General features: G+C 40.7%; 2 protein-coding genes across 2 annotated transcripts; both read right to left on the minus strand.

Moving 5' to 3' along the window:
* Window positions 1-68: 68 nt before the first annotated feature.
* On the minus strand, window positions 69-85,065 carry gria3a (glutamate receptor, ionotropic, AMPA 3a). The gene is made up of 16 exons (XM_008295205.1): window positions 84,978-85,065; window positions 84,388-84,546; window positions 67,291-67,530; window positions 47,387-47,574; window positions 32,866-32,919; window positions 32,408-32,569; window positions 31,845-32,012; window positions 31,029-31,133; window positions 28,743-28,850; window positions 26,595-26,801; window positions 24,643-25,016; window positions 21,226-21,424; window positions 11,976-12,223; window positions 11,095-11,209; window positions 2,874-3,122; window positions 69-1,569 (listed from the first exon to the last, which is right to left on the minus strand). Exons 1-15 carry the CDS (start codon window positions 85,063-85,065, stop codon window positions 2,877-2,879), a joined length of 2,661 nt encoding a protein of 886 aa, XP_008293427.1. The 3' UTR covers window positions 69-1,569; window positions 2,874-2,876.
* Window positions 85,066-101,713: 16,648 nt separating this feature from the next.
* On the minus strand, window positions 101,714-112,426 carry cchcr1 (coiled-coil alpha-helical rod protein 1). The gene is made up of 19 exons (XM_008295206.1): window positions 112,090-112,426; window positions 111,507-111,789; window positions 110,972-111,121; window positions 110,722-110,839; window positions 110,299-110,493; window positions 109,848-110,011; window positions 109,635-109,749; window positions 109,328-109,438; window positions 107,248-107,391; window positions 107,041-107,151; window positions 106,673-106,779; window positions 106,422-106,534; window positions 106,249-106,321; window positions 105,827-105,945; window positions 105,532-105,720; window positions 104,138-104,239; window positions 103,828-103,973; window positions 103,627-103,753; window positions 101,714-103,522 (listed from the first exon to the last, which is right to left on the minus strand). The coding sequence occupies exons 1-19, from the start codon at window positions 112,157-112,159 to the stop codon at window positions 103,392-103,394; spliced, it is 2,568 nt and encodes an 855-aa protein (XP_008293428.1). The 5' UTR covers window positions 112,160-112,426; the 3' UTR covers window positions 101,714-103,391.
* Window positions 112,427-116,718: the final 4,292 nt, after the last annotated feature.

The following is a 116,718-nucleotide window of genomic DNA, read 5'->3' on the forward strand; positions in this document are numbered from 1 at the left end:
AATCCGAGCAGTTCCAATAGGGTCTTCGCACCCTTTTGGGTGCTCGGACCCTAATAAATACCCAAACATGAATATAAACCTGCTTTTATTAAGGAAATGTAATAAAATCCTTTGTACATGACCTCTCCACAGAGGTTCATTGTGTCCATACATGCAACTCTCATGGTTGAGGTACTGTTACAAATGAAAAACTAAAACCAAACTGGATCCAATGTCGGACACTTAACTAAACCAGGGTCCCATTTCGAGTTGCAGTTTGGTAAAACTATCACCAAATTCACATGCACTTCATCTGGGGAGAAAAGGATGAGAGAGTCTGATATACTAAACAAATGTAGGCGCACATGGTTTGTAGCGTTTTTAGGTTGTTTTTTTTCCCCTCCAGTTTATAAAAAGTTCACTTATACAAACAGACAAATGTTTCATTCGTTGCTCTTTCCTCAATGTACAGCTCACCTTCTGCAGAATGCATAGACACAGAAAGCTCATCACAACCAAAGAAGCTATGGTGTGTTATCATTTACCAAAAAAATGTTGAGAATCACAGCTGCAGATACTGCACTTACATGAGAACAGCTTCTAAGTGTGTACAAAGTGTAAACCATAAGCTCAGTTAAACCATTTGAATATTCTGTTACATAAAAAGGGGTCACTTTCCTAGTCTCTAAAGTATTTATAATTGTTTCGATTCCAACAATATGGCACTAAGTGATTAAAAGCGGACCTCATTTCAATAAAAAGAAATTGCTTCTTTTCAAACGGTGGCAGTTGAAACAAATGCAGTCTCACACGGTTGATTTAAAACAAGCATCTAAGTGAATACAGTCAGCTGTAAATGATGTCAGCAGGCTTTGAAAACAACACCACCTAAGCTGCTTCTGATGACCACTAGTTTCATATTATCAATATTTTCTGAGTAAAAACTGGGGTACAATGTCGTCATTTTAATCGATGCTTAACCCTAGTGACTGATGCTTGTCCTATATTCTGACACTGAAAATATTCTTATAGTAAAACAAGAAAATGACTTTACTTCACTAAATATAACATTTATCCAACTTAAGATTTCACCACAAAAATATGTCTGTAAAGGATTCAAATGACTTAATAAGTACTCCAGGATTTTGATTGCAAATCATGGCTTTTCTTTTTTTTTTTCTTCATCTTCTTCTTCAAAATAGAAAACAACTGAAATTACAACAGTTCATCTAATTGTCATTTGAAGCAATGTTTTTTGCCCTAGTTCCACAGATTTTTTGTTGTTTTTTTTGTTGTTGTTTTTTCAAGTGAATTAAATTTTATTTGCATTGCCATGACGCCGAAATGCTCCATAAGGCACTACGAGAGGCAAATCCCATGTTTCCAGAAGCAAAAGTCCCGTTGCGTCATTGCCCCCTGTTAGTGTGACGGGTTTGGAACCCAAAATGAGCACTTGTTGACTGGTAGGCTTGAGTCCAAGCTGATGACAAAAGAAGGCTGTTGCCTCCAGGATGCCAACCTCGGAGTGTCGGGGTCACACAGAGTGGCAGTTTCCATCCAGACGCACCAGTGGGAATAGACACATCTCGCCTGTGCAGAGCAAAGAAGAACCAAATGAAAAACCGAACACATGTAAAGGCTGGATATGTGAGTGTGCTTGTGTGTGACATTTAAAGCGTGTCATCATAAAAAACCTACACTGTAAAACATCATGGAGGAAGGCTCTGCTTATTTCTAGTAGTATGTTTTTAAATGATCAGAACTTAGAAATTATGACTTCTTATGAGGGATGCACGATATATCGTTGACCACATCGGTATCAGCAGATATTAGTGTTTTTTTCCCATATATCGGTATCAGTCCGATGAACAAATTTAGCTGATGTGAAAAACTGATGATTGTCTAACATCAGCGCCTTCGTCCCTACATTTGTTATTGCTGCTAATTTCACCGGTGTTTTACTGGAATGGTTCTGGACTAGAACAATAAATATGTTAAAATATTTTTTATTTTTGTTAAGTAATAAAGAAGGCTATGTGGTCTAATTTGGTTTCTTCTTTTGAATAGTTTTATGTTCTCAAAGTGCTTACTTATCCTCATTTTTCAGTGTGAACAAAAATTGAATATCGACATCGGTAATATCGGTTATCGGCGATATCAGAAATCTTAATATCGGATATCAGTATCGGCCGGAAATGTTAATATCATGCATCACTACTTCTTATAGCTTCACATCCACATCAGTTCTTTTTCACATTATTTGGACACTTCCATGTCACCATTCGTATTAGTTTTCAGTCATTTTCAATCACTGTTTACTTTTGCTTACAGTATAAAACTGCTGGGTTAAGTTGATTAGGTTCAGGGAAAGATCCTGTTTTAGGTTAAATTAGACCCTTGTAAACACTTCTCACAAAGCTTCCCAAGGCTGCCAAGGAGATGAGCATCGTCACAAGAATAGCCATCAAAGAAAAAAAAAAAATCTAACATTTTTTCTGCCTTTTTTTTGTGGAAAATAAGTTTTGTTCCATGAACCAGCATCTTCAACTGGGCTGTAAGTGCATCGTGGGAGGATTTGATACTAATCTTCATCGTGGCTTTCATTGTTTTGACTATTGTGAACAGAAAAATCAATCAAAAAGAAAGAAAAGGGAGTAATTTCTGATGTGTTAAAGACAAACAGCAACATATTTCACACATGTACGCTTTCTTTGAACTACAAAACTCTTAAATGTTGAATGATGAGACCTCAAAACATGTTTATATGTTCTGAAAATAAGAAAACAGTTAATTTCAAGTGAATTCAGCTTATTATATTTACATTAATGCAATGATATAAAACGAGTTGATTTCACTACATTTCGTAATGCTAGAAGCAACAATAAAAGACCTACCCTCTAGATTTTTACACTCTCTGTTCCATACACGTTGTAGCCTTCACGGTACGTGGCAAAATTCTGGGTGTTTGCCGGAGGGGCTGGCTTAAAGTTTTGGGCATTCTTTGCCAGCTTCAGTCTTTTGGTTTCTTGCCGTGACTTATAGCAGAACTCTATCAAAGCCACGGTCATAGCCAGGCCAAGCCCTCCCACCAGAATATAGAAGACTCCTGCCACGTTGCTCAGGCTTAGTGCACTTGTCTTGTCCTGGGGGAGGTAGAGACCACCGTTAAGACTTCTTTAACTGGCACCGTGAGGCTGACCTCATATACACCCAACACAAAGCCTGTATGTACATCCTGCTGCGCTACCACTAATCAGTAACTTTGAGGAGGTTTGCTAAATGTGTCTACAAAACCCTCTGAGGTATAGTTGCTTAATTTAGCCTATAAGTGAGAGAGAGAGAGAAAAAAATTGGAACAACTTAAATGTGTCTAAGTCCTCCTCTCGAGTTATTCGTAGTCTACAGAGCTGGGAAGGTGAATGTAGAGAGACTTGCTATCTGTCCTGCTCCGTGGTCTCTTTACGAGGCCACGTTTAGAGGAAGGCGGTCGTGGTCGTACAGGTCGTAAAGATCAAACACCCTCAATTCCACTATCATAGCTGCTCAACTTAACCTTCAAAACACTGCATCTGTACAATCAAAGTGGCAAGCTGTGGAAGGGGAACTGAACCATTTTGCTGCTATTAAAAGCCAAACAGTAATATTGAAATTCATTTATGTGAGTTTTATCATTTGCATACGAAGCCTGGGGGACACTTTACAGTCCTGCAGGCAGTAGAGTCTATTTATACACTTCTGCTAACTGGCATATAAACTTCTTTACATTGATTAAAAATGTACAAAAACAACAATAATGTGTTCCTTACTCCGACACTCCAACTATGAGATACGACTATTAAATACCATTTGACCACTTTGTGCTCAGATGGTATTTAAAGGTCAGTGTGGACTGTCGGAATAAGGACGCCGTCGGGAAATATACACCAACAATTTCACATACAAATGAATAAGACCACTGATAAACTAAATTTCAATAGAGGTTTGGGTGATAAATAGCAGTATAATGGTTTCAATTCAATGATTCAACTTTTCATAATTTTATGATATGAGTAAAAAATCGTGTGATCATGCTGCAAATTATAATTTTTTTTTAATAAATTGAGAATCGTCTACATAGAATGAGTTAATGTAATGAGTCATGAGTGTGGGTAAATCACAGTATGTGTGGCGTTTAATGTTTTTCACGTGTTGCTCTGAGGGCAAAACAAAAAAAGTATTCAGCTATATCATGTCATGATCAACATGTCTGAGAGAAAATGTATGCTTTGGATGTTTGCATATGAACAGTTAGGTCAAAATGCATTTTGTATAAAAAGACCTGCAGCGACTGACCTTACTTCCAGAGTCCTTGGTTCCACATTCACCCTTATCGTACCACCATTTGTTTTTCAGCTTGTCTAAGATGCCTTGTTCACTGAGTTTCAATACTGCAAGGTTTACAGGAGTTCTTCACGTGGGAAATAACATAAATAACATTGTATTATGTTATTTTATGTTATTCAACTGTTTTAAACTACTTTATACTGTACAAAGCGATAGAGTAGGGTCCTGGCCAACATATCACAGATAGCAAGCAACACTACAGTATATATGTATCAATATATGACTTTCATGATCCATGACTACCCTAGCATGCCAGACCCCACCTATATCGCTTTGAGTAATCGGCACACACTGATCACAAGGAGAGAAAAGATTTGAAATTGCAAAAAATAAAGCAGCTGCTGCATAGCTTTCAGAGAATGAAAGGAAACAGAGGCAGTAATTGCTGAGGGCACGTTATGGTTTTTTTTTTCTTTTTGTGCTATGGGCAGCTTTTTTTGATGTTTAGCAAGGTGGATCTAACAGGAACCCTTTCCTGACTAACAGACAAACACAGCAGTCCAATTTCATTAGCAGCTACTAGAGGCTAATGTCTCACAAAGTCACCCCTTTAAACGCAGAGCAACCCACGTTTGCACCAATCAAATGAGATTACAAAGAGATCGGGAAGTGGCTTTGGTTCTTATTGCTTTTCTGTGAAGTTGCAGCGTTATCACGATTGTCTGTTGCTCTGCAGACACACACATGAAGACAAGAATATACGACTGTAAGAGTCTCTAAAGAAGTTTGGCTGAAACAAATCTCCGGAGGCAGAGTCATAATTTTTTGGGAGGGGGAGAGAGGGGTGTTTGTTTTGCAGAGACATTATGCTCAATTTCCTTGACTGATAGGTTTCCAGGCTTGTTTCCTTTCAGAAAAAATGATCAGTGTTTGTAATTCAACATCATTAAATATATTGTATTCACCACTGTGTTGTTTGCTGGTTGTTTGCCAGATAGAATACAAATCCTGTTGTCGGATAACACATAGAAAAGAAAAAGAAAAAAAGGGGGGCAGGTGAGCTGTAGTCCTGGTTTCCAGTCAGAGCTCATTGAAAGGTAAAGTTTTGCTTATTTAGTTTGAGTTTTTTAAACTGCCTCAAAGAGTCAAACAGCAGAAACCAGATCTGTGATTTTAAATGTAAACTGTAATCGAGCTCGCCTCTGCACCAACACTCACTCCAGGGGACGGAGCTCAGAATCACATCGCCAGTTTTACTTCTGTTTCCAGTTTCTGCTGTTTGAGTTTTCTTGGCAGGAAAGTGAACTTTAAACTAAGTGACTGTTACATGAAGTTTGTAATTGTACTATTCGGACAATGACACATTTTGGATGCTTTTTTATTTGGAGACACTAAGAGGGTGAAAAAAAGCTTTCAAATGAAGCAATTTCATCCAAATTGACAGTTTTGCATAATAGTTGTGCTTCAGAGTGCCGTGATTATCACAATATAAAGCATTCTTTTAAAAGATCACTATGGATGAGCATCATGTTTGGTCTTATCTTGTGTTTTATGTCTCACTGTGACACTAAGAGAGCCTTCAGTCTGTTCCAACAGGCCACACAGCCTCAGTTCAGCACGAAAATAAAGTCATACAGTTTAGATTTAGAACCCCTCTGATTGATACTCATGCTGCCGCCTCCGGCCTTTGACCTCCCTGAATGGAAAACTAATTTTCAGGACTGAGTCTGGTTCCGTCGGAGGTTTCTTCCTGTGAAAAGGGAGTTTCTTCCTATCACTCTTGCCAAGTGGTGCTCAGGGGGAATCACTGGGTTTCTCTCTAATAAAATACTGTAAGGTCCTGACCTCACTGTGGGAAGTGTCCTGAGTTGACTTCAGTTGTGAATTACTGCCGTATAAACAAAACTGGATTGAAAAAAACCTACACTGATTAAATGTGACCTTGTATTTATAGGCGTTGTTCTCCTGATCAGCATAAACAGTAAGGATCAGCCGGGTACAACTACTGTAGCCGGATACCATCGACTCCGTCCTGCAGCATTCTGGGAAAGCTGAGCTACTCTACTCACTTGCTTTCTCTATTTGCTATGAATTATAAATGTCGTTTTTTTCCATCCCTCTGAAAAACAAAACAAAACACTGCATTGCAACAATTGCTGGTCATCAGATAAAGACCCTCGAACACACCACCAGGTGGTGACCATGGACTTTTAAATAACACACTGACATGCACGGTCCAGGGTCACAGCTTAGAGACACGACAGCATCTCTGGAACTTGCCTTAGCTGAAAAATAAGAATAATTTCACCCAGATATTATGTAATTCTCTGCACGAAAACAGACAATAGAAGCAGCTGGAGGGACATGTTCGGTAGGTTTGATGTCAGATTATACTGGAAACTTCCTGACTCTGCTGGTCAGAGTGCCGTCTGTGATTTAAAACACATTTAGTAAGAGTCTTCATCTACATTTTAAACAGGATATGAATGAGTGTCGTCCTCCTTTTTGGAGACTTGAAGAGAAATCAAAAGGACCTCGGAGGTGGAAAAAGAGCACTCGTCAAAAGCTCTCAGTGGGGGTTAAGCAGAAATAAAGACACTGGATATGTTTCCCTTCAGAGCCCCGAAGCAGCTCCACTTGGTAATTGGTTTCTCCCAGAGACATAACATTACAGCATTAGGGTGTTTTTGACTGAATTGCTGGCTGCAGTGTGGTGTGTACTGGCGAATAACTGTCATTTACCGTCAAAGAGAAAAACACTGTGAGCTGTCCCAAACCTCTGAAGTAATAGCGTCTCACAGCTCCTCTGAGAGCGAACTCAAACAGATAAAAAGGGTGATTTATCAGGCCTGGACTGACTCACATTTACAACAAACTGAGAGCATTTCTGCAATAAACTGCTCACATTAAAGCAAAAACAAAGAATGATGACAATGTGCTGCTGCTGCTGCTGCTACTCGGAGAGTTCCTGCTGCACTGTTTTACCAACGGCAGCGAATACGACTTGTTTTAGTGCTGAAACTGAACTGTTGGCTCAGTTAATGTCACCAGCTGAGCAGAACCTACAGATTAATCTGGTTAGTGAGTCACACACAGTGTTTATGCACTGATGTGTCCGTCAAGAAAACTCAACATCAGCCTCAGTTTCTACAGTTGTGAATTTATGAGCCATTATGTGACATTTAATAAAGAAAAGTCACTATAACATTTCAAGTGTTTCTAATTGTTGAAGTATTTCCCCTATTGAAGATATTTTGTATGATTGCGAATGAGCTGTACCAGACTGTCACTCATCATCTTTTCATACATGAGCGTCTACTTATGTAGGCCACCAGTTGATGCCTTCATATATATTTATCATTTTTATTAAATATGTATTATAAACGACATCTGCTTACATAACTGTACCTATAACCTGTACAGTCTAAAGTTATCAGCCATGTATTATAAACGTCTATATAAATTATTAGTGTAGCTTTTAGGATTTTACATGCAGGAAAATTGAACACATACAAACACATTTGACTACTTACATTATGTTCCTCTTTGAATTCTTTTCCTTTATGTTTCTCTTTCTCATTCTTATTTTTACTCTTATTGTTTTTATTCTTACTAGCTTACTGTATTATATTATTATAATATACATACATTACTATATTATTAGTGGTATTACTGGGATATTTGTTGGTATTATTTAATTAAAAGATGTTCAGTCAGATTCATCTTTAACTAAACTAAAAACACAAGTGAACGGAGTCTGTAACTGTATTGCATGTTAGATTGTCCATCATACAGTTATTGGTGCTGAATTATTCACAATATTACCAAATTAGTATTTTTATTTTCCAGATATCACCGTTATCATCCACATTGGTGTATGGCAACACCCTTTCTGCTCACATTAAACAGAAAACCTTCTGAAGTGATGTAATTAAAACTAATTCAGTGGCTCTCCTACATGCTTATGGCTTAAAAAAAATAGCTTCATACACATCACACAGTGTGAAAATCACTAGGAAATGTAAATGTGTGTTTTGCTCTGTGCCAAAGATACTCACGTATGCAGGTTTCTCAATAAGTAGCTCACCTCTTCGGTGTTCTACCCGTTGACCTGCTGACTTTTCCATGTTTATCCCTAATAATGTGCTCACAAGAAGGCAGCTTTAAGACATTATAAACATACAGTCGCCACAGATAATCACCAGCCTGCCGTATGATGTTTCACAGCAGTCACAGTAACCTCTGTGTTCTCTCACTTTTGCAGTCTCTCTGATGACTGTCTAACTACGTAAAGCCTCATTAATTATGCATCCAATCAGATTTCATTCATTCTCTGAATATTTCACATAATTGCTTCCCAGAAACACAAACATGTATGTTGTCTGTGTGTTAAAATATTCTAAAATAATCTCTTGGCTCCTTTGAGAGTGTTTTTTTTCTTCTCTCATTACATTTTAATTTGGTTAACTGTGTCTCTGACAGTATGAAGTGTCATTTCCATTGCATCAAACCTTTTAACAAGAAGTCTACTAATTATTTTTTTCCTCAAATGGAAAAATCACATCTTTTGTTAAAGCGATAAATGAAAGGAGTCCAACCCTCCGATTGAGTGCGGGGGTGGACAGAATATCGTGAACACCTGTGCAATCTATTGCAATGCAATACATCAGCTAATGCTATAAATCTTACATTTGTGAAGCTTAATAATTCATAATGCTCCGTTTTTTTCATGGAGGCTGAATCAAAGAGGTGGGAACGCTATAGTTTTTGACACTGCGGCATTTAATCATATCTTGGAATTATAAGCTTCACAAAGAAAGCATTTATTCTTGTATTGGATTTGATGCATTACACAGGTGTTCCTCTTATTGTGTCCACTCTCTGCTCCCTCTGAGTTAACACAACTTTACCTTTCAGTCTGTCTGCAAAACAGGAGCACAGGAAAATGGCAATGGTGTCTAAAAACAATCAAGACCACACGGTATAACATGAACCACCCATGCAAAGAAGTGACTCAAAATCACAAAGTGTGTGACGTCGAATGAACCCACAACGATGTAAATGTTTGAAATCATCGGTTAATGCAGGCACCTGTAAACAGTTGTAGATATGTTGTTTTAACATCGTGAGTCTGTCTGATTATAAAAAACACATCAGAATATCTATTGATTTGTTGTGTATATATGTGTTGAATTGGATACAAGCATTGCATTGATTTGATGTGAATGTCACATTTTGTCAGTGGTCGTTACATACAATATATTTGCATCTCATCGTTAAATTACCCACACACGCTTTTCTGAAAGTGAAATAAGGACAAAGAAACGTGGCAGTCACATGTGATACTGTTGCACTGATCGACTACTCTCTTTCTAGCCGGGCCTAAAGGGATCGAGGCAAATTGCCAGCGAGAGGAGACGGCTCCTTCGTGTTATCCCCTCTGGTAGTATCCATACCCTGCTCACTCAGGGTTGGATGACTAGAGTCAATAACAGCAAAGTTCGCCCGGTCTCTTCTCCAACAAATAAGTGTACTGTGGTCATGATGCAAGCTGAAGAGCAGAGGCAGAGATGGATCCAGAGCCGGGCTGTGACTACGCCCTGGTGTCTGAAACACAACATCAGGGGCCTCATTTATAGAGAGTTTGTACAACAGATTTGATCGAAGAATAAAATCCTCATCGGTGTCGACACTTCATCGACGCTGATGTGGGAAAAGTGTGAGTGAGGATATATTGTTACACTACAACATGTGCACAGTATGTTTAAGCAAGACAGGCTTTGAAATAATAATAAGTGAAGCTTTTCATCTATAATTGAATCTCTCCTCTTTGTTTTGACTCGACATGTAAAGTGAGACTGTGTAAGCTTGCAGTTTGTAAGTGATATGTACTTTCTGCATCTGAGTTTTTCCAAAGATAAACATTTCTTATTACAAAAAAAATGGGCACACCAGATAATTCAAGGCTACTCTTATTTTCACAGCGGTAGCTTATAAGCAAAAGTTGCACAGCCTCACTTTCATGTCTGGAAATGTCACTTGTTTGCACATCAACATCTTACGCAGAAACATGTTATTACGTGAGAGGGTGCGATTCAAATCAAATCCTCTTGTACAAATGGAGCCCCTGGTCATATCTTACACTCTACTACTGCAGGGTTTTACCAGGTCATGGAAAGACTTTGACTGGCCTTGGATCAAGACCAACCAAAGGTTTTCTGTCAGTCGTACGCTGGATTTCGGTGAGAAGGATGTTGGACAAAAAAAGTTTGGACCGTTAGTTGTCACTCTGTCATTAGAATTCTCACGTTTGCCTGCGATGCTTAGTCCCCTCAAGACAACGCTGTTCCCCGTGCCTGCCCTAACGCCCAGGCGGCAGATTGGAGAGTGCATGTATCGATCAACTCGGTCTCGCTGAGATTAGATCACTCCTTCTGGCATAAGTTTGAATGCAACACACAAAGCTTCCATTTTGGCCTGTGGATATAAAAAAAACAGAGGGAAGTACGGTTTCTGTCTTTCATAACCACAAGCCAAACCACTACTCTGTCACAGTTTCAACCGCCTTTCCTACGTCTGTTTGCTGTATCTGACATCATTGGGCTTTTCTTTTTTTCCTCCTCCATTAGCCAAGTAAAGGGTTCCCAGTTGATCACAGTTGCGGAATAAAAAATGGCAAAAAAATATGTCACCTGTAAACAGGCGATTGGCCCCAGAGACTAGAGTCAGTGACGACAGCCTTGCCGATTACTCTGTTCTAGGATACCCGACTTTGGTGACATTGAGGCTGACCTTAGAGTCACCTCCCCCGCTGCCGCACTCTCCCTTGTCGTACCACCATTTGTTTTTCAATTTGTCCAAGAGGCCTTGCTCATTCAGTTTTAACACTGCCAGGTTAACAGCATTTCTTGAAACGATAAAACATAACTTGTAAGAAAATGAACAGGTCCGTGAGAAATCTAATATAGAATATTAGTAAAAAATAGTGATAAATATCAATGGTTCATATAGGGGGAGCACGGGAGGGACAAATTGGTAAAGAATTTCACTGGTGTGGAAGGGTAAGAAGCATTTGTACAGCAAAGAAAATGTTAAATATTAGAGAGGTGGCATGGAGGGTTACATTGCTCGTAACTGAAGTGTGCGGGATGGGGACATTCTGTCATTGTTGAATTAGAAATAAGAACATCCAGCATGCAGCTTAACATTCATCACAACTGACAGACCAGCATTTGAACTAGCAAATTAATTAACGAAATAGTTCAGTGTTGAATTAGAGGCAATGCAAAAAAAAAGAAAACAAAAGGCACCACAGAAACCAGGAGGGAAGAGGAGAGGTTCAGGAGGGGAAAACAAACAAGGCTGGGGAAGGTGACAGTGCACATCGACATTCAAATGGACACACTGAATGTGACTAATATACCAATAAACCTCAAGAGAAAGAAAGAAGAAATAAAGAGACACAAACCAGATAAGACAGAACGACAACAAAAAAATGGCAAAACGCGTTGATTCAATTCAGAGAACTCATAATACGGTTCACTCAGTGATGCACTCAGAAAACAAAAAGGAAGAATTAAGGAGTGAAGGAAGAAGAGAATGACAAAAGGAGACATCAGGGTAGGTGGAATACTATAACAACATGGAGGATATTGTTATATTATCCCACCCACCTTAATGCAGAGCCTTTCGGTGTGGCCACACCATAGCCCTTAGAGTCGAGGTTGCCGCCCACTTTCATGGTGTCACATGGCTTCCGCTGCTCTATGTACTCGTTCATAGTGGATTCGAGAAGAAAGGCAAACTTGCCCTTCGACTTTCGTACCCGGGAAACCCCGTCTGGTGTTGTCTTGGCAAACACTGAGGGTTCGGCTGATTTCATGTATGACCACATTTTCTCATAAACTGCTATTTTGGAGCGCTGCATTCGGGGAACAGAGAGAGAAGACAGAGACAGTTTAGTTACGCAGCATTATTGGCAGACAGGAACACATTCATACAGAGGCGCTGTGGGTTTGAATTAAAAGAGCAGTTAGGCATTTGGTGGGGGGAAACACAGTTACCGTCTTATTGGGAGTTACATGAGATGCATCGATACGACTCTGTGCAGCGAGTGGAGCTGGAGCCAGAAGGCTACAAGAGCAGGGAGTGTACTCACGTTATTAGAGTGATGGAAGAGGCTGGATCTTATAATTCAAGTTATGATTTTTCTTTGGACCTTCCAGTATCTCAAAATTACACATTTATGGAACATTTAAGATACTGTTATGGGATGAAGAGCAGCTATATCAAAAATGATTACTGCCACTAAATAAGAATAAATAGGACTCATAACAAAATCACCAGGAACTATATAGACCGTCTCTTTTTCAAATTAGATTTTGTTCATTTGTAAACAAATACTAAGTGTGAAATGAAATCAAATATAAATCAGGGTGTAGAACAGGTTAAAGGGCAACAGTCCAGCCTAGGCCGCCCTCTTTACAAGTATGTAGTGCCATGATAAGTGGTGATCAAATTCTCTAAATGTGCAGAAAAGGTGCTTGTTTTCTTATCTCCCATAGCGGCGTAGGATACACAGATCCATCCTTCACAAGAGGAAATCAGTTGTGTCGTGGTTTCTAAGCTATTACGCACAGGCTTGTGATCAGAATAAGCACATTAACCATAACAGAGAAGAACAGAAGAAGTATTTATAGCTGTATGATGTTTTTAATTCAACGTGGCTGAAATGTAACAATGATGAGTGTAAATTTGCAGGTTTAACATTATATGTCAGTTGTTAACAAATAAACACACCTTAATTGGGATTCAGGTCGATAAATATGAGAGGACAGGAAGCGACATTTGCATTGTGAGGACTGTTTTGTTTCATGTTTGTGACTAGGGGCCTTTATTTCTTATTTTTTATTGAGTTCCAACCGTGGTATTTGTTAGAAGTAGTATTCTTTACAACATGGAAAGAACTCATGAGATGAACTACTTAAGATGTGCTATTTCTGAAACACTGTAGCTCCACCAGCAGATTCACATCAACAACATCCACCATCACATTTTCTCAGCACAGCGGTTGTCTTTTCTTATGTCCTCAGGAGGTTCCTTCACATCTTTCCTTGACCTCCTGATGCTCTCCATGGAGGTCAGGGAAGATGTGTCGGAAAAGACATATTTAGCCACAACTCTGCTTTTGTGTAAAGGTCAAAGGTAATCCTACCAGCATCTCTAAACGTCTCTGTTTGACACATTACATCTCATTCGTTTGATCTGCACACAAACATAATCGCAGCCTTTGTGCTGTGATAACCGTTTTCCTGCTCGAGCTCCGTAGCCTGACACTGCAGTCGTAGCAATACTTTCATGTAACTCCCAGCTAAAAATACAAATAACTGTATTTTCCAAAATTCCTGTTGGTTTAAAGCAGCTCTAAATCACAGGAAAATAACTACTGCTGCTCCTCGTGGCTCCAATGAGAGACATCACAGCAGGTGAATCCCTCCACCTGCTGTGACATCACAGATTGGGGGCGTGGCCAGGAGTCCAGCGTGTCAGAACATTTGAGCACAGAGGGAGCTGACAGTTTTACGCCTCCTTTACCCTTTAAATGCACACAGTGCAGCAGAGGTAGTGGGCTTTTTGCCAGCAGCCTGAAGTCTGACAACCTGGCAGCTCAGCAGAAGTAAACTGCCGGCCATGTTTAGTAGCAATATTAATAGAGAGAAGTGACCTCCTCCTCCTCCTCAGTTTATGCTCCGACCAGCAGGTCACAGCTGGCGGCACAATCATCACGGTTTTGATTTTTTTTCATTTTTTCAAATCCATCCTTTTACACATCAGCACACTTTCCATTTGAGAATACTGTGCTTATGTAACTTTTACATTTGTAAGGGCCTGTTGTGCTGCAGCTTCAAATGTGTAGTGAAGAGGACAAAAGACGGACACATGACATGTTGATGTCAGGCAGAACAGGAGTAAAGCTTTTCACTGTTGGTTCTCCACTGGATTTTTAAGTGCTACTGCTGTCATATTATAGCAATTTACATTTTAAACATTACCGTTGGTGAATATGTTAGTATGAACTCACCGGTAGTTCAGTCTAATGCACATCAATACCACAGCTCTGCTTAAAATTATACTTTATAGAAGCTTCTACATATGTCAGTGCCAGTAATGCAAGTGTAAGAAATGTTTATTTGGAGTAATACAACATCGTTTATTTTTTTTATATATCTGCATTTAATATTAACCACCCCCCACTGTGACCTCAATAATAAACATGAAGCTGTAAATGTAGTGTAGAATTGAAAATTACAATTTATAGCAGAGCTGTTGTTTTGAATTGAATTAGAGTTTACATGTGCACTGATTATACAGTGACTGGTAAGTGGATATATGCTTTATAAAATGGTATATGTAATGTAATAAGTGCTATTATAGTAAAGTGATGGAAGGAATCAACGCAGCTGCTGTTTGCATTATTCAAATATATTATCTATGTGTGTCATTTCTCACTCTTAGTATTTGAGGTCAGTCTCTCCAACCCAGTTATGTATAATGTTATATAATATGATAATGTGGTCTAATTATGCGACATTATTTTGTCTATCTTGGATTTTAACGTCTGGGGACCAAATTAACACAAGAAGTGTTTTCACTTTAACACGTTATCCTTTGAATTAATGTGGTTTGTAGATACATAAATCACACACAAGCAGATTTGCCATCAGTCCCACTGCTTTTTTATCTCCCCACACGCCTTATCATCTTTTTGCAAATCCCAAACAGTAACTAGTGTCAGGCCCGTGCAGGTTTTCTCTGATGCACATCTTCCCTTAAAAGCAGCTGACAAATCAGCAGGTTGTCATGCTAATTATTGCACAGCCATCGGATCTAACGGAGCCAATTATTCATGAATCCACATGATAATAAGTTAAATATCATCTCAAACAGTTTGTGTTTTTTTTGCCGTTTGACTGGGTGTACAACTCCTTTTGTAACGGCGCTGCCTTCAACACATTTGACCTGCTTACTCGGAGACTGACAGCTTCACCTCTGTGGCCCAGTCAGCTGCCAGCTGGAGCGGCTACAGACATGCACAGCACAGCGCTGCTCTGACACTCAGTATGCTGCTAAAAATGGCCAGCGAGAGGCTGATCGCTGGTCACCAGGGAGCGAGAGTACACAGCTGCCTACAATAGAGGGGGAAAAATAGAGAGGCTGCATTAAACTGGACTAATGTGACCTTCTGTGAGCGTGGAGAGGGAGAGAGGCGCCTCAGAGGGAACTTTGGGTTGAAACTTTTCCCTATTTATACATGTGACAGTCAGCTTCATAATCTGGCAAACTAGAAGAAGAAGAAGAGATGTCAAAACTCATTCCGTCACATATTTGTGACGCTTTCTCATTTACAGAGCCGGGATTGGAAAACGTTTCTGTAAATCCGATGTTATTCCGTGCTGCTTCATTTATTACCTCTTTAATTATTTTTTGAATTGTTCTTGCAATCCAATGCATTTGATACAGAGGAACAAAGTCCGTGCTACTGGTTTTACCCAGAATGTATGTTCAGTAGTCGTGTGAGTCACTCCCACATCACATCTGGTAGGTGAACATAAATGAAAACATCGGTGTAAACTGACAAACTATGTCAGCTCAGCGTCGCGTACGACAACATAAATAATTCACCAGAGATGTAATGGATTGTGGGCTCGGGCTAGTAAGTGAATCATTCTTGACATATGCACGATTTCAGTTCAGCGGAGTGTTCATATAAACACTCTTAACATGACAATAATAGCTGATGACAGGCCTTGGCCATAGTGTGAAAAACAGCAATTCTTTTCTGGGTTACATGAAGATGCACGCTTGTCAGGAGCAGGCTGGTCAGCTGTGTTGAAATCTGTGTAACTCCTCATGCTGTCAGACTGATACATCACAGAGGAATCTTCTCACTACAGCAGTCGTGGCCGAACAAACACAAATTATTCAGCAAATTATTCTCAATTAACTCCTGCTGTAAACACAACAGTGATGACATAACTAGCCGGTCATGTCCTCTGGCCTGCGAGGAACCTTTGGGTTCATCCGCTCTGGAAACAAACTGGTCCTTCTTCCAGCTACCAGTTTATCCGTCAGCAGCTGACGGGAGCCGAGAGTGATTCATGGTCCTGTGTGTGTCTGTCACGCTGTCATCTCCAAACAAAGACAACAGGCCAAACAAAGCCTGTGCACTCTTTCTGCTGTTTTATATTTATCTGCATGCGATATCTCGTTACGCGCATGGCTAAGTATGTAATTATAACTCATTTACTGTATGTTCATGATCACTGGAAGCTAATAAAGCAACTAAACAGGAGCACGGCTCATTTAGCAGCATCTCTGTTATTAAAATCAGCCCAACTCACTGCCATAGTTCTACATTTCTGCTCTCCTCGGCTGACGTTCTGTTTATTTTCCCAACTTCTGACATTGCTCACTCTAATATTGTTTGCAACACACAAACGCCACAAGTTATTATTAGCAGTTTGTTGGGGGGTTATGTAAATGTAGGACATTACTAAATTATTATAAATAGGAGCTTTAGAGGCAAGTTCAGAAACTGTTATGCGCTGCAGTGTATCACAAGTTTGGCATCTGGGAACTAACTTATAAGGAATTAGCTTTCTTGATTAGATTTAGATGAGATGGTTGATAACGCTGTCGTGTCTGCGGTTCAATGTGGAGCTTTATTAGTTAGCTTTGCACAAATGCAAACAAGGAGAAACAGATAACCTGCCGCTGTCCAACGGCAACAAAATCAGCCAACCAGCACCTTTGAAGATTACTAATTAACGCACTACATCTTGTTTCTTTCAGACACAAACAGAAAAAGTATAATTTGTTGTTTTAGGGGGAAATAGCTGCTGCAGAAATGCAAAAAAACACAGCAGATTTAATTCTGTTTCTGTTTGTGTGCAGAAGAAGCACAGAAGTGAGAATGTGTTATTGAACTTAAGATTTTTTTTTTATTTTACTTTTCCTCCCTGCTTTAGTGTTTATGCTAAGCTAACTGCCTGTCTAGCTGTACACACTGAGCTCCATTTCAACATTTCTAGCTGAAATCTGGAAAACACTTGATCATCTGAACATCTTTTCTTGAAACATCAACATGTCACGAAGAACAAATTTGTTTAGTCATTGTGATAATTTGTTCTGTTGTAGATTGAAAGCTGGACGACACTGATTAAAGGGAAATGTAATCTACGCGAGGAGGTAAATGTAATGCATTTATTTTAAAACCAAATGCCATAAATATGAAACTATATCAGCTGTGTGCTGCCAACAAGAAGCTTGCAGAACATTGTGATTGGAGCAGATTTATACATTAATGTAAAACAAGAAATTGCACTTACTGCTGTTGGACACAAGTGCAAGTATTTAGGAGTTTTTAAAATCCATCTTTGCACAGTCTAACATTTGCACACTGGGTACCTATTTATTTATCTTTTTTTAAATTTTCTATTGTATATTTTGTTTTATATTTTATGTGTGCCTTCAGTGTCGGGTGTCTTGTGGAGTTATCTGTGTTTTTTAAAGTAGCTGCTGTAACAAAAGTAATTTCCTGTAAAAGGATCAATAAAGTAACTATCCCATCCCATCCTTGTCATTTTTTCCCCCCAGCAACAAGTATTTAAGCAGTTTAGGATGCAGGTTTGCAATAACAAATGTTCTGGTCCCCACTCAGAGCATCATTTTTCTTATTGCTCCCCAGTGCTCGATTGTTTTTGTTGTTGTTGGGCAGGCTCCAGAATGACGAAAGGCCATTATCTGCACATTAGAGGCTGAAAATTTGCATTATTACAAATCCCAGTGAAATGTGGTCTAAATGTGAACGTTCAATCAACGTCTTCAGACAGTCGGTGAAAATGAGGTTCATACTTGAACCTGTTCTGAATGTAGAAGTGTTGTCAGGAGAAAAATGCTCACTGGGTATCTTCATGTTTAACATACAAATAAGTGAAATTGATATTCTGATCTAAGGTTTGGCAAGAAAGTCAAAAAGTGTATGCAACCAAAAAATGGTTTTATCTCTTTAGATGCTGTATGTACCTCAGTCCAGATACGACAGCAGCTGATCTGAATGTTGTAGAGAGGAAAAGAGATGCAAACTTTAAATCTACTTCAACTACCACTTCAAGGCCTACGAAGCCCAGCGCTTGACAGTTTTGCAATCCTTCCTCAAGACTAGAAAAAATAAATAAAAGTGCACGTTATAAAACTCGCCATGTTAGTTATCATCACACATTGCGTACCTTACAGAGGCTGTATGATCTAGATGAAGTGATACATCCTCTTTGATGATCCCTGTAAAAGGCATTTACAGCTCCTATTAATCATTATCTTTTAATCACCAGATTTCAATAACCACTGCTCAGTTCTGCTCCCCTGCACTGACATTTTCAGTTTGTAGGAAGAAAGGCCGGTAATTTGTCACTCAAGATGAAGCCACTACATGTCTGTCAATTATCTCCTCGGGAGCACCTTTGATAAATCACATCCTGCCAAATACATCATGGATTTGGAGCATCTACAGAGTGGAACTGCTGCTTATGGAGCTGTGTTTAATGCGATGATTCACCGGGACGCCTCTAAAATATTCAATTTCATATATTTGTGGGGGGAAAAGGCACCTAACAGACGTGCGCATGAGGTGTTTTTAAAGCTGCTGCATGTGCCAATCAACTACAATATCTTCTTTACTTCGTCATCTCTTCCATAATGCTACGATAAACGGATTACAGCTTCTATTTTGACAGAGAATTACTGCTTGCCTTGTCACTCTTATCACATAATAAACCAATCTCTAACTTGAAAGTATTTTTAAACAGCACAACTCTGGCAAACTTTGTGGGAGCGTTCTGATTAATCTCACATCTGTTGTGTGTCCCTCTGCTCATAATAAGAGCTTCTCCTAAAACACTAGTTTGAATTATTATACATTAAAGCAGAAGTCAGCACAAGTAGTTTGACTTTCTCTTACTCTTGAATGTGTATATTTTAAAGAAGATGCATCTAAAAGATTTAAAACCAGACTTGCTAGAATCATTTTCCAATCAACCAACTACTTGAATTCAGTTTGTTGGATTCTCTACTCTCGGCAGACACTTTTCCATATGTGTATGTAATATTTTAAAACGCTGCAGTCCAAGTTACAGATGGCCTCCTCAACACTAATCATAGCAATTGCTGCATTTCAGTGCTTTCAGACCTCAGATCAGTTTGGCACGGCGGACCATTCTGCTCGAACGCCTTCACAAATTGGTTGAGGTCACAGAATTATTACACTTGGTCACATTCCCCTTCAGAGCTAAATGTGCTAAATAAGAAACGGAATCCGTCATCCCAAAGGTAAAATCAAGCATGCGTGCGTTTTATGCATGCGTGCTTTAATTTAATTATGCTTGGACTGACTCTGTCCTAACAAGGAAGTCCTGTCCTGCCAGCAGCAGACGATCAAACCCAGTGGACAGAAACATGCTGTATTTATGCTGTTTGTAAATCTCAGAAGAGATCGTAAGATGTGATTTAATGTCTGGCTGATGCACAGTCTGAGTTCAGCGCAAAGTGTCTTCCAGATCACTCCCAGGCCTAAAGGAGAGCAGGGTTTGTATTTATCAAATGTCTGAGGCTCACTCCGAGCAATCACACCGAGAGAACAACTGGGACTAAAAATAGAAGCAGCTCAGAGCTGGACATTCGATGTGAATGACATTTCCATTTCCGAGGAATAGGGCGTCCTTCTGTGAGATTGCAGTTTTGTGACAGAGGCCCGCAAATTGGAATTATAATGACATCTTCTAGTTCTTCTTCAAAGTTTTTTCTAAAGTTTCAAACACAAAGACAGAGCAAAAGTGATAGTCAGACTGAGCTGTCATTTCATTTTATTTCATTGTGTATAAATCGCTGAGCAAATCAGAGATCTTGGCAGCGATTCAGAGGCTGAGACAGAACTACAGCTCCGCAATTTGACGCAGAGCTTAAAAATTATGAAAGTATTAATAGAAACACAGGCTCACACAATGCTTCACCTGCTGCTAAATGATCAACACTAATTAGTCAGAGTTATTAGTGTTCTTAACGCCGCAGCCTTATCTGTTTTTTTATTGTCAGACACTTGTGCACTGTGTGACTTTGATGAGGACATTTGGCCTCATGCTTCGGCAGCACTTTTGAGTCGCGGAAATAGAAATGAATCTGCATATTAGCGGAGACGCAGTGAGACTAATCAAAGTTTGGTTTATGACTCTACAGATGGTCGGATGAGGGAGCATAATTGTCCCAGTTTCATAGATGAATTATTCCTGTTGCCAAAAATCTGGGATAAAAAAAAATCTTTTTATTTTGTTGGAGAAAACCAAAGTTAATTTTGTGGACAAAATGGATTTGCAAACAGGCTGATAACTGGCGTCCTCTCCTAAGCCTAATACCATAATTTAGCAACGTGATAGTCACAGGAGGACTGATGTTCTGCTTGGAGAAAATATGAGCTCATCTTAGCAGTGTCTTTTAAATCACTTAACAAAATAAATGCATGTAATTTCCTATTAGCTGTTTACTCCTTTAGACATACTTAAATCCGTTTGATAAAAAAACAGCGCAGCACTGTTTTATGATGTAGTGAATTAATCAAATTTAGCTGTAGAACATTTGGTTTGGTTTCAGGATTTTAGAAGCGCTGCATCAAGAAAAAAAAAAATCCAGTTATAGACTTTTTTTTATTTTTATTGATTATTCCTTCGATTTATTACCTGGCAGGTAATAAATCAAACCACACAGGAAAAGCTCCAGAGAATTATTCAGTTCTGTGCTTTTGGCCATCGCCGTGTTGGAGGAGGTCTCGTTATACGGTGCAGCGACAGAATGTTGACAGCCAGAAGAGACACTTACCCTAAAGAACTCCTTAGTGGAGCCTGAGTCTAACGTCCCATAGGCGATCTCTGTCTGTTTGGCCAGATCCTCGGCGCTCTCGATCGGGGACACCATCCTCTCCACGGTGAGGAAGGCAGCCAGGTTGGCTGTGTAGGAAGAGATGATGATGAGGGTGAAGAACCACCACACTCCTCCGACGATACGACCCGAGAGAGACCTGGAGGGAGGAAAAAGAGCAAACATGGACATATGAGAGCAGTGTGCTCAAACCTACATGGGAGGAAGGAGGAGATGATTTTCCATTTCATCTCCTGTGTTGTGAGGTTTACCACACATCCACAGCTCTTTAATTGAAGAAATTTCAAACTTTGTCCAGTGAATCCATTAAGTGATGAGAACTATAAGCGCATCTGCATGCCTCTGGTGATCGCATACTTGCATAAATGAATTTAATGGAAGTCTCATTAACTCAATATAGCTGCCTATACAGCTGATTAAATCTTTGAAAGCAATAATAAGCCTCATTAACTCAATCTAACTGTGTCCACATTTAGTGTTGGAACTAATTCAGGTGAGCAGCCATCCTAGTTAGCCCGGCCCAACAGCAGCCTGAATCCAGCAGCCGGCATGCCAGCCCTGAGCCGGCCCAGAATCTCTCTGGCTCTTAGTCCTGTTATGTTGTGTATATTTGTCATCTTTGTTGAAAGAAAGCAGGTGCTAGTCTTTAAATAAACATTACTAAGCAACTGTAAGCATTTCTTGTGCCAGGTAGTAAGATGTTCTGCTTGTAGTTGATGTTGGTTTAAAGAGCCCATATTGCACATTCTCATACTTAGAATTTTATTGTTGGGGTCTACTAGAATTATGTTTACATGCCTTAATGATCAAATAACATATTACTTTTGTCATACTGTACATTGCTGCAACACCTCGCCTCATCATCTGACGTAAATGTTTCATTTCAGCTCCTGTCTCTTTAAGGCCCAGTTTGCTCTGATTGGTCAGCTGGGCTCATGAAATCAAGGCGGCATTGTTTACTGTTTACCATGACCCTAGATCCCTCAATATAGGGATGTAGTCCAGCAGCAGTCCTTTAAGTAAGCTGTTCATTCTTTATTTGGTGGGCCAAAGTAGCTGCTAGACAGGCATCAAGCAAATATGCTACATGATGATGTAAATAAGTAATTTAAGTACAGCCTTGACTTCAAATGAAGCATTTCAGGCAAGTAAGGAGCAGAGTGTTCTGTACGAGAGAATAACTCCCTTCGGCGTGGACTTTGGGATTTGTAGGTTTGCAGATCTTTTACAACTACAAAAAAAGCTATGAAACTCTAAAGGAAAGGGAAGATCCCAAAAAGCATAATATGGGCTCTTTAAAGCTGCAGTCGGTGTTTGAAGATGAGCACAGACATTTGTAAAGTGTTTGATCTAGTTCAAAATGTAATGCTCTCCACTACACTGTTAGACCAGAGAGGATAGAAGTCGTCTTAAGTAAAAGCACCATAAGGCTCTGTTACTGAAATCAGGGCGTGAGGAGCCAAAGTGCTCCATCACACAGATTTTCCCATCATGCTCACTGGTCCTTAACCCATTCTTCACAGTTTTCAGCGTAAAGGCGCTGACTCCAAATCCACCCCTTACCCCAGGTTCATATTTTTTAAATTTGACTCTTCTCTCTGGCGTCGTCTCCAACTTCCACACACTCTGAATATGCTGCTTTTGGATGAACTCGCATTTCAAACAAGGATCCACTTCATTTGCACTAAATCTCTGCATTGCAGATGCACTGCTCTGGATTTCTCCTAATACGCTGTTTTCACAGCTTATTTGTGCATTTATTCTGTCCTTGTGGTTTGTTCAAGTTGGAGATATTTTGTTTGCCATTCAGAGCTGCACTCAAATCCTTCCGTGTATTGGTGCTTCACCATCAAAGTTTCAGAGAGGCTGTTTTCTAGGCAGATTTTGTTAGTCTTATCTGAAAACGGCTTGTAATTGGGATAATTCTCAAAAACAGCTTCACATTAAGGTCAATTTCCCGACACAGACGAGCTGGTCTAAACATGGTGGAGCCAGAGGCAAAGTTGTAGCCATAAAAAATGCACTAGAGGCTACAGAAGGTGTGATTAAAGTATGGAAATCAGAGAATACATTTCCTCCTCTGGTGATTATCTTGGCCTGGAAACTGATGGTCTGTGTCAGGGCTATGTAGAACTGTTTAGCAAAAATTATAGAATCAGCAGTTTCCATTCTAAAACTGCATGTACTTTGGAGCCATAATAAGATCCCCCATTTGCTGCTTAATTGATTTTTTTCTTTTTTCACTGATTCACCGCAGAATGAGAAAGCTACAGATTCAAGCTTTGAAAAAGCTGCTTCCTCTGTGCTTCTTCCCAGAACGAACTCAAGTTATGCTCCTGCAGTGTCAAAACTGCAGATGCAGCGAACATCTGTCTTCATACTGATCTGATAACAGATTAACTTACCACCCTGACATCCCTCTGAGCAGAGAAAATATTTGCATGCGGTGGATGTTCACTACATAAAAACTATATTGACTTTAAACTTATGTTGGACAAGCAGCATTTTAGACGTTCAATTAGTTTAACATAACTGAATAAAAGTCATATTTTGTATAATATTTATTTTCCCTGCTGACGATTTTGTGCTCTAAATGCGTGCATTATTTGATACACTTGTCCCTATCTTTTAGATGTTCTTTATATAATAAAAAAAAATGAAGAAGAAAATCTGAAAGTCAAATGTCCCATCAATACAAACCCACATCTTTCCACATCAATAATTATTCTATTTAGTGTCATAGAAATAAGTGAAAACTCTTCCTTGTATGTCTTCAATCCAAAGTCGGACAAGAATGGATGTCAGAAGCAAGAATCCTTGAAGAATAAGTCAGAGACACCACAACAGTGCTGAGCGAAGAGATGAATGGATGGAGAGATGAATAGAGGGGATGATTGGATGGCCATTGCATTGGAAAAATACATAATGTAGCCATGGTGCTGATGGCTTTTCCGCACAAAATACATTATATGCGCCAAGTTGATGACCGTAAAATGGGACATGCAGCAAAAACACGGTAGCCCTCCAAGAGTCATGAGGAATCCAAGCCGCTGAGTGAAATGTAATGACCCCAGTGCATTTTACAGCCCTCAGCATGGTGGATATAAGTTATTTTGTGGATGCAAAGCATCACTGCTGGCATGCAGCTTCAAAACAAATGGATATACAGAACAGGATGGGTTGGAAACAGAATGGGAGGAAAGTGCAGTGAAGTGGATCGTGAGGTTAGGTGGACAGCAAAGCACAAAATAACCTATATGCACCATTGCAGGGTGGAAATGCATGTATGGGACTATAAAATGCAGAGAGATGATGAGGACATCTGAGAGGTGGTGGAGAATGAACACAACAACCAACCTTGGTGAGATATCGCATCCTTGCTGCATGAAGGCACCCAGGGAGAACCACAGGCTATTAAAAATCCCAAAGTCGTTGGGCGGGTCGGGAGGGCTCTGAGGGTCTTTGGCCTCATCGTTCTCGTCCAGATGCCACTCGTAAGGGCTGAAACGGCTCACCAGGAAGAGCACCACACTCACGCCGATATAGGCAAAAACTATACACATCCAAATCTCATAGGCCAGTGGGTCCAGGAAGGAGAACACCCCAGGCTTGGACTTTTGAGGCTTCTTAATCATAATGGAGATGCCCAAGCTCATGAAGGGCTTAGAGAAGTCTATCACTTCCTCCCGCACCAATGTTATAGTTAGCGGAGCCACAGCTATGTCAGCTCTCTGTGAAAATGGGAACAGGCACACTGGGAGTTAGTCTTACAGAAGACAACGTAAATAACCAACCAAGGCGTTAAATATGGATTTAATAAAGGAAATATTGATAAACCCTAAAACCAAAGTCAGCTCTACAGTACATTCATGGAATAAACTGATTGGATACGGTGGAATGCAGCAGCTTAGTATATACTCAATAGGAGACCTGTGATAAAGCCAGTGAGAGGGAATCTGCCATTTGAAAATGAGTCACTCAGCATTTGTGTTGGTTAATGTCTTTGTCTCGGTCCAAATCTCCTCCATGAATCAAGCGGAGGGTTGGAAGACAGAGGTGGAGGAGCTTATGCAAGCAGTTCATGAAATGTGAATCAGACTGTTAAATTCACCTCCAACGGATCCTCTGCAATGCCTTACAGGCTTATCAATTAGTATGAGCGACTGCAGTGACAAGAAATTTACAGCGGCTGGAGTTAAAACTGTAGAAATGTTTAACACAGAGGATTCCTATAAGGTTATGGAGGGTCTCAGCCAAAAGCAGCTGTCCATTATTCATTCTTGTTGGAGTCCATTTGCATCTGAGCGGCTCATTAGTAGCAACACAAATTCAGTGTTGATTCACAAACACAGCAGAGGCCTTGTCATGGCTGTTTCAATTACTACAGAGGTCATCTCTGCCTGTCGAAGCTATTAATACTGGTGTAGTCATAACAGCAGAGACGACACACGAGACTGAGGATCCTGCACCGAGGCAGATCTTTTTCCATTCCAGTCTGCCGTGTGAGATTTTTTTAACATTATTCATTCAGCAGCTGAGGTCTCATAAAATATGCAAATCATCTTGTTAAAGCCAGTTCAAGTGTGAGTGATCCACGAGACGCATGATAAAAAACCAGTCAGGTTGATTTTACAGTTGAAGAAGGGCTTTCCAAAACCCACTCAGAAAAAAAAAATGCATCCCTTATTCTGTGTTTTAAATTTGATGGAGGCTTTTTTGCTTGTACTGTCAGGTATAATTCTTCTTCACACTGGTGACAGCAGGGGAGCGTTATCTAACAAGACGTCTTCGTCGTCTTTAACAAGGACAAAAGCTTTTACATTCCTCTGAATTTTTTAAGTTGGGGGGAAAGTGAGTTTTATAAAACTTCACTTGACCATAGAAAAGGGTAAATCTGACAAAATGGGATATTTTACCGGGTAATAGAGCTGTAACTAACAAAGATTTTCACTGTCAGTTAAATTTGTGTTTATATTCTCGACTGAAAAATGTTGATCAGTGGTTCCTAAAGTCCAAGATGACGTCCTTGAATGTCTCATTTTGTCCACAAGCCAAAGCTATTCAGTTTACTGTCACTCAGGAGGAAAGACACCAGAAAATATTCACATTTAAAAAACAGGAATCAGAGAATTCTCTAAAAATATACACAAACCAACTAATTGATGATCAAAATAGTTTGCAATTAATTGAATGGCTAAGAATGAATCACATGTGTATGGTTGGATTTGGATCAAACATTAGCTGAGTGAGTTTTACAAAACCTCTCTTCATGTCTATGAAACATTAAACAATAAAAGAGCCACACTTACCCCATAAACCAGTTCACCCACCATCCCGTTCCACGTCTTGGTCTCTGGATCTCTGGCTCCGTATTTCCCATCTGGCACTATTGACAACTTATATTTTATCCCCACATGCTTTGCAATTTCAGAGGCTAAATCGACACAGTAGCCTTCATATCTGTCATTCCCATCCATCTGCATATAGTTTTTCTTGTACATCACATATGGAGCTTCCTGTTAATTAGACATAATTTTGAGATTACAGTAAAGAAAGCACACATCAACAGTGGCCAGACCTCGTGGGGTCACACGAGGTCTTGGTTCATACTGTAGCATGCACGCATGCAGGGGTGACGAACACACAAACACAAACACACACAGATGAGGGGAACATTGAGAGACGAACTCGGGTTAAACACATCTAAAGGCACATTACTGCTGGGACTCTGCGGACTAAAAAAGCGGGCCGTCTGCACTAACGGGAGAAGCGAAGCGTCTAATACATTTAAAGGAGGCAAAGCAGGATGTCGGGGCTCCCTCATGCTAAACCTCGTCCAAAACCTAAATCTGTTGAAATGGGAAATAGGCAGGGGGTTGCATGTGCTTTGCATCAGCGTGGCACAGGGGGCAGGACAAGCTGAATGGAGCACTTTTCCAGTTCATAAAGTAAACGTCAGCGACAGCAGAGAGATTAAAAGACATCAAAAAAAACGTAGAGATTAATTCTTTCACCCAACAATTACTAAGTTAAGAGAAGAAGAAGAAAAAGCGTGAGCCACATCAGAAGAGCAGCTGCATGACGAAATAAAATTTCTCGCTGATTCAATTTGCTTTTCATTTGTTCCATCGTGACAATAAAATAATCTGCTTGTTGCCTTGATTATATTTTTAGAGTAATACACATCACCTCTGTGCCTTGGATTCCAATAAAATCTCATATAAATCCTCCAAAAGGTAAAACATGTTTGCCACAAAAGATGAACTTAAGTCACCTTGGGGATAACCAGCAAGGTTGTTTTTACGTTTACTTGTTAACATCTGGCACACACATGTTTTAAAAGAGGTCATTTGACTTAATAATACAATACATGTAATTTCTTCCACATCTTCAGAGGAGACTGTTGTCTTTTACTGATGTGATGCTTTTACAGTATCCAACAGTTTTACTCCTTCGCTGTTCAAACTAGAGCTTCTCTTCCACTCTGTGGTCATGTACAATGTTACAGAGGACAAAATGAAAGAATCACGCCCCGTAATAACAGGGCGGCCTTTCATTAAATATGGTATTTTCTTTAATGTTATGAGAAGTAATAAAAGCAACATGAAGTTAATGAGATGACTGTGATGCGTCTAAAATAATAACTCTGTTTATTCAAATCAAAAGCATGCCTGGCAGATAGAAAACAATGCGATGACTCTACTCTTCTGTTTCTCTCCCTTTCCTCTCAACGCTATTTCTAGTCTAGTTATGACGATAATGAGTTTCCACACACTGAAATGAGAATGTATGACTATTGCATTCTGAATTTGCCTAAGATGCAAACATCATAGGCAAAGTCAGAAGGAACGGGAGGCCATGGTTTTAAATGTAAGATAAGGCGCACCTTATCTTACATTTAAAAATGGCTGATGATCACTGACCTGCTGGCTGTAACTAGTCTCACTAACCCTGAGCCTGGTACACTTGGAGCTCTGCTTTTAGAGAAACCTCACATCACGATTCAAAAGTAAATTTGGACAGTGGATAAACAGCCAAAGGTTGCAGCCGTTGGTTGTTTATGTCCTCTTTGTATGCAGATCATTTCATGTCTCCAGTGAGACGCAGCGTCGCTGACGGATTACTTAATGAGAGGGAAACATTTTTACTTACGTATGCACTGAATGTGAATACGATGGTGTCTATGTCTAAAGTTTATCATTACCAAAGCCGTTATTGTGATGTCACTACTACGACAGCCCACTGTAATATAAAAAAAACAAAATGCTTTGGCACCCACACGGATACAGTTGAAACACTCTTTGTGAATCGACTGTTTCAACATGTAGTGAGTGGATGGAAAGCAACTCAAAATAAAATTATTCTACCCTCCCAGGACAGATTGCAACAATGGACACCTTGACCTTGAGTGGCAGAAATCTTAAGGTGAAACACTTAAAACCTGTTTGAGAGTGTACCATAATAGTAGTGACCACAATTGTTCGGTTTTCCACAGAAGAGGACTCGTTGGTGACCTGCTGATCCATTATATATACAAATTTTTCGTACTCATTCCAGTAGCCGATCTGAAAACAACACAAAGGTTCACAGTTATTACAGGAAGCAGAAAGACATCCTTACAGGCAGAGCCTCCAAGTGCGAGCGAGTTGGTCGGCTCTATCTGTACAGCTGGAGACGGTGCCTTATATATGATTTAATAAAAAGCTTGTAGTGGTGCTTCTCACTTCACCTGGGCTACACTTCAGCAGAGTAGGAGTAATCTATTCCTGGCTCAGCAAACGCTCTCTTACATAACAAGAAAGCAGCACCAATAGAGCACTGGAAGACTGATAAGATGAATACCAGCAAGACAAACCTAATAGTCTAAATATGCCTTATCTAGCCAGTGCAGTCGGTTTTTACAGTTCTATTAATACTAGAAATAAAGACACATAATCTAAGACAAAAACAAACACTGGCCTGCGTCTGCTCAACCTGAGATGATTCCAGTAGCTGCATTATGTTTATTTCTGCTACACTCAGATTGAAGAAGAAGAAGAAGAAGAAGAAGAAGTCTCCCATTTGTGTAACGCACAGTACTCACTCTGTTGTCACTGCAGATTGTCTCACACTGACTTTGGACGTGGGTGCCGCTCTGATGTGTGCTGTCTCGTGAGCTGAGCTATGTGGACGTTATGGGGCCACTCCCTTTTGGTGCCAGTTTGTATTTTTTTGTGTGGGGACGTCAGGGTCATGGAGCTACTGTAGCCCAGTCACAGAGGGCGTGATGTGTAAGTGTGTGTTCATTCAGACAGCACTGCTTTTTTTTTTTTTTTTTGCCTTTGGCTTTCCCAATTATCCATATCCCAATTACCACAGCGCCACGGCATCGCAGAGCGCGAGCGTCACGGTATCTGGAGACAAATCAGTGTCTTAAAATCCAACTGAAATTCAAAAAGTTAGTTCATTTTGCTGTCAGGAATTATTCCTAAAGTGATTTTCAAATGAGACGTTAATAGGTTTTTAATGTAAGGATATGTCAGACGTGACCTTTCAGCCTCGGTTAAGGGTCGATGGGCTTGTTTGTGAACAGCCTTTGCTCTGGTGACTGCAGCTTACACGCTAATAAGGGCATAGGCAGAGTTTTGTCGGTGGTATTGAAGAAAAGGTCTTAATCATTCAGCATCTAAACTAACAAACACTGACAAGCGCTGCAGCTGACAAGTTAACTAGCTAAATGGCTTTTCCAAGCGAGTGCACTTCCTCCCAGTAGACGCTTGTTTGCTACCTCTTTGAGCAAGCCAAGGCACCAGAGAAGACATGTGTCCATGCTTGTAGGCAAAATGGACACACTGTAGCTGAATGCTAATGTGTGCTGCAGCTCTCTGCTCGTAGCTGTTTCCTGTCAGTGTCAAAAGCAATTTGAAATCAAATGTTTTTTTACTGGCTTTTCTCTCTTCTGAATAGGATTTTTTTTTTTCCAAAAGAGGACAAAGGGGATGTAGTTTTACAGAGCCGATCTTCGTGTTGTAGCATAAAACAAGCAAAAAAAACATGCAGTTTAATCCTTAAATTACATTTTTATGCTACAGTTACAGATAACAGTAGATGAAATCTGTCTCAAAAGAGGTGCTAATGTGTTTAACATGATGTTTAGGGTTTCCTGTAATGATGGTCTAAAGATCTGTTCAAAGGATTTTCTGAAGGAAAAAGCTGAAAATTGAAATAAATTTGAAAAACGTACATTTAAATGTCCTAAAACTATATAATGCATATGTATCATACTTATAATCGTGCAAAGCCAGTCTCCAAGTTTTGCTGGTTGCTGTCTGCCAAGCCTTTTGTCTGAGGCCATCGCTGTCAGTGGTTTTAAAGTTAAACACATATTAAAGGTCCTATGGAAATGCTAATCACTGCAATGTGATTCTCATTATCATTCCAAAAATGTGTAGATTGGCCCACCTCCCATCTGCAGGCCTCGGCTGATTCTCGGTGGATATTTTCTCCAAGGAAATGGAATTTGGGTTGGATTTGCAAGACTGCGCTATTGGCAGCTTCGATCCAAATCAGAATCAACCCTAACTCATGTACTGCCAGCATACCAAGAGAAGCAAAAAGCCTCAACACATAGCTGGGGAAAATTGTGTTTGTATAGCAGAATTCAAAGTGCTGATATCTATAGCATGTGCTAATCCTGCAAAGAGTATTTAATTACACTTGAGTTAAATTATGACAGATGTTTCCGAAGCTGTGAGCTCACTTACCCTCCTGGGGCCTCCGGTCTTCATCTCGTACACATCAATTGTGTAATTAGATCGTCGACCAAACGTGTCAAACTGGATGTTTCCTGTCATACCTTGTACTTGGACCTGTCAGGCACCAAGAAAAGGATGATAACACCTGTTCCTTGCATACAGCTAGTGAGCAAGCTCTACACGAAAATATGCAGCAAGTGGTCTCGATTTATGGCACACGATGTTCTCTATTGTTGAGACGTGTTTTAATAGTCCCATTATACTGGGAGATGAGTGTGAGGTCAGATTTTTGGACCAATCAGATTACTGCAGAGGGAATCTGCAAAACTGTACAAATATAGTAAATATAGCAAAGCAAGGGAAACATTGCTTTCATTATTTGCTGAGACATACAGATGATTATTTCAGGCACTCTAGGCAGGTTACGAATCACTAAATTGTTGGTTTGCTCACATTGCGGTATGTAAGAAAAGGGTGTATTTACAGAATAATACCGTTCAAATATGATATATGGAATGAAATACAGTGCTAGATTGATAAAGTGTTGCAGCACTTGTTCAGGAAGCTCTAAAAAATGGGCTTCACAGAATGTGAAAAAGCACATAAGTGAATTTCTGCCCAGTAATGGCTGTAGAGGACTCTATCTGTGGCTTGTAGAGATGTGGGTTAGTGTTTAGTGATATTTCAAGAAGAGGAAAAATGGAAAAAGCTAAACTAAAATCGATAACTTTTGAAGCAAAAGAGAGTGGAAAGTGAGATAAAGCCAAGATGGAACTATGAAGTAAATAAAGTAAACAGCATGACAGCGAAGGCCCTCAGCCCTACCATTTTGAGGGCTCTCTCTATGTCGATGCCTTGGCTCCAGGGCACAGCTGGGTTGGCGAGGCAGTCGCCGGCGCTCCCCCTGCGAGACACGTCCACTCGCTGGCGCCGAAGATATCGGAAGGCCTCGGCAATCACGAGGATGGCGTCGTGGGTCAGAGCCGATGTGTACTGTGACACAAGAAACCCCGGTGACGCACCAGTTACATCAAACTCAACACTGAGCTGAACCGCCATCAAAGCAAGATTATTATCCCCGCAGCATACTTACACAGAGAACAGAGCCACTGATATATAGAGTAAGAAAAGCAAAGCCTCGCTTTTATGATTGACATAAAAATTGCACCATTATGAAGGGCCTATCTGTTCAAGGACAAGCAGGTGACAAGTTATTTAAGCAACGTCTCGCTGAAACGATTCAGAGTGACATATTTTCTGTGGTTTCAGAGAGCAGACTTACTACCTTAAAACTTGGAAGAAAAGCAGCGGGGGAGGTGTTGGGAGGGGGGGGGGCGTCTTTGAAGATGTTAAATAAAATGCAGCATCGGCAGCTATGCCTCACTGACCTTCAGTGGAGTGTTTTTTGCTTCTGGAAATTCTCTTTCATCCAGGCGCTCCCAGCGCTGGAGGAACTGCTGGACGATGGGGCTGTCTGGGCTGATGATCTGGAAGCCTGTGATGTTGGCTCCACCAGAAAAGACTCTGTCCAGGCTCATGTTGGAAAAACCCTGAGAGCAAAGAGCACAACTTCAGCGAGAGATCATTAGCGGCAAAGAAAATACTTTTTTTTTTTGAAAACTGCTTTGGCTTGTCCATCTTGAGCTTATTTCCTACTTCGGTTTAATTGCTACACTCAGTTGTATGTCTATCATACACACATTAAGTTTGACTATACTGCTGAGATACATCTACTGAGAGTGTTGCATTTCTTTGCACTCCATTGCGTCACACTAAGCACTGCTGTTCTGTTTTTTTCTTTTTTTTAAAACTGTGTTGTGTTGTTTTTAATGTTGCGAGCTCTCACCAGGTTAGCGAGGATATAGTGGTATCCTCTGGTGTTTTTTCCCGAGGTCACCACCTACAATTTGCAGGAGAAGACACACACTGAGTCACATTCACATCTCATAACACTGAGAACATTTAGAGCGCTGAGACTCAGAAATGACAAAGACCTTCAATTTCAGAATAGTTGGCAGCAAGAAAAGGGAGACAAAAAAAAAAAAAAAAAGAGAAGAAATTTTAGAGTGACATTTGCAAGGGCAAGAGGGAGCGTGTGAGCGCGTTTGTACATTTGTGTGTGTTTGTATGAGACGCACACAGAGAGGGGAGAGACTGTGATGACAGTGCTTGTTCCTTTCCATTAACTTCAACATGTAAAATAAGGTCAAGGCTCTGGCAAACCTCCCTCTCTCTTTCTGCAGCTGCCTGTGCTCCACAGTCTGCCTCTTCCTGCTCCGCCTGTCTCAGTCGCACACTAGACTTAATTAAACCCAAAACGTTGTGCAGCACCTGTCGGAGGCAGCAGACACACAGAGAGCTGCACATGCTGATTTCTTTAAACTTCTTCACCAGCCAAGCCTCTCTATCTCTCCCTCACTCGTTCCCATGCACTCACTTGCTCTCTCGCTATGTCTCCCTCGATTCTGATTCTCCATCGCACCGAGCTTCAAAAAGATACTGTGGGGGTGGATAGTTGTTTTCTTTTTTTTTTTCCCTGTCTTTTCACTTTCTACACTCCTCCACAGTTTTGATAAGTATACTCAGCCGCTGAAATCATCTAAATGTTAAACGTCCAGAGTGATAGTGGTATCACATTTCGAGAGACTTTATAAAGGACCTGAATGCAGATGAGAAATTTGACAAGGACAAGCATCCCTGTGGTGTATTTTTAGTGCTACCTACACATTTTCCTGTTAAGTCTGACTTGCAATCATATAATAAGCGTCCACTTTCACACTCGGCGGCTCCCATCTGCATGCAGTGTCACAACTGTGTTTTCATTCACACCTCTGCACTTTAAAACCCTGTGTTTAATCCTGCCTTAGCGTCTCATATTAATCTCCGGAGAGAGAACGTCCTTGGTGCTGCAAGGCCAGCCCTCCGGCAAGCTTCTAACTCTGAGCAATTCCTACAATAAATTCAATTACCTCTGCTGGAAATGCAAAAAAAATGATTTCATTGTGCTCAACGTTTTGCGCCCTCCACCACCAAAGACACTCAGAGTCCCACGTCATGCGTTTCCCTCATAAGCCGAAATTCTTAGAGGCTTCTCTGCTCGTTGTTTTCCAAATTGTCTTAAATAGCTTTTCATTTGCTATTCCTCCATGTGAGAAGGAGCCGCAGTGACCCAAGTGTAGCGAGCGCTTAATGAAGCTGCAGTGCCTGGAGTGCCTGGCTACAACTCTCGTTTGTCACACACTCATTCAGACTTCACAGTTCTATATGAGCCTCTCGAAAAGGGCGCATTTGTGGATTTACTTACTGCGGACGGGGTCTCAAGTGTTCTTTATGACTGAAACATCATTTAACTGCTCGAAAATAATCGGCTGTAAACATTTATTGCTTACTGTAGCCGGGCTTGTGCGCAGGGACACAAAAACTAATAACTGGAGAGGTAGAAGTTATAATGAAGGCAAAGTACTCTGACAGCAGTTTATATGTTTCATATTTTACTAAACTGCAGCTTCGTGTTAAATGCTGCAAGCTTCTGCAGCCATGTTTCAAGGATTAAGCTTGTAATGGAAAGCAAATGTCGATTATGCAGTAGAAGCAATTAAACCCTTGTGCAAGATCACTTAAATGTCAAATGATTCAAAAGAAGTATGTCCTCTCGATCGCTGCATTACTTCTAAGCAAACATACGTTAGAAAGACTATATTCAAAATGCTGGCTGCAAATACAATGCAACAAACGTTAATACAGCTCAGCAAAAACGGAGCACACCTGTAATTACCAATCGGCCAAACAGCATGATTATAAAATGAGCTGTGAATGCTTGAACTTTCACAATTTTAGACCTGTGGGCTGTCTGCATATCTTTATCATGGTTCCACATGAACAAGAATTGTCAGAGAAATTTTAAAAAATCTGAGTGAGACTTCAGAAATCAGTTGAAATACAGTTAAGCTGTAATCACGAGGTACAGAATCAGCCATAGCACCACTAATCACAGCTGCAGCGGCCGTCCTCCTCAGCTGACACCTTTGAACGGCGCTCTACTTGCACAATCTAGTTCTGGAAAAACCGCCGGGAAAGTGTTTCAGACTTGACACAAAGGTTATCATTGTAAATCTGTTTCTGTGGCAGCTCAGACAATGTGAAAAAACACTGTACAACATTTCCAGCTATATGGGGCATCCAAGAAAATAACCCTTGCTTCTTCCTTGGTACAAAACTGCAACATTACAAATTTCTAAAGCACAACAAGAAGCGAGATGAATGTTGGGAGCACATTTGTAGGTCAGATGAGACCAAGATAAAGTAGTTTAGCTCATGTGGCGTCCAGTATGTTTTGTCTGAAATACACCAGGACAACTAACAGTGAATGCATAGTCCCCACAGTGAAGAACAGAGATGGAAGTGTGGACATATGGGGCTGCATTAGTGTATAAAGTGTTCAGGAAGTTGACATCTATAGATGACAACATGGATGTCTGTGGATGTACCAAAATACTTTCTGACTAGATGACTCCCAGAAGAGTAATATTCCAGCATGATAATTAAAGTGCGCAGCCAAAATCACACGAGTTTCTGAAGAAGAACAGAGTGAAAGCTATGATCTGGCCAAGTGTGTCCCCTGACTTGAATCCAACAGAACACCTTTGGAGTATTTTAAAGAGAAAGGCAGAACAACACAACCCCTCCAGCAAAAGTGCATCTAAAGAATAGCAGAATATCTCTCCTTAAACACCGGTGGACACTGGTGTCCTCCACGCTGAGAAGGACATACACGTTATTGAAAGAATAACTGTGTAATGAGGGTCCTAACCTTTGTTGGATTAGGTTACTACAGTGGGGGCTGGATTTTTATCATAGAGGTTTTTAAATTTACATAAGAGCAAATTCCCTTCTGCTCAAGTTAGAAAAAATACAACTCCAGTAAGGTGATACAGTTTTGAATGGTTCTATTTTGCACAGGGGTGTACTCCCTTCTGTCATTATACTTTGTACATGTTGTCTCATAGTCAACAAATGCTGATGCTTCTATATACTTTCGTGCACATTTGTGTGGTAGATTTATCACTTGGCTTTTGTATCAAGCAAGTATGCCTTTTCAAAACAAATAATGTTTAGACTTGCATGAAAAAAAGAAAGTCCCCTGACAGCTGCATGGGTAGTCATTGAACTGGCAGCGAGCCCAGAGAAAGACAGCTATTCTAAAGTTGAGAAATCACTCAGAACACTTGCAGTCTCCTCTCTATTATAAATCAGGGAAAGGGATGATTTAGGGAAGTGGCTCATGTTTGATCTTGTTAGTATTTAATTATGATTCAGGGCGGCAACAAGGGGAAACTAAAACCTAACCAAGCCCCGACTGATCCACAGTTAAAGAATAAACCGGAGGGACAGAAATCTTTTGTTTATAATATAGACAATAAAAGAAGATGACAAATTCTAATATATATGTATTAACAGCGTCACATGTAATGATTTCAGTACCCACAATTCTTGTCAGTAAAATTGTTCTATTTCCTCATTTGATCAGTGCAATTTAAGTATTATTTGTGGTAACGAGGTCACATAAGGTGCAAAGCAATCTGTTTAAGCTACAGTAAATCAGACTTGTTCATCTGGGATTTGGTGCAGCGACACAACAGATGTTCCCCAGTGATCAGAGTGACGAAGTCTACAACTGTTTTTGTACCTAAATCTGGCTTTGTTACATGATTATTACCAATATTAGCAGTTGGGCAACATTTTGAACAAATCTTGTAAGAGTAATATTGTAATTTCTATAAATAAATAATATTTACTTTCTCATTTACAATCAGAAATGCCAAAAAATGAATAATTGTCTGCAGTAATTCCCTCATTTGTTTGGTATTTTTAAGTTCTCAGATATTGTTTACAAAGAACTGTTTATCCATCCCTGTTTTCATTTTTATGTGTCACTACATGAACACTACAGAAGTTCTTGTGAGGGATAATTTCTATTTGATTTTCTGTAGGATCTGCTCTCTCCTCTGTTGGCAGTGCAGCTTTGAAAAAAAAAAAAAAGCATCTGGGCATAACAAATATTTTTAGGATCCTGATGCTCCAGTTTCATGCTCCCCTGGGATAATCGCTTTCTGTGACTATGTGAAACCACCGGAAACCTGGAAGAGGTCAGGCACTACCGTCGCTTAGAGAGCGACACGTTTATTGTCACAGGACTCAAACCTTCCTCTCTGTCAAAATCCATTTCTCACAAAACAGCCTCTTCAAACAGCTCAAGGAAAAGAAGACCAAAAGCCTGAAACCAAGGGGGGAACCTGCAGGACTGATTGTTCTGACTGGCTTCTAAATTTTTAATGCTCATTGAATGGAAAGGCTAGTCTAGGTGCCATGCCCTCGCAACTGTTTTCCGCAGGTAATGTTCTCATCTGGCAGCTGCCCAAGGCCTTCTAGATCTGGGATTAGTCCAACCAGGACGAGTGAATCATAATCTGAAAAGTTTAGTTTTATGATGGGCACCCAGTGAGCTCAAAACATGACATGCTCTGACTGAGAAAACAACAACCGGTAGAAGTGTTTGGGTTTTTTTTGTGTTATGTTTTGTTTTGTTTTTTTACTTTAAAGTACCGCTAGCAGTGATATTGAGCAATGTTTTTAAGAATGGGTACCTACATGCATATTACTGCACAAAAATAAAGTCAATACTGAAGTGCCAAAAACCGCAGTTCCTCAAATGGCCACATGAGGTGAAATCCAAAAAGGCGTCAATCCCCATTGACTTCCATGTTAAGATGCTGAACTTTACAGCAATAATAAACCTGTTTACAGACAGGTAGAAAAACATTTTGGGCCTGTATAGCACCTCCCCCCGTTCCAAGTAACCCTCCTGGAGTCTAACACACTTTCCCAGCCTTCTCTGCCACGCCGCCATGCACTCCTGGAAGGATTCTTCCGGGATAGTCTGCAGCTCTGTCGTCACAGCCATCTTGATGTCGTCCACATCTTCAAAACAGGTCTGATGACCCCCTTTAGCTTGGGGAAGAGGAAAAAATCCCACGGAGCCAGATCAGTTGAGTAGGGAGGTTGCTCCAGCACGGCGATGTTCTTCTCAGCCAGGAACTGTCGGATGCTCAGGGCATCGTGAGCAGGCACGCTGTCATGGTGAAGCAGCCATGACTTGTCCTGCCACAACTCTCGCCTCTTCTCGAAGCCGCAGGATCTCTTTGTAGACGCCCTGGTTGATCATTTGAAGGGGAAAACTCCTACTTTGTAGTTTGGGTTTGATATATATCTCTTGTGACACCAGTCCTGGAACTTTTCTGACACACCTCGTACATGTATACTTAAAAGTGTGGCTGCTTTGACTTTGATAGGTGGGTGACATCACAGGACAGTCTATGACCCAGAGACGTTTGCATGGTCCACCTCAGCCCCACTCATGTTTCATCCATCCTTATATACAGTCAGTGATGTCTGCAGGGTTTCATGCTCTTCTACTGACTGACATGTGCTGCCAGTAACACACCAGGAGATGTAGTAACGAGCAGGATGAGGTGAGCGAGAGGAGAGCTGCAAGACAGCGAATATTTCTTTGTCAACCATGCAGATTTTTTATTTTTTTTCTTGTTAAACTGGGAGTGCAAATACTTTATGAGGAAACACTGTGCATTAACCACACTTGTTAGTGCTCAAGGATACACAATTGCTTTTGGTGATCAAAAGTGAATAAAGAAATAACTATTTGTTTGAAACTCCACAGGGTGCTTTTAAAAGAATATTTGAATTTTAGGAAAAATTCTTATTCGCGTTCTTGCCAAGAGTAAGATGAGAAGATCAATGCTAATTTCATGACAGTTAACTTAACTTAGCATAAAGCCTGGAAGGAAGGGGAAACCGGCTCTGTCAAAGAGGCTACTGGCACACAGCTTGCAAATTAACATGTCTCATTACAGATTTATTTCATTTTTTTTTTTTTATCTCTTTGAATGAAGCCTTTGTCTTTGTGCTAAACTAAGCCAACCAGCTGCTGGCAGCATATTAATATCTATCAGACCAACAGACAGATAAATGTTGATCTTTTCACCTAACTTTTATCAAAAAAAGTGAAATATTCCTTTAAGTTAATTCCCATCTATAACTGCTGTCCATTATTTAAACCAATAGTATAATACTGGTGTGTCAGTCAGATATCGCTCTGCAAATACGAACGTAGTTTTAGTTAAAAATAAAACACAATGCATCACTTTCCAACCCCCGCTAATGCATTACAATCAAATGAATCACAGCTAAGAGACAAATAATCCCGAAACACAGACTCTTCTAACATCTACACATTAGTATTCACCTCTTTGTCGAGGACATAATCAGAAATGTGGGTCCGTCTCGCTGCACTGTGGAGGAGGCAAACGATGACTCCAGAACACAGACGGAGGGAGAAGAGATAGCAGTTGTTTCAGGTCTCAATTATCTTTATTTGTCTATCCTCGGGGCTCCTCCCGTCCACCTGTCTGGATGAGCTGGACTCTGCTCTGCTGTGTGAAGCCAGCCCGAGCCGGGCCGAGCTGCAGGAACCATCAGCCTAAATATTCCCGGGGGAATTGACTCTAATTAAGCAGGCTGGAGCCACAGTCCTGTGCAGAGCTGGATGTCTGCCCAAGTGCCTTCAAGAGGATTTGACTCTCTTCGCGCTGATGGAGGCTTCGCTTTGTTACAGTAATTTGTCATCTGCCTTCTTCAGAACTGGAACGGGCGTCCTGAAGTTGATAACTGTCCTTTTACACCAGTCAACTAATTATTGTTATGCTACTCGAGGCAGGGCAAAATGTGAGGAGGGATTTAGCTGTCAAAGAAGCCGACTAAAGAGAGAAAACAGTGAGGATGAAGGACATGGCTGCGTATCAGTGAAACGCTGCTCCAAACGCCTCGGTAAAACCTCGACACACAATCTGTGAACAGAAAGCTGTAAAACCTGTGCCTTTTCTGCCTGTCTGTCTGCTATTTATACACATATATGGAACAATAAATTACCTTAATCATATATGAAATTAAATCAGGACAATATAGAAACTTAAATCTCCTTTTTTGTCAGTAATTCTTGCTCCTGAAACTGTGCTGTGTGATAGTCTAAGCTTCCATTCTTCCGTTTGTAGTAGCCATCAGCGACACACTTCTAAATTTCACACAGTGCTCTCATTGAGTGCCAGTTTGAACAAAATAAAAAATGTGTATGAAGTTGTAATGTTCTCACTATCCTTGTTGCAGTTGTCCACCTGCCAACTCTCCCACTTGCAGGCATTTGATGTTGTTTTTCATTTGGGTTGCTTTTAACTCAGACTTCTCTGGGGCCTCCTTTGGATGCCTGGCCTACAAAGAGGCCTATACAAAAACTTCCTCTGTTACACTCAGTGTTTTCCTTTTTCACAGGCAATGTTGTCTTTTTACAGCCAAAGTTAAGAAAAAGAGTATGACTGCCTAAGAACAGATAGTCCTCTTGTTGTTGTGGTGTATTTGTAGGGCGCTATCGTTCAAGCCTGGGCGTCACACGTATACTTTTCATGCTATTCTTTCAAAGTGTTGTTTGTAGCTCAAGTTGAGACTCCATACTGTCTGTACTCTATGGTAAAGCAAGGCAAGCGAGGAAAATGTAAAGGACCAATAAATGTAAAACTGCAAAAAACTGACTCTTCTCTTAATAATATTCACATACAAGGTGTTTCAGAAAAGTTCCAGGACTGGTGTCACAAAAGATATATTTCAAACTACAAACTACGAGTCTTCCCCTTCAGACAGCACGTCAACAAAGAGATCCTGCAGCGTTTGCTTCATTCAGCGCACAAGAAGAGGCGAGAGTTGTGGCAAGACAAGTCGTGGCTGCTTCACCATGACAATGTGCCTGCTCACAACGCCCTGAGCATCCAACAGTTCCTGGCTGAGAAGAACATCACCCCACCTGCCTCCGTGGGATTTTTCCTCTTCCCCAAGCTAAAGGGGGTCATCAAGGGGACCTGCTTTGAAGACGTGGATGAAATCAAGTTGGCTGTGACAACAGAGCTGCAGAGGATCCCTGAAGAATCCTTCCAGGAGTGCATAACAGCAGAGAAGGCTGGGAAAGTGTGTTAGACTCCAGGAGGATTACTTGGAAGGGGGAAACTCGCAGTTTCTAGTTAGGATTTGAAATATATCTTTCGCGACACCAGTCCTGAAACTTTTCTGACACTCTTCGTAGTCCCTTTGTAGTCTACATCAAAATGTCTTGTTTTAGTGTCGCCTGAGGGCAAATTATCAGTATTAAAACTGTCATTTTCCTCCCTGTCTAGTTGTGTTTTTTATGATAAATCACATACTCGTCCCACAAAAATGACATTCCTATACAACTAAACCACATTTTGTAATGAGGAAAGTGTATTTTCTCCTACATTACGTTTGTTTGTGATGTATCACGAATTTCTTTCTAATTAGTGTGTGTAAGCCATTGTATAGTCTTCCAAGTGTCACTTCTTTTTAGCCAGCCAATTATACAGTAGATGGGATTTGTCACCGTGGTAATCCGGAAAATGGAGGGGAAGCTTCAAACATGGTATTGAAGGGTCGTGTTTTAACCCCAGAGCTGATATTTTGAAAAAGATTTCTTACTTTAAAAGTGGAAACATTTCCTACTACATCGTACTGTTATCTTACTTTCTTTCATAATACCATTGAGAATACTTTCTTGATACTTAGAAATATTATTGTTGAGAGACTAGGTTGAAATCCATTAAAAACAGTCTAGACAGTTGTCAAAGAGTTCAGCCTAGTAATTGTGTTTTGTCCACTGCCCTCTATAAAGTATTTCAAAAGCTTTCTTATTGGACAATGCCTGCATTTAATGTAACAAGCACTGTGTATCTTTAAAGCATAAAGCAAATACTAATTTCCATGTCTTAAAATATTTTAGTGTTTTTTTTTAAAACTGCATTGTTCCGTATTTCTTCTCTCTCCTCTTATTGATGCATTGTTAACCAGTCACTAACTGTCCTCCTGCTGCCTGCCTCCTCCAGTGTGTACACATTCCTCCACAGTAGGGCTGGATGAAATGCAAAAAAAAATCATTTTGTGATTATTTTGACAGATATTCCAATTGTAAAGTGAGTCATATTTTTTGTGGCAAAAGTTTTGCATTTCTTTACCACTGAAAAAAAACATCTAAAATATTATTGCTGGGTTGTATACCAAACAAGCATGTTGCCTTATGTTGAGAGAAAACTATTGATATGCCGGGTATCTCAATGCCTCATTTATAATGGTACATTGTGACACATTATAGTTGTTTTTTAAAATTGCAGCAAAAATTACACTTGTCCATATTGCAGTTTTCATAATAACACGATGAATAGTTCAGCCTTACTCTACAGCGCTACCGGTGGTCAAAAACTGCACCAGTCCACACGACAGATTTCATTTTCGAAAACTCCAAAAACTGTCCTCAATCTGTCTCCACCCCACTCTTGACAAATGAGAGCACCTTATTAAATGGCTGTTATCGTCATACATCATTGCCGTACATATAGGCCAGTAGGGATGTTCTCCACCTTCTAGTCAGCTCAGTGGGCACATTATCACCACATTTAATAAAGTTGAGTTGTTACCTCAATAAGTGGCTGTGGAGCCACAATTTAGCATTTAATAAGAGGGGAAAAAAAGTCAATTTTTGGGAAAGCGCAGGTGTAAGTCACCTGAGTTTCACCCAGGAGGTATGATTCTGAGTCCTGCTTTGGACCATAATTGCAGTTTTGTTTTTGCACTTGTCTCAGCTATTACTTGCTGTTTGCTTTGGTTTTTCAGTCAGTGTTTGGTTAAGTTTAGGCACCACAATGTCTTGGCTAAGCATCGGCACTAAGAGCACTCTGTTAGGTTTAGAAAAGGATCATGTTTTAGGGTTAAATACATCCTGTCGCTATGTGTACCACATGTTACAAAGCTGCATTTTGTAGTGTGCCGGGGTGACAACGCCTCTGGAGGTTGTACATGTGGCCCTTTTTTACACGACCGCAAGAGGTTGCTGATGTTATCAGGAGTGACCTTCTGCTTGTCAATGATCAGAATGGATGATAAAACCCCTACTAGGCTTAGAAGAAGGTGGAGGAGGTCAATACTGGCCAATAGGATTGATGTATGATAATAAGGGTCATGTAGTGGGCTGATAATATCAGAATCTGATGTCAACGCTGACTCGTGGCCAAAGCCATGATCTCAGTGTGGCTAACTTCTCCTATCATTTCATCATAGAGTTACCCGCATATACATTTGTGGTACCACACAACTAGAAATGCAAATGTGGTTGTTCAGACTCAAATATGCTATAAAATATGCAACACAGATTTAAAGTCCCCAGAAGATAAACCCTTTATCTACTCTCTGACATTGTCTGTCCAACCATTAGCAGCTCATAATTTCATCTACAGAGATTGTTAACATTAAAACCAATGGCAAACAAGCAGTCGACAAAACTACAGTTCCTAGAATTATTTAACATCCACACATGTAATCTCAGCCAATCACAGTATCTCGTTTCACTATCCTACTCACTGGGAGTGGAATTCCAGAGCACCTCTGGGTGTTCAGCACTTCTTCTATTTCCCTGCACAGCACCAGACAGGGAGACTCACACTACATGGCTCAATTCCCACAAGCTCTCTGCCTTTCCAGTCTCTCTCTTTTTCTTTTTTTTTCTTTTTCTTCTCTGACTCTTTCTCTGTCTGTCCGCGGTGCCGGAGGAGGCTGGAGGTGATGGGTCCTCACTGCGAGCGATAACAAATCCACTGTGCTTCTATTATTGATGAGAAGCCTTAAAGGTGTTTATCACTCCGTCTTTACTTTACTGAAGGGATGAGCGAACTGATGCTTTTAAGGGTGGTAAGAGAGGCGGCGGAGGACCAAACACTCCCACAGCACATTTATCAACAAATAAAAACACGTAACAACTGAAACTGTGATGATGAAGAAGGCAACAGGAAGAAGTGAGTGACAGATAACTGCATAGACATTCATCACTAATGCACCGGCTGCAGGAATCAGAAAGATTTGATTATTCCAACGATTATGTCTCACTGATTAAAAAATAAATCATGTCCAGAACGGTTGCTTCCTGATGCCTGAGTGATCTCGCTTGTGTTTGCTCACTCCTGCCTTTGTGAGAGATCTTCCCTCAGGCTAGGAGGGTAGGCTATTTATAGTAGGCTCATTGTTGTTGCTGTTATGGGACAGTGTGTCCTACTTACACTGGGAGCTGATATTACATTAAAGCAAGTGTTGATGTCACAGCTCGTATAAGGAATCTTTCTCAAGAGACTCGGGCGTGTCTTGCCGCTCTCGAGCATCTGGAAAGACACTTGTCTGACGGATGCCGCCTACGAGGCCACGATTCACATTAATCCATCGCAGAAAAGAGATTACGATTGGATCAGGCTGACGTGACACAGAGTCACCACCATTATATGATTGGATAACTTTAATCTAATATGGAGGCAATTTGAGAACATTTGAAGAAACCCTCTGTATCAATGTGAAGGGCAGAGAAAAGCAAACTTCTCTTAATTAATGAAAATGTTCCGTGCTGTCACTAAAAATATTTCCCCGCGTCAGAGGAAATGAAGACGGATCTGCAGTGAAGGTCAGAGTAAAACTCGTAAGGCCGGCAATAATGAAGATCATTATGTAGAGGGCAGAAGCCTTTGTACGCAAATATCTCAGCACAGAACAGAAGGTTAAGATGTGCCGGGGATTAATGGTTGAGATGAATTCACGCACACACACGCACACAATCCCACCGAAAACACACCGCACTTGTTGGCTTAATGCTTTTTGTGGCACATTACTCTGCTGTGCCGCTGTGTGAAGTGCAGGAGCTGCAATAAGCCAAACTTTCAGTCGAGGAATTGGTCACAGTTTGTCCTCATACCATACAACAGCAACATTCATCATCTGTCAGCGACCACAGAAACAAACCAAATGACTGCTGAAACACAGACTGGTATGAGCACTTTTGAATCCCTCTACTGTTTTTAAATAGGTTTGGGAAAATTTAGACAATCAACACTACTCTGGTGTTGTTCACACTGATGTGAATATTTTGCAAAGGGAACACGTTTGGACCTCTCATCCACACACAAATGGGTTCGCGTCACTCAAACTGCGATTGTTTCCAACACCTTCTAAACTGCGGATTTTAAAAACTTGTGCTTCTGTGTAGAGTTTGTAAAACAATGATGGTACACCTCAATTCATGCTTTGTTGCTTTGTGCAATGAGCATATGCAACAACAACAACAATGGTGGACATATACCAGTTTCTTAGTATTAGCAAATACTAGTTTCCACCATAACTTGGATTGTTTAAAATATAGAGAAATGACAAAATGTAACAGATCATTAATGTAGTTTGTGATCATTTTTGGAATTCTCTTGTTAAACACTGGTTATGTAGATTTTTAAAAAAGAAACTGAGTGACAAAAATTTATCTCAAAAAATATCCGCATTAGTGAGGGCAGCCTCAGTTTCTGTAAGGCTGGGAAAAGATAAGCTTCAAGGTTAAAAAGAAAAAGCTATATGCCATTCACAGACAAGACGTGACCTGCAATTTCTTTACTTAAACCGCCATGCGATGCGTTGTACGCCCGATCACCCACCCTGACCTCCTCCCAAGCACTTTTAGCAGCAGTACAACAATGTCACATTACTTCTACTTTTTTACTTCTGAGAGAAAAAAGGTAATTATTTGTGCAGTATGTCCACAATATGGCGTTCGTAAGAAATTGTACAAAGGTTATGGGGGTCAACTGATAAGAGTTTTCAGGATCAGTTTTAAAACCAATTATCAAAAGGAGGACAAAGAAGGATCAAGGAGACAGATAACTGATATGTGGAACTGATATTGTGTTGTAGTAAAAGTGAAAATGTTACTGTAAAAATTTTGAATAACACCAATTTTAACACAAAACTAAGTACAGCTGTTGTTGTAGTGGGTAACATGCTGTCATAGTTCACCTGGAGCAGTGTGTTCCATACATGCACAGCAGATCAGTATCTATATTTTCTACTCGCGCATTGAAACTATTGCCTCAGTAGCTTAGTTCCTGTGTGGACTGTCAGCATGGACACAAATTTTAAACTGCACGCAGACATCCGTGGATGGCAGTAAACTCTTGCACACTTGGGGGGGATGGTAACAACTACATCACACAGATCTTAGTGCACACATGAGGAAAGCAGAAAATCAACACTATTCTTACCCTTCAGCATTGCTATTACTAATGACATGTAACCAATCAGATAGAGGCTGCTGCATCAGAGCTAAAGTAAAGCATTTGAAATTGATTTATTTTAATGGGAATCGGTTAAATAAACAATACCAATAATCAGAAAAATGCTGAATACAGGATCCCAAAGTCGGTCAAACCCTAAGGTTGGTTTAAGTGATTTTACTGGGTCATGAATGCATTTTACTGTGGAGAGCAGTCTCATATTGAACTTGTCTAGTTACCTCATGAGCAGCCTACAATGTGTCAGTTTCAAGTCATAATGGTGCAGTCTATAGGTTTTCAGTATGAGTTCATTTTGAGATTGGGAGTAAAGTCAGGATGAGGTTAGCGAAGGTTGTTATCAACATATTCAATTAAAAGTCACAGCTTGAGACAAGTATAGCACTACTCAACTATTCAACCGCACATGTTTTGAGAAAGAGCACACTTCAAAATTCATTAGCAAGAAATTATGTGCTGACATGTGCAACACAGCTTCTAATCCTCCAAATGAACACTAATGATCTCCTGATTAAGTAAGCCAATTCCCAGCAACCCCCATTTAATACATTTTTAACGATAAAATGTCCTCCACGGTGAGCGGTAGGCATTAGCAAACGCTGCATCTGAATCAAGATTCATGTGGGAAAACTGTCGCTGATCATCACCTTGGAAACAAGGATGAGGAGGCTGTTTAATTACTCCACGTGAATTAAGCTCAGGTGACCTCAGACAACGTGCACACATGCACAGCAACAACAACAAAAACAACAACAAATAGCAGACCTTAATTGAGTGTAGCCGCCTGGCCTGTTGTCACATTGTTTCTAAATGAGAAGGTTGAGATCTGAGGCAATCGTGATGCACTCCAAGTTGTTTCGGGTAAAAGCAACAAAGGAATGACAAGTGGGGAGCAGAGCGAGCCAGGAGAGGAGCTTATTTTACTGAGTTTGTGTGATGAGATGGTGCCCAGGTCAAAAAAGGGAGGAACAGACAGTTTGTTTACGACTTAAGACACAAGCAGAATCATGAGGCTGGAGGAAGGAAATTTTATAAATGACACTGAACCAGTTGTGTGTGTGTGTGTGTGTGTGTGTGTGTGTGTTGACTCAATACCTGCTCCAGTATGGCGTTGATCCTGTCAACCTCACAATCGATGAGAAAGCGTTTCTCCTGCCGACGATCCATCTCCTCGATGATGCGTCTATACTCCGTGGGGTCCACGATGTTCCCCACAGAGCGAGCTGTCACCTGCCAGTTATTGGCTACAGCCGACTCCATGATGGCCTGGAGGATTGCAAAACCTGTGGGAGCAGAGGGAGGAAGAGCTCCATCACACGACTGTCTTTTTGGATTTCAGAGCACACCAGCAGAAAAATGTGCTAAGAATCCAAACAGAAGTGAATCAAAAAAGAAAAAAGAAAAAAGAGCTGTAAGGAGTTGTCTGGTTTCCTATTTCTATTTACAAACTCAGAATGCATTGTTAACATGTTTAACCAGTATATTCTTTTGTAAGAATTGCAGGTAGTGGAAAAATAAATGCCTACAGCAAGTGCACAAAGACCAGTGATGTGCTAAGTGGTTTCAGAGTAAAACAGGTCTCCACTGGGACGTTATTCACTGTCCTCAGACAATGAGCTATGAAAAGCTGTTAGAGTAGATGGACAGATGTAAATCAGTTGTGATTTTTTTAGTCTGAATCCAGGCAAACACTGAACACAGGTGGTTTTAAGCACCCACTATGAGATGCAAAATTTAAAGCCTTTCCTTAACAATGCTTCGGACCTTTACTTTCCTCATTGCATATAAATTAAGCAGACATGCTTTTGCAATTATCCATTTCCAGAATTTATTTTATATACATTACTGCTTTCAGGGACAAGATTAATGACTCTCCTCCAATAATAATATCAGGGACGGCTGCCAAACTTTTAGGCTTAAAGAAATATTTGATTTAAAAGTGAAGATGAGTTGGAACAGAGAGGTTCCACCAAAGCTACGGCACCTCTGACAAAGATTGAACGGCTGCAGATAATTAACCATTAACTTGAAAATGACTCAGCATCCCGTGTTTTGCCTGAGTGGCGTGTCACACGAGGTCACCGCAGTTATCTCCTCCCTGCCTGACTGACAAATTTAAGGCTCGAGTCGACACGAAGCACAACAATGAGACATGTCGCACGTACTACAGCAAACGCAGTGAAACGGTTTGCCACAGAAGCAGATCAGGGAGCGCAATTGTTGTAACTCGATGTTGTGTTTGCTTTGCACAGCTCACCGTGCCGTGGGATGAATCAGTAGAAGAGGCATATGAAAGAAAGAAGCTGAGCTAACAGTAACCTGGCTGAGCAGTGACACTGAAAAGCCACTTTGCACCGGTGGGGGGGGCTTCGAATGGCTGCACTGATAGTTTACTAAAGGGTGTGAAGGAATTTTTGGTCAGCAGTCACGACACGCAACAAAAGGAGTTTCTAAATACGCTGCAAAGAGACATAGGTGACTGACTGCTCAGAAGAAAAAACAGCTACAGTTAAATTTGCTTTGTAGCTGTATTTACTTTCCCTCTAGGGAAACAAATCAGAGTTATGACTGGAAAATTAGCAAGAACAGAAATCAGCATATTATCTTCCCTTCAGAAGCACAATGCTGTTGTCACTTCTATGCCAAGAGAAAGTGAAAAACTTTATGCACCTTCAATCATTCTGCTTGTACAAAGTTTTGTTTCTCCTGAGATTATTCTTTATTAATTTCAATAGCGACTGTGTGGCACAGACATCTGAATGCATAGTTATAAACAGTCAGGTTAAAGGAGGTGAAGGTGAACTGTGTGATCATTAGAATTACAACAGTGCATGATCATTACTAGTTTGGCTGATTGAGGTGAAGTGATAACAGATTGATCACTGCCGCAGGCAATGGGCTGTGTCGCCTTTTTAAAGTGATCAGTCTGCTGTGTAGCATCAGTCCATTTCTGAAACAGCAGAAAGCATCAAACTGACTACATTTGGGTTGTTAATTCACTTTTCCCCTTCCATCATCGATGAAACCACTAAAAACGTATGTCTGTCAAAGTTACATATTTGGAAGTCTTTTTCATGAAAATAATCCCTTCTTGCATTAAAATGGTGGAGATGTAGTCCCGTTTTTCTCTCCACCAACTTAGTGCAGCTCGAGCACACCAGCTCACCTGTGACTCTGCTCAGGCATTGTAAAGCTCCTCTACACTACACAATGGCGAGTTCTAACATTGGAGTAATGTGTTAAAATTGGGGCTGCACGGTGGAACGGTGGTTAGCACCGTTGCCTCGCAGCAAGAAGGTCTCCAGTTCACGTCCCGGTGAGGACACCTGGGATCTTTCTGCGTGAAGTTTGCATGTTCTCCCCATGCAGCATGGGTTCTCTCTGGGTTCTCCGGCTTCCTCCCCCAAAAACATGTTGAGGTTAATTGGTGATTCTAAATTGTCTGTAGGTGTGAGTGTGCTTGGTTGTCTGTCTCTAAGTGTAGCCCTGTGACAGACTGGTGACCTGTCCAGGGTGTCTCCTGCCTTCGCCCTAAGTCAGCTGAGATAGACTCCAGCCCCCCCGTGACCCTAGTGAGGATTAAGCGGTGTATAGATAATGGATGGATGGATGTTAAAATTGGAAGGCAATTCGGAGCAAGAATAATCATACAGAAAGCCCCACCCAGCAAGCTGACAGGATTAGTTCCTTAAGTTTATTACATATTAAATCCTGGCAGCCTGTGCTTTGTGACTATCACCAGTGTGCTTCAGTTTTAAGGTGGAAAAGCTCAGCCACAGCGCTGACTGCTTTTTTCTCTCATGATGTGTCTTCCAGCATATTAAACACACCATATGGGCATATTAACAAGAAAAAACTTTGACTAGTGCTTTTATTAACAGTTGAAAGCTTGTGTCTAAATCCCTCAGGAATCTATTTAAAATCAGAGCGGCGAAATCCAAATCCAGTTCATTTTATATTGCATATATTTGGCTGTAAGACAAAATGCTAAGCATTAAAAAAGCATCATGTAGGAGGACAAGTGACCCTTGAAAATGTCAAGCAGGAAAAAAAATTAATAAAACAAAATAAATAAAATAGCAGCTCAACGATGAACAGCTCCAGAGACAGAAAAGTACAGAAGCGTACATCATAAATCAGAAATAAATTTGCATATTTATCCAAAGGACAGACCTGTCGAGCGGTGGTGAGAACGCACGGTGGCTGAAGCTCATCACGTGCTGTATTGGGTCATAACTAATGGACAGAAAGAAACTGTTTAGCTCAGAGCCCACACGCTAAAGCTGACTGGACTAAATGGGTGGCATCACATGCTGCGTTACCCTTTTCTCAGAAGAGCACGGATGGAACTGCTGATTCCATAAAATAATAGATATTACTACGGGTGCTGAATAAGCTCGTGTATAATGTGTATGTATATATATATATATATATAAATACAACAGAGCTTCTCTACAGGCGGCAGGAATTACACGGGCTAAATGAAAGTGGTTCTCAGTCCCTATCACAGTCAAGTGATGCACCACCTCCCTGCAGCAACAACCAGAATACTTTACTGTCGTGGCTGCTTGAACTGTTCTATCCCCTCCTGTATGTATGTTTTATTACATTACATACAAATGTGAGTGGTCATTAATACTTCAGACTATGGTTGGATGGGTTACACGTTCTCCATGCATTATTTGTAACGGTAGAGGTATTATCAAGGAAAAATAGCACTGTGAAAAGCCTGGCAGCCCTTAAGACTCATCTTTTATTATTAGAGATCCGCATTTCCTGAATTATTGACTTGTTTTTGCTATTAGACCTGAATTTTAAAGCCTCCTCCAATGAAACATGTTTCACTTATTGTTACTCAACGCTGACGTTTGACCTTCACTGTGCAGAGAGATGAATTTGCGGAGTTTGACACGAAAAGTCTGCTTTCACATTTATTATTTATCTAAAGAAGGAAAGTTTCTCTGCTTTCTATTAAATCTGAGCATAAGACATGTACGCCAAGACACGATTTGGTGATATCACAAACAGTTTGGAGGACAATCATGGTTCAAACTTCCCGAACCTTTGCATTTTTAGGAATTTTTACAACGGAACTCAACTTGTCTAGTGGAAAAACACTATCATACACAAATTATTATTCCGAGCAGAGAATTTTAAAAGCTGGAGCTTGAGCCTTTTACATGTAAATGAATGCTGGTGACACTGAAGCCCTTTGCCAAATGAGTTCACACAATGTTGATTAAGGCTATCAGTGCCAATCTGTATTTCACAGTCTACCAGCATTATAAATCTGGTGTCCATGGTGACATTCCTGTGGTGCTTCACCAGTTCAACCAGTAATGATTAGCCAGAGCTGAAGAGGGGAGTGATGGAGATGTGAAGGCTGCAGCAGCTATGGCAGAGTCGACGGCAGAAAAACCTAAAAAAAAGTGTCCAAGGAAAGTTTTCTAAAGCTGCAGATAAAACAGAACCTCTGCATTCAGAGGAAGGATTACAGTCCAAAAAGGACAGCAATCGATAGCAAGACGTACATCATAAGAACGTGTCAACGGTGTTTGTATAAGTACTCGCACAGCCTGAGGGCGTTCTGCACTGCAGGTGTAAATGTCTCAGAACATGGCTGGAGGGAACCTTTAATGATTCTATAAACTATTAAGATGCTTGAGGAAACTGAACTGTGGACACTGCAGTCACCTGAATCTGCAGTCTGTACAGGATATCGCCTAAAAAACTGCAAAATCGAGTCCTAGGCAGCTACATGCAGAGGATGGTGGATTGCTCCTGCCTTGTTTTCTTGTATATTCAGAGGGAGGAGCAGCTCAGAGTACCTGATGAGAATAAATGCCAACATACTTTTTTCACTACTAACAACTAAGCTGTTCTGGCTGGTAAAACCCTGTGGTTGTATTGAAATGTACAAGGATTTGGCAGAGCTATGAAGACAGAATCATTGTGATAATACAGCACAAAACTCAAGACGCACATGTCTTTAGGCGCTTTTGATTTTTCTTAGAGGTTGAAGTAGTTTCTTGTTTTTTTTATTTATACTTTTTTAAAGAAATCAATCTTACAAGTTGCTATCTTGTCCTGCTCTGTCTTCCTTTTTTTTTTTTTTTTTTTTTTTAGTATTTTCTTACTATTTATTTATTTAGTTTTTATCCTGTTATCTCTGATACATTTTTGCACATATTTCTTTGCTGACTGTCTTGTAGCATGCTGTTGGTTGTGCTGGTTGTTTTAAAAATGCGTGATAGAGATATATTTGATTTTGATTCAATTTAAAAGATTGCATTCACAAAGTGGGTTCTATGGCACCCAAAGCGTGCCATTGGCGCTGAAACCTCTGTTCATAAACAATGTGTGCTTTAACTACAGGCATATATCAGGTTCAAATAGACCAAAGCAGTGGATAGAATATATTGTGTATAACTAATGGCACTAAAAACTTCTCATAATATCACTCGGTGCACTTATGTCTTTCAAGTACACGGAAACTGCAGCAACCAATAAAAACATTGGTCACTATAAATAAATGTTGGAACATCTCAGCAGTCATCTGAAGTGTTTGAACTTGTTATAATGCAAAAAAAAGAAAAAAGATTTTAAGATAGATTTGTCTTAATGTGCAAATAACCCAGACTAAAAATGTCACACTGCCTGTGTTGGGATGAGCTTGATGAACATCATTTAATCAAACTTGTAAAATAAAAACAAGCTACAACAAAGAACTAGCTGTTCTCAACTGTCTCTGCAGTAACCGTTACTAATGGACATGTGGGTTGACATGTTCCCAATAGAGCTCCTGAGTATTCAGAGCACGGCGACTCGGCTGACATGTCCGCTGTCCCTTCGCCTGCTGGTGACCTTCACAGTGAAGTGCTCAGCAGACAGCACTCAGATCAGGTGTGGCCTTTAAAGACAAGCGGCTCTAACCGGGTGCCGCCGCGTCAGACACTCAGGAGTCCAAAAGACGCAAAGGAGATGTGCGTTCGCATGCGATACACTCGCTTAAGAATTCAAAAAGGGTGTGATGTCTTGATGCATTGTGAGGAATCTGATGATTGATAAGAAACCGCTGAGCTAACCTCAGCCCGGGCCCCTACTCTGTCATCATCTCGACTTTATCGGGTCAAACATGCAGAAACATGTGCTTCCTTATCAGCTCAGAGATATCAAAAGCAGAATCCAGCACATGATATCACTGGTGGCAGAGGGGAAATGAAAAGGCAGCAGCTGAGTGTCAGCTCTCCTCCCAGTATTCTGACACATGGCCCTGAACACCATAAGCTGGGATATGCATGACATTTTGAAACGTGTTAGTAGCTGCTTAAGAAAAAGGATTTAGGGGATTTACAAACGACTCCCTTGAGAGTTTTATTTTTGTTCTTTTTCTCACACGAAACTAAGCTGGATATTTGGGCTTTAAACATTTGTATGAGCTGGTTGATGTTAAGCTATTGAGTACACTTACAATTAAAGATATGTGGAAATAAAAGATAAGTTGAGACAGACAGGAATTAACTGAATGTGACGTTCAGCGTGCTTCAGTAACCACAATGCAAATCTGAATATCAAAGGACACCTAAGTCTCTCGGTGAGCATTAGCATTGGTGTGATTTATCAGTCGGCGCACAAATGACAGAGTTTTGGTTGACTTTGTAAACAGATGGTACATTTTACAACAGCCAGCAGGCAGGACAACCATCAAGGGCATTTTACAGAGTCAATTATTCAGCCCCGACCTGAAGAATAATACATATTCAAAATCAGCAGCATATTGTCACAGAGCTAAATATAGCACCAAAAAAAAAACAACAATTTCATCTCACACAAGTACAATGTTGTACAAAAACAACCTTGATGCCAGGGAAAAATTGAATCAGTTAAGTGTGTGCTGGTGCTAAATTTCAGAGCAGAGCAATGCCAATAAGGACTCGGGAACAAAATACTCTCCAGATACGGTTAAAATACTCTTAGATTATTTCTTCAGCCTTAATTTGTATAGTAGCAGAGGACAGAGACAATAAATGTGTAGGGGGGAAACATGCAGCAAATGGTCCACAGCCAGGAATCAAAGCAGTGATTCGCCCTTCAGGGCATCCAAACCCCAACCACTAACCACTCCTCCAACGGGTCACCGCTCTACAGGGATTTTAACCTGTGTTATAATTCACTGTTTTAGTTTCTCTCATGTGCTGTACATTTCTTGGTGAGCACAAGGCAGTTTTCAGTAAATAAAACATATGGGCAAATAAAGTGCACATCCAGTGCAATAACAAATGACATATTTTCCACTTAGAAGCTGGTGGAGACCAAAACAGAGCAACTTATGTAGGGCACATTTGTCAGGTGTCAGAGAAACGCAACTCCAAAGGCTGTTGTTGCAGTGTGTGGAAAGGAGTGGTTATGAGACAGTCATTGCTAAATACATTAACAAGATCAGGATCACTGTCAGGCTGTTTCGAGTAGGACTGCATCTCGTGATTATTTTCATTGTCGATTAATCTCTCCGTTGTCTTCTTGACCCGTCAATTAGTTGTTTGGTCGATACAAGTACAGAAAATTGCGAAAATGTCAAAAATTCTAAGAATTTTCTTTAAAGAAAATACTTAAACAGATGAATTGACTATTAAAACAGTTGCCGATTCACCTTTGATGAACAGTTAAAGCTACTTTATACAGTTATAATTAACGTTTGTATACTTAGGAGACCTTGTCCATTCAGTGTTTCTATATGCTAGAAGACATTTCAGGAGAAAATAAATAGTCAATCCCATGGCTGAGTTTGTCCATCATGATATGGAAAATTATGCAGAAATATAAGTGTAGACTTTCAGGGTTTCATATGTAACAAACAAAAACAAGTGATCCTTTCAACTTGCAGGGGTGAGGCTTTCTGAATTATTTTTCTTCTTTATAATTAGCTTCCAATTGTAACGTGTGTGACTGACTTATTCCAATATTATAACTCTGACATTGTGTAGCTTAGGGTAGTTTTAAAGTGTCATAGGTAAGCTGGCATGCTCAAGCTGCAGTGAGCTACATGTAGGACATTTTAAGGCAGGAAGGGATTAATTTCATAGAGAAAACTTCTAAATATGTAACTATGACACATAGAATTTAGTTTTAGGTGTTTAATCAATGACCGGAAAGAGACTTTAACAGGACTAAGATAAAAAAGGTCATTAAATATGGACCATATTAACATCCATCTATCATCTATACACCACTTAATCCTCACTAGGGTCATGGGGGGCTGGAGTCTATCCCAGCTGACTCAGGGCCACACTTAGAAACAGACAACCAAGCACACTCACATTCACACCTACAGACAATTTAGAATCACCAATTAACCTCAACATGTTTTCGGACTGTGTGGGAGGAAGCCGGAGAACCTGGAGAGAACCCACGCTGCACGGGGAGAACATGCAAACTCACCCACCTTGCAGCCTACCCATATTAACATCTTTCAGCTCATTTTCACTGTCACTGTTCTTATCAGACTCATTTTTAATCCCAGCTGTAGCTCTGCTAAATCCACTGTTCACGACCTGCCCAACACCAAACAAGATGCTTCAGGTTTATATAAGAAAGTTCAGCCTTGTACTGCAAATACTGACACTCAAGACTATCTTGCACTAGTCACAAACAAAGAAAGACTCACAGAATCCGCTTGCAAAGAACAAAAGGCAAGAAAAACCTTGCACTGTTAACTGCAACATATGTTTCCTCTGCACCAGCACTGAAACGGACAGTTTACTCTTTCATCAGCTCACAAATGAGATCAGTTTTACTGCTTGCTCCTTAAAAAGAAGGAAAAAACAGTTCTCCTGAAGAGAATCGCAGTGACATGAACCAGACGTGCCACATGGTGACAATGTTTTAATACCATGCAAATGAGCATGGCATTTAGTGTGCAAGAACCAATCAGGTCGAGCAGCAAACTAATGGCCTTATATACAAATGGAGCGGCCACACACACTCTACTCTTGCACATAACACAGATATATGCTGTTCCAAAAAAGCTGTTACAAATGTCAGATTCCTTTTTAGCTGCTGCGCTATAAGCACAGTAGTGATATTATGTTCCAGCCTGTATTTACGCTCCAGTCTACAAACACAAAAATTGCTAAACACACTTTACTTTGAAGTTTGTCCGCAAATTGTACCCAAAGAAATGCCTAAAGATGACGGCAATTGTTCAGCACAAAGCAGAGTTGGCCTGCATGTGGGATTCTCTTGAATATATGAGCTTAGTAGCCCACACAGCACTGCCCAGGAGATCAGTATGTACTCCTCTGATATGGTGTTCTTTGCAGCTCAGAGGATTGGTTATATAGAGCATAGCACTGCTGGGTTCAACTGTGAGCATTTTGGGAACAGCATTTTAGGAATAAAGCATCTTTCAACTGGCAAATTGTACCATTGGTTGGTTTTCTTTAACAAATCGCTTGATTTAAAAGTCTACTAAGCATTTGTTAACGCTTTTTAAAGCCTGGAGGAAAAATATTTAATACAGTGTAGAATGCAACTTTTACCAAGAGATTTATTTCCTCTGTGACCGACAGAGCCGGGAGATAAAGTGAGCGACCGAGGCTCTGCTGGCACCTGGCCGTCTGTTTCTCCATGTCTGTCTTGGGCAGCGGCTCACATGACGGCTGAGCGTGGTGTGCAGTCTCAACTGTGACTCAGTCGTCCCTCCCCCTCCCTGGAGAAGGTGACCTCTTTAAAATTCTCTTGCAGGCATCTGAACTGTGCCGTTGTCATGGGATGCCCAAAGCTGAGCGCGACACCAAAGGGGAGCGCAGACAAAGCCACTGAACCTGCTTCAGAGAAATCTCCAAAAAATCTCAAAGCTTAATACGTGGCTCCACAAAGAAGACCGTTTTCAGTGGGCAATACTCACAGAGCCAGTGAAATAAAAAGGATTAAAGCTGCCAAATGACAGTAAAAGGACACTTTTGAGTACAATTAGCCTAACAACGCCTACTCCAAATGCAGTCCAATGTAGATAACAGCTCCCCGTTCCAAATTAGCTGAACCGCAAAGAGCCCTGCACCCCCACACCACCCACTCCTGCCAAATCTCTGATCAGAGCTAATCAAACAGATTATTTCTTATCTAATGACAGCTGCAAAGTTGCTAACAGAATGTGGAGCATTTCTCCTCCTGTTTCCTTTCATCTTTTATGTAAGTTTAATTCACATTTTATGAAATAATTCATTAACTTTCGTTGCACATGAAGATGATTTCGATTTCTTAAGTCGTATACACATAAAAAATATATAAAGACAGACAGAGAGGCAGACTAATACAAACACAGACAGCGCAGATATTTGTATTTCAGCCACACACAAAGAAATGGATGGCTCTCGCCCATCAGTGAGAGCTGCACTAACTGTCTGTTCTTTCTCTCCTATCCTATGAAAAAAAAAAAAAAACACCCTCCCATCTTTTAAGCAAATAAAAATGGCGCTTTCTCTTGGGCAAACAGGGAAGCGCACATCACATCAATCTCTTTCATAATGCAAAAAGACTACTGTTGTAATGGCCTTGTGTTATCCTGAAAGCAAGTGTCCTGAAATAGATGAGAGCCATTTGAGCAACACAGAGACAAGAGTCGAGGCATAAACAGAGCAGCGCCTAATAAAGCAGAAGGGCTCTCTATTAGTCACCTGGTTTCATATTCGGCCATGCAAAGTGCTAAGCTTAAAGCAGATTAGATATGACAACCTGGATCTGACAGCAAAAAGATGGGAGAGGGGGGGGCCTGCAAATTTGATGAAATAAAAAACATTTGGTGCATCTGACAGCACGTCTGACATTGCTTGGCCCTCTGTGCCATTTGCTTGTTTTCTGACACAGGAGAAGCACAAAGGCTTTGCTGACTCCTCTGTTCCTCCCCTCGCTCGTCGTCTCCATATTTTCTTTCCCATTCATTCGGAGACGCGGCTATTTCTTTCGCCTGCGAGCAGCTGAGACAACAATGTCGAGCCGCGCAGAGAGGAAAATCTTTACTTTAGCCGAAATAAACCTCGTGCTCCTTGCACTGCTAACCCTGTTTACTCCCAGAGCCGGCAGGAGCGAGCAGACAATAAGAGCAGGATAAGTGGAATCACACCTGGTGTTAAAGGTATCGATTTCTCTGTTTTTCTTAAGTGGCAGTATTATGAGTCAAGAGGCAGGGGGGGAAGTCAGCATTGATTGTATATTGCTATTAGTAACTGATATGGCAAATAAGATTGATCAAGCTTCAGGTTGCTTATTGACAACATTTCAAGATGTCTAGTAATTTCAAATGCCTGCATGCAGTATAGAAGAGAAGTGACAACACCCTGGTGCAAAACCACTTGAAGGTGAATTATACAGAATTGTATCACCTTACAGTAATTAGATTACTTCCCAGCTGAGCAGCAGCATGTTTGCTCTCATATCAAATTAAAAACCAACAATTTGGATTATACAGAATACAGAAGACACCCAATGCAACAACAGTACACTCTATTATCTTTCAGTACTTTGTATGTCTACCTTTATTTCTGATGACAGACTCAGTCCTCCTGAACATGGAGGATACCAGTGAGATGTTCTGTCATTCTTCAGATACTCTTTTTTTCTTAGCTGCTCTTTGCTGAATGGGTTGTGTTGCTCTACCTTTCTCTGTAAACTACCCCAAAGGTGGATGGATTCAAGTCAGGTGACCCACTTGGCCAGATCATAGTTTCCCCCTTTTCCTTCGAGAGAAACTCTTGCTTGATTTTGGCAGTGTGCTTTGGATCGTTATCATGCTGGAATATCCCTCTTCGCCAAGCTCCTGCAGCCTTGTCAGCCAGTGTTTATATAGAGTATAACCACAGGCAGCCATAGTACCATCTACCCCCATCACCTTTTGCACTCATGTAGCCCCATAGTATTGCCACATCCTCTCCGCTGGCCTTCACTGTCAGGACTGTGCATTCACTGTGGTAGTTCTGTCCAGGTTCATACAAACCATGCTGGACCCCACCTGACCCAAATAAATATATCTTGCACATCACCTGACTAAAGAATGTGTTCCCACTAGTCAGTAGGCTTCTTTTTATGTTATTTGGCAAAGCGTAACTTTGCAGTTTTATAGTGAGCAAGTGTTTTTTCCTTGAACACAGTCCACAAAGGTTGACGGTATACCATGTCCACTGTCTGAGCTGTCACAGGAACAGAGCTGCAACTAGTCTGACTCACTAGATGTAGATTGCTGGTATAAACCTCACATTGGTGGCGCATTTCACAAAGCTTTCTTCTTCCCCCTTTGCTATCTACGTGTTACAATTTTAATAATTTCCTTCACGACAGCTACCTACCACACTGAAAATTTTGTAAATGATTTGGATCGTTCAGTAAGACAGCCCTGCGAGTTTTTTTTTTCTTCTTCAGTGAATTATCCGTATCCACCTCCGTGCGTCTAAATGTTTCACCAAAACAGTTGCTCCGTCACTATTTTGAGGGAGCACGCTGCTGCATCCATCGGTTAGCTCCACCCCAAGCCACTGTGATGGCTTTGAAGAAGTACAAACGAGCTACTATGTCTTTTCACATTTAGTAGAATGATGATCGTAAGGCGCACCCAGAACATTCTGTGCTGCAGAACGGTCTGACTATGTGAAACTAGGCTGCAACTTACAGTTACTTTCACAGTTAATTATTCTATTGGAAGAATTTTGAGAGTTGAAGCATTGTCGAGAATCACTGAGAAATTATAATTAGACACTTAGGTGATATTGCACAAGGATGTACTCACTTCTGTTGTATTCTGTCATGTTTATGCAGGTGGACAGCTCAGGCATTAGAACCTGACAGTTCTCAGCACTACCCTGCAGGTACACTCATGCTAACATAGTTAGGATTCCTCCACCACCTCCAAACCACCAACATTCTCCTTTGTAGCTCTCCCTCAAACAGGAGAGCTTTTCCAAAAGCCCTTTCCAAAAAAGAAAACCCAGCTTTACATTGTGTAACCACTTGACTTGATGTAGGTGTCTATGTCTGAAAAAAGAACGTTTCAATTGATTTTCCAGAGAATTTAGTGTCAGGGTCCAGCTATTGTGCGTGCCAGCTTACTATCACATTAGTTTTTCTTTGCACAAAGCCCTAAAAAATGCTATTAGTAACACATGTCCTTTGCCCAAAATGTCAAGTCAAAATGTGTGCTGTGAAAAATAAACTATTCAGTGACTTGCGGTGTCCTGTATGAAGGCACCTGCAGGCATCTAATATTCTAATTTGTCACACGTTTATGTGATAGCGCTAGAACAGTATAAAGCATAGCATGAAATGAAGCATGCAAGAGTAATTGATAAAAAAATAATGTTAGAAATTTAGCAGAGCTTCCAGTCCTGAGAGCTGTGAGGGGAGCAGGAACTGTCCGTGGTGCTGAAACAACCATCACAGCACCGGGGCTGTGGGTCTTTTATATCCAAACAATGGAACCGAGAAACCGAGACTGCTTTAAGCAAACTACCTGAAATATGTGTGAATGAACACAGAGCAGAATTTATTCTCAAAATGATCTTTTATCCACACTTGCCATTCTAGCGGCTCATGCCTGCTGGTTTGATGCAGTAATGACTTTGTTCACTTATCTTGGCAGACTGAGCAGGTGATGCGGTGATGCTCACAGAGAACTATTTGTAATGAAACCAAGCGTCGCAACTCTGCTTTTCTAGCAAAGAACAAAGATTTACAAAGTGATGCGACTGTTTAAAGTTACGTAATGCTTTTCTCAAGGTTGCTGTCGCTACTGGTGTGTTACAGTCGCTGCAATGCAAACCTGTCTGCCAGTCTGTTCAAACAGAGAAGACGCGTCTTTATATTTGAAAGCAAAAATCCTGCATCTGTACTTCCAAGTGTATCCATACTGAGGCATAAAAGCAACCGATTTTTAAAAATTCTCTTCATAAACAGGTGAACCCCAGCAAAGGTTTGGGATTTTGAATTAATAATTCACATACACATGATTCTGTGGGTATAATGGGCTCTGTGCTGCGTTATGGAGCAGAAAGTCTGCAGCTCACAAGTCGTTTGATACTGTTTTCAAGCTGCACTGCCTCTGCATGCGTGGATGTGCACGGATCAATTGGTGCCATTTTGGGCGTCTGGCAGAGCGGATTGAGTGCTTGATAACAGAGGAGGTTTGGTTCATGCAGAAACATTCAGAGACAGCCAACGCCTCAGCTGTATCTTCTCACTGAATGCACAACGCCCTTTGAGGTTTTCACCAATGAGGTCAGTGCACAATACACACGCACACACACGCATGCAGCATGCAAACTGCCTTCCCAAACACACTCCGGTCCCAGATGTAAATCTAAAGGCAATCTGATTCTCACTGAGAGTCTAAAATTTATTCAACACAGAGGATTCTCAAAACCATGAAGACAAATAAATGTGCTCTCTGTGACAAAACAAACAAAAAAAAAAGAGGCAGTGCTCAGTTTTGAAAGTTTATTAAATTTGACACAGTCCCGTCTAACCTTGGAGTTTTTTTTTTTCATAAAGTGCCAGCCTTGTGCCTTCTCATCTGCATCTCTTTGTTTGTTGGAGTTCTTTGAAACCTGCCTTACAGAAAAGCACCTTTCCGTCACTACTTAACTATTCTGTTACATGTGTATCCCGGCTACGCTCTCCTTTGCTCTGTGTATGTTCACTAGGAGCCCTAATAGAGTCCTTGAACAGGGGGGGGAAGAAAACAGCCCCGTTGAAGAAAGAGGAGCTTGATTGATGAATCTCTGCCTCAGTCCCAATATTAGGGCCTGAGAGGAAAACAGTGTTTACCCACAAAGGGGGGGTCAAGGTCTATTGAAATGTGTCCATCTCCAAGTGAGGCTGCAGGAAGGTGTTCACGGAGAGGAACAGCTGCTTGGTGCCATTCGCTCTCTCTCTCTCTCGTTCTTTGTTAATGGGCCTATGTGCCTGACTGCTGAGTGCGGCTCTTTAGCAGCGTGCAATTAATCAGATGTTTCCTTGCGGAGACGAAACCGACCAGACATTCAGCAGCGGGGCAGTGTGATTACACATCGAATGCAAATTCTCCACCAACCCCGGCGTCCCATTTGTCAGAGCGGCAGGAGAATCAGGGAAAAGCTGCATTTGAGGTTGTTAAATTGTACTCCTTCATTTTGATGGCAACCAAAAGAAATTAAGATCCAGTTTACATTACGTAGAGTTCATGAATCAGGAGGACTACAGTAGACAGAGGGCATTAGATTGCACAATAAGTGTACATTTAGTCAAGTGCTTGTACTTAAAATACAGTTTTGAGGTCATTTGCTTGAGCACTTCCCCCTTTATGTCCAGTATATTTCAGAGGGAAATACAATACTCTTTGAAGGCTAGGTGTAGTTATAGATCCCCCAAATTGTAAATCAAGTTGGTTTTTTTTTTAGCTTTTCAGCGTGCTTCTATAGAGTTCATTATATGCGAGAAGACAAATTTTGAGAGTAAAACCCAGGCTAAGGCTGAGCATTTTGACTTTGAAACTGTAGTGTAACGATGACAGTCTCACAAACACAGATTCAGGTTTCTAGTCCTGTCAGCTTTCAGGATGAGCCTTTATGTATAATTTTCCTCTTTGGAATCAGTTTCTAGTTTAAACATCTATGGCTGAATTACGATACAACAACTTATCACTGTGCAGCATACAGTAGTTTAACAGTGTTATTCTCAGAATGGCAGGTGAGCTGGTGTGCTCAAGCTACGGCGAGTGGAGGAGAGGTACATGATACAGTGCTTAACAAATTTATTCTATATATATTATATCACTGTATATATAGACCATGCAGCATCATGAACTGCTTTAATTCGCTCTCAGCTCTCAATGTTCTACCATTTTGAACAGGAATGAGGAATTTCAAACTGAATTCACCTTTTTCACCCAAATTTGAGCGACTAACTGGGCTTCTCTGAGAAGTCAGAAATCAAGCATTCAACCACTAAAACTAATTTTTCTGTTCAGAAATGCAAGTGTATGACAATAATTTGACATCTTAATCAAGAAATAATAATGTGCTTTATTATTTTTTTCTTTTTTTTGTAAAACAGTACATTTGAACATTTTTGGATAACAATAATAATTATATTTTAGCATTAAAACTATCATTTTGGTTAAAGTGATTCTAGATACTGGTTTATTAACCACTACAGAAACATAAAAAATGGTTTTGGTAATTACCAACGCTGTTAATTTAGAGAGATGTGGCATAAACCTTACATTGAGTGGTGGTCTAACAAATTTGTTAAGGTTTTTAGGGGTTTTTAATCAATGACTCGAGAGGGACTTTGACAGCTAAAGTCACTAATTGCAAGCCAATATTTTTATTTTGTGTTTATGCAAAACATACAAGATGATGCACTCGTGCTTTATGGGTATTTTAAATAAAATAAAGATAAAGTAAAGCTGAACACTGTTGGCCACCATGAGTGAACGATCAGATCAGATCAGATCAGTGAGGCTGCAACTGCAAAACTCCTGAAAGTAACGTCTCTCTAAACTGTATAGTAACTAGATAAATGTGTTCTTTTATATATAATCTATGGCTTCACCTCAGTCAGCACCAACAATGGCAGGCTGCATAAAAACACATAGACAAAATTATAGCCTAATAGTGTATAATAGCATAATTAATAAATATGTTTACCTTAGATATTTCAACAAAACTTTACTGAAGACTCAGGTTTTTACCTCGTTAACACGTCCTTATGGTGGAACAGATTCAGACATCCAGAGGTTCATATGTAACAAACATAAAGAACCAGTCCTGTCGTCTTGCATGGTGGGGGTGTCATTATTCTTCTGAATCAGTGTTGGCTCAAACAAGTCATTTTACAGTGTTTGATCAGTGTTGCAGGTGAGCTGATGCGTTTAAGTTGCAGTGAGTAGTGGAGGGGCGAGTGGAGAAAGAGGTGAGGATCTCATAGATCTGCCCAATCCAGAGGAAGAGTTTCATCGAAGCTTTCTAAAAGTATGAAGGGATTATTTTCATGGAAGAAACCTCTAACTTCAGTTCACAGAGATGAGTTATGGTTTAATCAGTCACCAGAGAAGGACTTTCACAGAACATTTTACATGGTTGAATTGGTGAAGAATGTGAGTCCTTCTTCAACCACTCAACCAGCACTAAGCAGCATTAACAAACCGATTAATAGCTCTCCGTTACTGCCCTTGTCAGGATACCTTGAGGTCACTTTAGAGAGGACGAGGACAAGGTGCAACCTGTAATTCAATACAGCCTCCTACGTGAGGATCAGATGGAGAACGTACTGTGCTTTGCTTGAGTTTATCTTTTGTGATGCTAACATCCTGCGGAAATGTTTGATTTCATGTGAAGGTCATTAGAAAATGGCAGCTTAAGGAATTTCGACAGTGACTCAGTGATTTCTTCTTGTCTAGAGCCAGGTATTAGAATTACAAAAACACATTTTATAAACCAAGATTCTTTTTTTATGAATCACTCAAAGGCGCTGAGTTCTACGACGGATTAATTAGAACAATTTTGTAAACCGTCATAACTTTGAGATCATCTTGCTAAAAAGCCACCTTGGTACCTCTTTCTAAAATGTCTGAGCAATATATTAGCTAAACATGAAAAAAAAACCTAGTGAGGACCTTTTCTCATCTGCCAGCTGGTAATGCCCAGATGTTCTTCAGTTCAAGAGGTCTTTTCTGCCAGCAGCCATTAGTCTGTTTAATGAGGACATTTCATGGCATCCAGGGGAAATAGGTGATGCTACACTAGAGCAGCTAAACATGTATTTAATGAACCTTGTGTGCTAAAGTGTAAAACGCACATTTTTTGTTTTGTTTTTTGTCTTTGTTGTGCTACTGTGGCTTCCTCAGTATCGCTTTTGTTTATCAAGCAATCGATTCTTCAGATGAGACGTGGGCCGCATGAAACAGTGAGAGACTCCTGTAGCTGCGAGGAGCAAACTCCGCTCATTGTTTCGTATTTATTGTGAATATGTCAGTTAGCCTAAATAGTTCAGATCAGTACAATGCTGACGGAGGAAGACATCTCCAACATGAAAGCAAAGCTGAACCTATTTGATGTCGACACCATTTTAAATTCCAAAATTAAATGTGGAGTTCATGCATGGCTACATTAAGTGATAACTCTGTGGGCATTTTATTTTCCATTACAGTCAAAATCCCATCATACAGATACAGTTTTGATGAGTAGTTGTGCCTTCGGGCTATGATATAAAAAAATCCCTCTCATGCTGTGCGATGAAGGGGAGGCCATAGTCCACGTCTCCAAGCTCTAGAGGGGATTCGGTCTCATTTTAATGATTTTTCCGATATCAAGCTGACTTTAAGATGCCTTTGCTTTTGTTCTGATAAAAGGCTCTGTCTTGTTAAGGGACGCACGTTACACATATCATTGTAAAAATGCCTCCGCAGCATAATACTGTCACATCGCCTCACAAACTATCAACAGTCACTCACATCTCTCGAGAGCCCCCTGCTAGTCCCTCTCAGGCCCTAAATAGAACCCTCTTCCTATAATGAAGATTAAACTGACATTTGGATGAGTGGTGGCGACACAGCTCCAGAGCCTTGAAGGAGCGGGATGGGACTTCCAGCCAAAATGGGACGGCTAACTAGCCTCTCAGCAAACACAAGCTGTGCAGCATGTGGGAATCCATCCTAAACTACAGTGTTTACACTGTGTCACACTGTGGAAATGGGCAAAGCATTACAGACGGTTGGTCCATCAGCCTCAGCGCAGCAGGTGAACGAGGGCAGCAGAGTCAAGCTGAGCTCTAAGGGCCACATCGGGAGACGCTTCTGAGGAGGGCGATTTTGCCGAGGTGAAGCAATAAACTCGTTAATCATTTTGTCTCCGCCACGCCAGACAACCAATTATCAGCCTCTGCAATCTGCCACAGACACACAGTGGCCGGATCAATAAAACGCAGGTTTCCCCTCGATGTGGGAGCAGTAACAGCTTCCTCATGAGGTCAAACATGACGCTGAACATATACATCACAACTGTGGGGGTGTTCCTGTTCAAAAAGCCTTGACAGACACAAACGCAAGCGTTATTTGTAGATTTTAGAAGTGCACAAAATGGCTGTACGCAAATCAGAGTCATTACTAAGCAGCAGATTAGCCACCTGAACTAGAGATGTAGGAAGTGAGGCAGGGGGAAGTGAAAAAGGAGTGCACTTGTCCTAGAAAATGCTCTATGTCAGTTTAAAAATACTTGGAATGCGCAGGTCTGAACAGTTTGGCACATTTAGGAGCAGCGAGTGCAGCCAGAAAACATCTCTGCATCTACATCATTTATTTTCTGTACGATTTGAAAACATGTTTGGCACAGCATCACACGGCGCATGTTTGCTGCTAGTCTGCGACCAGCTTGTGGTTCAGTTTATAAAAGACAAACCGCGGTGCTGTTGCTCAACGCCTCCAGATGCTGACCCTCGGAGGACCCAAGTCTGTAAATAGTTGGCCCACATGAGGGGAGCGGAAGGCCATGAAACACACAGAGAGAAGTTGGAGGATGTTGTGCACTGTCTTTTATATAATCCAATTAGAACTAAATGATAATCAGAAAGTGGCGAGGATTAGAGACTTGGGCGGCTGCAGTCGCACTACTGCAGCGGATAAGCAGCACCTGTGAGTGACTCATTTCTCCGAAGCAGGGAACTATTGAGGGCCTCTGTAAGCAGGATTCAGCCACATAGTGAAGCAATTTAGGATCATTACTGACATAGATTAAAATGTATCAGACTACTTAGAACGAGGCTTGGGGATAAGGGATTTACATATTAAAGACTGATCGTATACACGGTATAATAACACATCTGCATGAGCGGGCTTGGAATGCCAATTACTTTTTTTTTTTTTTTTAACACTTTTCTCCAGCAATGAGATGTTCTGCTGCCGCTCATCCGTCACTCCCGAACACCTGTGTGTGATGTTTGCACAGCGTGAGTGTGTTTTCCCAGGCGGCCGCTCTCACCTCTGTCAGTGTCGTAAAGGTAGACGAACTTCTCCCACTTGTAATGGTCCAGCAGACTGAGAACGGCTCCTCGCAAGCCGGGCCTCATCTGGATGACAAACTGCACGTCAGCGTCGATGGGGAAGCTGGGCGTAATGAAGGAGGTGTGCAGCGCCCCGCAGAAGGAGGTCAGCGTGTTCATGGACTTCCTGTCGTAGAAGCCGAAGATGGCGTAAACTCCTCGGGAGAACTGGGAGCAGACTGGTGGCAGAGACAGAGAGCAGGTTCAGGTCACGGACAAAAAAAAAAGAAAGATTTACGATAAGCTCCACCTTAATTCAGATAAGGTGTCGATAAACACAGCAGAGCGGCCTTTCAAACAAGTTTGAGGTCAAATTTAGTAACATATTGCGAGCTAAAGCTGCTGAGTGCGCCAATAACCAGGGTGGGAGTCCAAACTTTCATGTAAGGTTGAGGTGGGGGTAGAATTCATGACGGCATTAATCTTGCAAAGTGAAGCAGCGGCTATCTGAATAAATGGGCGCCATGTGGGATGTCTGCTCCCCATGGCCGTGGTCTGCTGCCCGGTGCCCTTCACTTCTCCTTCCTGTAAATGCAAACGCTTGGGTAATCAACCAGAAATAATGGAGAAGCCCGTGCATTGGCCACATATCTTAATAGACAAATACCCTGAAACATGAGCATGCAAATGTTGAAGCGCTGGGCTGTGCTGCAGTATAAAAGATTTATAACAAGCCCTATCTGCTGCCATCTGTGGGCCCATGGAAATGAGCTGCGGCCATAAACACCCAACAGACACTTGGTCTTACAAGGTGTTAACTACAGTATTTTATTTTATTTGTTGGTAATAAATGGGTTTAATGACACCAAACAGGGCTGAATCGGGGACGTGACCCCTGCCCTAATGTTTTAGGAATTAACTGAAGCGAATGATGGGGAATACAGCGGCGCTCATAATTCTGACCCTCTGCTCCTCATAAATCACAATACTGCTCAGTGAAGCCGGTCAGCATCACCAATAAATGTTCAATGAGCTTATTAGAGATTGGATTTAATGAGATGTCTGTTTCTTAGAAATTTTTTTTTATGAATTTCTAGTAACATTTTAATTAGTGTATAAAATAAGGGTTCAAAGAGTCAGTCGTTACTTAATTAAAATATGTGTCAGCTCTTAACCTTATAATTTAAGTTAGTGAGGTTAATTTGTATTATATTACAAGGCGTTAACCCTAATATTAAAAGTTACACAAATACATTTACATAATACATAATATTGTGGTACGGTACCTTAAAATGTAAATCTGTTGGGTCAATGTAATCTCATTGTTTGTTCTATTGAAAAGCACTTTTTCCTCACTGACTGTTGTTTTCAATGTGCTGTAACAATAACAATGACTTGCCTTTTGAAAATGTCAGAAATGATATAGAAACAGATCACTGGACTGAAAAATTGCTGTTTAAATGCTGTACGACCTGACTATGGACAGTGAGTGTTACTCCTGAATAATTTACAATAAAAAAACTGAAGAAAATCTATGTTATCCGTGCAAAGATAAGGACTTCCTGAATCCTATAATGAATTGCATCAAATCTGTCCGTGTTTATTGACTTAGTGTGCCTAGGCAAAACCGAAAAGAAATGAAGGGGACCACTGATGCAGGCATCCTCGGGGTTAAACTAATATGTGATTCAGTAATTTGCATTTTCTTGAAAACTAACATTTCCTGAGGATATATGCACATTTGTAGGTCTATACTTCTTTCATTCTCTACTTGCATATCTATGCAGGCTCTACAGTTCAAAGACACCTTATTTACTTTCTCCTTCATGCTTGCAGTCTCTGTGTCTCTTTAAACCTCCTTCCAATGAGTCCTCTCTGTTCTTACTGGGCAGCTTCACACTTCTTTTACTCTTTCATTACTCAAAATGTCAACCGCTTAAATACATCCGTACACGTTGAAGTCCAACTCCGATCCGAAATGTGAGAGTGGACAATGCCAGCAACCCACTGGACAACCTTAGCAACAACCTTAGCAACAAAGGATACGGGACAGATGGCTTTATGTGGGCACGAACAAACCGTCTGATGTCAGTTCAGTGGGGAAGTAGAGGTAACACAGAGAGGGTTGAAACTTTGAGCGTACACATGCGACGCTGACTTCTGAATGAACACAATCAAATATCATCCAATTCAATTGTTATATTTTTCAGAATTGGGGATAATTTATTGCAGAAATACAGCTGGTGGTCTAATCCATCCATCAGAATTCCTGCGACACGCTGCATTAATTCAAGCATTGCTTATGACCTCCAGTGGTGCTACGGAGCAGTTTATTTGAGAGCCGGTTCCTGTTTTGTTTGCCTCGTCACGCACATGAGGACACATATAATTGGGGCATGTGGGTGACATGATGAGGCTTCCTGTCCCCAGACGGTGTGATCCTGTCAATAGCTTAGTGATGCACAAGGAAAGGCAGAAACGTATGAAGGGTTTAAAGAAACAACTGCAATCTAGCAAACATGGATGTAAAATGTGTGATTAAAATGTTCAGAAAACTCATCTAAAACTCTCTCGCCAACTTTCGAGGGACATATTTCAGGAAACTACCTGTGAGAAGCTGTATGTTACATAAATGTACTTTAGATATACTGGGTTGCAACATTTTGAACATTTATGACCGCAATTGCAGGAAAATAATTTCACAGCTCTGTGATTCCTTAATGTGGTCTGTTGCAGTTCAGTGCTGTATGTTTTTCAACATTTGCTTCTGTTCAACTTGACTTTTCCATTAAGACAACCTTTCAGTCACCCACACATACTTGGTGACTCGGTTTCTGTCATCTTTCTCTCTGTGTTTTTTTATCATTTCTCCTTCCCTTCATTTCCGCAGCCTTCGACTGAACTCGGCACACACATCAGATGCGTGTCTTGAAAGGCCAGGGTGAAACTCTTTTAAATACTAAACAAACACAGACATCCACAGAAATGAAAGGCCTGTTCTGGATGATGCCGTAATCACAAGCCTTCCAGGGGCTGCTGCATCATTGTTTAATATCTGAAGGATAATTTCTAAAATTCATCTCAGGGACTCATCGGCAGTTAAGCAAAACTCCCACTTCACAAGTGGAAAAACGTCAGTACAAATCATTTCCTTTTGGATTCAGCATGCTTCACAGTTGCTCTTTTCGGGACAATATTATTTATAACTAAACAGATCCTCCTCAGATTACAGATTCACATTTTTTTCCCACAATAATCACCTCATGCTATCCATAGAAAATAGAAGGAAGCCATAAAATTACTAAGCTCGCGCAACATCATCCAATTCTATTCGCAAAATGGCAGCAATATCTTTTGTTTGTCAAGGTTAAACCGACAGCCTGTCCTCCTAAAGGACTAATGAAATCATATATTTGGGCTCATGAAGCAGCAAGCAGTAGCCAACTACAGTAAATTCCCCTGATTATGGTCAGAAATGAAGATACGGATCGTTTACTTTATCGCAGGGGGAAGTGGAGCTGGTTTTTTTTTTTTTGCTCTGCGCGTTTCTGTTCAGAATACTAACGCAGGCTTTGTATGCATGATTAATATCCAACTGGAAAAAATTCACCTCTCTTCACTCTTCCATCTTATTCATCACCTAACAAACACCCACATCTGCCTGCCATTGTTGTCAGTAGCTTGCTCTCTCCTTTTCTCCCTCACCCTCCGTTTCTCTGCTTCTCTTCAGCTCTCACCACCTCGTCAAACTTAACAGGTAGATGCAGCAGCTCCGGTAGCACCAGCGCTGTCATATGTCTTCGCCGGGGCTTTGTAACTTTGAGGGTCTCTGCTGCAGACAGCAGGGGAGACTGAGTCTGTCAGAAAAGTCGCTGACGGAGGGATGAACCTGTGTGTGCACAGCAGAGCCGAGCCTACAAACTGACTTCTTAAAGCTCTATAGCTGAGCAGAAATAGAGGTGAGCTCCAGCCCTCGACTGAAAAAGCAAACACCAGACGCAGAGAAGAAATCGAACTTTATGCATATAAGAAAACGAGAATGAGGGACCGGACGGAGGAGGACTCGCACGGAGACGAGGAGGTGAACTTTCTTGGACGGAGTCGTCGTATGAGCTGTGAGGTTTGAGAGGATTGGATGCTGCTTTTGGAAAAGCGAGGGCAGCAATTTAACTTTTTTGTGACGATAACAAATAACCTGTTTATGTACGTACCGCTGCCTGGTGGGAAGTTATTTTTCCACTGTCTAAGAGCTGTGCCTGCAGCAGTACCAGAAGAGAGGAGAGCAGCAGGGCTTCGGTTTGTTTTCCAGAGGGAGAGGAAGACAAATTTGGTCTCACCCACGTGGGGATACCTGTCCTGCCCTGTGCCGGGGTCACACATTCAGTAAGTGAAGACGGCAGAGGACACAACACAACATGCAGCTGCACCAACTTGTAAAGGATGGGGTCAAAGTAAAACTAGAGACGCTGCATATATTCAACAACTACTTTAGGATAACATCAAGAAAAGAAGGTGCAGAATGTGCACTGATGAAGCAGATGGTTTGAAGATAAGTGAATATTTTGCCAATGCATTTAATAGTTGTGCAGCCGTTCACTTAAAACAGCAGGAGTAGCACGAGAAGAAAGGTCAGAGGATTACCAACGTTATTAGAATTTATCATGTTGGATCCATGAATTTCTGTACAAAATTTCGGTCCACTCTAGTAGATGTGCAGCAGATGTTTTTTCAGCTATACTAAATGGAGTCAGGCTGACTCTTTCCTTAGTAGCCATAAGGTGCCATAAGCAACCAAGGCCATAAAGAAATGATGGACCGAGCTGCAATGCAGGACCCTGTGTTATAACTTAGAGAATGTGACCTTGGGAAAGTATTACATGAAATATACAATGAGGCTTAGGTGAATGTGATTTAATGTTTAGGACTCGGTTGCCTATAGCACCTTGACACGTGTGTAGATAGGTCTTTATTTGGCCACATAGGAAGTTTCACATGGGTACAAATAAAACATGCAAGGGAGATTTTGGTGGCATTACATATTACATACAGCTTTGCATGGATCATCTGTATTCTGCTTGATATCTACAGTAGCTGAAGTAAATGCTTCTGGCTCTCCTGAAACTTGGCTCACAAGATTTCCATCACAGGCGCCACAGAAAGCTGTACACAATTTCACAGCAATCTATTGAATGGCTGTTCATACGTTTCCGTCTGGACCAAAGTGGTCGATCGACCAACTGGCTGACATTACCACACCACTATCACGGCTAAAAATGGAGACACTGATGACTTCTCTATTTCACCGTCTGCTGTGTTGATCAGTTGCTTTTAAAAGAGCGTGAACGAATCAGAAACTTTCAAGCTTACAATCAGAACCAGCTATAAACTAGTACTTCAGTGCATAACATTGTTTTTGTAGCACAAGCTACCAAGTCTCTATTTAAAGTGTTTATCCTATGTTATCTGCCTATATAGACTTTATTTCAAATCTCAGCTGACTATTAGTTTTCTATTCTAAAATAATGATAACTTCAAATTCTGTAAGAATATATATAATGTCTGTAAATTCCTAAGATTAAATGCTGCACCTTCATTCTAACAACATTTTTCTTTTGGACATCTTGTCCATCAACGCTTAATGTTATAGGAAGCGTTATATTCTGTAACCTCTGCATAAAGTCCAACAGTGAGAAGAACCACAACCTGTAAACAAGCATTTTCCCATCATGCTACACAGACTGTCTCTGGCTTAAACCAATTCACTGAACTATGACTGATTCCTGTCAAAGCAACAATATCGACTGCCTATACTGTATATCTTGTATTACAGTTCAGCTGCAGGTTATCTCAAAAGGAGAGAAAATGTTGAGTCACAAACAGGGAGGAAATAGCAACTGTGAGCGTGAACTTAAAGTAAAAGCTATCAACATATCTTTCCACTTATATTTTAAACGAGAACATAAAATGGGACGGTGCTACTGGGCCGGATAGAGGATGCCAACAAACGTCGGAAATGTGCTGACTGACAGACGCTCAGCGAATTCAGTGTTTCCTCGTGGAAACAAGCTGGACGCTAAGCTGAAGAGCAAACAGCCAACATCCCTTTGTGTTATTCCAGGTAACACGTTTCCTTTGCATCCCGCCAGCAGCTGTGAGACGTGTCGACTGGACCTGGTGTAAAGGGATTTGGTCGGCACATTTCACGGTCTGTATCTGACAAGTGAGTGAGGTATTTTGACACATTGTCAGGATCAATAACAGTTGTAGTAATGTTACCACCAGAGTTCACAACGTTCACCAAGAGCCAATTTTAACCTTCAGTAATTCTGTTTCTGCTTTTATAGAGTCATAGAGGGCATCAATTCCCTCCTCAGAATGCACTGGTCTGCAGAGAGTAAATACAAGAGTACAATCATTCTTTTGGGGTATTTATACACAGTATTAAAACATTATTCTGCTGATCTTTTCATTGCAGTCTTCAAACCCTTTAAACAGCAGGAGTTTTTGCAATGTGTAAAGATGGAAATCCTAAATAATTGCCAGTTAATCCCCAAAGTGTAACATTGTATTGCACTGTTAGGCACAAGCACAAAACAATAAAAGTGTATAAAAGCTGAAAGATAAAATGAAGTATTTAGGGTCACTTAAGGCCTAAACTCTGCATTAAACTGCAGGTCTTTGACAGATCTGTAAACCAGCACTGCATAACCGCACACCTCCCTGCTCCATCCGTGGCTGTCACAAAATAAGAGTGCATTTGATTAGATTTCTGGCGACATCATTAAAATCGTCCTGTAACTTCCTCATGAAGCCATTACACAGTCTGACCTTTCAGGATGCTGCAAATCAAAAGATTTTGTTCCTTTCCATTGGGACACTTCCCTCCTTCAAGCCTTTCTGAGAGAGTGAGAACATATAAGTCGCAGTGTGGGACAAGCCAGAAAGTAAAATCCAGCATTCCAGTTTTCAATTCTATATTCAAAGATAGGGCGCTATACCATTTGACTCATAGGAGGTTTATGTCATATCAGTTTAGTGCAGGAATAGAGGGAAACAATAATAGCATCGCCCCACCGAAGAAGATGTAGACTACATCCACACAAATACATTTTTATTTTAAAAATGCATGACTTCTGCTACATCTATGCCTACCATTCCCACTACTCCAGAGCTTTAGGACCAGAGAAACTTTTGGAAAGGCCCAGATTTAGTTTAAAAACTCTGGAAGAAAACAAAGACACCAGGCATGACTACCAGCGGTTAATTCAACATGCAGTAGATAACAGGTTACAGGCGTTGCTGACCTTGTTGTCTACGCTAGCAGCTGGACTCACTTACTTTTGGCTGTTGCTGTTCTTCTTTTTTTGTAGTATTTTCCACAGCTAAGCAACCAACACCCTGCTGCATGCTTACACCAGCACCCACATGCTCAATGTATATTTATTTTTATGTTTGTATTTGCATTTTTAAATAGGTTAGCGTGCACTGAGATTATTTCTGAAAAGGAACTAAAACACGCATCTGAAGACTGGTTTGACTTCTGAAACCCTACCATAAAGAGACAACATATTAATATGGATGTAGCCATAGTAGCCCAACAGTACAAAATGAAGCTTAACTTGTGTCCACACAAAATACAATACAACGTCCACCACTTTGGTCCAACTGAAATGTCTCAGTAGTTTATAAATTGCCATTAAAACTTGTAAATTGTGACGTTCATGGTCCTCAGAGGAGAGCGGGGCAGTGATAAGGTGGTCAACACTATTACCTGGTATCATTCTGTGCAGAGTTTGCAAGTTCTCCTTGTGCCTGCCTGGGTTTTTCCAGGTGCTCCAGCTTCCTCCCACAGTCCAAAGACATGCACGACAGGTTAACTGATGTTTCTGAAGAAGCGCGAGTGTGCACAGTGATCTTATCACTTTGTGTTAGCCCTGTGATGGACTGTCGACCTGTCCATAGTGTACTCTGCCTCTCGCTAAATGTCAGCTGGGACAGGCTCCAGTCCCCTGTGATCCTCTACAGGACAAAGTGGGTATGGCTGATAGATGGATGGTCCCTGAACAACCAAGAATGTCCTAATGACTTTGGCGATGCCCTCACTTTTCCTCGAGTGGCATCCTGAGATTAATATTTGTGGGTTTGAATGAAATATCTCAGTGGATGGGCTGACCTTTCCCACTGCAGACATTCTGACGTGTCACAGTACGAAAATCACAGGTGGCTACATTTCACTGAGAGGACGTCCTGCTATTGTACATGTTGGTTTCACTGTTTAAAACTGTCACAAGTTACTGGGACACTTAGTGGAACTGAGGTTTCATCAGTGTTGTCAATTCCAGCTGGGACTTTTTTCTATGTTAAGTCATAATGTCAGCTGTTACCAAGCAAAAAGCTAAACTAAGGTGGTGATTATGGTAAACCATGGACAATTAATCCTCCATAACATCACCTACAGGTTTCCCTGACGAGCTCAGTGTGGTGGATCCAGCCACCACCATCTTCCCAGTTCCTGAATCCTTAGAACAACTGACTAATCCAAATATGAACAAAGAGGTGGAACATGAGTGTAGTTTGTGGCCATGCAAACACAAATGGGCCACTGATTGTCCTGTGATGGCACCGAGCTGTTGCTTAAAGCAGCCATTGTTAAATTTATTCATAACTTTAAGCCTTAATAGGATTAAAACAGATGAGTTATATAAACTTGACCACCTGTACAGTTATCATGAATGGGGAAATACACCATAGAGACCAACACTGTTTATTTACCAGGCTGTAAACATGTTTATTTCTACTGTAAAATTGAACATTTTAACACAAGGGTCTATGGGAACTGACTAAATTTTGGAGCGATTGCCAAGTGGCCATTTGAGGAACTACTTTTTTTTTTTTTTGGCTTTGACTTCATTTTTCTGCCCCAGAGGAATGCCAGTTATGAGAAATATTTTACCTGCTTCCCTTCAAAATTGTTGTTTTAATAGCTGCTGTGCCTAAGCACAGCCTCAGAGAGCCATTATCATGTCTAGACTTTCAGTCTTCTTAGTGTCAATCAAAACAAAATGGAAATTTCAATTTGGCTGCAGCAGCAGCTCAGCTTGTACACATCCTCACACAAACACAGTACTTCAAATTTGTGATGTAAACTTGTCTTATACAATAATTCAATGCTGTGTGTGAGCTTTCCAGTAATAACTTTACAGCATCTCATCTGTTCTGAGTCAAACAAGCTGCAATGAAAGACCCGTGTGGACCTGCTGGTTCAATTTGACCATAAAGTGACAGTAAACGTTTGTTTTGAGTTGAAAATCTGACTGAAGGCAAAGTGCACACAGTTTAAATGATTTCTGTGTTATGACATTTAAGTGTTTCACATTTTTATCCACATTATGATTTGCATTGTTGCACAATTCGTCTCAGTTGACCAACCACATAGAAAGCAGAGGGTATGTAGGGACTGAAGGCTGAGTAGGTGTTTCTCCTCAGGCAGTGTTGTTGTATGTTGGCTGGAATTCCCTCTCCTCTACAGATCGCAGCTTTGTAAAAGCACATATTTTCTTCCAGTGGGTTACCCCCTGCAGATACTCATTATACACAAAGAGCGGGGCAACACTCGTTGGATTAGCCCTAATCTGAGAAATACAACTGGATACGGCCCACATGCTAAAAAAACAACATGACAGAAAGGAATATACAGCAGCGATACACAGACGTGGCCCGTGGCTACTCAAGTATTATATGGAAGAATACACTTGGATATTTCACTGTATCACGGTGAAAGCGCTGTTAACTCTCCACCTACACATTCATTGCATGCACTGCTGAAGCATCATCCAAAGACCACTATTACAAGAAATGGAGCGATACAACAGGTTTTAGTGCTGTGTACGTCATAAAGTGTTTGTGGGTAATAGAGAACGATATTTAAATCCAAAAAATAAATGTATTACATGGATTAAAATTAATAATTAAATAAGCCTTTTTCACAATTTATCAGCTCTGTGGACAGAAAATAGACTGAATAAAGTGTCAAATATGAACGCTAAACTAATGAGGCAAGAACAATTTCTTATTTTAAAACTGAAAATGCAGAAATGATGTGATTTTTCTGTTTTACATTCAGGAACAAACTCTCATACAACTTTTTCAAATCTATGAAAGCGGCTCCTCTAAATTATTCACTGCCCCGGTGGCATCTTCGGTTTTCTTTTGCATTATTCCGTGTAGTTCACAGCTTGTAGTCCTTGAATAATCCCAGGTAACATTTAGTGAACAACAGCAGAGATCTCAGAGGCAGCCACGCTGAAGGACGTTGTGTAAGACTGCAACAAACTGCTGCAGCATCACTGTAGCTTGTCAGTAGTGATCACCGTCGCTCTGTTACAGCGCTGACATGTAAGCACATTCTGATGCACAGGATGAAAGACTAACTGCACATCTCCAGTGGCTTGCCCCTGAAGCTATTCAGTACTATTCTGCCATTTCACAGCATTATGACCAGCCATGGTTGAGCGACTCAGTGTGAAGAAAACAAGAAATAAGATTCCTTCTTACCATTGCTCTGAGCTTGCTTGGCAAAATACATGCAGGTTTTTGCACTTGACTGACAGTTATGTCTTCAGTCAACTGGTATTTAAATGCTTCCATTGCCGTTAAAGCCATTTATTTAGCATCAGTACTCCGTTGTTAAAAGAAACCTAATGCATTTATGCTGCATGATGGCTCGTGAGTCATATCTTACCCCACAGCAATGGACCCTAAAAGCTCTTATTAAAGGAAGGGTCAAACCATCTATTCATGTCAGTGAAAGTATTGCTTGGGAACAGTATTGTGTGACTCTTTTGGTTGGATAAAATTCCATTGTAAAAGCTGTTACGTATTTACAATGCTTCCCATTGAAAACGCCATGACAAATCTGAGGATGAGTACTTGTCAGCTTAGTGCAGGTCACCCAAACTGACAGGACTCTGGCTGCAGTAGCAGTAACTCTGATATTTTTATCAGTGCATCGTGATAAAAGGACACGCTTTTGGGTAAGTGTCTCTTTCTGTTCAAGGGCTCCCAAATCCAGAGAATCCTTTTAAAGCTTTCTAATGCAAACGTGTGACCGGTCAAATATCGAAGAGAGGTGGAGGATATGTTTTTCATGCTGAGCAAGCTTTCATAATTGAATTAAGACTTTGACAATGTAGCTTTGAAGCCAGGGGAGGATTGTTTAGCCCTCTGATTATCAGTGACCTCACTGCTATGTTGAGAAGTGGTTCCAATAATCATCTGTTCTTTGTATACAAATGTATTATTCCAGCCAAAGTGTGGATTAAGATAGAAACTATTATGAAGAATGCTTTCCCTCAGGCCAAACAATTTGACAACCTTGTGCCTGATGCTCATGCATCATTCATGACTTGTTGGTTTAAATGAGTTCTCAGAGTAAAGATGAATCCAAGGTTGTTGTTCATTGCTTGGTTACATTCCAGAGTGTTTGTTTTGCTATAGTAAATGCAACAAAATTATGTAAAGCGTTGCCAAATTGACATTTACCTTTAGATATTACAATATGTTCAAATGCTCTAATGATCGAAATAATGGAAACATCCTCTGATGAGCAATTTGCTTCCTTCCAGTAACCTTACAGCTGCATTCTGGGATAAAAGCAGTCGTTGCACATTTTGGGAGATAAGCTTATTTGCTGTCTTGCCAAGAAGATAAACTTTTTTTACCGGACAAACTTTATTGGGTACTGCCAGCAGGTGTTCAGTTACAGAAAGGCTGGAAGTGGAGGAGAACAGCTAGCTCTGCCCAACGGTGGAACGCAGCACCTCTAAAACTCACTAATTAATAGGATTTTATTGTTAGCCTCACAGCCACATGGAGATGGTGAGACTCCAGGGAGGCTCTGTCCCAAGTCAAAACATAAAACCACAATACGCTTAGGTTTTTGTATGGATTAATAAAGAAGGAATATATGTTTCCAGCTTCGGTGCAAAGCTATACTGTAGCTTCATGTTTAGCACTTATGAGTGTTATCATCTTCTCTTCTAACTCTAGGCAAGAAATTCCATCCATCCATTTTCTTGCGTCCGGTCGCGGTGGCAGGTCATTCCAGACTTGCCTATCCCTAGCAGCATTTTGCAGCTCCTCCAGGGGGGATCCTGAGGCGTTCCCAGGCCAGATGAGATATGTATTTCCTCCAGGAAGTTCTGGGTCTACCCCAGAGTCTCCTCCCACTTGGACATGCCAGAAAATCTTCTAAAGAAGGCACCCAGGATTTCAGCCATCTTAATCGGCCGCCCAAAAAAGCCTCAACTGACTCTTTAGAACATGAAAGAACAGTAACTCTACTCTGGGCTCCCCTCTCGTGTCCAATCTCCTCAGCCTGTCTCTATCGGTACATGCCCAAAGGGACATTTTTAGATGTGAGGGATCACACCACTTCCCAACATTGGACGCTTGATGGGCGTCCAGCTCAGAAGTGTACGCTAGTAAAGTGAAAGGTGCTCTTCAGCAGGCATCACAACACAGGCTTTCACTTCCTCCACTTGCCAAATCTGTCTACATTTTAGATCAATAACAGTTAGTTTAAAAGTTTTTTTCTGAAGTTTCCAGAGATGGCAGATCATATTTTACTCTCATTATTTGCATAAAGTAGCCTAGACCTCAACTTCATTCAAGTGAGGAGCAGGCAGCGCCACGCCCTGTCTCTGGAAACGCATCACAACACAACCAAAATGCACTGCACAGCTGTTTACATAAACGATGAACAGGAAGCGCTGAAATGACGAATCCTGTGGACACGTAACATGAGGCTGAAGGCAGCCACCCTGTGGAAGAGTCTCATTTTGTCTGCTCGCATCTTCGTCTTTCGGTCACTACTCAGAGCTCATGACCGCAGATGAGGGTTGGAACGTAGATGGACATAGATTTCTGTGCGTTCTGACTCAGCTCCCTCTTCACCGCGACGGCCCGTTACAACGCCTGCATTACTGCTGATGCTGCACCGATCCGCCTGTCCATCTCACGCTCCATTTTACCATCACTTGTGAACAAGATCCCGAGATACTAAAACCCCTTCACTTGGGGCAGCAGCTCACCCCCCAGTCAACACAAGCAGTTGAATGAGCATGTTTGCCAAAATTGTGAACTGCTCCTTTAAAGGATATACTGAACACCTCATACTATTACAAACATTCAGTACACACAGCCAACTATGAACAATGACTTTCACACCATGTGAAGGTGATCCTTTCCCTTTTTTTTTTTTTACACAGCTCATTTGCACTAAAAACATACTTCATCTTGAAATTGCTAAAAATACACATTAGAAGTCGAATGTGTGCCACCACTCCTCCATCCTCTGCTTGCACGCTTTCTATGAAAACAACAAGGCAAACCGATAACAGTAACAACAATGTTACAGCTTTGATCATATATGCACAATTATCTCATATCATTGAAGTTGTATGCATAGTTTTGCACGAGCTAAATTTGCATGTATGCATTGCAAAAATGAAAAAAAAAAAAAGTCCTAATATGGCTACTGCTGATGAGTCAAAGTGTTCACCACAGTGTTAACAATGCAGAAGAAAAAGAAGAAGAAGAAGAGCAGAAGGAGGAGGAGGAGGAGATCTGGCTGCATGAACTGGTCTGTGCTGCATTAGTGGGACTGTCCGTTGCCTACACACTGAAGTGCTCTAACATTAGCCTCTGTCTGAGCAGCATCACACCGGTTGAGTCATAGCAGAGGGAGGATAAGTAGCTATAAGAAACACTTTAATAAGAAACTCTGTGCAATATTGACATTTTATCAAATCAAAGTTTTCTTAAAAGTGCACTCTTAAAGATCCACAGGCTGATTTTTTCAGGGATTCATTTACATCACACAGCTGATCTATCTGGATACACAACAGCTCAGAAATCCTCATTCATTTACATGCATTTCACATGAATTATTCCTAATTAGGGAAAAAGCTAAACGCACTTTAAGTAATTATACGTTAGGCAAAAGACTTGCCCGTCGCCACGTCCACAAACTAACAGTCCCGCATGCATTTAGTTCAACTCGTCCCTGATTATCAGCTCTGCCTCTGCTGTCTCTCCCTGCCCTGACCTCAGTCTTAATGGATACAACCTTCCCATTTCTGCATTTATGCACACAATCAGTCCTGGCCCGCGGCAAGGTGTCACATCAATACATCCTGCAGCTTCACTCCAGCCACAAATTGGTGAGATAATAAACACAACGGCACAGGGAAGTTCTCTTTGTCGGAATCAATTCAATCAAGTTGCAACGGCTGGAAATTGTCCGCTGCAAATGCATCTTTGCTGTTTACGGGTTTGTTAGTTAGTTAGTTAGTTTGTTTGTTAACCTTCATTTCTGCAATGCAAAGTGTCAAAACTGAAGATTCAGTGTCTTCCGCCAGAGGAAGTTGGAGAATCCGCCATATATTAGTAGAGCAGGACTGAGACAGAGAAAATGAAAGCTTGGGGAGGATTGATTTTTCCATACTGGAGAACAAACTGGAGCCACACACATACACTACTGCTGGACTATGGCCTTCCACCTATTGATCCTCACTGCCAATAACACAGTCATTTGCCATCAGGGATTTGTAACAGTCATTATATACTGACCCAGCTGGAGGACAGCAGCGTTGTCCTGCTTTATTCCAGTCACAATCCATACAACAAACACAACAAATGAGCTCAGAGCAAAAAGTAATTACTCCCATCCTTTTTTCATTCTTCCCTATTGTTTCATTTCATACTAAAGAGGGAGTTATGTAGAAAATCCCAAAGATCACAAGCAATAAGCAGATTTAAAACCTCAGTCATCTTAACACTTGCTAATATTATCAAAATTGATGATGTGAGCTGTGGGAAAGCACAGCGATGACTAATCTGTAATTCTTGCCAGAATAGAAATGTGTCAAATCCTCATCATCACATTCATTTGCTACATCAACACCTGCCAGGCGAGCAGGGCATTATGCAATGCAGACTACTATAATAAGAATTGTGTAGTTTGCTGCATTTTGAAGCCATCTTTTCGTCAGAAAATGTCCTGGCTGGTCTGCATAATGAGCGGCTCACTGGTCTTTTTCAGCTAGAGAGCACCGAGCTTAGCTTGCATCAGCTAATCTCGCTGAAATTAATCCTCCTGATTATTGTGTTTTACTTCTTATCCTTCAAGAAAACCCTATAAGCTTCTTTCCTAAAACAATGGATTCAGGTTTAGTCAGTTCTGGCTGTGGACAAACTCTTCACAGTTTGTGCTTTTTGCCCTGATCTGGACAAGCCAGGCACGCAATATTCATCTACTTCCTCAGCATCAACTGCTAGAGTGCCCTTGAGCTGAGCACTGACCCCACAGCTGCTTCAGTGTAATTACCCAGCAGCCGACAGTCCAAGGTTGTAGTCCGACTGGGCAGTGTCAAGGTGTGAGCGTGTGAACGTGTGCGAACCTGCATCCGCCTGCAAAATACTTCCGCCCGAGAAAGCCGGCAGCAAACTGGAAGTTGGTGAGTCCTGCCGCGCTCGCCAACAGCTGCGTGACCTCAACAGCATTTTTAGGAAAGCTGAGAGATGTACAGTTGTGCTCAAATACTCCTTCTTTTTTTAGCCTTGTTCTCACTTCATTAAGTTACACAGCCACAATCTCTACGGCAGCTGACAGAGTTTTGAGAGCCGCAGCTGATCCTCAAGCGTGAAGTGTGAAGTGCAGTTGGTGGGAAGAAAGATAACAAATTAATTCTCCAGACACAACTTGGTGCCCTACATGGCAGACGAGGGATTGGTAGACCAATTATGAAGCCATCTCACTCTCCATGGCACGTCCTCTCAAATCCATCACGTTTGCAGGGATGACTACATGAATCACGGCAGGATACGGTTGGTATTGTGGACTACGTATCCATTAGAGGTGTAGACAAAAGAATCTGCTGCTAGTAAAACCTAATGTGATATTTAAAAGCATTATCAAAGGGGCTGAAAATCATCTGCCAGATAGTGACCCACACATTGAGGCAGACATATAGGTTACTATATTTGAACAACCCTTCAAAGTGGCATTTGGGAGAAAGGGAAGATCAAATGCAACAGTTTGAGTGACAGAGCGAGCACAACACACAACAATACACTTGCATTAACTTGCAATATACACCAAAGTCACTGTACAAACATTAATAGAGTTGGACAGCAGCTCAGAAAAAGATATGCTCATGTATATTCCATTTCAGCTGACAGAAGGATGCTCAAAAATAAAAAAAAATTAAATAGTTAGCGCATATCATTTTCATTTCCCTACATTACTTCCTTCTTTTTTTCAAATCTGCATCTTTATAAATGTGCCTAAAAATGTTAAATGTGCGGCATAAAGTGCCAGTGACAGCTCCTCATTCAAAAATAAAGAACAGCTGGGATATTTAGTAAATGCAGCTCATCATTTTGGGTTTGTTTTCCACCATTTCTGGCAATAGCTACTTCCATTACTGTCGCTATGTTTGGATGCGATCTGAGCGTTTGTATTCTTTGTTAAATTATTAACATCACCCCCATTTTGATCATTTTCCGCACAGTCCCTATTGTAAAGCCTTTAGCTGATATAACAATCAGACATTTCCAGCGCAGTTATCTAAGTGCTGCTCATCAGCTTCTCCAGAATTACTGAATTACTCTGTTTACAAAATCACTGTGTTTGGCCAATTAGAGGCCATCAAGCTCCATCATCCAGCTGGTGAATTCTGGATGCCACAACTGAGGAGTTTGAGCATTAGGCCAGACACTTGGCAGGTGGCTGCGTTGTTTTTTTCGTATTTTTAAGACCATCCATTTCATTCAAACTACAATTTCAGCTCATAAACATCTGTGTAATTTTTGGATTGGACTGCCAATGAGACAATTAAAGCCAAACTGATTTTACATTCTGTGTGTGTGTGTGTGTTTGTGTTGGCTTGAACACCAGCCCAGAACTTGCAGCACTTTTGCAGCACTTTTGGGTACAATCTGAAAAACAAATATGACGTTTCTTGCTGCTCCTCTGCAGAGACAAAAAAATAATAAAACAAAAAAAACAGTTTATGCAGTGTGTAAGTACTCACAGGCATGTGTGACAGAAAAACTGTTGGAGGACTCCAGGTTGTCCACATTATAATTGAGGTGGAAGGGTTTCTCTGTCACATTCTGGTTGGTGTTGTACAGCTGGACAGCAAACCTGAAGGCGCTGTGCTCCTGCACTGTGGAGCGCATGAACAGTCCACCTACAGGAAGGAAAATGTCACATATAACAGCGCTCTAATTAGTCCATTCCCAGCATGCACAACATTGCACAAATTCCATCTCCACTTCCCATGATAAAGGCATCACTTACTTACAGCTTGACCGCAATCATACACAATTACGCATCGTATGAAAGCTGAGTACTTTCAGAGAGGAAGCCCAAATGTGTAAGTATCCCACTCAACAAGGCACTGCAGATACTGAAACTCGCGTTTTGACAATTTGGATCAACTCTATTTTTCACCACAGCCGCCCACAGGGACGCGCAAAATCCCACAAACATTCCGGGATTATGAGGAGCGAAGTTGGCTAAGAATTACGCAAATAAGCCAACCTGAGTGAGACGTGTCCTAGTTAGACTTACGCGAACAAAGACACTGTCTATGTAGTCAGAGCATCCCATTGAACTTACCAATGTTGATTTGGTTTGGAAAGCCAGCCAGCGAGTCGTCCAGAAAATTCACCAAAACCAGGACCGTCGCTATTGCGCGATGCCACATTTTTCTCCGAGAAGTGCGATCAACTCCTGGCGAGGATGTGACAGAGGAGCGGCAGGGAGAACCATGTACACGGGCTTGGACGCAAAGAAATCCACAAGATGCGGCGGGTCTCTCTCTCTCTTCCTCTCCCTCTCTCGCTCTCTCTCTCTCTCTCTTTCTCACTCACTGTGTGCACCCACGTTGAATTTGTGCCAGCGCAACTGCAGCGCCAGCCCTCTGCTGCTGCTGCTGCTGCTGCTGCTGCTGGAAACCTAAAGCCAGTGTTTTATCTCAAAGATGGTGGTGGAGGAGGAGGAGGAGGAGGACGAGGGAGGAGGAGAGGGAAAGCGGAGCTCCTTTTGGTGGATAAAGACCATTGAAATGGGCCAGAGAGAGTGAAAGGAGGGAAGGAGGGAGGGAGATGGAGGGTGAGGGAGGATGAGGGAGGGATGGGGGGGCGTTTATCAAACTTGGTCTGACGTTGAATTATAATAAGAGCAGCCTCCCGTCTTCCTCCTCACGTCACTGCAGAGTTGGTGTGTGTGAGGCGGTGCAGTCTCTGCTGGGTTTAGTGTGTGTGCGAGCGCGCGCGTGTATGTGTGTGTGTGGTGCAAAGGCAGAGCAGCAACACAGCAGCATGTAGACCAACGGTATATACTGCTGGCTTGTGTGTGCATGAGCTGTGTGTGTGTTCACGGGCCATGTAAGGATGCTGTCTGTCCATCCGATCTGTTGTGTTCACATGTGTGGGAGCACTCATGCAGCAGCAGCAGCAGTCCTGCACAATAGCAGCATAAGCCCAGGCTGTCCCCTGCAGGTGTCTGAGTGCAGAAACTGTAACCGTGAGGGCTAATGCACTGATTTATCACTGTTTAATCACTGGCTGCCAAGTGGCCTAACTAATGCTATATATTAGAATCCTAATTGACTTACTTCTGCTAGTCATTTGGATTCACACTCATTTTTTTTTTTTCGTCTGTTGGCAACATGAATAGTTGAGGCAGGAGGTCCAGAAGCAACAACCAGATTTGTGGGAGGTGGTCAAAATGTGGGTTCCTTCTGATGAAATCTGTTGTGAAATATTTTTATATTTTCTCTGGTGTGAATTTCCCAAATCATCAATGTACTGGATTGCTTTCAAACAGATTCTTGCGCTCGTGTTTTTCCCATGTTGCAGCAAATTCATCTACAAATGGTAACCAGCAGGATGTTAAGGGATGTATATACAGATTTGGAATTAATTATTAGACCACCTGCTGTTTTCTTCTTACAGACCTTTACCAGTGACAATTATGCTGGAATGTTATCATTTAATGAAATAAATCATCTTCTAAAAGAAAAAGGGAAAAAAAGTCTTATAATAATAAGTTATGTCAAAAAAATAGGAAAAATGCCAAAATTACCATTAAAGAGAAGAAAACATTTTCTAAAATTGCTGTTATTTGTAAAGAAGTTGCACCTCTAAAGTCAACACATGATCCAAATTAAATTGTCACTCGACTATGCCTAAAAGAAAAGAAATGCGAGATGAGAAGAATGTGGTCATCTTTTTCTTAACACAGAGAGACAGAGCGAGAGAGTCGCTGCCTGGAATCAGCAAAATAGCATCAATTACGATCTTAAGGAAAAAGAAAAGAAAAGAAAACACAGTATGGCTCCACCAAGAGCTGCAAAGGAAGATGCAGAAAACCGTGCAGGCAGTGGTCTACTAATTATTTCCAAAGTTGTATTTTTTGGGACAGTAGTTTGTCCTTTGGCAGCTTTAAGCTTATGCTTCATAGTAATCTACACATTTAATGTGAACAGTTTGGAGGCAGACTGATGATTTCTACTATATAGAGTGTTTTACTTTTCTTTCTCTAAGATATTGGAAATTGCCTTAAAGTAAAATGATGATTAGTATTCAAGTCTTCCCTTTAACATGTGGGGAATGTGGTTGATTGCAGACTTACAGCCACTCCCGGTTTAATATTTCTCATCTTAAGGCTTCTCTTTGTCACAAACCATTTGCCTGATGATGTTCTGGCACCAAAACAAAACTATTTTTGCAAGTTAGACAGTGTGCAGGAGTCTGCCTGAAAGTTTCAACCTGCTCATTCCTCTCCTGTCTCATAAAACACAAGAGTTTCTTTGTTTGAGCCACTAATATTAGTAGTAATAATAACAGCAATAATAACGTTATTTATATCGCACCTTTCTATAGCAAAGTTTCAAGCAGCTGCTAAAAGCAAACATTAAAAGTGAAACTAAGCAAAACAAACCCCTAACTTATAAAAGAGCAAAAATACACTTAAAGAATAAAAGCACAGGCAGATCAAATACACCAAATAGTAAGTAAAATATACCACAGCAGAATAAAATAACCACAACAAAGCCAGTTAAGAAGAGGCCTTGTGATGAAAGAAGGTTTTTTAGTAATGTTTAAAAGAAGACATTGAAAGTTTGAGATCCTCTGTGAGGGAGCTGTATAGCTTCGGGGCACGAACAGCAAAAAGATTCAGGAACAGTCAGAAGGTTCCTGTAAAAGGATCTCAAACAGCAATCAGGCTCAGAAGGAGTTAAGAGATCACAAATGTAAGACGACTGTATGAGGCTTTAAAAACAAGTCGATCCTGAAACTAACCGACGACCAGCGAAGTCCGGCTAGTGATGTGATCATTTCTACGGGAACAAGTTAAAAGTGGAGCAGCAGTATTCTGGATGAACTGAAACCTGTGAATCTTTCTCTTACTGACACCAGAGTAAAGTGTGTTGCAGTGATTGAGTCTAGAGGACACAAACGCATGAATGACCTTTTCCTAATCTGAAATAGAAAGAAAGGATCTGACATCAATCTAAGCTGAATGAATACAGACTGTATGACCTTTGTCACCTGAGCATTGAAGGAAAGACATGACTCGAGAGCCACTCTGACATTTCCGGCCTCTTGTTTAACATTAGTGTCTAATGGACCCAAAACCAGACATGAAATGATCCGTTTTGTTTCTGGAACTAGAAGGAGTGATCATGATGTTTTCTGTTTGGAAGTCTGAGGACATTTTTCCGGCACTTAATGTCAGCCACAGCGAAATGTAATGATACTGCTGAAAAGACCTATCAGCATATTAACAATGTACATCTGAGTGCACATTACTGACACACTATTGTGTATTCAAACTCCCTATGATAGTCAAAAAGAACTGCACCAGCTAGAAGGACTCTGACTCACAAGAATGCAAAATATAATAAGATGCCTGAAGTTTGCATCATTATGAAATGTCATACACTTAGCTTTTTGTCCTTTAAACTGCCTGTATCTCACACAGACAGCAGAATATTAACAAGGAAGGGATCATTGCAGACAAATCTTTGAGCTTGTAGAGACCCAGCATGTTTGTGGTTTAACACAGTCCATCCAATTACTACACCATCAGCATGACAAAGGAGTTATTCTCTCCCTCGGCGTCAGAGTCGCATGACAGGAATGGGGATCGTGAACAAAGTGGAGCAGTTTCACAGCACCAGCAGCGCAGCGTGCAGTCATCTCCATCACCTCACATGTTGATAGTCAAGTAATCGCAGCCCTAAAACCGAAAAATGTCAACAAACCTGCAGCTAATCTGCTCTGGTAATACAAAAAAAAAGCTGCAGTTCTACTAAAGCAGTTGTGGTTGATTTGGAGTAAACTCCACTAACCTGATGTTATCCACTTTTCTTTTTTTTTCTTCACTGCTTCTCATTTAGAGCCACCACAGCTCTATTTACGCCCATCCAAATCAATAGTCTGCAATGTCTGCAGCCTGTGCTAAATGCAGCACCCAGGGTTTCACCCGACAACACCACCAGAGTAAACATCTGAACAGCTTCCTTTAAGGTTTATAGGTGATTTTTAGACTTTCAATTTTAGTACTGTTTTTCTTTTTTTTCTCAAAGTGGCTCTTTTATTATAGAGCAGCATCTGCTTTAAAACGCATTCTGGACTGCACGCTGCAGTACCCTACAGGAATGAGCTCAGGCCGCTCTTCTGCCTGAACTTCATTCTGTTTAATCATTTATCTATTTAAAGACATTAAAGTTCAATTGCTTTATTCACTCCAGTATTGCTTACTCACTGTGGGCAGCGGTTACATTCCTTTAGAATAGCTGAGCAATGCAATACAAATTATTAGTGTGATTTGTTGGAACAAGGCCGTGTTTGTATTATGTATATATATATCTACGTGTGCGTGCGCGTGCTGAGTAGAAATCATTACAGCTTCCTATTTAGACTGCTGCAAAACCAACACAAGCAAAGAGGCAACAGAGTCTGTGCTTATTGATCTGTATGTGATTTAATGCTTGGCATACAACTATAATCTTTCACAGGACACGGCGAGAACAACTGCACTATAATTAAGTTCTCTTTCATGAACAAAAATACTGTCTGGATGGCGTGACCTTTCGGAAAACACCGCTGTTAGTTTGTCATTTGCAGATATGCGTTCCCTGCCACTTGAAAAATGATGCAATTAGTTCAGTCCACTTAAGCATAAACTCGGATTGATTAAAAGAAATTCCTGCGAAACGTGCATATGCTAGAATCCACGAGCACAAAAGTGCAGCTTGACGCTCACTACGCTTAAGTTCTCCATGCTACAAACAAGGGACTTTATAAAAAAAAAATAAAAAGCAATGAGTTACTGATGTCTTATTGGAGCCTTTCTCTCAAGGAAGTCAACTAACACGACGCCATCACTACAACCTATCAAAATGATAAACAGTGTTAAACTGGTACAGATACATTTAGCCTCTGTATCCTAATGGAACTTCTAACATACACCAAAAATAGGCGGCTTGTCACTGCAGAAATCTTTAATTGGTCCTTTCGGGCTTCAGTTTCCATTGGATATGGCAACTTCAACCATGACGTCAAGTACAAGAGTGCCAACAAATACTAGCTACTGGATGAACTCCAGTTCTACGAGGAAATACAACACAATTGAGGGTTTGTTGTGTTAGGCAAATATATATGGCACATTTTAAATCATTGATGGTGATGAAAGAAGAAGAGGTGGAAGAAAAATGGTGCTTGTCCTCTTTGAACTTCACCAAAGTCTTCTTTAGTTTAACCAAACAACCATAAACATCAAACAGCAGTTTGTCCAGGGTTACGCAGAAGTACCCACCACCAGGATTCTCTCCCCAGAAAGATGTTCTACAGGGGCGGTTCACACACAAAGGTTTGGGTCTCCCTAAATCAGCCAACAAGCTCCTGCAGTGGAAAAGTGCACCTTATTAAAAGCATGACACAGAGACAGAACTGTTTTTCTTAGGCATATGGAAAAGGCCACTGTCTATGAACCATGGGACGAGTTAAAGTTGTCTTTCTGGTGTCACTATGATACAAAATATGGCTCTAAATTAGGACAAAATATTAAAAAACATACATTTAAGTAGGCGTATCCTATCTTCAGGCAATGAAAAAATAACATACCCTTCCTTTTGCCTCTCCTAATAATCTTCACACAGTCCTTAACATGTCAAGCACATGCCTCAGCAGGAGAAAGCATCCGTGTGAAGCGAGAAACTTTTACTGCCGTGACACATTTATCAATATAAATGTTGCTACAATAAAGATGAAACTTTTCCCATTTTCACTACACCTTCCTATCTGGGTTTTAATGAGCTGGTTTGATGGTACATTTCATACCAGTGTGATTTCGCAGCCTCCACAGCTGTACACCGATCCTTCAGTTTTACAGACGGTTCCCTGGGAGTTTCCGGGGAAAATATCTGACAGCATTTCAATGAGGGTAAGTATTTAGTTGAGCTTTCAGGTTATCATCACGCTTGCCTCTTCAGCACACCTTGGGCATGCCTCCCACTTTCCTCCGAAGCAAATGAGATCTACTCAGGGAGTCCCTCGCTCTCTGTCAGAGACACAACCTCTTCAGCGAGATATAATTGAGTGTAAATGTCAGCAGCCCTTTCCAGAACTTCCTATGGAGTTTAAGCAAAAATGACATTTATGAAGTGTCGACCATATGGAGGCTGCAATTAATGGCATGGTGTTGTTCTGGCGTTGCTTCAACAGGCTGACATGGGCAGGGTTTTTCCTGTGTGGAGGAATTTCTGGCACTCTCGACAAGCCATTCAAGCGTGTGCCAAAGGAAAATCACCAGCAAAACAAAGTATAATAGCAGAATGGTATTAATTGGGGTTTCATTTGAGCATAGAGTAATCGACATTTTTGTTAATGAAATAATCAGAGATGAAAGACAAATGCATAGATTTAAATCAAATAAGGAAACATAGAGTCACTGCACAAAGACAGATCCCACTGACTGTCATGCAGTCACCCCCTATTCTGAGCCGGTCAACGTGATAATAACCCACGAACCTCTGCAAGTACGTGAGATACACTCTTTTCAGTCATTGCAGGCTAGTTTAAAGGCAGAATAACGTGTCTACCGTGCAATGTAAATCCAACCGCAGACGTCACAGAGCAACGACAATCAATCACTTGTCGATACCAGTCTATCGGTTTGAGAACGTAACCTTGTTTTATATATAGCAATTGCTTGTTATAACACCACAGAGTTGTGCACACAAGTTGTAAGCCTGAGGGAGAGAAGTGGCCTAAATACGGGCATATCCAGTGTTAAAAGTAGCTCTGTTGGCTTAGGGCACGCAGCTACATTCAGACACATCAGCTAAACACAGTCATTAAGTCATCAAAAAGGCCACTGACTTAGTAATTATTCTTTAAAACTCAGTTTGAACAAGTGACAAACATAAATATCAGACATTCACTTTTGTACTTTAAAGTCTCTAAATCGCTGCATTTAAACATTTTGAAATAAAAAAATAGGTGATGTTCTTTTAAATCCATATTTGAGCAAAGAAAGCGTTGATATAAGCTTTGTTTGTACATGAATTTATCAGGTATAGAGCAAAGCCAGGTATGTAAGGCTCCTTTTTGGCATCATTACTCACAGCGTGAAATCAGAATTGGGACTCTGCGTGTCACATTTAAGACGACTTTAGGGCCAAAGCCTGCTGAGAGATTTGAAAAGTACACGACTGAGGTGGTTTAATGCATACACGGCCTCATTTTTCTTGGGCAGAAAACATAAATAAAGGACGGCAACGAACAATTAAAGCTGAGCTGCAAACAGCAACCAAATACTCAATTGTGTACCTATTGTTGTTGTTTATTCAAGGATCAATTGGGAGCAAATTCAATCTAACAACGTGTTGCTCTTCTGGCTGCTTAGCCGATCAAACGGCAGCACGTTTCGCTTTAGCGTCACAATTTGCATTTAGCCGGTATCATACACAAAGAGAAAACCTGGGAGGATATCACGCAGTGGATTAACTCAGATTAATAACACACGTGGCAGAATCAGAACCATGAACAGGCTGTAACATCACCCGATTCCTGCTGGTGGCTCCCGAGAGAGTTTTTACGTGTAACTAAACAATAAAAGTAATGCTCCTAAAAGTCTTGAGATGAAATGATGATATTGTACTTTGTGTTATGGCACCCAAGGTCAGGACTGCAATAAGTGGGCCGAGGCTCCCCAGAAAGGTCAGGAGAGAAAAAGAGCCCACTCAGTGCTATAAAACTCCATGATAAAACCTTTCAGGCTTCCTTCTCCTAACGCTTCTTGTAAAATGCCCGTACGAGTGTATTTATGGCTAAACTTAGGATTTCAGCCACAGTGAGTGCTCTGAGCCTCCCAGAATGGCACATCTTATAGCACAGGCTGTAATTTCATTGCTCTTCACTTGGAGATTAGATTTTGGCCATTCAAATCTTGTTTAATGGTACATTTATTTACGAGTTTTATCATTCGAAGCAGCTCTGATTATACAAAGATTTATGTTTCAGACAAAAGTAATTGTGTTTATGAGCAGAAACAAACACGATTACAATCAAATTAGAGATATTGTGCATAATTTGATATATCTATCACATAATTATCTTTTTTACTAGACGCCAGCTCACAGATGGTGTTTAAAGAAAGGCTACATGTCAAAAGATGTACATCATCATCTATATCCTCAATCCTCTGGGTATTTGCACTTGTTTTTTGTCCATATTCTACTGTGTTAGAAAGCTTCCTCTCTGAAATGTGGACATTACAATCTGGTGACAACCTGGAATGACCTGCAGAACAATCTATTCATCTCTTATCCTTTGGACCATCCAGGTTTCTTTTTTTTTTTAATGCTTTAAAGGCTTTGCATCAAATCCTGTAAAAAATAAAACATTCTGTGCTCCTGCCTGCAACCAAGAAAACCTGAGTGACTCAGCTGCAACTAAGAGTCACATAAGAGAAATTCTGAGACTTCTTTAATATATAGTCTATAGCTGAACTGCAGGCTGTGTTTACACAGAGCAGAGAGGAGACGAGCATAGAAAATAAAACCGGAGATGCTGAAAGCAAAACCAGACATATTTGATCGATATAATGAATGTAGCATGGCTCACAAAAGGTATGAGCATACATGGAAAATACATTCAGCATGATGAAAAATCTTAGTTGATATGCAGAGTAATGTGAAAAACACCTCGTTTGTAGAGCAGGGGTGTCCAATCCTGGTCCTCGAGGGCCACAGTCCTGCAAGTTCTAGATGTTTCTCTCTTCCAACACACCTGATTCAAATGATCAGGATCGTTATCAGGCTTCTGCAGAGCTTGATGATGAGCTGATCATTTGAATCAGGTGGGTTGGAAGAGGGAAACATCTAAAACTTGCAGGATTGCGGCCCTCGAGGATCAGAGTTTGACACCCCTGTTGTAGAGGCTGCAAAAGTATCTAGTAGTGTAAAAAATAAATGTTTTATGTGTTGATTTCATGTCTTTTAACATTTCTGTAAAACTGATTTATGGCATTGTGTGTCATGCTGCACAAAAGGGAAAAAGATATGACGTTTTAAAAGCCATCAAATAGTTTGTGTTGCTTGTAGATGCCATTTAATGCTGGTGCTTAAAGATGGAACGCCCTTCAAAGAACTCGTTCATGTCCTAAATGAGTGTATGTGACAAAATATAAAGTAATTAAGATAAATACTGAAGGAAGCAAAAATATTCTGTTTATTTTGAATGTTCAGTATTGATTGTGGATCTGTGATTGGAAGCATCGTTGTTGGAGGCATTTGAAGAAAACCCTGCGTATTTGTTGTTAACTTTGTCAGCTCCAGTCTAGAGTCCTGAGCTTAATCGGCCAGACTGAATTGGGAAGGCGAGTTCCAAAGGTATATATAAGTAAAATGGGAGAGAACACTTTTCCTCATTTGTCTCGTTTTTTTTTTTTTTTTCTGTTGGAAACTGCTTCCTCATTTTACACCCTACTTTTTTCACTGTGATGTTTTACCACTCTACACTTCAGACTGCAATGCTTGAATATCCAGTGAGCAGCAAATGCATGTGTGGTCAAAAGAAAACAAATTTGTGACTTGCAAAACATCAGTAATTGCTAATATGGATCACCCCACATTTAATAGTTGCTGTATGCGCCCAAACTGCTAAGAAGATGACAGGACGATGGCTGTCGTAGCAGCTCTGAGGCCCGGCAATGGTTTAAGGTAAAACAACAACGCTGATGTTAGACAGGTGTAATGTTCTCCTTCTCTGTTTGGTACGTTAGCATGCAAACATTGCTAATCAGGGGTAAACGCACAGCATGACCGAGGTTAATGGAAATGTCACGGCTTTAGCAGCAGCTTGTCATAAACCGGACAAACTGATATGTATGACTCGCTGATGACACGAGATGAAAAGTCAGCGGACCCGATTCATTCATTACACTTCACCCTTGAGGGGGGTGATCCATCCAGAGCCATGGTTGAGACATTTCACTCGAAACCGCAATGGTGGTGATAAAGAAAATGTCAGGTCAGTGCTGAAGAAAATCTTGTGGCAAATCATCCAGGAGTCGTTCAGTCTGGGCCAAAGATGACCGACTGATCAGCAGCAAAAATGATACCATAAATAACAAAAGGGAGTTAATGGTGAAGACACCAGTTGGATTAAAACATTCAGAGCATGTAACTTCTGTATCGTTTACTCAGTTCAGCAGACTGCTTTAAACCCGGCAGCTAACGGTTGATTTTGTAACTGGAACAAATTTTGGGCCAAGTCTTGGAAATATTCACACAGGAAGCATGATTTACTAAAGGCTGGACACGCAACGTTAATCACAGTGTTTATGAGGCCGATGAAGAAGCTAAAGTGTGTATAGAACACCTGGCACATTTACTGCATAGATAATTACCAATCTGCACACACTACTGCTCCATCATATAGTTAACTTAAATACGGTAAACGAACTGTAAAATGTGTGTACGCCTTCATAAAGTACTCAACCCACATTAATTTAACTTTGCTGTGGTGCTGGGTTCACTTTAAACTGTAAATTTGTGTAAATATATGACGTCGATTTAGGGGATTATAGGTTGGAGCTCTGCCATGGGAAGACTTTTAAGCGTATAAAAATCTTTTTTTTTTTTTTAAAGATATATTCTTGGATGTTTTTCCCTTTTTAATGACCGGGACAGTGGCAAGAAGGACGAGTGCAGGAAACACAGCAGAGGATGCAGGTGCCCCTGTCATTTGCACCTGAACCACTCGGCTATTAGTCACACCAGCAGGATGTTAAAGCCAATCTGAAACACACTCTGAGAAAGTGTTAGGCGGCCTAAACAGGACAAACATGAGTCTTAGTCATGAGATTTTGCTTGGAGCCTATTAGGAGAGCTGCAAAAGTGCATCCTATTAATCTTAACAGAATGTGACAAATGCATAAGAAAGAATGACAACATCTTTAAATAACCTGGATAAAGACCTCAAATGACTTTCAGTGAAATTCCAGAAGTGATATATTAGAATTGATGACACCTAATTCAATATTTCAATAAGATTCGGCAAATCTGAAATGAAGAATGGGGCAAAATCGTAAAAATCAAACGCACCTCGCAGATACACAGTGATTACAGCTCAGGTTGAATAGAAAATATTCAGAACTGCATAGGTATTGAAATGTGACTGTATTTCTGCACTAATTTTAAATAGAATTGCGAACCTACTTTTAGAAAATGATCACCTCACTTGTGTAGATAACTGTCCAAAAAGAACTGCAGCTTTGATACACAGAGGCGAGTAAATCAGCAATCACAGAGGGACCTTAAATCACCTTTTTCCTGCGTTCTGCTGCTCGGTTTGAATCGGATCGTCTTCTTAATGTATACACGCCTAAAGGTTTCGAGTTTCCTGCAAAACAATGATCAGATTAGATATTTGCTTTAACGAGCAGCTGAACAGTTGTAACTAATAAAAGTTGCCGGTAAGTGTGCGTCCTATTACTTCATTACCAGCACAAGCATTAGCATATTTGCTGAAAGTAGGGGCGCTCAAGGCCACGTTTTATGTGGAGGAATGAATCACAGTGTTTTGTAATCATGAGACTCATTTCTTCAAGTCAGAAACTTAAAGGTATTTAATGTTTGGTTGAATTGTTTTAGTGCACCACTGTTCCTCTTTGTCTTGACATGATGAAAAATTGTGATATTATATAATTGAAAAGAGTCTATTCCTCTGGGGAGAAAAGTCTGCTTGTCCATTACTATATTAAATATGTAATTAAACTGTCACATTGCCGTCCCTTCAAACAAAGTGCCTTCGGAAGAAAAAGCAGCAACTGAATCAAAATTGTATTTTATAGAACAGGTTGCTCACAAACGAAGAAAATGATGAAACGAAAGTCTAAAAAATCGGGTAATTAGGAAGCCTTATTTGAACAGCATGTTGGTAACCAGAGGGAGTTAAGGTGCAGCAGCACAGACGAATATTAATGGAAATTTGATTAAAGATTCCCACATCTTTCGCTGAATATCCCACAGGCAAAGCGCTCGGAGAACAAAACAAATTAGCCTGGCAATTTTACTTATCAATGTTCTGTTTTTCTCAAACATCCTCGTCTCTTTTTCCGCCCGATGAAATCTTGACAGCAGATGTTTCGAAGGACAAAGCTAACATTGGACTTTCTGCCCTTTGGCTGACTTTCCGTTCATGTTCCCCTTAGTTCACCCCGGCTTTGAAACTGTGGAGTAAACTTCTTAAACAGGATATTTGAAAATCTGACATTTTACTGCAAAGTCAAATATTAAATTAGAATTTTCAGAGAAGAAATTGTGAATATGGCTCAAAAGTGTGTGGTTTTTTTTTTCATTGTCCTAAAGCAAGTCCTGCCAGGAGAAGCAATCTTATTCAGTAGAAAAGCACTCTTTGAAAGTAATGGTTACTGCCAACACTTCACAATGATAAAACCACAGAGAAACAAAGAAACGGTTGAATTTTTTAAATGGTTATTAGACACTTAGCGTGGTACACATGTACACAGTGTTAACTGAACAGGAGGCATCACTGACGGAGATGTTAGACAGTGACGACTGATGAACTGGATCCAAAATATGCTGCTGACTAAAAATGTTCTATTTAGACAGAGGAATTCAGTCTTTCTACTTTCTCTATTCAAGAAAATCTGTTCTAAAACAGGCAGTTTTTCAAGAGTTTTTCAAGGGTTATCACATCAACTCAGATCTTATGTAACCAGGCCTTCATTGAAACTTTGGCAGCTTATTGTTTGAAAGAACCTGAGTTCTGGTTATTAGGCAGGTGCTACTCTTGACATCAAATTTAAAAAGTGTGTTTGCACCCAGACTGATGTGCTACGCTGCTACTTTCAGATGAGTCACAAATCTAAATTTTAACATGATGATTGCACTGTTATCTTTCTTTTTTATCGCTAGAAGGAGGTAAAACACAGGCAGGATGAGAGCTGGTTCTTCATAGCTTGCCCTGTGGTAATAACAAAAGGTGATGCTATCCTTTCCATTTGTTTGTTCATTCGTGCATCTAGTGAACGCCATCGACTTCTCACCGCTGCGTACCAAATTACACTGATCACCCCAAAGGGAAACTGCAATTACAGCTCGAAACAAGGCGCCTGATTGGCACAGGTGGAGACTTATCATGCATCGGTGACACCGTGTTTACCGCTCGCTTCGAATAGTAGCCATATGTCGAATACCACTTTTCTACATTTACAGCCTCAAGCTCTTTTTTCTGTTGATCTGAAATGTTGCCGATTGCTTGATTTCTCAGCTTAAAACACAGGCTGCTAAGTAAGATAATGTTGTATTAATAACTGTGCTATTTGTGAAGTTTTTCTAGTTGGAGCTTTCTTCTAAGATAAATATTAACAGTGCTCTTAGTCAGCACCCTGAGTGCAACAGTATTTTTAGTCCATCATTTATTTTGGTCAGTGCCCAGAGGTCAGCAGCTTCTGCAGCACAAAGACACCAAAGCAAAAATAATAAAACTCTCATTTATTATGCCTACAGTAAAACAGCATAAAGCTGTAATTTGAACATTTCAGTCCACTGCAGCCCCCCCAAACAATGCCCCACATTGCCTGCATCTATAAATAGGGTTACTTGGCTGTCTTTCCTCACGCTGCTCCTCCGTGGCTGCTGTTCTACCCTGTAGCATGGCCTGCCACAGCATTGCACAACCATCAGCCGGGCTCTTATGCGGCATGCAGCTCTGGTGGTCGACACCGCTGACTTACTGGATCACGTCAAGCTCAGACGTTGCTTCCAGTTCGCTCTGACCTCCGGCCTGCGAGAACTTTTGCAAAGATATGGAATACGAGAGTGGATTAACCGCAGCGCTGCTTGTTAGACGTGTTTGTTTGACACATTTTAATGTCAAATCCAAAATGCTATCTTCATGAGAGGACTAAGTAAGAGGTGTGTTTTTTGTTGCCTGTAATCCTCTAATCTAAAAACAACAGTGCAGGAGTTAGTGTTTGAGAGCACACAGTTTACAAGTTATTAAATATTAGCTGTAGCAAATGTTCTACATTTTTTGAGGAAGGGCTGCAATGTCCTTGAGAGACTATACAGTGGTACAAATTGACCGGTTTTAAGGATTTTTGCGGCTTATTCCAGTCACTGGCTGTAGCAAACTTGAATGAGGACTGTCCCCAGGAGGACTCCACTTTGGGGACGTTTGGCAAAGTGTGACAGGATGTATTGCAGGCTGTGCAATTGCAAGTTTTCTCAACACTTAAGACGTGAAGTTTGACTTTGGCTATAGTTAAGCTAGCAATGCAGGAAAAAAAGGGGTTTGCTGGATGAGAAAGACAGAAAGGAAACCTGAAAAGCTGATGGAGAAAAGCAACAAGTTGTGTACAGTGTCCTATATTTGTGCCCTAAATATTACATCAACATCAGTAGGAAGCTGGTCGAACATTTACAGACATTTCTCAATGTCATGAGTATTATCAGACTCTCTTTCCTCTCTGAAGAAAACCATTAGTTTCTGTGTGTTGCATCATAAATATTTAATACAAAGTTTAGCAATAATAATGCCATTAATCACTCCTTGAGCATAAATCATCACCACTCACTAAAGTCTCTCCACAAAGCCCGAGCGGCTGGATGAACCTGCAGGTTTGGGGGATTCGTCTGTTCCAGAAACAGAAGTGTAGGACTGAGCCTTGACACAGACACTTGCTGACAGGCAGGGCCAATGACAGCAGATGTTCTGATTTGACACGGTGCACTCTGACAGCACAGTATCAGCCTCAGAACCAGAGGGAGGACGGCTCGCACACAAACACACAACAGCACCGTGCAACCTATCGATAAAAACATCAGCGAGCGAAGCAGGTGTCACAGGGAGTGGTTTAAGGTCAGTGGTAATGTTTCTGCAAACATGACAACAGCATACTGTAAATACAAATCAGCTGGCAGTCACTCTGTTATTTGGCGTGCCATTAATTCTGAATTGTTAATAAATTCCAACTGGAGCTTATTGATTGGTTTTTATTACCTAATTTATTTCATTTCTTGTATGGATTGCAGTGGTCTGCTAAATTATTCATCAGTTAATCACTGAGTTGTCTGGCTCCTGTGCTGCTCTGTCTCTCTCTCTTAGACCTATAAATATATTTATTTGGACTGTTTATGGTAACGTCCATTTTTGTCCCACTCAAATGAAAGAGCAAATATATTGCAGTATTTTTCTGAAAGTTTCTCACAAAAATTCTTAATGTTTGTTGAGAAACACTTTACAGTATTAAAGAATTATGGACAGGTGTTTTGTTGATGTTGATTTAAGGATTCAGTCCTAATAGACAGTAGAATCCTTTGGACTACATGTGCACATATCTGCTTCAAGTCACTTCCCTATTTAAGTTGCAAATAACATATGCCGGTATAACCTATAGAAATTCTCTTAACACTGTATTCCACTATTATTCCAATGACAAAGCTACACTTTACAAAGCGTAGCTCAAAAACTGTTGGAAATATCCATCTGTGCTGCTCTCAGCTTTGACAACATCGCCCTCTGCTGGTGTTTTGAATGCATGTAAACACAAGATTTTTTTTTTTTTCATCTCTTGCATCAGACCTACTGAGAGTTTTGCTAACATTGTCTCAGAATCGTTAATATTACAGTAAATATGACATGAAAGACACCCCCTCTGTGTTGAATATGAGTTGTGACCATCAGGATGAGGTGAATGCTGCCAGAGATCCTTCATACCCTCCAGTCTAGCTCCGTTCATGTGTATCAGTTTGCATTTTGTTGTCTTGATTGTTGGTGAAGTTGTCGTGGAGCATTTTGGGGTTGAATGTTTGTCAGTAACTGTAATGTCTTCTCCTGCTGTGATTGAATTCATCTGACAGTTGCCACAAACATAAAGAGATTTTTCAAAAGGAGAACAGCCAAAACCAGCTAACTGACCAACTAATGCATGATGCAATCTAAAATACACGTCCCAAAAACAACGAACGAACAGAAAAGGAGTGATGATGATGAAAAAGTTTAAACTTTAGACACAGTGTCATAAGTCGCCAAAGGGATTTCTGTATCATAGGTATACTAGAGAACACAAACTAAAATGTTCTCTTACCTTATATACGGTTTTACCAGTTCTAGGGCACCAAATATCAGCAGGACCACTCAGCAGAAAACCAACAATATTCTTTTTAAAACTTTAATTTGGCGCGTTCATCCTGTGCACGCCGTGATGAATCACCTCTCCAGCAATGAGTGTGTCCCTGCAAATTCTTTTTGATGGTCTTAGAAAATAGAGCAGAAAAGTCAAGACTTTATTAGTATTTTTCACTCTCCCTCGGTTCTCCGTGAGGCGTTTTTACCTAGAGGCTCGAAACTTTGAACTGCTGCAAAATTTATTAGCACTCACGACAACATGACAAATAGCACAATTATCTGGTTCATCATGGTGTTTATCATCATCAATCCTATGAGCGCAAAGTCATTTTAAAACTGACCCCTATAAAGGAGCTTCAAATAGAAAGTATTGATTTTTTTGTAATATAAAATCTTATGGATCTTCTCACTTGTTCATATAATATAAAGAGAAACATGGCAGATGCACCAATCACATTAAAACCTGCTTTACAGATTTAGCATTCTCAGCTGACTACAGAAACCTGTGTATGGTTAAAGATTCTTCATGCAAATCTTATTTTAGTTTAACTGAACTTATTTTAAAATACTGACAACAGATGCTAGTTGCTCTTCTTTATATTGTCTTTTACTGCACTACTAATAATAGAAGACTGAGATTTACTATTTTTCAGAATAGTAAGTTAAAAAACAAACAGATTAAAAATATATATATGCTTTATTGTAGGATGCAATAAAAAAACAAGTCACTAATCTCTGCATAGCATAGAAAAACTTTGACCGTCACATAAACTTGAACTCTACAGATGAGCAGAACAAGAACTACATCTAATCTGTGTTTATCAGGCAGGCTTCTCTTTGCTATCTGATAAAAAGCTTACTGGCACTGACAAAAGTAGTAACATATTTGCTGTGTATCTTTCATAATGTACGTTCTACTATCGTATTTGCAGTAACAGAAAAAATATTGTTTTTTTTAAAAAATGTTGCACACACAAAATAACAAATTTAGCACTTTAAAAGTGGCCTTATCACAGCTGCAACACTTACATTGCAAAATTAGAAGATTTCCAGATGCCCCACTGTGAAAAAAATGAACTGATAAAATGATTAAGATGTCGTCATGTGAACACATGCTGGGAACAATTAATGGTGAGGGGGAAACAGTGTTTGCTGCATGTTAATTTCAGTTTAAACTTGAATGTTAATGAGTTGATGGCTAACCCCTCTTTTCATTTTCATGATTATAGTTTTATGGTTAAAAAAAATCCCCTCCAGGCAAAATTGAGTTATTTTACCTTGTTAACTTGCCAATATATTGTTTTTTCAAATGCTGTAAGATACGTCATAAGCAAAATGTGCAGTAGATGGCAGGACTTAGCATTTCTACCATAAAACCACAGTGTGCCAATGACAGTGTCAAAAAAACAGACTCAGACTTTCAAGGTGGAACATGTTGTATCATTATTCTTCTTCAGAATTGATTTCTGGTTCAAACATGTATGGCTGAATTACTCCAACTTGTCATCGTGTAGCACAGAGTGGTTTCAGGGTTTGAGCAGAGCTGTAGGTGAGCTGGTGTGCTTGAGCTGCAGTAAAGGTGGAAGGGCGGGTGGCAACAGAAGTGAGGACTTCTTGGATGTGCACATTCTGAAGAAAGCAGTGGTGTGCAGTTACATCGAAGCCATTTTAAAGCATGCAGGGATTATTTTTATAGAACAAACTTCTAAATATTTAATTTTGATAGAAAGAGATTAGTTTTAGGGGTTAAACCACTGATCCGAGAGGCTTTAAAGGATGGCTGTCTTCTGTTTTGTGCAAAGCTTCTGTGCTGCATCAGTTTCATTATATGCTACACTGCTCCAAAAAAACGTATTAAATTATAAAAGCAATGCAGTGCACACAACAATGTGAGCTTCAGCTTTAGGATTCATCAGTTGAATGGACACAATTCAAAATATTCTTTTACCAATTTGATGAGAAATAGAATTTAAGACAAGTGCAGAACAAAGTCTTACTGGTGCAGTAATAAAACCTTTCATTTGACCCTGTGTTTGTGTAGATTTCATGTATATTTGCGCCTCTTAAATTGGCAACGGAGTAATGTATTTCCAGTATTAACAGCAAATACATGTAATTCTGGAGAAAGATGCAAAATTTATATTGGTGGTAACTGTATGCATACTGTGCCTGCACCAGATAGCTCTTATTCTTGTTCTACATTTAGTGGCAATGCGACATGCATGGATTTCCAATGTTTAGCTTCATCAAATAGTTTCTTGTAGCTGTATTTCTTTTGCTCCTGAAGCAATACACCGCCCACCTTTTGTACAAATTCAAGGTGTGTTCAGTGGCTTCAGTGACTCATCCTCAGGTATCAGCTGTGCAGACTTCCTGCGGATGGTCCCACGCTGTCACTCTGTCCCTCCTCCTCCGCAGAGTCCTCAGAGCTGTTTGCCACTGCAGCACTGAGAGTATGGAGCTCCTCCAAAACACACAGGAGTCTCTCTGACAGAATACAGACAGGCCATTGGTCAGATCAGTCACGCTTGTGTAAATGTTAGGACTTAAAATAAAGTGTCTGACGCATGCAGAGTTTAGACGTTTCTTACCATCTGCAGGTAGTTGGACCTTTGCTCCTATAGAGCAACTCCTGTCTGAAGGATTCTGTTTCCGGGGAGCAGCTGTTCTGTGAGACCTTGTGTACTCTCTCATCAGCCCTCTCTCATCAACGGTGACCTGGAACAGATTCAGGTCAAAGGACACAGAAAACAAAAATTTCCACAACTGTGTTTTGCTTTAAAAAGTTTTACCGGCAGTCGACTTTTGTCCATCTCTGTCCTCTTCAGTTGTTTACTGAGGAGATCCCTCTTTGTGTTTTCGCTCTCCGAATGCTGAGTTTCTTTCGTCTCATCCTGTTTTCTTGCTGCCTCTCTCTCAAACTGACGCAAAGTCATAACTGCAAGAGACAATGCAGACAGATCCAAAGCCACAGAGACATGCTATATACCGTGTAAACAGTTTGAATAATATTAGATCACAGTCTGCATTAAAAAAAAAACGACTTCATCCCTCTATGCTAAGCTGCTGTGGGCTGAGGCAGCATGGTGCTAATCCTACTACCTGCTTTGGTGTGCTCTCTCCTGGCTGTATTGACTTGAACCTCCATCTCTCTCAGCTTCTCAGCACACTGGTCCTCAATCTCAGACACTCTGTCCTGCAGGGCTGAAAGGGAACAACAAATGCACCACCCCTCAATATAGCATCTCACACACTGAGTAACACTGACTCTAATGCTGTATTTGTATGTACCTCAGGGGATATACTGGATGTCACTGCACCTGTTAGCAAATTTTCATAAGCAGCATAACAGGCTGCTACACAGCAAGGTGGCAGGAGGCTAAAGGTCGAGGAAAAGCATTTCTATATGGTTTTTAAATTATAGCAAACACTTTTCAATCTTTTGTTTCAGCTAAGACAGAGAGGTGTAGCAACAAGACCTGGTATTTGAAGGAAAATAAATCAACTGTGTCAATTTGCTGTCTCTATCATTCAAGATGCTATAATCAACACCAACCACACCACAACGTTTGTGTTTATGAATTGGGAAAGAGGTGGTCAAGTTGCTAATTTACCACTAGCCCTCACTGCTCGCACACCATTGTTTGCTTTCAGACAAAGCACACAGCTGTTGTCGTCTCTGAAACACAGATTATATAGTACATGTCCAGCACCAAATGGCAGACAGAGAAAACTTGGCTACTTAGTGAAAACGGTGGATCATTTAGCAGTGAAAGAGAACAGGTGGGAAAACAAAACACAGCTAAACAAGAGACACTATCGGACTTAACTCAATCAAGTGAACACAAACATGACAATAATTACATCTGACAAATCACTCACTTTGCTAGAAAATAAACGCTAATGTTGCTCTGTAGCTGCTGGATGAAACAAGGGTTTGATAACAAGGCTGCAAACTTAAAAGGTGACAGTGTTTAGTTAAGAACTTAATTCTGTACCCAGCGGGCAGAAAAAGAATCAGTAAAAGGAAAGGCTCATAATTTGGTTAAAAAATAGCCAAGTGCCTGGATGAACATTAAAACAGATTTGTCTTCTTGCTTTAATTGTTCTTCCAATATCTACTGAACATCAGATAAAGAGTAATTCCTAAAGGACAAACAATGTAAGTGACGGGCGACAAAATCAATAGTCTGAACAGGAGGAATGATAGCAGCAAGCACGTCTTGTTTCAGTGTACATGCAGGTGCCAGACATTTATTTGAAGTCTTTAATGCAGCTTTATAGCTAAGCCTCCGATCTGACTAAGTTTAATGTTTATACCAGCTGGGAAAATTTTAATATAGAGACTCAGTAACGGGCCCTGAACAACTACAGTCAAAGTCCTATTGAGGATGTCAGCAAATCCCAAACTGCTCCGATGAAGCTATCGACACATGATTAGCAGACTGTTCACAAGTGTGAATATGAGCAGATGAAGGTTCTTTCTCACGCCTCACCCTGCTCACTCTGCTCCTGCTGGCTGAGCAGCTCACAGCGTAGTTTCTCCAGGTTGACATTTCTTTCCTCCAGCTGGGCCTGGATCTGCTGTAGGCTCTGCTCAGCCTTTTCTCTAGCAGCTACAGCCTGCTGGACCTCCACCAAGCTCTGCTGCAGCTCCTGCTGCTGCTGCCTAGATTTACTTTGGTCTGTGGAGGATGTACAACGTGAACCAAGACACAGACACTGCCAAAATGTGAATGCACAATAAACACATAATGTGTCATAATAGGTGTTGTGATCTGTAAGTCTCACATTGTTCTTTCAGATTAGCCAGAGCTTTCTCGATGAGCTCTGGGGTTCTTTTGAGCTCTTGAGTGAGTCTTTCTCTCTCTTCACACACCAAACTGTGCTCCATCTCAAGGTTTCTGATGCTGCAGGTCAACATAGACAAGATGGCAGAGCAAATAAAGGAGCAGAAAGCGAAGTAGAGAGGTAGAGAAACATCTGAATGTCATACAACACAGTATGCCAAACAGCCTGAAAGTGACTTTTTACATGACTTAGAATCCCCTGATACTGTATGCAGTTGTCACAATATGATATGTGAACACAGTATACTAGAAAAACATCTGTACTAATATCACAACATTGATTTCAGCCACATCATCCAGTCCTATTTTCAACCTCAGTTTTGTAGAAATGTTTTGTAAAAATTTTGAAACCTAAAACTGTACCTGTCAACAGTTGGTTCTGCCTGTTTACAGGCCTGCTCAACTTTCTGCAGAGCTGCCCTCCTCATGACCAAACCTGTAAAAAAAAAACCACAGTGACACACATTCTTTACCACATACATGTAGTTTAAACTCAAGCAGTACTGTCAGCATATTAACCTCCAGCCTATCTGTACCTTGGATAGTCTCCACACGTCTTTTAGCAAAAGTTAGCCGCTGGGTGAAAGTGTTGAGTCTTGCTTTAGCTGCGTCCACTTCTGCCGCCTTGCTTTGAAATCCATGACTGAACCTGTAAGGCACAGCCGAAATGTAAATGTATGACTATTGTCTGTGATGAAACACTGACGAGTTGTAGTCCTTTCTCCTTCTATGCCTTTAATTCACCAACTAATTCTGTCCCTTTTAAGTTGAAATAAATGTGTTTTACCTATGCACTGCCTCTGTCAAGGTTTTAAGTTCAGCCTCTGCTCTCTGGCTCTGTGACTTCAGCTGAGCGTTCTCCTTGTGAACCTTGGCCAAGTCCTGTTTTAACGTCTAGGAAGAAAAACACACTTCTAGTTAGTGCAGTGTCTTACTGATTTTACTGTGATGCTCAGTTTTGAGAATATTTCCCCAGCTGTTGTTCTTACAACCTCAACAGCTCTGAGAAGCTAGCAAAATTTCATGTAGTCAGCATCATCTGCTCTGGTAAAAATGCACCAACGTTTGTCACTTCCCTAAGCGGACCCAAGTTTATTGTGCATCATCAAAATTTGAGACAGCCACGTAAATCACATGCGTTGCTCCGGTACTAACCTCCTTTTCCACTCTCTCCAGGTCCAGCTCAGCTATCCTGTCATGCAGACTGTGTTGGAGCACATTAGCGCGGTGCTGCTCCTGCTGGAGCTGCTGCTCTGTGGATCTGACCTAAAACACAGATCAACACAGTATTGCACTTTAAACACAGTTTCAAACACAAGGGTTTTGATTGTACTATAGTATAATAACAGACTACCCACATACTTTTGAAAGAAGTTTATCCTTCTCTCCTCTCAGTTCAATGTCCTTAGAGCGAAGTTGGACGCATAACTTGAACACTTTCTCTCTCCACAGCTGAAGCACTTGAAGGCCTTCAGAACCATTCTTCACAAGTGGATCAGTCGAGCACTATTGAAACACACACACACACACGCACACACGCGATGCTTTATATAAGCATAAATAATTATTTTAGATTAAAAACTAACCTTGATGATTTCTAAAGCAAACTAGATCTCTTTATAAATAATGAGTGTTTTCTCCCTCTCATTCCAGAAGTCCAGTGCTGTGCAAAGATTTAGAAAATAAAAGTAAAGCTTTCAAATTTAACGCCATGAATAGTTTTCTTAAATCATGTAACTTCATAGAGAGGACTGTAAAAAGATTAGAAGCACATTATTGGACTGTTTTTTAAAGGTAGATGGTAGGCTGTTCCAAGCGTCTTGGAGAACTTGTCACATTTCTTCTGGGGATTGAGGTTCTCTTAGTTACTTCTGCCTCCTCACATAACCCCATACTGTCTCAGTGATGTTGCGTTCAGCACTCTGTGGAGAAGTTTGTCACTGGAGACAGCTCTTCATGACTCTGGCTGTATGTTTGGGTCCACACTCTCATTAAGCAGACAACAGTGGAAAGTAACTCAGCACATTTACTCAAGTTCTGTACAATTTCAAAATACTTGTATTTGACCATTTCCTTTTCATGCTACTTCCATTTCACAGGGGAATATTGTACTTTCTTCTCCACTATCTGACAACTTTAGCTACTTATAAGATAAAGGTCTTGCACAGATGCTTTTAAAATGCAACACATTTTTTAAGATTAAAACCGCAATTTTCAACCTTTTTGGCTTCTGACATCTGACAAAACCATTGTGTTGTCGAGGTCACATTTAAGATGCCTAGAAGCTGATTGTGATTTTTCCTGCCAAACTTCTTACTTGGTTTCATTTCAATAAATGTTCAAGTGATTCAATATCTCACCAAAATGTGATTATTAGAAAACAGTCTGAAAGCATATTTGTGCATCAAAGCTTTTGTTTCTTCTTTCTTAAGCTCCTATTAGTCATGTAAAACCTCTAAGATGTAATTAGTGTTCAGACTAGGCACCTGCAGCAGCTACAACAGTATTATGCTGCCGGCATGCTGATGATTCACTACTGATAATCTATTAATGTCATATAATACTGCATCATCAATCATAGGGACCAAACCACCACTTATACTTTAATACTTTAACTACATTTCTATGTACTTTTCCTGAAACAGGGACTTTCATGTAAGACTGTTACGTGTAATTGAATATTTTCACATTGCTGTATTGATACTTTTACTTCAGTAAATTATCGGAATACTTCTTCCTGCGCTGGTTGCAAAATGATTTGGAATTGACCAGCCCATTCTTGACGACTTTGGATGATGGATAACAATCTACACATCTACAAGTGCCTTAAACATTTGAACAGTGTTGTATATTGACATAGTGTCACAAAAGGTTTGTATTAAAAGTGTTTTGCTTTAAAAAGCTTCGTTCCACAACAGCCACGTAACCTCCAACGGAAAACTCAAGAATGTAAGTTGTTTACTGTGATAAATTCCTATCTGAAAAAAATGTCCAGGCTCTGCTACATCTTTCTAAACTAGAGAAAATGTACTTAAAAAGTAAGAAAAGGGCATACAAAGGTGAGAAATGTTTGACATGTCACTAGCAGAGTCATTCTGTATATACACATGTAAATAAGGCAGCTGAAGTGTTTAGCCAGCTGAATTAATTAGAGCGTTGCCATCTTGTCTTGTGCTGTTCCATTATCAGTCTTAAATCCAGTGTCGCACATTTTGGAAAATGTTAATTTTAAGTGTGAAAATGAGGTAAATTTACTCCTCACAGTTTTTTTTTCCATATTTTTGAGATCTGACAACACTTGAAACCTTTACAACCTAAAGCCAGCAACATACAAAAATAGAAAGCTGCTTGGTCTTCACCAGAAATCAGTGGCTTAGCCTGCAAGAAGCAGCGCTGCTGTTCATTATACATTATCATTGGTATGCGACGACAAAACACTCACCTTCTTCACCATTTTCTCTTCTTGGAGGGCAAGTATCTCATTTACAGAGTTAAACCTGACTGTCAAAAGCTCTGCGGTCGTCTGAAGAGCTGCTTTCTCTTTGTTCAGCCTCTATAAAATGTACAAGATTAAAATTAAATTTACACGCAATGGGGTGAGTGCCTATAATACGCACATTAATTTAGAAATGTATTAATTATTTTCTTAACTGTTCTTGCTTTAGTCTAGCAAAAAGAACATTTAATAGTTTCATGCAATTACTTTACAGGAGTTTCATTATAATCAATACTGTTTATATCATCTCCACCTCAACAACTTCATTTAATCGTTCCTTCTCTCCTTTCTCCGGGGCAAGCTGGCCAATGTAATTTCTGAGGCTGTGCAGTGTTGCAGATTGTGTCTCAAAAGCTTGTCCCATTTGGCTGAAAAATAAACAACATCCTCACAAAAAAATCAGTGAATCTGACTACAAAGTGCTTTAGATGCTTAGCTCTCTTCAATTTTAGATTGAATGTGGCACCTTAAATGCTCTTTCAGCCCATCTCTCTCAGTAGATGCCTCCTTCAGATTGCTTTTTAGCTGCAGCACTTCTGAGGTCATTGATTGAAGTCTGTCCTGTAGTTGCTTGTTTGTATTTCTTGCTGCATCCAACTCTGAACAATGGGATGCATTCAACCGTTGCAGCTGAAAGTGAACACAGAGGCAAACAATGGAAATTTTACGGCATGCACAAATAATGATGTAACACCTTATTGATCCCAAGGAGACATTTTCACTTCACTTGCGTCACTCCTGAGGAAGGTCAGAGTGAACAGTCTGACCTTGCTCAGTGTTGTGCTCAGGAATACTTCAGCAGAATTGATGCCTGCTGATATGCGTTCTCAGATGCAGGACCTTGAGCAAACAGGAGGTCAACCAAATCTGTATGTACAAGGTTTAGAAAGGTTTAAAGTTACTTGCAAGTATTGTACCTCCACGTCCTGTTTCTTCTGCGTTTCCTCCAGTTGTTCTAACAGTCTAAGTGTCTGCTGTTTGTGCTCCTCTTCACCCTGCAACTTGGCCATTTCTGCCTTTAAAGCAAGCTCCTGGGATTCCTCTTTGCTCCTCTCCACATCTCTTTTCAGCTTTGTAATTTCCTCACCAGAGTCTGCTCTCAGACTTTCCAGCTGCAAGGAGAAGAAACATTAAACACAAAAGAATCTTTGTCTATGAAACTAGCCATAGTGAAACTTTTAAATTAAAGGTGACTAATAGCTATTTTTAAGACCACCAAACTGTACAAAAAACATCAGACTACAAACTGCCAAAATGAGTTACAAGACGCCAGTAAGTCTCAGGTGATCTTTGTCTACTTGAGTGTCAAAATGAAATGTTTTCTCAGTAAACATCATTACCTGTGAGCTTATTTTCTTCTTCTGTGCACTGCTGAGATTGAGCTCCTCTCTGACTTGGCTGAGTTCAGTCTTAGCCTTTGTCAGTTCTTCATGCACTGCTTCCAGCTCATGGCTGTTTCTGTTGTACAAAGGTTATGCCACGTTAAGCTCATTCAAGATGATTTACTGCTAGCCTCTGAAATATTAAGTTACACAGAGAACCAAAACATAAAATGAATTGACTGCAAAACAGCATGAGTCTATCCCCCACCTGTTCAGAGCAGTGTCTTTCTCTCTCATCTCGTCCCTGTATCTCGCTGCAGTCTCCTTCAGAGCCTCTACCTGCCCCTTCAACCTCTCAGTTTCTGCCTTGTATTTTTCTGACTCACATTTAGACCATTGCTCACTTCTCTCTGTAGATCTGCATTTGCGGGGGAAGAAGAGCTGTTAATATGCCCAAAATGCCACCCAACTGAGCAGACAATCATAGTATTTCCGACAAAGGCGGAACAATCAATTGTTTTCACATTGAAGTAGCAATCTGAAGCAATGCAATTAGCAAATCGCAAAGACTGCAATTTAAGATGTTTGTTACGCAGCATGTTTGACCCAGGGTTCATACTGTCATGTCAGTGGTTTTACAAACTGTTGCTGTGCTCTTTGTGTGACTGTCATGCATGTCATTTATCTCATGTTGCAATGTTCCATCACTTTTCAAATCTATTACTCTGCAAATAGTAAAATGAAGCTTTAATTCAAAAAATTATATTGCAAAACTATATAAAATTTTAAAAATGTGGAGATACCTTGCCCTAATGTCTGACAGGTGATCTGCAGAGGCCCTGCCTTCTTGTAGGATCATGATCCTCTGATTTTCCTTCCTTAACTCGAGGATTTCCTGTTGGGCCCGAGTGATGGCGAGCCATGGATTGGCAGGAGTGGGATCCCCTGATGACACTGATGTTACGCCTGAGTTTATCCACGGGATGGAGGTCGCTGTCACAGGGATTTGAACGGCTCTGTGTGCTGCAGAAGCCTGGACACTTGATGCAAAATGCGAAGGAGGTACAAGGTCCTCCTGGAAGGTCCCTACATGACAAAAAATTATATTTATGTGTGCATGCATTAGCTAGTCAAGCTAGGTGTAGTAATATGCTAACATAAGGTCCTGGAGTTTCTCAAGCTGAACTTTCAAGAAAGCTAAACATGACAACTTACTCCCACTGAATACAACCTCAACTTGTAGTTATGTATTACTTAACACAAGAGCAGAGCAGCTAAGTTATTGTGCTAAGTCAGGTTAAGTAATTAGCCAAGTTAGCTAGTCAACATTTACTTAAAGTTACACGCAAACGTCAAACAAAAACTCGGCTAAAAGGAACAGCTTACTTGGAACCGCTGGTGAGGTGAAGTCGGTGGGTGCTATGAGCCTCTCTTTTTCAAAGTTATGCCTTTCCATGTTCAGAAACCATCACAGGGAGTCACACAGTTAACATGAACCGGTCTGAAGTTGTTTGTTTTCGCGTTTATTCTCCCGCGAGTCACGTCATGCCTCGTTGCCTTAGTTACAGGCTACAGCGGGAACTTCCGCTGCGCTCAGTTTGTGCTACTTTCTGTTTGATAGCACTCAAATGTTAAAATCATAGTTCGGTAATTACGGGTGCCAGCAACATTTCGGCAAATTTATCTATGTTCATGAACTTAAACTAAATGAAACGTTTATCAAACACAAGTGGCAACACCGCGGTGCATCACGGGTAAAGTGAAGGGAACTGTCAGACTGCTTGGTGTTTTTTCCCCCTGAGCTTGGTCTTGCAGGTTGTTCTCTCTACGCTGCTTTCAGACATCGCCTGAATCGCAACACTGCATTGCCCCTATTTATATACATTGGAGTGCAGCGTTTACCAGGGGCAGACAAGGACCAATGCACAAACTGCGTATCAGCTCTCCTGATAGACTCAACTCAGGGAAACAAAGGCTTCAATGTCGATATGTGGGCAATCGTGTGGGTTTCACAGACACGCTGTACTCTGTGACAGGAGATGTGTGATTTTTGTTTTCTGGGTCTCAGGCTACTCTTCAGATTCTGACAGCAAACAGACACTGGCTCTGATTGGAATGTCCAAGTGGAAAAAGCAGAATAATTTCATATATGTGACTAGTTGTTCTTTTAATGTAGGAACCTTAATTCTGATAAATAGAAGTCTTATAGGAGATAGATATTATTTAATAGAATATATCATAGAAGATACATGTGCATGTGAAATTAATCAGAGTGATTTGCCATTTAATTCTACTGAGGCTGGTTCTGTAAGTCATTTTTATTCAGGTATTATTAAGATACTTTTTGACAATTAGTGGAAAAGAAGTTAAGTGTAAAAGCACCTAATGAGGAGATAACCTGAAACAACGCCATTTCTTCTTTCCCTGGGACTCCCCCACCTTCAGAACACCCAGGGGTGTCTGACAACCAGACCGTTTCTGCATAATATCTCCAGTCTTGCAGAAAAGGGCGCACTGTGCAGGTTCACAAGAGCAGATCTGAATGCTAATTGGTGATAATTTGGTTATGTAAGGCAATTTTGGGAGGGTTGGAGGGCATCTATAAATGGGTTACCTGCGACTGTGAAATGATCAGTATATTAATAATTTACATTAGACGTTCAGAAACTTTGGCAGATTCCCGCCTGCTTAGTGTCCCGCATCTGCAGTGATGCACATTCTGCACACACAGCATTTGTGCTTTAAATCCATAAACTGTAAACATGTGGCTCCCTTTTAATAACCGGCTCAATCTATTGCTATCTAGTCAACATTCGGTAGGCTATTTTCACTGTTACTGCCATATTTCATATATCCTGTTGTGTTATTTTCCTCTGGTATCTTCAGCAGCCATTTGTGTTTGCTCTTACCTGCAGTATATTCTCTACTCTATTGCTGCTATGACCCACTTTCCCCCTGGGGTTCATTAAAGTTTCATCTAATCTAATCTATTTGTGGTGTATTCAAGGAACAAAGAGACATTTTACTTTGCTTCATTTACATAAATGATCACGTACAGATACAAGTCGACAATATATAGGATCAGCTGATGCATATCTGCCTAAATAAAAATGATTAAAACATATGGTGCTCTGCCAAGATAGACAAATGCTGCCAATACGACATGATGGACTGTGGATCTTGTATAATATCCCTTAATGTACTGAAGTGGTTGTTTGAGGAGCACAGTGAGAGTGCTGTGCATTATTTGGACATGCTGGTATTGTATTCTTTAAGCACATGGCAGGTACTGCAGTAGGCCCTGAAGAAATAAGCAGAGGGAGGAGAAAGGGGGGGAGACCATCGGGAATCCAGTAAACAAAGACAACACTGACCCTTGTAAAGAAAAAAACAGGTCAGCGTTAGGATGCGGCTTGTTTCTTTGGAGGATATGTAAGAGCTGATCATGATGAATATTTACTGCCTGCAGTGCTTGAAACATACACTGTACATGAGAGCTAAAAAAATAGCTTTAAAAAAAAATGTATGCAGCAGCAGATTGGGAGTTGTCACCCAAAAATATGACAAACTGATTTGGGTCCAGATTGCAGTATCATTTCTTTGTGCTCTACATCTGCCTGGGGTGTCCTCACAGTCAGATTTGAGAGACATCCTTATTAAATGCCCGAGCAAACTCAACCGGTTCCTTGCCATTTGAGAGAGAAGGAGTTCTGCTATGAGTACCTTTTGAATGTCTCCTCTTCCCCATCTTAAAGGGAGAGCCCAGACACACTTGGGAGGGAGCTCTTTTCAGCCACTTCTAATCGCAGTCCTGTAGTTTCAATCACTACCCAGAGTGTGTGACCAAGGGCAGAGTCAGTTGTCTTCATGAGCTCCTTAAAAGTTCTCTATATTATAAGGTCAGCATGTTTTTACCCCTTTTGAGAGCAGCTGGAGGAAGACACTTCTTGCCCCATCTGCCAGTTTTGCAAAGTCTTACTGAGGACAACTGAAAGTCCATCTCCAAGGCTCCACCAAACACCCCTCGGTCCAAAAATCTAATCTGCTCTTCAAACAAGTCCTATACAGGAGCTCATAGGCGAGTGGTGGGCCAAATCAGGTATTAGCAGTCTGGTCACTAAGACATTAGAGACTCTGAGTTCTAAAAATAAGGGCTACTCTTTGCAGTTATTCATTCTTCCCCCAGGATGGAGCCATCATAGACAATGACATCCCTCCATTCTGCAATATTTAGATGCCATACATCTGTGTTAAATGAATATCCTGTCAATTCTATTTATTTTATGTGTCCTAATTATATACTTTTTTCTATTCATTTTCTGTTCTCCCTATATATTAATAAGAGTATTTTTGTTAGCTTATGTATATCTTGATTTTTGCTCTTTTGTTATTCTCCTGCCCAAGACAAATGCCTTCTCTGCCTGTACTTGGAAATTTAAAGGATTCTGATTCTGACTCAGAAAAAAAATGGCGGCAACCCTGGCAGACTGATCCCCACCTGCAACGCTGGCTTCTGAGCCACTGACTAAAGCAAACACATGCATAGATTAAACGTACAGGGCTTGACACATTAGCATGAATTTGTCCTTTGATGCCTGTGATACCATGGCAATAGTCCTCCGAGTACAACAGCTGGCGTGATCAATCTGTATCAGTTCAAGCCCAGATGCAAATCTTCTCATTAGGAAAGAAAACCAACACATTTCTCCTGTTCACACCAAAGGATACTGGATAGCTTCGTGCACCCGTGGCCATGGAAGCTGCTTTGTCTTTGTCCCCAATCAAGCTGATTCAGCCTGCACTTAGGGGGTTCATGTGGAGAAAGTGTCCATGACTGCAAATATCTGGACTGGAAAGTGTGTCTTTAATTAAAAACGCCTTAATTTGCAAATGAACTTGTTGGACTTTTGGTATGTCACAAGGGTACTGATGAGTCCAGATTAGTCCACACACAAAAAAAAATGTAATGAAAAAAAAAAGAAGCTTGTAGCGGATCCATAATAGCTAAAACCACAGGGAGCACAACTTGCTCAACTATAATTTCCATGTTTTGCGGCATATGGTCTATATATTTAGGATGCTTTAGAGACCCATTAAATGTATCTAACAGATTATTCCCTGCATGAGCATCAGCAGACAATACATGCAACCCATTTTTGTTTCTGTGAAAAGCTTTCCTTGGTAACCCAGCTTGAAACAGACATCACTGGGCAGCATCTCTCCCAAGAAACGATCCTTCAGCTGTGCATCACAGCTATGGCCACTGGGCATTATTAAAAAAGGATATGTGGGGAAAATGTCTGCTCTGTCAGCAAGTGCCTGGACTTTGCCTCATAACTCATACTCTGTGTTAGTGAATTTGTTTGTCAGGGCAGATTCCAGTGTCACGTTCATATCTTTATTTTTAAGTTCAACTTTAAAATGCAACAGAGGGATGGGCCCACATCCCTAAATAACAATACTTAAAAATAAACACAAAGCTACAGGGAGCAGTGCGAGAAGCAGCAGCAAAAGCACAATCACTGCAATGATTTTTTTTGTTGTTGTTGTTGTTGTTGCTTGGTGTTTCATAAAGCCCTAGTCTAGTTTCTTGCCACCTGTGGTCATTTTCCTTCCCAGCAGTTCACTATTACCGTGGCTTGAATAGGGAGGTTTTTCCATGCATTACCCATCCATTGTGCTTGTTAAACAAGTGTGTACCTGGTGTTTCAGGGGCTGTCATTGTGAGGCTCTTCAGCACTGCTTTTTAAAGATACACAATTCCCATAATGATGAGAGGTGTGAATTCATGTTGTTTAGGTTTTTGCTGCAAGGAGATGAGTTGATTAGGAAGGAAGCAGATTTTAAATATACTGGAGGATGGTTTGCAGTCATGTTCCTTAGCCCCATTTTTTTTTTGCTATGTTTGTCACAATTTGCTTAAAGGCTTATAAAATGCATGAATTCGAAAATCTTTTCTCCTCGCATGGCCTGCACACTTATTAAATCGCGGCACTTTTTTTTTTTTTTTTTTTT

This window comes from Stegastes partitus, unplaced genomic scaffold (genome assembly GCF_000690725.1).
Source record: "Stegastes partitus isolate 25-593 unplaced genomic scaffold, Stegastes_partitus-1.0.2 Scaffold1031, whole genome shotgun sequence".
In the NCBI taxonomy this organism is placed as follows: domain Eukaryota; kingdom Metazoa; phylum Chordata; class Actinopteri; family Pomacentridae; genus Stegastes; species Stegastes partitus.

Coding starts and splice junctions, on each gene's coding strand:
- gria3a (XM_008295205.1), bottom strand. CDS start 85,065: ATGTGGCATCGCGCAATAGCGACGGTCCTGGTTTTGGTGAATTTTCTG. Junction 67,531..84,387: donor TTTTTCTGTCACACATGCCT/GTGAGTACTTAC, acceptor CTCTGCCACCAG/TCTGCTCCCAGTTCTCCCGA. Junction 11,210..11,975: donor CCGAAAGGCTCTGCATTAAG/GTGGGTGGGATA, acceptor TATCGTTTCAAG/AAATGCTGTTAACCTGGCAG.
- cchcr1 (XM_008295206.1), bottom strand. CDS start 112,159: ATGGAAAGGCATAACTTTGAAAAAGAGAGGCTCATAGCACCCACCGAC. Junction 105,946..106,248: donor GCAGAACCAACTGTTGACAG/GTACAGTTTTAG, acceptor GTTGACCTGCAG/CATCAGAAACCTTGAGATGG. Junction 103,974..104,137: donor GAGAGAGCACACCAAAGCAG/GTAGTAGGATTA, acceptor TGTCTCTTGCAG/TTATGACTTTGCGTCAGTTT.